This window comes from Amaranthus tricolor, chromosome 6 (assembly GCF_026212465.1).
Source record: "Amaranthus tricolor cultivar Red isolate AtriRed21 chromosome 6, ASM2621246v1, whole genome shotgun sequence".
NCBI lineage: Eukaryota > Viridiplantae > Streptophyta > Magnoliopsida > Caryophyllales > Amaranthaceae > Amaranthus > Amaranthus tricolor.
In genome coordinates, this window is record NC_080052.1 from 30,497,456 (window position 1) to 30,641,634 (window position 144,179).

Consider the following 144,179-nt stretch of genomic DNA (forward strand, 5'->3'; position numbering starts at 1 on the left):
CAACCAAAAGCTTAAGCTTTTGGTTGAGTTGGTTCCTTGACATGGTATTAGAGCCAATGTGACAAAAGGTCACGGGTTCGAATCTCAACCACCCCTCATTCAAAGTGGAATATTGAGCACCATGTATGAGGAGAACATGTGTTGCATCCACACTTCTAGCCCAAAGGGCTCTCGTGTGAGGGGGCGTGTTAGAGTATATAACATATCCTGGGGCTTCAACCATAAGCTTAAGCTTTTGGTTGAATTGGTTCCTTGACAAAAAGCGATTCAATATAATCAAAGGAATAAGTTGAGGCCTTCTATATCTTCATAGAGATTCTAGACTAAGGATCATTCATAGATATTTCAAAGCAAGTAACATTGCTGGATGAAAATCTCAATCCAAAGATATCATATTTTGGCCTGGCTAGGATATGTAGAGGCACCATAGAAAATGTTGACACCAAAAGGATCATTTGTGGACTTGATCACGTACTGATTCTTGATGCCATAAAAGTGTTGGTTAGGATTATTGGTGACTTGTGTTACCAAGTAACCAAAACATGATTAAAGTAAATTAATTATTTTAGTTAGTGAAGAATAGAAGAGGACAAAAATTCATATGTGATTGGTTTCTATGGAGTAAATATTAACATGTGAAGGTTGAAAGAGGATGAAATCAGTCCTAGGATTAATATATGAAGCATCGGAGACCGTGGGATGCATGAAAGAGAAAAGTCAAGCAAGAAATGAAGACAGTAAGCCACTGTCCTAGGTGCTCGACTGACCACTCGCCCAAGCAGCAGGTCGAGCGACCTTGTGTTGCTCTCTGTGCGTGTCTGCTGCCACTGGTATCATTGTTAGCTGCTGTCCCCTTCATGTTACTGCCACATAATGGCCTTGAGGGTCTTGTTTCCACTACATATACCCTTATCCTAGTTCATAATAGGGTGCACCAAAAGTCTCACATCTAAGAGCAACCTTACTTGCTCAAGTATACTCCCATTTTAGCTCCTCTCTTCCCCACACTAATACTCCATTGTAATTCCTCAACTTTGTATTTTATCCTTTAAACACATTAATATAAATCCTAGGCTAGATGGTGGATGTAGCCCAAGAATGATGAACCACCTTAAATACTTGTCTTGACTATTTATTTCTTATAGTCATTCATTATATACTTGCATTATTTGGTTCTTATACTTGACACAACACAGACACACACTTAAACTTCATACTTGTGATCCTTGAGTGAGGTTAAAGCCTCTCCTTTCAGTGTTGATGCCATAAAAGGCTCCAACCTAAGTTTCCAGAGACCAGGTATGGAAAGTCGGATATATACAACCTTTCTTTGATAATAACAAAGAGATTGTTTTGATTGACCCTTAGTATCAAACATGATTTGCAAAGTGAACATGGTAAGACAAGTCATTTTACTAGAGTATCCAAAACCAAAATACTCTTTTGTGCAGATTATAGATTATGTGTTTATAAATTAACTTCTGTGTGTATTTGGTTTTAGGATTGGAAATTATGGAACGAGGATCACATTTCATCAATGATTGATCAGATGATTTTGGAGACGGAGACATTTATAAAAGAGATTTTAAGGTGCATTCAAGTTAGATTGTTGTGTGTTCAAGAACTTCCTGAAGACAGACCAAGCATTACCATGGTGGTTTCTAAGACAACCAGGATTTACACAATGAAGAAATGCAGATCAAGAACATATCCATGTATGTAGTTCTGCTAATGATGTTACAATGACTGCTTTAGATGGTAGATATCAAATATTTTGTGCATAGAGTTGTGATATATGTGTAATGATATAATGTGATACATCACCCAAGTTTTTATGTAATAAAAGGATAAGAAAATTCATTGAGCTCAATGTCGTTAAGTGGCTTTCACGTGAATTTCAACATCAGTTGAATTTCATCCTGGCAAAGACTAATAGGTTTTTTCGATTGCCCTTGATAGCAAACATTATCTGCAACTTTATTTAAACATGAAGCATGCATTGGGTGTTGGCAAATGACCGATAACTGTAACAGTTATAAGTGATTGGAGTGACGAATTTGACTAGCTAACTTACTAATTTTGAATCTACTACTATAAGTAGCTTGTTCAAAAATAATTTTTTCATAACAATTAACTGTTTCAACCAAATAATTTACCAAACACTAGAATTAGATGATTTGACTATTAAACTTTCGATTTTTGCCAAAATAACCCATGATCTAAAAAAGAAATTAGAGTGACAAATACAAAGAACTGTAGTAAAATGAATCAGAGCAACAACAGTGCAGTTGATGGACAAACATGGAGTAGTATATCATCGTTGGATTCTGCTAACATGTTTTCTTTCAAAATAGTATTTCTAACTGTTCTAATCTTCATATAGGGAATTTGCATATCATTTACGATTTTCGTTTTAAAATATTTGCAACTGATTGTGACATGTTGCGTGGAAAAATATCACTATTAGCTGTAACTATTAGTTGGGAAAATTTGTAACGTCCCAATTCAAAGATGAGAAAGTTCAATTCATATATGGAATTGAGAAAATATGATCATGGAGCTTACAGGAGTTGACGTTGAACAATTACCTTCAACGCAAAATTGTCATAAGCATAAGCAGAAGTAATAATATTGTCAACTGATGAAATTTCATTTACTCTTCCTTACTGTACGTCATAATACAATATGTCTTCACTCTAATGCCATATGATTCATCTAGATTGTGATTCAAAGTTGTCAAATGTCTAATATATGCAACCGTATCCTTTTTTATAATAAAGATTTTGTTTCCGATTAATGCACACATGGGCGAAACTACGATACTAGTATAGGGTGGACTAAACCTCACTACTACATGCACGCCGAACCAATTTGTGTAATATTTTTTCGTGTTCTATGTTACAAAATGACTCGGGCCGTAGCCTAAGTAGATTCGAGTCTAGATTTCATTGAATGGATACAAGCTTGATTATTCGTGTTATTAGTCATTAAGAGAATAGATGAAACAACTGATGAGAAAAATGTATGTCCTTTCTATTCTGTAGCTATAGTTGGTCAATTAGTCAGCAATTTACAGCTGAAAAATGCTTCTTAAAGTAGTTGACAACAATCATCATGGCCAAAATTTTCCAATTTTTCATAGTCCATAGAATATGAGCCATACAAGGAGCCAAACCAGACAAGTTGCTGTAATGCGCACTAGCACTACAACACACAAACTAAACATCTGACTAAGATAGGCTTATACTAAGAACAGACATACTATTTGGGTAAATACATTTGTAAATTGTAAATTTCATCATATGAAAAAAATTTTGTGAATATTATGGATTATCTGAGAATCGAGTGTTGTCTCGAGCATGTACTAGGAGTGAATATAATTGAGTAATAAATATTGTTTCTTGAAATATTTTTTTTTTAAAGGATCAAGTCTCCAATTTGAAATATTATTTCTTGGTTAAGAAGTAATATTTAAGTAATAAATTATTTGATACTTCCAAAATAATAGCCCCAAATAATTGATCTTGGATTTTAATAATTGAATAAAGTCAAACTTCAAGAAGTTTTACTTAAAATAAACTTTATTGACATTCCCTTTAATAAAAAATATTGCTAACGTCACAACTTAAGATAAAAAATTGCAGTATTCAATATGATGATTTCAACAATATTGATTAGTGTCTAATCAATTGATTAATCTCATTGAATTTGGCTTTCCAATTTTAATTGGATCATTGTAAAGTAGTATTATTAGTCTTCTTATATAAATTAAGTATGGAGTTATTGGTTGAGATGAAGCATGGTTAGACCTTATATGGTCTAAGCCAAGCAGGCTGGCTTAAATACGGTACATGTCGACTTGTCAAGTCTGACCTAACATGACTTGCTTAAAACCCGTCAAAAATCTATATTCATCCCGCCCCATTTATATAATAAAGACCCTGTTTCAAAGTCTGATGTGTTTAAAACTCGCTTGAAAGAGTGTCCGCTCACAGTCTCCAATAGGCCTCGAGTGCTTGAACCATTGCCACTTCTAGTTAGATACTTATTCAAGATCCAAGACTGATAATAATTAATTTAATCCCTTATTAAAATTAAATACAGTTAAGATATGCTTTATAAATGTAATAAAAAGATAGACCAAAAAACTTCAACATGATTGTAGTCAGACTGATGAGTTGTCACATGACAAAGACAATAAAAGAACATAAGTTAAGATTAGAAATACTTGCTCCATTGCTGCATTTTGTATTTTTATCTTTCTCATCTGGTTTTCTACATTTTTCTAATAGAAATAGTTTCCAGTTTCCACCACTTTTTTAAATTCCTATATGGGAATTTCTTCAATTTTTTGATATTGTCAACTTTCTTTCCAAATTTGCATAGTCCAAAGACTAGTTGCTGTAATGTGCACTAGCACTACAAGTCACAATCTGAAAAGCTAATTAAGATAGATTTATTCTAAGAACAAACATACTATTTGGGCAAATACATTTGTAAATTTCATCATATGAAAAAGAAATCTTATGTGCATATTATGGATCATGTGCACATTCTTGTTCTCTTTCTGTCTTGTTTTATGATATGTAATCTGGGTTCCTCTCAAGATTACATTACAAAGACTCAATTTCTTAGTGATCCAGGAACAATACAGTCTAGAAATGGTACTTTCAAACTTGGGTTTTTCAGCCCCATCAATTCGACTAATCGTTATGTTGGGATATGGTATAACATCAAATCCGACTTGTTGGAAATTGTATGGGTAGCTAACAGGAATAATCCAATCACTGATTCTTCTGGGGTGCTCAAAATATCCGAGGATGGAAATCTTCAACTCTTAAATGGACAAAATAAAACCTTTTGGTCTTCTAATCTGACAGGAAATGAGGTAAACGAAACATATGCACAACTTTCAGAAGATGGAAATTTTGCCCTGCATTCAAATACTAGTGATGCAATGAAATGGCAGAGTTTTGATCATCCTACAGATTCATTAATTTTGCTTCAGATGAAGCTTCCTATTAACGAGAGTCAGAATGATAAGCAAATATTGTTTCGATCATGGAAGAACGTTTCTGATCCATCGATTGGTAACTTTACAGCTGGGGTTAGTACTCATTACCCTCTTCACTTGTTTATATTGAATAATGGTCGTCCTTATTGGCGTAGTAATGCATGGGATGGTAATGTATTTTTTGGAAAAGATTCAGATGTTAGTATTTCTAGCGACAATGAAGGAAGAGCGTACTATGGATTTTCCTTTGGAAATCAATCAAAACTACAACATGCTGTAGTGACTTTTGATGGTAACCTTGTGTTAAAGCAATGGAATGCTGATACTCGAAAGTGGGAGATTTTGTGGCAGTCTCGAGAATCTGAGTGCGATGAGTATAGCAAGTGTGGAGCATTCGGGATTTGTAATCCAAAAGCATCTCTGATTTGTGATTGTTTAAAGGGGTTTGTGCCAAGAAACAAACAAGAATGGAGCAGAGGAAATTGGACTAGTGGGTGTGTTCGGAAAACAGTATTGCAGTGTGACGGTAACACTAAAGGGAAAACTGCAGACACGTTTTTGAAGTTAAGGGATACGAAATTACCAGATAGTGGCTTCTTGGTTTCGACAAATAGTGAAGACGAATGTAGGAGTCAGTGCCTAGGAAGATGTACGTGTTTAGCTTATTCTTATATATCAAATTCTGGCTGTATGACTTGGAACAATAGCTTGATCGACATTCAGACTGGTGCTTCTAAAAGTTTAATCAATGCTAAGGGCGTTGATCTTTCGATTCGTTTAGCTCCTTCAGAATTAGGTGCATTTTCCTGTTTTGAATCTCTTCTTTTTGTGTTGTGCTCATACTACTTACATTGCAGCATCAGTTTTTATTAACATATTTATCATTAATCATGATTTTGTTGTTAATTCAGATAAATCTGATCAGCCGCAAGGTAAAGATCCTAAAAAGAAAATAATTCTTTTGGTAACATTGCTTATTGGAACAGCTACTATTGTGCTCATCGTCATGTTCTGTTTATGGAGGCGGTTGAGTAAAAGAAATGGTGAGTTTTACCTCTTCTTCTGCACATTTTATTAGGTTTTATATTAAGATAAAATCTTGTACATGTTAATAATATCTCCATGAGAAAACTTTTTGTTAATATAACATATCTTGGAGCCTTAATCATTAGCGTAAGCTTTTAGTTGAGTTGGTTTTTGACATGGTATCAGACCCAGCGTGACAAGAGGTCACGGGTTTGAATCTCAACCACCTCTCATGTAAAGTAGAATATTTAGGACTAGGTATAAGGAGGAGCTGTGCTGCATCCATAGTTCTAGCCCAAAGAGGTCTCGTGCGAGGTGGCGTATTAAAGTATATAACATATCTTGGGGCCTCAACCATTGGTTGAGTTGGTTCTTTGACACTTATCTTTTCCGGGTATTTTTGCTTATGAGATAGTGTTGTAGGACTAGCAAGATTGATGAACAAGAAGGCGCGAAGGCAGAACTCGAGGCATGAAGATGTAACAAGTAGGGAATTTGGAGATTTACCAATGTTTGAATTCGAAAAATTGGCTAGTGCTACTGATCATTTTCAGGAAAAGAACAAGCTTGGGAAAGGTGGATTTGGCCCTGTATACAAGGTAACTGATGAAACCAATTTTCTGTTACCCTTTGTTCTTGTGTGTTAATTTGAACAGATAATTTAAAGCTATGATGCTTATATTTGCAGGGAAAGTTAGAAGACGGTCAAGAGATAGCAGTTAAAAGACTTTCAAAAATATCGGGACAAGGCCTTCAAGAGTTTATGAACGAGGTTTTAGTGATCTCAAAACTTCAACATAGAAATCTTGTGAAGTTGTTAGGCTGTTGTGTTGAAGGAGAAGAAAAACTGCTGGTTTATGAATACATGCCAAATAAAAGCCTAGATGCACTTCTCTTTGGTAAATCTTAATTGTTTATGACTATAAGTGTTTGATGATCTTCTCATTAAACATAGATAGGCTAACACATTATTTCATCATTAGATTTAAGTCATAAGAAGCTTCTAGATTGGAAGAAACGATTCAATATTATCTTAGGCATATGTCGAGGACTTCTTTATCTTCATCGAGATTCTAAATTAAGGATTATTCATAGAGATCTAAAAGCAAGCAACATTTTGCTGGATGGAAATCTAAATTCAAAGATATCAGACTTTGGGATGGCAAGGATATTTGGAGATAACGAAGTTCAAGGGGACACTAAAAGGATTTGTGGCACCTAGTGAGTTCCTAGTTCCTACTCATAGATTCATTTTCAAAAATTTAACATCATTTAAGTGTTTGAGACTTTGAGTGTACAAGAATAAACCATTTACCTAATTTGTACTTCTTGTGTAGTGGCTATATGTCTCCTGAGTACGCAATGGAAGGGCAATTTTCTGAAAAGTCAGACGTGTTTAGCTTTGGCGTCTTGCTACTAGAAATTGTCAGTGGGAGAAGAAACAGTAGTTTCAGGGACGAGGAGTCTTTAAGTCTCTTATGCCATGTAAGAAGATTTCATTTTCAATTTACGTCCCATGAAAAATACTCTCTCTGTCTCTTTTAGATTGCCCTGATAGTGATATATCTTCTTAGAAAGTATCACTACCGCAGGCAATCCTAAAGGGTCAGACGACTAGATGAGTAGTATCCTAAAACGCCCATGTACAAGGTTTGTAATAGCCATCTAACATTTAGCTATATTTCAATACGTTTTTAGGCATGGAAATTGTGGAACGAAGATGATATTTTTTCGTTGATTGATCCAACAATTTCAGAATCGGTCTATCTAACAGAAATATTGAGGTGCATACAACTCGGCCTGTTGTGCGTGCAAGAATTCCCTCAAGATCGACCAAGCATTTCCAATGTTCTTTGCATGATTGAGAATGAAATGACTGTGCTTCCACACCCAAAACAACCTGGCTTTACACTAAGAAGAACCTCTTCTGGTAAACCAACTCCACACTATGGTCATGAATATTGTTCTAATTGGATTTCAGTTAGTTCCTTCACTGGTCGATAACACAAAGACAGCAATTTGGTTACGATCACTATCTAATTAGACCTGTGTAATGGGCTGAGTCTAGTTAAGAGCATGTAATCCAGCATGCTCAAAAAGGATCAAACCCGTTAAATTGCTAGTTGCTACATATAAATGGTGTATTTACTTAATATAATTCAAGTTTTGTATATGAAAACATTTTAGTCAAGGATATATGGATAAGCTTTCCTACATGAAAAATAGTCTTATTTTTTTCTTTGGTGAATTAATATTGACGTTTGTTCGTTGTTACTCCTCCGTCTCTCTGAATTTGGTATATTTATTTGGATATTATATAGTAAATTCAAAGGGAACGATGGAGTGTTGTTAATTGTTACTATTGTTTTTTATCATTTACTCAACAACTTGGAAACATACTCAAAATTGCATCCTTGCTGAATTGCAGCTTAAGGTATTCTTGTATTGCCTATAACTTCTAATTTTTATGCATTAGTCATTGATCTAGTAGCAATTCAACATAATCCTCATATTTTGCTCCTTTAAGGAAATCTCCTTTAGAAGTATAAAGTTGCAAAATAACGTAAATTGGGTTTTTATTACTTAGTTAGAGCATGTATTAGGAGGAACCTGAGTTTGATTTTCGCTAGCCATTTTCCTACCCCATTAGGACATCAGTATAACAAGTAGGTCTGATTAGTTTCCCAACCCTAATCAATGTAAAGCAGAGTTTTTTATTTTTTATTTTTTTTTTTTAAATCAGGATAAGGCTAGGAGAATCTCCTATAAATAAGGTGTTATGAATAGTAGTATACTAATGTGATTATGGGAGTATACTAATGTGTGACTTGAGTGCACTTTAATGGGATGAATTCATGAGGGTGACTCTTGGTTTATTGGTAACTAAATGGGTGTAATTATGTGTGGAATATTGATGAAGAATTATGGGTGTTAATGAGGATTAATGAAGAATATGTAAGGGTTGATTTATGATGCTCGAACAAAGTTGCTGTCAGAAGAACTGAAGGGTCGCTCGACCCACTCGCTCGACCGAGCGAGCCAATTTGGTGGGTCGAGCGGTCAGACAAAATGCCCCAGATTTTGACATTTCTCGCTCGACCGAGCGAGCTCCCTGTTCCGGTCGAGCGAAGTCTCTGATATGCATGGGATGCTTGTTTTCGACCTTTCAACTCCTTAGAGTTATTTCTTAGTATTCATTAACCAAAATTAACTTTGTATTTATGTGAGCCATTCATCTTCAAGTACCTAGTACTATAAATAGGGCTCTTATACCCACACTTCAAGTATGAGAAACACATCAAACACAACCCCTAAGCCAAACACATAGCCTATTGTTGTTATCTCTATCTCAATTGTAATTCTTCATATTGAAGTGTTGTTTGTATTCTTTTAATATAATATAAACATAAACTACACACCACGGAGGACGTAGCCATCATTGGGTGAACCTCCTTAAATCTTTGTGTCCTTGTTTGTTACTTTGTCAAACTTATTTTTGCTCATTGTTGTTTGTTCTTAACATCGTAAGTATTTGGCGATCGTTTTCATAAGGGGATGGGTAAATTCATTATTTTTAAAATTGGTGATAATCAAATCCTTGTCACATGGTGAAAGAGTAAGTTTTCAACCACTAAACCAACTCATAATTCTCAGGAGATTATATCTTAAATAAATATCAAGTATTCTTTAGAAAATTCTTATACCCATTTGAAATATTACTTCTTGGTGAACAAGTATCATTTAAGTAATAATTTATTTTGATACTAAGAAAGAATGAGTAAACACGGTTATTCGAAGATAAATAATTCTAACTAATAAGCCCAAATCCTTGATCTTGGATTTTAAAAAAGTTGAATAAAGTCAAACTCCAAGGAGTTCTACTTCTTAAAATTATTTCTAATGACTTTTCCCTTTAATAAAAAATATTGCAAATGTCACAACTTCATATAATATGCATTATTCAATATGATGAATTCAACAATATTGAATAGTGTCTTAATCAATTGATTAATCTCATTGAATTTGGTTTTTCAATTTTGAATTGATCATTGTAAAATATTATTAGTCTCATCGTGTAAATTTTTAAGTGTCAGAATTATTGGTTGAGAACATAGTCTAAAACAATGCCGTATAAAGATTTTCAAATTTATCGAACATAAATTACCTATTACCTGTATTGTAAAGGTGTAAAAGATCACGTTTTAGGTTGTTTTAAGCAATATATTATGATTTTGGCCGAAATTTAACGATACGATAATTGCATCACCCCCGTATTACCATATCCGTTTCCACAAGACCGTTACTGTACTTCTGCACCAGGGTTGAGAAGCATAAGACCTAGCTGAGTTGGGGAGAGTGAAGCATGGTAAGACCTTATATAGTCTAAGCCAAGCAGGCTGGTCTTAACATGGTACATGTCGAGTCTGACCTAACATGTCTTGCTTAAAGCCCGTAAAAAATCTATTCTCACCCCCCATCCATATAACAAAGACCCGTTAAAGTCTGACGCGTTTAAAACTTGCTTAAAAATAGTCGGATCAAAGTCTCCAATAGGCTTCGATTGCTCGAACCATTGCCACTGCTAGTTAAATACATATTTAAGACCCATTATGGGGGATGAACCTGTATGAATCATCCTAGACATCAATAATGTACTTCCATAAAACAGCATGAGTTGATAGACCAAGTCTGATAATAATTGAATTTAATCCCATATTGAAATTAAATACTGTTATGATATGTTGTATAAATGTAAAAAAGTAGACCAGAAAATTCAAAACATGCTTGTAGTCATACTGATGAGTTCACACATGACAAAGACAAAACAAAACAACACAAGCTAAGATTTGAAAACTTACTCCCACTACTGCATTTCGTATTTTTATCCATCTCATCTAGTTTGCTAAAATTTTTCTAATACAAATAATTTCCACCACTTTCTTTAATTCGCATCCAGAGTTTTCTTCACTTTTTTAAAACATTTTTGTCTCATATACCCAACAAAAACTACTACTTAATATATATGCCGAACCCTTTAGTAGCAAACTCAAGGCAACAGATGAATATATACATGTAAATATATGACTAATACATAAGCTCATATATGGCTGATATTAGTTCTAGGATCAATCAAGAAAGGCACCATAGAACAAATTAAGCATTCATATATGCATAAAGACTGACATATTATAAACCTTCTATGATATGGACACTTCTGTTCTATTTCTGTCTTGTTTTTCTTTGTTCTTTTGTTCAGCTTCAGCCAATATCACAACCACTCAATTTCTTAAAGACCCAGATGAATTAATCTCTTCAAATTCCAATTTCAAGCTAGGGTTTTTCAGCCCTCCTAATTCGAGCAATCGCTATGTCGGAATCTGGTACAATAAGCTTGATTCTAATGTACTTAAAGTCATATGGATAGCCAACAGGGAAAACCCACTTAACAACACTTCTGGGATGCTCAAAATATCAGAAAATGGAGATCTTCAGCTCATGAATGGACAAAATATCATATGGTCAACAAATACTGCACATAATCAGAAGGTAAATAATTCAGTTGCTCAAATTCTTGATAATGGAGACCTTGTTTTACTAGCAAATATCAATGGTGTTCCCATTTGGGAGAGTTTTGATCATCCTATAGACTCGTTACTGTCGCGTATGACAGTAACTGTTACTGATCAAAACACGACCACATCGAGAAAACTTACATCTTGGAAGAGCTTCTCAGACCCTTCCACAGGGCGGTATAGTGCAGGAATTCGTCCTGCAGGTATACTTTCCGAAATTTTCATCTGGGATGGTAATAGTCCGTATTGGCGATCTGGACCTTGGAACGGTCATGTGTTTATTGGTGTACCTTCTATGTACTATTTTGCACTTTTCGATGGATTTCGTTTAGAAAATGATCATAAAGGTACCATAAGTTTATACTTCTCTACAGCAAGCCAAAATGCAACAGAACACTATGTTCTGACTCATGATGGATTATTGGAGCAGACTAATTGGGACAGTAACAGCAAAAACTGGACTGTTATATGGAAATCTCGAGAATCTGACTGCGATGTGTATGGTAGGTGTGGTGAAAATGGGATTTGTAACTCGAAGAATTCGCCTATATGTAGTTGTTTAAGGGGGTTTGAACCAAGGAATGAGCGAGAATGGAGTGAAGAGAATTGGAGTAGTGGGTGCAGACGAAGAACATCGTTGCAGTGTAAGAGTATAGAAGGTGAAAGGGATGAGTTTTTAAGGTTAGGGAATATGAAAGTTCCTGATAATGCTGAGTGGTTGTTCTCACAAGATGAAGGGCATTGTAGAAGTCAGTGCTTAGGAAATTGTTCTTGTTTAGCTTATGCTTATTATTTAGGTATTGGGTGTATGGTGTGGAACAAAGGCTTGGTTGATTTGCAGGAATTCTCTTCTGTTGGTGTTGATCTTTTCGTTCGTGTGGCTTATTCCGAGCTAGGTAAGCACACATTAACTTCTCGTTGTACTATTTTATGAGGTGGTTCTGAGCATATGTACAAAGGGCCCGACTGCATAGTGATTGCTTTTGCTATAGTGTAATTACTTGTTTATAGGCCCAAAGTTTTGAAAACTTAAATGAGTAAACAAAGCCATAAAATTTATTGCATATTTTTGCTCAGCTGTCGTGTTTTATATCCATATTCAATTTAATATTAGGTTTCATTTTGGTCATAATTTTTCATAATAAGGCCGCATCACCGTATCGTGGTCATATTGTAAAGGGTTTTAGTTTACCGTGATCGGCTGCAAAATTATACGTATTGGCCGTGAAATCTATTTATCGTAGGACTTCATTTACTAACTTAAACTTTTCATTGACATGAATCTTCTTTTACATAGTCACAAAAACATACAAGTTCAAATCTAACCTGTATAAGTCGATGGTTGGAACTCCAAGATATATTAATCTCCAGATATGTTTTTACTTGTATGTGGAAGGACCAATTGTCAATTGAAATTGCTGATTTTGCAGAACAAAATAGTAGCAGATTGATAATTATTTTACCAATCACATTGGTCTCTGGAGCAATTATATGTGCCCTTGTGCTGTACTGTTTATGGAGACGGATGCAAAGGCAGAATGGTATTAATATTTTCCTTTAATCCATTAGGTTTTTTCTGCATTTATAGATTTTTTATGATACTAATAAATAAAAGTGAATGTTTTTTTTTATCATGCAGAAACAACTGAAATCAGCAAGAACACACAATTACATAGCAAATCAGATTTTAGTGAATTGAAATTGCAAGATGTACTTTTGTTTAAATTTGAAGAGTTGATAGCTGCAACAAATAACTTTGATGATGATAATAAGCTGGGGCAAGGTGGTTTTGGTCCTGTATTCAAGGTAATGTTTAGTTATGTTTTTTAAATCCGATCACTATATTTTTAACTTAAAATGTATTTTTATGATAAGAACTGACTTAAATGTATCGCTGAAATTGCTATTGATTGTGATATGTTGTAAAAAAAATGTCACTTTCCGTAAAATATGTTAAAAATTATTTTACAACAAATCTAAACGTTCAAACATGGGTAAATTAAAAGAAGCTTCATTTTAAACCAAAATTATAAAATGTTTTAATAAATTACCTGAGTCTAGTCTATACTTAAACATGTGCTTAATGATATTGGAGTAACAAAATAATATATAAATATTTGTTTTTAGGGAGATCTAAAAGATGGACAAGAAATCGCAGTTAAAAGACTTTCAAGAGCATCGGGACAAGGCCTACAAGAGTTTAAGAATGAAGTAGATGTCATCTCCAAACTCCAACATAGGAACCTTGTTAGATTACTTGGTTGTTGTGTAGATGGGGAAGAAAAAATGTTGGTCTATGAATACATGCCCAATAAGAGTTTGGATGCATTTCTTTTTGGTAAGTTCCATATATTTTAAAGCCAATGAAAAAAGTTTTTAATTTTGGGAGAATTTACATATTGTTATTTTCTTCGATATAATGAGTTCATCAGATCCACAATCTCGACAATTTCTTGACTGGAAGAAGCGCTTACATATTATCGAGGGTATATGTCGAGGTCTTTTGTACCTTCATAGAGATTCGAGATTAAAAATTATTCACAGAGATCTTAAAGTAAGCAATATTTTATTGGATGAAGATCTCAATCCCAAAATATCAGATTTCGGAATGGCAAGAATATTCGGGAGGAAAGAAGATCAATGCAACACTAGAAGGGTCGTTGGCACCTAGTAAGTATCTATCTATCACGACATTACTTCATGACCCTAATGCTATTTAATGGCTCCCACCTAGATGCAAGAGTAAAGCTTGAAAATAAAAGTTAAAAGAATCGAAAATATATAAAGTAAATGTATATGAAAAAATATAATTTGATGAATGGGCTTGACTTTTGAGCTTATATAACTACATAGGCAACTCTAGTAAAAACAAAACACGAGTATTTGCTTCTAAATAGACTACAACGTTTAAATCCCTATACAATATTTAGTTTGTATATCGTACTATTATTGAACCACCGACTTTCTACTACTTTAGTAATATTTGAGTACATAATTCAACATCAAAGGGCCAAACATAAAAGGCCTAGAAGGGTTGGTGTTAGAATAAAAGAATAATATTCTATTTTGAATATTATCCTTATTTAGCTTAGCTTATTATATCAAGTAAATATTTTAGTACAATTCGATTCCATGATTATAGCAGAACAAATCTCATATACATGGAAGGAATAGGAGCAGAATCCGCCCACAATCAAGGGCTTTTGACTGTACAAATACAATTGATTATTCAATAGTCAGGCAAGGAACATTGCTAATTCTTACATGGTATCAGATTAAAGGTTCCGACCTTCGTTCTTCTCTCTAATATTCTTCTTTCTACTCTTCTGCTGCTAATTATGACTCCTTCTCCTAAATTTCACCCGGCTTTGACAGTCACCAATGTCAAGTCTCTTATTCCTATTGAATTAGACACTGAAACTGGAATGTATCATTCATGGGCTGCTCTATTTAAAGTTCTTGTTCGAGTCCATGACGTCTATGAACACATCATACCACCTACAACAGCAGAGGCAATTGCCGCCTATGAAAAAATAAAATCCGATGACTTATCTCTTTGGAAACGTCTCGATGCGGTGGTACTACAATGGATTTATGGGACTATATCCAATAATCTTCTTCTTGCAATTCTCCTCAAGGATGACTCTGCTCAAGGGGCTTGGTCTCGTCTCGAGTCCATGTTCCAAGATAATAAAGCTTCACGTGCAACCCATCTTGAAGAAGAATTATCTGATATCAATTTTGAAAATTTCTCCTCCATTGATGCTTACTGCAATCATATCAAATCATTGGCGGATCGTCTCGCCGAGGTTGATGCTCCGATCCCAAACTGTCGTCTTGTTCTCAAACTCACCGGTGGTCTTCCCGAGGCATTTTCCGGCACCGTAGATTTTATTCAAAATCAAGAACCATTGCCTACGTTTGAAAGTTGTCGTTCACGTCTAAAACTTGCGGAGCGAACCATTAAAAATCGTCTGGCAAAAGAAGGTAAGGCCGGTACCGTTCCACAGGCTGCTCTTGTCACCTCCACCGCCGGCCACCAAGAACCTGCTGGAAACAGAAACATTTCCGGAGGAGGGCATCAAAAATGGAAAATGGAAAATGGACATAGGTTCAATACTAGAAACTATAGAGGAAAGAAACCCAGCCCAAAATTTAATCCAAAATGGAAGCATATGCCGGCCCAAATGCAAAATGCTCCCAGCTGGCAGCAACATCCATGGGCTTCGTGGGCCCTGTGGATGTCACAATGGCCTGTTCCCCCTCCATGCCCATATCCTTCTTCTCCATGGGCTTCTAAAAATGCTACAGCTAATATGGGCCATAAAAATTCTGGATCCGGCATCCTCGGCCCACGCCCTCAAGCCTTCTCTGCAATAAGTCCCGCAAATTCCTACTCTCCAACTGATATTGAAGCGGCCATGCAAGCACTCTCTTTCTCTCATACGGATGGAAATTACTACATGGATACCGGTGCAACATCTCATATGACTGCGGATCCAGGTATACTTTCTCCTTATTTTAATTCGAGCATTAAAAACAATAACATTGTTGTCGGTAACGGTCATTCTATTCCAATTGTTGGTCATGGAAGTACTACTTTACCCTCCCCATTTCCACCATTTACCTTAAATAATGTTTTGCATGCTCCAAAATTAATAAAAAAACCTTATTTCCGTTCGTCAATTCACCACTGACAATATGGTTTCCATTACATTTGATCCTTACGGGTTTTCTGTCAATGATTTACAGACGGGAATCACACTCCTGAGATGTAACAGTACCGGTGCCCTATATCCTTTGTTCTCTAGTAGTCAAGCCAACTCTCCAGTCAATCATACTTTTACTGCTCTCTCCCCTGAGCTATGGCATAATCGCTTAGGACATCCTGGAACTGCAGTTTTTAAATCTCTATGTAATAAAAATTTAATTGACTGTAATAAGGCTTGTAAATCTTATTGTTCCTCTTGTTCTATTGGAAAACTTTCTAAATTACCTTTTTATGATTCTGTTTCGCACACTATTTTTCCATTTGATATTATTCATAGTGATCTTTGGACTTCTCCCATTACTAGTTCATCTGGGCATTGTTATTACGTTTTATTTCTTGATGATTATAGCAAATATCTATGGACATTTCCTATCTCTAAAAAATCTCAAGTAAAACATTTATTCAAATCTTTTTTCTCTCTTATCCATACTCAATTTGAACGAAAAATAAAGACTTTTCAATGTGACAATGGTACCGAATACATTAATGGCACTTTTAAAGAATTTTTTGATCGTCATGGCATGTTATTCCGTCTTTCTTGTCCTCACTCCTCTCCCCAAAATGGCAAAGCAGAACGCCACATCAAATCAATAAACAATATCATTCGGACCTTACTTGCACATGCTTCCTTGCCACTTTCTTTTTGGCATCATGCCTTAGAAATGGCCACTTACCTTCTAAACATTCTTCCGACCAAAATCTTAGGGTTTAAGTCTCCAACTCAAATCCTATATCAATGTGATCCAATTTACTCGGAAATACGTGTTTTTGGATGTTTATGTTTTCCTCTTTTTCCATCTACCACTATAAACAAATTGCAAGAAAGGTCCACCCCTTGTGTCTATCTTGGTCCCGCTAAAAATCATCGTGGCTCAAAGTGTTACAATATGTCAAATGGTAAAATAATCATATGTCGCCATGTGAAATTTATTGAAACCGAATTTCCTTTTGCTAGAAACCACAAGCCAAATAAACAAGACTATAATTTTCTAGACACTAATCCTATTCTACGTCATTTACCACACCAATACACCCCACATTCATCTGGCACTGTTAATGCTGAAACCGGCCCAATACCGCACGATTCAGCGTCCCCCAATAATGCTGGATCACCGACTCCAGGCCCAATACCTTCCTCTCCTACTGCTCCTCCCCAGCAGCCCAGTCCACCGTCTCCTACTTTGATTCAAAGTGGGCCAGTTACCTCTTTCAACCCACAAAATACCAATTCATCCACATCCGCCAATTCATCTATCTCCTCCAATTCAAATTCCCATATTATGACTACTAGAGCAAAGAATGGCATCTACAAACCAAACACAAAATTTTTTCATAATTTAGCCGCCATACATACACCTTCCATCTCTCCCATACCCAAGGACCCAGTTAGTGCTCTTCGTGACCCCAATTGGAAAAATGCGATGTTAGATGAATTTAATGCTCTAATTAAAAATAAAACATGGGAATTAGTACCTAGACCTAAAGATGTGAATGTTATTCGATCTATGTGGATTTTTCGGCACAAAAAGAATTCTGATGGTTCTTTTGAGAAGCATAAAGCCCGTCTTGTAGGTAATGGGAAAACACAACAACAAGGCATTGACTGTGATGAAACATTCAGTCCGGTTGTTAAACCGGCCACCATTCGCACCGTTCTTAGCATTGCTCTTTCCAAGTCATGGCCAATACATCAGTTGGATGTCAAAAATGCTTTCTTACATGGTCATCTAAATGAAACAGTCTACATGCATCAACCTATGGGGTTTCGCGATAAAAGTCGCCCAGATCACGTGTGCTTACTGAAGAAATCTCTTTATGGTCTAAAACAGGCTCCACGGGCTTGGTATCAGCGTTTTGCAGATTTTGTGACGACTATTGGTTTTTCTAACAGCAAATCTGATCACTCTTTGTTTATTTATAGACAGCAAAACGATATGGCTTATATCCTATTATATGTTGATGACATCATTCTTACATCCTCATCTGATCATCTACGACAACATTTTATGACTCTTTTAGGTACAGAATTTGCTATGAAGGATCTTGGTCCCTTAAGTTACTTCTTGGGAATAGCTGTGACTCGTACTAATAATAGTATGTTCTTATCTCAAAAGCAGTATGCTTCGGACATTATTTCTAGAGCTGGCATGTCTAATTGTAGTTCTTGCAAGACACCTGTTGACACAAAACCCAAACTTAGTGCCTCTACAGACTCTCCTTTTGTGGATCCTACTAAGTATCGTAGTCTTGCAGGCGCTTTACAATATCTTACTTTCACCAGACCTGACATTTCATATGCAGTTCAGCAGGTTTGTCTTCACATGCATAATCCTAGGGTTGAACATATGAATGCTCTGAAACGTATTTTGCGTTACTTACAAGGCACTCTATCCTTTGGTCTACACTTATATCCATCCTCATTTCATACCCTCATATCTTATTCTGATGCTGATTGGGGTGGGTGTCCAGATACTAGAAGATCAACATCCGGTTATTGTGTATTTCTTGGAGATAATTTAGTTTCTTGGTCGTCAAAAAGACAACCCACGTTGTCTCGTTCTAGTGCCGAAGCTGAATATCGTGGAGTAGCTAATGTGGTATCTGATTCTTGCTGGATAAGAAACTTGTTACTTGAATTACATTGTCCTATACGGAAAGCTACCTTGGTCCATTGTGATAACGTGAGTGCTATTTACTTATCTGGAAATCCGGTACAACATCAACGCACCAAACACATTGAAATGGACATTCATTTTGTTCGTGAAAAAGTAGCCAAAGGTGAAGTACGAGTTCTTCATGTTCCTTCTCGATATCAAATTGCAGATATCTTCACAAAAGGTCTACCCCGTGTACTATTTGATGATTTCCGGTCCAGTCTGAGCATTCGAGAACCTCCTGCTACAACTGCGGGGGTGTGTTAGAATAAAAGAATAATATTCTATTTTGAATATTATCCTTATTTAGCTTAGCTTATTATATCAAGTAAATATTTTAGTACAATTCGATTCCATGATTATAGCAGAACAAATCTCATATACATGGAAGGAATAGGAGCAGAATCCGCCCACAATCAAGGGCTTTTGACTGTACAAATACAATTGATTATTCAATAGTCAGGCAAGGAACATTGCTAATTCTTACATGGTATCAGATTAAAGGTTCCGACCTTCGTTCTTCTCTCTAATATTCTTCTTTCTACTCTTCTGCTGCTAATTATGACTCCTTCTCCTAAATTTCACCCGGCTTTGACAGTCACCAATGTCAAGTCTCTTATTCCTATTGAATTAGACACTGAAACTGGAATGTATCATTCATGGGCTGCTCTATTTAAAGTTCTTGTTCGAGTCCATGACGTCTATGAACACATCATACCACCTACAACAGCAGAGGCAATTGCCGCCTATGAAAAAATAAAATCCGATGACTTATCTCTTTGGAAACGTCTCGATGCGGTGGTACTACAATGGATTTATGGGACTATATCCAATAATCTTCTTCTTGCAATTCTCCTCAAGGATGACTCTGCTCAAGGGGCTTGGTCTCGTCTCGAGTCCATGTTCCAAGATAATAAAGCTTCACGTGCAACCCATCTTGAAGAAGAATTATCTGATATCAATTTTGAAAATTTCTCCTCCATTGATGCTTACTGCAATCATATCAAATCATTGGCGGATCGTCTCGCCGAGGTTGATGCTCCGATCCCAAACTGTCGTCTTGTTCTCAAACTCACCGGTGGTCTTCCCGAGGCATTTTCCGGCACCGTAGATTTTATTCAAAATCAAGAACCATTGCCTACGTTTGAAAGTTGTCGTTCACGTCTAAAACTTGCGGAGCGAACCATTAAAAATCGTCTGGCAAAAGAAGGTAAGGCCGGTACCGTTCCACAGGCTGCTCTTGTCACCTCCACCGCCGGCCACCAAGAACCTGCTGGAAACAGAAACATTTCCGGAGGAGGGCATCAAAAATGGAAAATGGAAAATGGACATAGGTTCAATACTAGAAACTATAGAGGAAAGAAACCCAGCCCAAAATTTAATCCAAAATGGAAGCATATGCCGGCCCAAATGCAAAATGCTCCCAGCTGGCAGCAACATCCATGGGCTTCGTGGGCCCTGTGGATGTCACAATGGCCTGTTCCCCCTCCATGCCCATATCCTTCTTCTCCATGGGCTTCTAAAAATGCTACAGCTAATATGGGCCATAAAAATTCTGGATCCGGCATCCTCGGCCCACGCCCTCAAGCCTTCTCTGCAATAAGTCCCGCAAATTCCTACTCTCCAACTGATATTGAAGCGGCCATGCAAGCACTCTCTTTCTCTCATACGGATGGAAATTACTACATGGATACCGGTGCAACATCTCATATGACTGCGGATCCAGGTATACTTTCTCCTTATTTTAATTCGAGCATTAAAAACAATAACATTGTTGTCGGTAACGGTCATTCTATTCCAATTGTTGGTCATGGAAGTACTACTTTACCCTCCCCATTTCCACCATTTACCTTAAATAATGTTTTGCATGCTCCAAAATTAATAAAAAAACCTTATTTCCGTTCGTCAATTCACCACTGACAATATGGTTTCCATTACATTTGATCCTTACGGGTTTTCTGTCAATGATTTACAGACGGGAATCACACTCCTGAGATGTAACAGTACCGGTGCCCTATATCCTTTGTTCTCTAGTAGTCAAGCCAACTCTCCAGTCAATCATACTTTTACTGCTCTCTCCCCTGAGCTATGGCATAATCGCTTAGGACATCCTGGAACTGCAGTTTTTAAATCTCTATGTAATAAAAATTTAATTGACTGTAATAAGGCTTGTAAATCTTATTGTTCCTCTTGTTCTATTGGAAAACTTTCTAAATTACCTTTTTATGATTCTGTTTCGCACACTATTTTTCCATTTGATATTATTCATAGTGATCTTTGGACTTCTCCCATTACTAGTTCATCTGGGCATTGTTATTACGTTTTATTTCTTGATGATTATAGCAAATATCTATGGACATTTCCTATCTCTAAAAAATCTCAAGTAAAACATTTATTCAAATCTTTTTTCTCTCTTATCCATACTCAATTTGAACGAAAAATAAAGACTTTTCAATGTGACAATGGTACCGAATACATTAATGGCACTTTTAAAGAATTTTTTGATCGTCATGGCATGTTATTCCGTCTTTCTTGTCCTCACTCCTCTCCCCAAAATGGCAAAGCAGAACGCCACATCAAATCAATAAACAATATCATTCGGACCTTACTTGCACATGCTTCCTTGCCACTTTCTTTTTGGCATCATGCCTTAGAAATGGCCACTTACCTTCTAAACATTCTTCCGACCAAAATCTTAGGGTTTAAGTCTCCAACTCAAATCCTATATCAATGTGATCCAATTTACTCGGAAATACGTGTTTTTGGATGTTTATGTTTTCCTCTTTTTCCATCTACCACTATAAACAAATTGCAAGAAAGGTCCACCCCTTGTGTCTATCTTGGTCCCGCTAAAAATCATCGTGGCTCAAAGTGTTACAATATGTCAAATGGTAAAATAATCATATGTCGCCATGTGAAATTTATTGAAACCGAATTTCCTTTTGCTAGAAACCACAAGCCAAATAAACAAGACTATAATTTTCTAGACACTAATCCTATTCTACGTCATTTACCACACCAATACACCCCACATTCATCTGGCACTGTTAATGCTGAAACCGGCCCAATACCGCACGATTCAGCGTCCCCCAATAATGCTGGATCACCGACTCCAGGCCCAATACCTTCCTCTCCTACTGCTCCTCCCCAGCAGCCCAGTCCACCGTCTCCTACTTTGATTCAAAGTGGGCCAGTTACCTCTTTCAACCCACAAAATACCAATTCATCCACATCCGCCAATTCATCTATCTCCTCCAATTCAAATTCCCATATTATGACTACTAGAGCAAAGAATGGCATCTACAAACCAAACACAAAATTTTTTCATAATTTAGCCGCCATACATACACCTTCCATCTCTCCCATACCCAAGGACCCAGTTAGTGCTCTTCGTGACCCCAATTGGAAAAATGCGATGTTAGATGAATTTAATGCTCTAATTAAAAATAAAACATGGGAATTAGTACCTAGACCTAAAGATGTGAATGTTATTCGATCTATGTGGATTTTTCGGCACAAAAAGAATTCTGATGGTTCTTTTGAGAAGCATAAAGCCCGTCTTGTAGGTAATGGGAAAACACAACAACAAGGCATTGACTGTGATGAAACATTCAGTCCGGTTGTTAAACCGGCCACCATTCGCACCGTTCTTAGCATTGCTCTTTCCAAGTCATGGCCAATACATCAGTTGGATGTCAAAAATGCTTTCTTACATGGTCATCTAAATGAAACAGTCTACATGCATCAACCTATGGGGTTTCGCGATAAAAGTCGCCCAGATCACGTGTGCTTACTGAAGAAATCTCTTTATGGTCTAAAACAGGCTCCACGGGCTTGGTATCAGCGTTTTGCAGATTTTGTGACGACTATTGGTTTTTCTAACAGCAAATCTGATCACTCTTTGTTTATTTATAGACAGCAAAACGATATGGCTTATATCCTATTATATGTTGATGACATCATTCTTACATCCTCATCTGATCATCTACGACAACATTTTATGACTCTTTTAGGTACAGAATTTGCTATGAAGGATCTTGGTCCCTTAAGTTACTTCTTGGGAATAGCTGTGACTCGTACTAATAATAGTATGTTCTTATCTCAAAAGCAGTATGCTTCGGACATTATTTCTAGAGCTGGCATGTCTAATTGTAGTTCTTGCAAGACACCTGTTGACACAAAACCCAAACTTAGTGCCTCTACAGACTCTCCTTTTGTGGATCCTACTAAGTATCGTAGTCTTGCAGGCGCTTTACAATATCTTACTTTCACCAGACCTGACATTTCATATGCAGTTCAGCAGGTTTGTCTTCACATGCATAATCCTAGGGTTGAACATATGAATGCTCTGAAACGTATTTTGCGTTACTTACAAGGCACTCTATCCTTTGGTCTACACTTATATCCATCCTCATTTCATACCCTCATATCTTATTCTGATGCTGATTGGGGTGGGTGTCCAGATACTAGAAGATCAACATCCGGTTATTGTGTATTTCTTGGAGATAATTTAGTTTCTTGGTCGTCAAAAAGACAACCCACGTTGTCTCGTTCTAGTGCCGAAGCTGAATATCGTGGAGTAGCTAATGTGGTATCTGATTCTTGCTGGATAAGAAACTTGTTACTTGAATTACATTGTCCTATACGGAAAGCTACCTTGGTCCATTGTGATAACGTGAGTGCTATTTACTTATCTGGAAATCCGGTACAACATCAACGCACCAAACACATTGAAATGGACATTCATTTTGTTCGTGAAAAAGTAGCCAAAGGTGAAGTACGAGTTCTTCATGTTCCTTCTCGATATCAAATTGCAGATATCTTCACAAAAGGTCTACCCCGTGTACTATTTGATGATTTCCGGTCCAGTCTGAGCATTCGAGAACCTCCTGCTACAACTGCGGGGGTGTGTTAGAATAAAAGAATAATATTCTATTTTGAATATTATCCTTATTTAGCTTAGCTTATTATATCAAGTAAATATTTTAGTACAATTCGATTCCATGATTATAGCAGAACAAATCTCATATACATGGAAGGAATAGGAGCAGAATCCGCCCACAATCAAGGGCTTTTGACTGTACAAATACAATTGATTATTCAATAGTCAGGCAAGGAACATTGCTAATTCTTACAGTTGGCCTTGCAAGCTTTGCCATCACCTAGGTGGGAATTCAAGTTAAATTAATGTATACACCTTTATTCTTGTACATAAAAATAAAGATGTTTTGAAGGTATTCTACACAAAGTACATAAGATCGACTTTTCTTGTAGTGGTTACATGTCTCCGGAATATGCAATGCAAGGAAGGTTTTCTGAAAAATCAGATGTGTTCAGTTTCGGAGTGCTGCTCTTGGAGATTGTAAGCTGTAGAAAGAACACATGTTTTAACGATGAAGACTCTTTGAGTCTCATTGGATATGTAAGCTACTTCTAGCTAGCTACATACTATTTCAAAATATTGAGTGTGTTTGACAAATGACTTTTTTGTTAGTTGTTCTGTTGACTTTTGATTTTTGCCTTTTCAGTTCGATAAACAGCCAAATGTATTTGTTGGCTTTTAAACAAACTGAAAAATGCTTTTAAAGCCTAAATCAAAAGGCTACTATTTGTAGCTTTTTTTATTAGCTTTTTGGTCTACTTTTTCCCAATAAACAAGCAAAAATCAGACAACAGTCAACCCTCAATTGCCAACACCTCCATCGTATTTGTGGAGTACATACTACTAACAATAATGTATTGTGAATGTTTTTTAGGCTTGGAAATTGCGAAATGAGGATGATATTCTTGCACTAATTGATCCAACCATAAACATTCCATGCTTCCAAGGAGAGATTTTGAGGTGCATTGAAGTAGGATTGTTGTGTGTTCAAGAATTTCCTGAAAAAAGGCCATCAATTTCAACAATCATTTCCATGCTTGATAGAGAAATTACTGATCTTCCACAACCAGTGCAACCAGGATTTACATTAACCAAAGATTATTATTATCCCAAAAGACCTCTCCAAATCTGTGTCCAAGATCAATATTGTTCTGTCAATAATCTTACTCTCACATCCCACATTAGTGCTCGATAACGATGATATCGCAATTCATTATAAACAGTGGCGGATCTTCACTTTGACCGGTCAAAGCCAGGTCTCCGATAATTCTTTTCCGGTGCTTAAAATTCTTACTTGACCTCAGAATATTTATATACAACTAATAATTCAATTTTAATTTTTATTAAGTTGATCACCCTATAAAAATTTAATACTAGTCATTAAGCTAAATATAGGTAGCAACTCGTGTAGTTTTCATTACATTTTATCATTTAAGATTGAAATTCAAATCGTGAAATTATAATTATTTTTGTACATAAAACAAAAACTTATTTTGGGTTATTTTGGGTCTCCCATAGGCCATATAGGAAAATTGGGGCTCAATCTCTATACAAAATTCAATATTTTTATCTTTAATAGATAGAACCCAACAAAGACAAGAAAAATATATTCAATAAAACGAAATCCTCATAATTAGGTAGTAAGAAATTATAATTTATCATTATATATAATCATGATTATTTGGATCGAGTCTTTCATACGTGTAAGAAAGGAAAATTGTTCTCAATTGTTGACGTTGAAGCATAACATCTTAAAGCGTTATTTTCTAGGCCTTAATTTTAATTCACCAAATCACTTTAGTTTAGCAATAATTAAATTTGTTTAGTCAAACTCAATATTTTTACACTCAGATATTAGTTTGAGGGAAAGGATTAGCTAGTGTAGTGGTTGACTATTAGATTTTTTTGGTTGACTTTTTAGCTTAAGTTGGCCAAACAATTTAAAAATAGTTTGATAAGTGATATTTAACCTATTCTTTCTCTAATGAACAACAACTAAAAAAATAATTATATTATCAAATATTTTAATAATTGCTAGTTTTTCAGTCAATATTTTCAGCTAATTAAATCAGCTATATACTTCAGTCAAATAGGCCAAATATGTCTTTTCATGGGAGATTACTTTTCAATTCTTTTGAACCATTAGGAGTTGAGTCGAGACATAGATGATAGACTTCCCTAAAAAATACTCTATAAGAGTTGATATGTGTAACAACTCCCTGAAGAATAATACACCTAACCAGGCCAAATTCAACCCAATAGGTCATTCTCACATTACCTTTTTCAAATGAGACAGTTATTTTGTACGTATTTTGATATTTATAATTATTTATCAATAATTTTTTGCATTGTATTACCTTCATTTTAAAATACTTATAATTGATTATGATATAGTTGATGGAGAAATATCATTATCAATGACAAGTATAATGAAAAAAAGAAGTATATGAAAAAGTCGATCCCCAAATAGAGATTTATGTCCAATATTTTGTCTAATCACTCCAAATTAATAATATAATCTAAACTAAATATTCAACATCTTAATAAATTTGTTATTTCCTCCGTTTAAATTACTTGTAATATTGGAAATTATGCACTATTTATACATCACTCTTAATTTATGATTAATTTTTAATCTATAAGTTAAAGTATAGTCAACCAAGATCTTGTTTGATTTGTCTCAAAGCAAAAATTGAATATCAAAATTTTATAATTTTTTATAATACATAATTAGAGATATTAAAGATTGAAATAGCGCATTAAATTGCAAAAAAAAAATATTACAAGTAATTCGAAAAATATATGTTATGTTTAAAATTTTGGACTTGAGAGTTCTATAGATAAAGAAAATATTCAATACTCCTAATATCTTGTGAATGAATAAGTTATGAACAAAAATAGAAAAATATTCAATACTCCTAATACTTTGTGCATGAACAAGTTATGAACAAAAATAGAAAATTTTCAATACTCCTAATATTTTTGATAGAGTAAGTAATGAACCAAAATAGAAAATATAATATATTTTAATAGAAGTACAAATTAGATGATAAATCTTAATTCAATATAACTAAAATTTAAAATAATTTAATATTTATCATCTCAAAAAAAATTAATTTATATAATATTTTTTAAAACCACTAATTAAAATTGAATCATATAACACATTAAATTATGGAACGTACATTAGAGATTCTATGATTTTTTAAATGGATAGTGTCGAGTTTAATTGGATTTTTTATTTCTTTTGTCCTAGGGTGTGTTTGGTAGTAGTAGTAATTAGAGGATGAGAATGAGATTAAAAATCCCAAAATATGGATATCCTATGCTTATTTAATGATATTGAGATTAAACTAAGTTTAGGTTTGGGATAGAATCATGGCGAATTCCCGTCAAATTATTACCAAGGGATGGTATTAGATGTGCGGGAATTAGGTTTAAAATGTTACAAGATATTTATATTCTTATAATTGATAAATTTTACAAACCAAATAAGAGATGTTTCAATTCTCAAATTATTTTTTGATAGAGAAAATTGATAAATTTTATTTTATTCTCAATTTTATTCCTATTCACTAAACAAAGGATATTACAATTTAACAATCAATTTTCAATTTCAATCCGTTATTCTTGATTTCTCTTTCGCAGGTACCAAACACCCACTAATTTTAGAAAGGGCATTATTAAACTTTGCCACCCTTTCATTTTATCGTCACCCTTTATATGAATTTTTAAAATTGTCCCTGCATGATTTTCGAACTCAAAAACTCTAACATCTCTCTAAAAACTCTCTGAAAACAATCTCTAAACTAAAACAAGCTAAAACTTGAAATTGAATCACAATGGCGAACCAAAATGAGCATGATTACGATTCGGTAAGTAATTTAATCGATTCGAATTTTTTCAACAAGATAAAAAATAAAAAAGGAAGAACACCAGTCTGGCGCGACTCCTCCCGTTTTTTTAATTTTTTTTTTGAATTTTATTTCTCTTATTTATTTAAATAATTTTTTATTTTATTATTATCTGATATATGTTGTATTAAATTATTTTATTTTATAATTTATATATATTATATTTACCTAAAATTATTATTTATTTAATATTTTGTATTGTTATTGTTAATTTATTTGAATCTTAATTATTAAACTAAATTATTATTTATTTAATATTTAATATATTTATTTTTTAATTATTAAACCTAATTATTATTTATTTTAAATTTTTATTATTAATGTATATTTATTTCACATTTTATTAACTTAATGTATGTTTTATTTTATATTTTAAAGTAAAGTAATATTTATATTGATTATTATAATTTACGTACTATTTATTAATGTTTGAAAAATTATTTTACATTTGCAGGACTTTGAAAACTTAGGGAACAATTTAGATTATTCCGATAGATTTGTTACAAATAGAAATTTTGATTCTGTAGATGAATGACATGCTTGAGCCGATGAAATTGCAATAAGAATTGGTTTTTAATTTACATGTGCTTCATATAAACAAAAAGAAGGACGTTCTAGAGTTAATTTGTACTTAAAATGTCACCACTATGGTAATATTAGGGATGATTTCATAACCTAGATAATGTTGTTCGACCTGGTTCTAAAAGTAGAACATGTGGGTGTAAATTTATGATTGTAGGAATTAGTTTTAAACCAGGGGAAAGACTTTGGACGGTGAGGGTGTGTCCAAGTGAAAAAGAAAGATATAATCATCTGTTCTTAGTGTACAGAGATGATCATGTAAGGGCAAATAGGTTGACTGTAGATTTAATTAACTATTAATGATAAATTAAAATAATAAAATATTACGTTAAGTTAATTACATAAATAACAAATAATAATTGATTAAAATATTAATTCATGATTGGAAACGATTACTTAATTAACATTAATGAATTCTCGGCACTAAAAAGAATATAAAATTAATTTAATTACATTAATAATATAAATTTAATAAACATTTAATAATATAAATTATTAGCAAATAATATAATTCATACATATAAACTAATAAACATTTAAAAATAATAATTACTAAATTAATAAGTTAAATTACTAAACATTTAATTAATATATTATATTAGTTAATAATTATTAATTTAATATTATTATTATTATTATAATTAATTTTCAATAATAATAATAATAATAATAATAATATTAAATTAATTATTATTAACAATATAATTTATTAACATAAATATTAATTAATAACATATAAAAGGCAAAAATTCAAGAAAAAAAAAAATAATAATGCAGTTGCGTGCGACCCAATCGCAGTGGAGTCGCACAAAACGCGCGACTGGACCGCGGCCTAGTCGTGCATTTTACGCGACTGAGCCGCGGTCCAGTCGCGTGTTTTGTGCGACTCCACCGCAATTGGGTCGCGCATGACTGCCTCCTTCTTAACTTTTTTTAAAATTTTGGAATAAGATTAGATAGAAATTACCTTAAAATATTGCACAAATTTTAAGTTTTAATTTAGTGTTTTTAGGGTGATAAAAGTACTATTGAGTGAGATTGAAATGTTTTATACAAACTTTAAGCTTAGGGACATTTTCATCATTTTATTAAAATAGGGGTGACCATAAAATAAAAAAGATAAAAATAGCGAATTTTAAGGATCGGGGAAGAGCCTTTCTTCGAGTTTATCCGTACACCATTACAAACAACGGCCAACCACGTCCATGGCTGGTGTCTCTTCTTCAGCAAGGTACGTTTGATCACATTTTAGTATTCACAACTTTAATTACATCAGTTTATTGAGTTTCAATTGATTGTTGAATACCCAATTTCTGGTTTGAAGTCGTTGTTGACTGTCTTCCAATTCTGGTTTAGCTTTCTGCATCTATCTCTCATTTTATGCGTTTGTTTTCAATTTTCTTTATTGGTGTTTGCACGTTGCTACATTGTTGTAAACTTGTAATCCAATGTAATTTGATACTGATCTTGTATTAGGATATACGGAGGGAATTGTGTGTATAGCAGATTGACTAGTAATTGAAGAAATTCAGGATGATTTTTCTTTTGTTGTCGCTACGCTGGAGATGGATTTTGGCAAGATGGATTTCCTCTTTAGAAAATTGGGTAACGATTTGGGATTAATGAGGTTCTTTCAACAATTCAATTGGATTTGGTTCAAAACTGAAGATAATAGGGCTGTATTCTGGGTTGGTTACTAGTTATTTCTGTAAAATGTAGTGGAAATGGGTTTATATTAAACCCTTCAGTCTATGATTTGGGTTTTTCTTAGAAGATGGGGTAGTATGTGGGAATGATGCGGTTATTTCGTTATTTAATTGGATTTGCTCCAAAATTGAAGATAATAAGGGTGTATTTTGGGGTTGTTAATGCTGTAGACGTCAGTGGAAATTGATTTTTTTGGCTAAACTCTTCAGCTTATGACTGGAGTTGTTATTAGAAAATGGGGGTATAATGTTGGATTGATGAGGTTATTTGCAAATTTTTTGGATCTTTTATTATTGAACTTGTGCTCTTTATTTGAAAAACTTTATTGATTGGCTATGCACTACAGTATAAGAATTGGGCATTTAGACTAGAATGTCTGAATTAGTTCCCTGTTCATTTGAAGTTGAAGGACACATACTCACATGTACTTTATAGGAGGGAAATGAGGAAACTAAGATTGACCTGAAATTGAAGAATGGAGCACAAATATATCACATGATTAAATTTGGGTTAACTCATAACTGTATTTATATATTATAACTTTGAAATTTTCTGAGAATTGAGATGCACTGGTTATCGGTTACATGTCTTGGGAATTTGCTGCAGACATTCGTTCCAAGAATAATCAGATGCGTAGAGCTTCAGAGTGCTTCTCTGGTTGATTTTAAGTGGTCGAAAGCATGCTAGTTTCAAAGATGACGAGTCCTTGAGCCTTGTTTCGTGAGCTATGTTTAGCGACTGTTCTAGAATTGTACACTCCCTTAGTCCCTTATGTATCTTTTTGGTAGGAAACTTGTAAGTAGCTGACAGTATAAACCCTTTTAAGCCTGAAAACTTCAGATTGAGGCTGTCACGTATTGATCCAGGCTCCAAGCGGGAGACTGTGAGGTGCATTGAATTTGGGTTGTGTGATCAGAATATTCTGAACCAAAGCCATCATTTTCAACCATTTCCACCATGCATAATTGTGAAATCATATATTATCCAGTACAACTAGAGTAACCTGTTTTCTAGGCAAATTATTTACCTTTGAAGATTTTTCCAACGATCTGGGTCCGGAAGCTTCATTTCCTTAAGTTTTTACATTATTGGTTTTTTATAGAACTCTCTAGACTTTTGGTTTTTGTTTATCGTATACTACTTTTGTCTCAGAAAATTTGTAACATTTGCCGAGAAAAAGACAAAAATTAAGTAGGTGAACGTAGTGATGAGACTAAGTTTGCTAATAAAATGACAAGAGATAATGTCCCATGTCAAAAATAGCAAGTTGCATCAGCCAAAATTTTCGTGCAAACTTACTTAAGGACTATCCATGTTCAAATTCAAACCCAAGATTTGTTTCGAAATGAATGGAGTTAAGGAAATATAATCAAAGAATGAATGGGGATCATAAATTTATTTCAATGATTGTCGGTCTAAAATTTTTCCATCGTAGGTTTATATCAGATGAGGCTGAATAAAATATTTTTGGGACTAAGGCTTTTGTGTTATTGTTGTTGGATGGAATTAAACACCACAAATTGAGGATACCATTAAGAGTTTGTTGCTAAAGAGAAAATATTGATATTTAAGGAGTCGCTCTCTGTAAGTTCTTTCTTTTAATGACATTTGCACACTTGCTCTGTACATTACCAAATCAACACTTTGACTAGTATTATTAAAATTTCTGATAGTGTTTTGTCATCAATTGGCTTTGGTCATTCATAAAACTTCAGCATTTGAGAATTCAAACCATCTTATTATATAAATAAACAGAACCTTGTTCTAGCTGTCCATAACAGATGACGTGCTGATTTTGAGATTTGATGAAACATATTTGCTTTCTTCAACCCAAGTTTTTATTATTGTACAAGAAATTATGCATACTTTTCTTATGAAGCTTAAAAGTAACGAATTCTATAAACATGATCACATGGGTCATTAAACACAGTGGATCCCTTAGCTTATTCTCTAAGTTCGCTGTGTTAATCCTTGTTTCAATTTCTTGGTTCTGTTTGGAGTTTTTTTCAGTAACATTAGCCAATATTACGAATACTCGATTCCTGAGGGATCCAGAAACATTAGTTTCTAGTAATGGCATATTCAAGGTTGGGTTTTTTAGCCCAAATAAATCAACCAATCGCTATGTTGGGATCTGGTATAATGTTAGTATGGATTCTGATGCATTGGAAGTAGTATGGGTAGCCAACAGAAACAGCCCTCTTAATGATACTTCAGGGTGGCTCATGATTTCAGATGATGGAAATCTTCAACTCTTAAATCAAGAAAATAAGAGTTTTTGGTCGACAAATGTATCACTTCCTACAAATAACAATTCAGTTGTTGCTTTGCTTCAAGATACTGGTAACCTTGTTTTGCTATCAAATAATGTCATCATCTGGGGAAGTTTTGAGCACCTCACTGATTCGTTCTTGCCTTGGCCGGCGCTTACCATTCATAAAGATGTGAGGGAAAATCCATTGCTGCAATCATGGAAAAATGCTTCAGATCCATCAAGTGGACAATTTAAGCTTGGTAGGCTTCCTCGTAACCTTCCTGATTTTTTTACTGTCAAGGATGATAAACCTTACTGGAGAACTGGTCCATGGAATGGTTATCAATTCCTTGGAATCCCTTCTTATTTTTCAGTAGTTTCCACTGGATTTAGCATCATAGATAAGCATGATGGAACCCTTCAGTTAGGCTATTCTGTTGAAAACCCTTCAATACTGGAGCGTTTTGTGTTAAGTTACGATGGGCACTTAGTTCAAAAGCGCTGGCTTCTTCGCAGTAGGAAGTCAGAAGTTGTGTGGAGATCTATGGAATCTGAGTGTGAAGTTTATGAAAAGTGTGGTCAGTTTGGAAGTTGTGATCCAAATAATTCACCTATCTGTAGTTGCTTGAAGGGATTCGAGCCGAGGAACAAGGATCAATGGAGTAAAGGAATTTGGAGTAGTGGGTGTGTTCGGAAGATATCATTGAAGTGTGGAAATACTGGAGAAAGAGAAGACGGGTTTCTAGTGTTGAAGCATGTAAAAGTACCTGATTTCCCCTATTGGTTGCCTTCGCAAGGTCAAGATGACTGTGAAAAGATGTGCTTGGAAAATTGCGTGTGTTTAGCACATGCGTTTTATGCAGGTATTGGGTGCATGATGTGGAATGTAAGCCTAATCGATATACAGCAGTTTTCTGCCAATGGTGCTGATCTTTTCATTCGTTTGGCTCATTCAGAATTGGGTAATTTATTTCTTGTAAACACTTGAAATAATATTTGTACGCATGTTGTTAATCAATTGTTGAACATTTTTCCCAGAAATCCAAACAAAGGGGAAGTCCGATGCACAAGGGTCCGAGGAAGGGTCCCACCACCAAGGTGAGTAATTAACTTAATTTTCATTGGGTTTGTCAGATTGATTATCCCCGCTAATCCCTTTTTTACAGGTGAAAATGGCAGACGCAAACTAATTATTACAGTAATAGTAATTTCGTGTATCACAGTGTTGGTTGTTTTTCTGTACTATCTATGGAGGTGGCTGAATCGACGATATGGTAACATCTTTTCCTGCACACTTTAGTTAAGAAAATTTTATCAAGTTTTGATTGGAAACAATCTTGTTGTTGTACATAGTAAGGTTGTGTATATGAGTATATCCAACCTCCTAAAAACACCGCCTAGGTGGGATCGTCAAATGGAGCCAATCCATGGCATTGGGTTAATGAAATATTCTATCCTTGACAATGATTCTGTGCAGCAAAAATAGCTAGAAAAAGAGACATAAAATGGCCTATTGCTAACTACAGAGCTGGTGCTAACGTAAGACAAGCTGAGATCGAAGATTTACCATTGTTTACATTTGAAGAATTGGTAGCAGCAACAAACAACTTTTCGGGAACCAACAAGCTTGGCCAAGGTGGTTTCGGTCCAGTGTACAAGGTAGTAAATAAAGATCCTATCGAAACATTTATTTGGTTTTCAGATAGGAATATACGTTAAAGTTAAAAATATGTTGCGTTTGTATAAATGAAATGTTAGGGTAAGTTGCAAGATGGTCAGGAAGTAGCAGTAAAGAGACTTTCAAAAGCATCAGGACAGGGCCAACAAGAATTTATGAATGAAGTAGTTGTGATCTCAAAACTTCAACACATAAATCTTGTCCGACTTTTAGGCTGCTGTGTAGAGGAAGACGAGAAATTGTTGGTATATGAATATATGCCAAATAAGAGCTTGGATGCATTTCTCTTTGGTTAGTATAACAAAAAAATTTAAGACCAATCATATGGCATCATCTCATTATTTACTCTAACAGAGTACCCTGTTTAATGTATATTTACGCAGATCACAATTCCGAAATACATTTAGACTGGAAGAAGCGTTTTCATATCATCAAAGGCATAAGTCGAGGTCTTCTTTACCTTCACAGAGATTCTAGATTGAAGATTATCCACAGAGATTTAAAAGCCAGCAACATATTGTTGGATGACGATCTCAATCCAAAGATATCCGACTTTGGGATGGCAAGGATATTCGGAAGGAAACAAAATCAAGCTAATACCTTACGAGTCGTTGGAACCTAGTAAGTATGCCAAATTTCAGTCTCGAGTGTATTCTACTCGGAAAAGAAATGAAACTAATGCACCCTTTGCTTGCATTTAGTGGCTACATGTCACCAGAGTATGCGATGGAAGGCTTGTTTTCAGAAAAGTCTGATGTATTCAGCTTCGGAGTCTTGCTGCTGGAGATTGTTAGTAGCAAAAAGAACAGTAAATTTCTAGAGGATGAATCTTTGAGCCTCTTAACTTATGTACGTATAACACATTACGCCAAATTTCCTGATTTTTACATTTTATCCATTTCAAAATGTGACAATTAGGTTAAATCACTTTTAGGTATGGAAATTATGGAATGCAAATGATGTTCTTCCACTGATTGATCCAAAAATTTTTGATCCACGTTTCGAAGTGGAGATCTTGAGGTGCATTAAATTGGGTTTACTCTGTGTTCAAGAATTTCCGGAAGATAGGCCCAGCATCTCGGCATTAGTTAGCATGCTAGACAGCAATGAAGTTACAGAACTTCCAAGTCCAAAGCAACCTTGCTTTACTCTAAGGAAATTATGTTCCGTTGATGAGGGTTCCCAAAGTGGCCAACAACAGGTTTCCTTAAACTATGCCTCTTTGACTGTAATAAGCGGCCGATAGACTTCTTATTTTGATGTTTTCTGGACTTATAAATATAACCATTTGACATAAATACGTGTGTAGTGTTCAACTTGACAATTTTATGAAAAAAGAACTCATGATTTCGAATCATATTAAATCTCCAACTGTGTGTTATCAATGTGTTGTGTGTAGTGATCGAAAAGTTCGAGCAACAAACAAAGACTTGTACTGTAAAATTATGAGTGTTATTTTGTTGGATGCTAAGAACTTTACCTTCATTGCCTTTCTCTGCTGATGATGTTTTATTTTTAAAGGTAGTGGATATTTATGTATTGAGTAAGGTTTTGGCTAATTTGTAATACTTTCTCTGGATTTTATTAGCTATTATTCGTCAACTACTCTTATTTGGTATATTTTTTTCTATGTATAATGTAAAACATAGTCAAGTGGGATCTTGTTTGATTTGTCTTAATGAGTATTTTCATAATATTAACTTTTTAGAATATTATATCATATAAAATTAAAGATAGTAAATAAAATTAAAGATAATAAAGATTAAAATCGTGCATTGAATAACGTGAAAACAGAAGTTTAACAATTATTAAAAACCAGAGGAAGTATGTAAAATGCAAAGCAAGTCATGTCATATAAACTGCAATTTGAGCATGATAATTATCACCTCGGATTAGAATAAAATAAAGTAAAATGATTCATTAAATTATGTACACTTCTTATTCATGTGAAATTCTTCATGACGTTTGTTATTAAAAGTCAATTGAAAATAGTAACCTTTTTAATACTCCGTTTTTATCATAAACTAAAGGTACGACTACGTAAATTCAACCCTCTCAACCTTTTATCCTAGGTAGAAACCCTTTAAAAGGGTTGAGATGGTGAAATATTGTTATTGTAGATCCTTATCTCGCAAACATATTTTGTTATAGCCAGCATATATACATAACACAAGTTTACAACAGTTCACTGAAACAAACTAAAGCAATAAATATATTAAAACATAACCTTAATTAATTACATGACCAATCAACTAGAAATACAGAATACAGCACTGCCTTGGATTTAAACTAAATAAAAGTAGAAGCTACTAATTGCATCAAATACATTACTTTATTTCAATAATATTGCTTGAGAAAGTGCATCATATTTGGTTAATTAGTACTCTGTAATTATATATAGCTGATTTAAGGTCATGCAAATAGCTACATTTTACGGCTTACTAGAAGCAGGTGGAAATAGTGGTGGTGCAAAATTTCTTGTAATCGGGCTTCCACGGACTATAAATGGTGGTAGCGAGCGAAAGGGAAAGTTATTCACATACACTTTACCCATTTCTTTAGTAGCGATTGGTGGTGGTTTGGAGGGCCGCGGGGTTGGGTTTCGAGCACCGAGGACAGTGTTTGAGTAACCCATGAATAGAGAAGACATGATCAATGCAAGGAGAGGAACCAAAACTATGGAAACATGGAAGTTGTGGATAGATTTCATGTTTAGGGTTTTCTTTTTTTTTTTTAGGGTTATTAGGCCTTTTGGTGTGGTTTGGCATGAGAATCAAAGGCATGGAAGGGCTTCTTTTATAGTGATTTTGCTTAAAGAAATTAGTAGTTCCATAAATATATTTGGAAAAATTATTCTGGATTATCCAACCTATTATCCATTTGTTTGTGAATAATCAATATTGTTGATTATTTCTAAATAATTCAACATTTGTATATCTATTTTGCTGATAGTACATCTTGTCACATTTTAATCGGCTATTTTAATCGGCTAGAATAGAGTGTAGACTAACGAAGAAGCATAAGGAGGAACAATAAGTGAGTGTACCGGAAAGTAGGTTCCTATAATAGTCGATTAAAATGTTGCAAATGCACAAAAGTTGAATTATTTAAAAATAATCAATAATATGAATTATTCATAGTAATTGGATAATAAATTGGATTATTCTGATTAATTTTTTCAAATTATATCCACAAGTTTTGAAATTGTAGCAGTGACGAGAATGAGATGAGTAATGACGGGTGAAATGTTAGTTGGTCAAGTGTAGAAGAATATCTGTGCGTCTTGGATTGACTGGTTGATGTTTTTGTAGCTGTGCCTGTGGGCGCACCTAGAATTTTAGCCATGGGAAATACTTGTTATCATCATAAACTACCTGACTTTTGGAGGTTGGCTTGCCCCCTTCAAATATATATCCCCATCGGTTTATGAAACTTAACAGAATTATTTGTAATTTACAATGTTGAATTAATGATTGAGAGGACTATACAAAAGTTGAAACCCAATTATGGCTAACTAATTTGTATGCTTGGATAGTAATAATTTTGCAAAAATAATATACAAAATATGTGTAGCTATTCATTTAATAAATAATTGTTGTGAATCCCAACAAACAAATAAAATTTAACTTAGAGATCAAACAATTGTAAGAAGAAAGTAAAGTGGAAAATATATAATTTGGCTAACTAATTTGTTAAACGATATTAATATATTTAATAAATATTGACTAATAATAAATAATTGTTGTGCATCCCAACAAACATAAATAAAAATAATTAAGAGAAAATTATATAAAGAAAAAATTATCGAGCAGTAAATTGAGTGAAAGTACATTGATTGATAGAAGGTGTAATGTGGATTGGAGAAGTATCCCTTTGAGTATGAGTAAATGCAGGTTGTGTTGGATGTGGGAGATCCGTAACATTATCATGTTGAAGCATGGAAAAGAGTGTTGTCATGGTTGGCCTATCTTCTGGAAATTCTTGCACACACAAAAGCCCCAATTGTATGCACTTCATCATCTCACCTTCAAACCTTGACTCTAATATGCTTGAGTCAACTAACTCAACTATATTCTTCTCCGTCCATAACTTCCATGCCTACAACATCCAAACCAATAAATTAATTCGTCCAAAAATACATCCATTTTTATAAAATATGCTTCTTAATACCATACGTACATATGCCAGCAGGCTCATAGATTCAGGCAAGAGATGGCTTGTGTTTTTCTTCCCACTGACAATTTCCAAAAGCAGCACTCCTAAACTAAATACATCCGATTTCTCTGAAAATCGACCTTCCATAGCATACTCAGGTGGCATGTAACCACTAATAAAACAATGAGTTAGATTATTTTCATTTTTTAAATCGAATAATATAGACGATCTTTATATAAGAATATGACGTTAAGGAAACTCACTATGTGCCAACGACCCTTAAGGTACTGGCTTCATCTTGCTTTGTCTCGACTATTCTTGCCAATCCGAAGTCTGATATCTTTGGAATAAGCTCATCATCAAGTAAAATGTTACTTGCTTTAAGATCTCTATGAATAATCTTTAATCTTGAATCTCTATGTAGGTAAAGGAGGCCTCGACATATTCCAATAATGATGTCAAAGCGCTTCTTCCAATTTAATTCTTTTTGATGAGACGAATCTGAAAAAATTATTCATTTGATAGAAGATGCATGATCTCATGATTTACTATAAAACTTACCAAATAGATAAAATATGCATATGGTAAAAGAAAATTATTAAATTTATAATAAAAGTTACCAAATAGAAGTGCATCCAAACTATTATTCGACATGAATTCATAAACTAGTAGTTTCTCCTCTTCTTGCACACAACAACCTAATAGTCTGACAAGATTTCTATGTTGAAGCTTTGAGATTAAAACAATTTCATTCATAAATTCTTGTAGTCCTTGTCCAGATAGGCTAGAAAGTCTTTTAATTGCTATTTCTTGCCCATCCTCTAGTTGTCCCTAACAAAAAATATCAATCAATCATACTATACCTTCATATTTTATACATATTCTAGTTATCAATGCATAACATTCTAATGACTATGTAATATATTTCAAAGCCTTAATCGTCTATTTAAATTTTTTAATTGAATTGATTTTGGACAAATTTTGATTTTCTCGTCATTCATTTATATATATGTATGGTGTTTTTAATTAATATGCATAAAATATCAGCAAGTCTTGTATGAGACCGTTTCACTGTGAGACGAACCCATACAAGCAGCTTAAGGTTAAATTTACGTAGCAGTTAACTAAATAAAAACAGTTTTTTCATCAAATTTTAAAAAATAAAAAATTAGGCCAACTTATATTAAGCCGTCTCAAAATGAGACGATCTTATTAAAAAATTTGTCATAAAAATATATAAAAGTATTAGATTAGATACCTTATAAACAGGACCAAAACCACCTCGGCCAAGTTGGTTGGTTTCCGAAAAATAGTTGGTAGCAACCTCCAATTCTTTAAATTTAAACAATGTTAAATCTTTTAAATCCTTTTCATTTATACGATACTCTTTGAGTCTTGCTACTTTGTTTGATGATTTATGACCTGCCACAACATTAATTAATTATATGTTAATATTTATCAACCAATTGAAATTTACGTTATACTTGCATTTGTCTCATCCATTTCAATACATTTTTCATGTTTTTTTTATTCAGAAATAACTTATATATGTATTACTTATTTTTATGAAATTGCACATTAAGTCTGTTACCAATTTGGTTAATTGAAGACAATCTCTTTGTTAGTGTTACCACTGTTAGAGTATATAACATATCATGGGGCTTCAACTATCATCTTATATATATATATTAGATGGTATCAGTAATCATCGTGAAAAGAGGTCACAGATTCGAAACTCAACAATCCAAAATGCTCTCGTGTGAATAAACGTGTTAAAGTATATAACATATCCGAGGTTTCAACCATCAACTTAAACTTTTAGTTAAGTTGGTTCCTTGAAAAAACCACTACCATAGATAAGATTAATTGCGTACGTTTGATCATTTCAAACATCACCTTAGATTGGAGGCACTCAATGATATTTAAATAATATAATTTAATATACATTAAAAAAAAAGAAAATGAATTGAAATGTGGCCGGTTGACAAAGTAGCTAGTATTAGTGAACGCAAAAAGAAAACATAAAAATGATGAGTGTACGTACGTTTCCAACTCCACAGACATAACACCAACAGTAGAAAAACTGTTGCGGTGACAATTGGTACGACTGTGATGATAATTATTTTATGATTTTCACTTTCTTCTGCAAAAGAATGGTGCATCAACATCAGAAATAATTAACTAATATAATTATGATTAAAGATGGAGCAAAAAATAAATAAAATTAAAAGATAAAAGATTTAAAGTGATTACCAAGATCTGAATGAGCCAAACGAATGTAGAGATCTGCCCCACCAGAAGTAAATTCTTGTACGTCGATTAAGCTTCTATTAATCCATTGTATGCACCCGACATCCTTAGGAAATGCATATGCTATACACGAACAGTTTCTCAAACACTTGATCCTACATTCATCTTCTTTAGCTTTTACTACCAACTTACCAAAATCAGGCACTTTTCTATTTTGAAGCCTCAAAAATCCATCTTCTATGCCTCCTTTATCACCACATTTTCGCAACGGTGTTTTTCGAATACACCCATGACTCCAATCACCTTTACTCCATCTAGCCTTATTTTTTGGCTTAAACCCATTTAAGCAACTACATATCGTCGATTTTTTGGCGTTACAATTTCCAAATCGACCACATTTGCCATAATACTCACAATCAGATACCATCGATTGCCATGCAATCAACCATTTCTTTTTACCATAATCCCAACTCTTTTGCAAAAAATTACCGTCATGGTTTAAAACATAATGTTCCAATTTTGATTCATTTTGTACTGAAAACATAAAATCAACCGTACCTTCATTTTCATCACTCAAAATTTGTAATCCATTACCAGCTGCAAGGCCAACCAATATAATAATTTTAATGAAATAATAAATTTTAAACTAATTATATTCAGTATTAAATTGTTAGTATTAGTTACTAAAATTATTTGCTACTTGTGTAAAAATATATTTCTTCGTTCTTTATAAAGGTTCTCATTTGTCATTTTGGCTGTTTTATTTGTTGTTACCATAAAGATCTTTCTATTTAATTAAAATCAAAATTTTTAACAAAAATAATTTTATTCATCCTCATTTTAATATTTTAATAATGTATAAACTTATTAAATTTTAATATTTTTATATTAGTGATCCCTATATTTTTTTATTATTTATGGTCTTTGCATTTCCTCTATTAAATTTATTGGATTATATTCAATAAAATAATAAATTCACTATTTAAAAGATTCTATTTTTCTTAATTTTCGTGAACATATTCCTTGTGGGAACTTAATTAAGGAACAGAGAGAGTAGTTTTTATCACAAGTCATTCATTTTTTTATGAAAAATTCTTGTATGAAACGATTCTCATCGTGAGATATGTCTCATATTTGGGTTAAATAGCTTAATAATAGACACTTTTAGCTTATGAGCTTCTTATTTTAAAGTCGTCGTGCAATAAGACGATCTTATATGAGTCGGATTAATTTTTATTTTTCTGATAAACAAATGACTTTGATTTCTTATTAGCATTGGATATTGTCTCGATTGGAGCAAAAAATATAAATATATATATATATATATATATATATATATATATATATATATATATATATATATATATATATATAATTAATTTTCAGTTAATTTTCCAAAAAAAAAAAGGAAGATTAAACTTACGTACCGGCGGTAGTAAAATTAGGAACACCGTTGAAATGATTCCCGTTCCAAGGGCCAGATCTCCAATAAGTACGTTTTTTATAACTGCCATTCACATACTCCGTGACGAATTCCGGAAATGGAACCGGTTTTAGTCTAACAAAAAAACTTCCATCAGCGGGATCAGAAGCACTTTTCCAAGACCGTAACTTAAGATCATAAAAAGTATCCTTATAAAGAAATAATCTGGTTTCTGGCATCAGCACCTTCTTATAAGCAAAGAGATACTCCCAAACCAAATACCTATCTTCCGCCGTTTCATTATATTCAGTGAATATTAGCAGGTCCCCATTATCTTGGAGTTCAGCAACTGGTGTTGTGTTTTTTGGATTATCATCAGTATTCCCATGTGTTGACCAATATGTAATGTTTTGTGTTTCTGAAATGAGTTCAAAATTAAAATCATTATCAATTGGTTTAAGCACACCAGAAGAGTCTTTAATTGGGTTGTTTGGATTGGCTACCCATATAACTTCCAGTGTATCAAATGACTGGTTTAAGTTATACCAGATTCCAAGGTAGCGATTATTACTTGAATTGAGTGGACTAAAGAAACCCATTTTGAACATGCCATTGTAAGATACTATGCTTTCTGGGTCTTTAAGGAAATTAGTGGTAGTTATTCTATAGGGAGGCCGTGTTGCCCAGACTGAGACGACTAGGTTTAAGAGAATAAAGCCGAGTATTGGAATATAATTAATTATAATTGCCATTAATATAATTAAGAGTGTTTAGTTTTCAGGTGATGCCCGGTTTGGCTAATTTGAGTGCATTCTCAAGTCAAGTACACCATTAAGCTTTCTTATATACTTAGAATAATTTCATGTTATTAATTTAATTTTTTTTAATCCTTTTGTCAACGTACTAAATGTGGTTTTATTTATGTACTCTAATTAATACACACTTAACTCCCTATATATTACTTGTTATTAGTTGTTAAACATGTTAGTTGTTTCCCCAACAATGGTATATTGTACTCAGCTATACATAAGATTTCGTGGTAATATTTATTTTTCAACTTTTTTTTAGTTTATGTGTAAGATGAAGTATAATCAATTTGAGATCTTATTCAAATCGTCCAGCTAATAGTATACTTTTATAATATCAGATTTTTATAATTTTCAGTTTAGCCTAGTTTAAGACGTAAATTATAATTACGCATTAAATTGCATAAAAAATGAAATCTAGCAAGTATATTAGAACGGCTGAAGTAATATACTAATACTCTTATTCACTTCATGACCAATTTGCTTCTGCAATCTTCTTGTTCATACCTATTTGATTTTTAATATATATTTATAATAATACATAATTAAATTTATAAGAATGTATTTATAAAGTTTATATATTGTGACCAATTAATTAATATTATACTAGGTAATATTTTGATTCATAGTATAAAAATAAAATATAAATTTAAAGTAATTGGTAAATAGTGTAAAAATCTCCAATGGGACACTTCATACTTCATAGCTAGGGTGGAGTACCTTTTTTGTATCTTTTTGTTGTACCGTTTTCGTTGATGTTCACATATTAAGTATGATGATTGATGGCTCAAATTGATGGTTATTAATGAATAAGCAAATAAATATAATAGTCAGAAGAAATATTATTATTAGATAAATCTCAATAAATAATTTTATTAAGAGCAAGTACTATTTTTTACAAATAAGACGGTATTAAAATTGATTTTTTTTTTAGTTTTTTTCTTTTCTTATCCTACTATATAATAAATGAAAAAAAAATCTTTTAAAAATAATAGAAATAATTGGTGATCAAGTTCATTTAATAAAAAGTTCCTTTAAATTGTTTATATATTAATTAAACATGTTGTTAGTGAATCAAAAGAAAAAGAACTAGATCAAAAAAATTATACTCCATTTGGGTTTGATTCTTTGTCCGAGTACTTGAACTATCTCCAAACCCTTTCTTAATCCTAACCTCCATTCGATTTCTGGATGTATTTTCTCGCGCACCCCTGCAACTGTACAGCTGCCGAGTAAATCTAGGGCGGCGTCAGAATTTGGACTATCCATACCTTCACACCCCATAATCATCGGCATATAACAAGTTGTCATAATGGACTATGTTATACTTTTTCTGTTCTGAAATACTCGCTGCATAATAATTTTTGACACTATTTATTGTTCAAGTTTATTTTATATATTGTATAGTTTAATACATAAATGATCAAAATAACACATTAAATTACGTAAAAAGTCAAATGTACCTAGTAGAGAAAGTATAATTTTCCTCCTATTCAGTTTATGTGTCCCATTTCCTTTTATGATCAAGTCACCTTAATTGTCCCATTTCTATTTTTGGTATGGGTTTTTGACTTTTATGCCCTTAGTAGCTTTATCCTATTTTGAATTATACCCTCCATTACCCACACTAATTTTCCTTCCTTACATTAAAAACTCATAATATCACTCTCTTTCCTACCCTTAGGGTTCCACTTTTGACTCTTCTTAAAATTCGTAAAAAGTCAAATGAGACTGTTAAGGTGAATAGGAGGGACTTTTAAAGTCAACCATCAAATCATGCTAACTCAACCTTTATTATTTTAGTAAACAATTTGAGCCATTTGCTTTTCTTATTATTTATTTTAGTTGATATATACTGAAAATATGCTTTAGTATGAATATATTTAAAATAATTGTATATTATGATGATCAATTGATGAATAATAGGAAATTTTACCATGAATAATATCAACTTTTATTGATTTTTTTATAGTAAAATCAACTTTTAATTAGCTATGAATAATACCGACTAAGGGGTGTTTGCCTGCAATAATACTAACTTTTGTTTATAGTAGGCAATTTGACAAGAAAACAAAGTAAATTAATGGTTAAACAAAAATTATTATTATTATTGGATAATACACTCCTAAATTGATATTATTTGTGATTAATAAAAAATTAGTGTTGAAATAAAAAAAAATTATATCATTCACAATAATTTTTCATTCAAATGTAATCATAAAAAATAAAGAACATATTTTATGATGTGCTGAAAATATTTTACATGTTGGAGGCTTACCCATATTAGGTGAAACCTAAAAGTAAATTATTACGTCAAAAAGTCTACATTTTTTAAATAAAGGCTTCATGTAGATATTCAAGGGATAAAGCTAGCTATGATAAAAAGTGATTGGAATGAAGTTAGGTGGTGTTTGGTAATATTGAATTTACTTGAAAATATAGAATTTAATTTTGAAATTTAAATTTAAGAATTGTAAATGACATCTATATATTTAGAATTTGCAAATTTTGATATTTAATCAAATTTTACATTGTTATTGCAATTTTATGAAAGCCACTCAATTTCACATTTTTAAATTCAAGATTTACCAAACATAGTATTTGACTCAATTCAAAATTTAGAATTAAAATCCAAGTTGCCAAATATAACAATTAAAAAATTCTACAGATCTAAGTCAAATTAAAAATAAAAAATAAAAATTCATGCAGATCTAATTTGAGAATCAACTTTAAAACGGTCGCGAACGTAGCTGACAGATAACTTTCATATTCCATAGTAGGATGTATTCCAGAACACTATGTATAATTATTGGAAATTTTCTATTATTTAACTTAAATAGAAAGAAAAAGAGTAATTACCTTTTTATATATTTTAATAAATTCAATTATCACATTTATAACCACCAGCAAGACAAATGAGTACAAAATACCACATTAATTAGTTTGACTTACATTTTGTTTTTATCTCTTAATGCACCGTTTGGTATTAGTTATCTTTCAATTTCTACTCGTCAACACAATAACTAACGACCCATTTGATTAGTGATACAGTGGTTATAAATAATGGTAATAGGAATAATTTATTGTTTACAAATTTTCATTAACATAACAATAAAACTTTGATCACAAAAAAAATTATTTACAAATTTTCATTGCCATCAAATACCACATCTCCTAATGATAATGCATTAGAATGAATTTTATGAAGAAAATGAGATGATTGAACGTTGTCAAGCATGGCCATCAAGGTTACCAAGAGATTTTTCAACCAAAATTACACTAATTTTCATTCCCATTACCGTGGTTTATTACCGTCTACCAAACGAGACCAAATTTGATAAATCACTTTCTTTATCAGTTTGTTTATTTGTAGAGGATTTTCGATTTTTACATTATTGATTGGTAGGGATGAGCATTTAAGGATATGGGTCGAGTCTAGACCCTATCCGGATCCAGACCCTAATTTTAGGGTAGGGTCCAAACCCAGACCCTGATATTAAGGGTCTAAAAATTTAAACCCTGACCCTAAGGATCTGGACTCAGACCTTTAGGATATAGAACGATACCCTAAAAAGTTTATTTTCTTGAGTGAGATTAAAGGGTCTAAAAAATAGACCCTAATATGAACCATAATCTGAACCCTTATTAGACCCTTAGGGTCTAAGTTCCTAAAATCCATAGAGAATTACTTAAAACCTTCTAAATCAATAATGATTTCAAAACCAAACTTAAAAACAAATTTGAGTAGCATATTTTTACTTCAATGGCAGAAATTACTCTAACATTACAAACATTAAAGCACTTAAATTCAAGTTACGAAAACACTAAAATCCAAAACATACAATTAATCTTTGTGCAAATACAAATCTAACTTCCATATCATCCATTCTCTAAATGCTGCACTCTTTCCTTTAATCAAGTGGATCTTCATCAAGATCCTACAAACATTTATAAGAAAGCAAATGTAAATGAAAAACTTAAATTAAAATAGTATATATATATATATATATATATATATATATATATATATATATAGATATATATATATATATATATATATATATATATATATATATATATATACATATATATATATATATATATATATATATATATATATATATATATATATATATATATATATATATATATATATATATATATATATATATATATATATATATATATATATATATATATATATATATAATTTGAAGTATATAATTTGATATTAATAATAATATATCACTTAATCAGTTTGGTTGTTAGACTTTTGCTTATAATCTTGCTTTGTAAGAAAAATTTTAGCATGATAAAAAGCTAGAAGTAGTACATCTTTTATTTCCTTTTATTTGTCTACTTTAAAATTTTCAATTTATGGAGAAAAATTTAAATAAGGTTTTTGAGAGATAAAATAAAGATAAAATACATTTAAATAGGATCTTGTTAGATTTTTTAATACATAATTTTTAATTATACAATTTTTTTATGATTCGTATTGAAAAAAATTGGAACTCAAATTTTTCTTTATAAGACGTTCAAAAAATAAAGTTTTTCTTTTAAGCATGCACTTAGATAAGTTTTTACTATAGTTGCAGCCAATTCGGCCCAAAAATAAAGAGGCAGAGTAAAAATACACTCTAATTTTAAAGGTCTTTTTTATTTTAATTTATTATAATTTTAGGACCTAAAATTACATTTAGAATAAACTAAAGGTATTATAAATAAACGGCGACCAATTTTTGAAAACCCTTAATTCAGAGGGGAGGTACTATGCAATTGGAATCTTGCACATGCCAAGAACCACAACCGAATTAATACAACACGAAAATAAGACTGCACGTACATAATTATCGACCATTAAATTCTGTGAAAGTAATTTGGTTAATAGATTGTGAATTGTGAGTAGAACAAGTATTTCTATGAGTAAAAGCAGGTTGTGTTGGATGTGGGAGATCCATAACATCGTTAACTTCAAGCATATAAAGCAGTGCTGAAATGGTTGGCCTATCTTCTGGAAATTCTTGCACGCACAAAAGCCCTAATTGTACGCACTTCAACATCTCACTTTCAAAGCTTGGGTCTCTAATGGTTTCATCAACCAACGAAAGCATATTCTTCTCCGTCCACAATTTCCAAGCCTGACAGCATTAAAAAAATGTCTTTAATTAACAACCAACAAAAACTATTCCATTTTTCAGTACGGTCTTACCGATAATTTAATTCATGCAAAAACAAAAAAAATAATAACTTACATATGCTAATAGGCTCAAAGATTCAAATATGAGATGGCTCGTAATTCTTTTGCCACTAACAATCTCCAAAAGTAACACTCCCAAACTAAATACATCTGACTTTTCTGAAAATCGACCTTTCATAGCATACTCAGGTGACATATAACCACTGAAACAACAAATTGTTAAATTAAATATGTTTCAAGGACCAGGGAGATAGATAAGAATATAATAGCAAGGGATGTTTGGACAGCTTACTATGTGCCGACAACCCTTTTAGTATTGGTTTGACCTTGCTTTGTCTCAACTATCCTAGCTGTTCCGAAGTCTGATATCTTTGGATTTAGCTCTTCGTCTAGTAGAATGTTGCTTGCTTTAAGATCTCTATGAATAATCTTATATCTTGAATCTCTATGTAGATAAAGGAGGCCTCTACATATTCCATTAATGATTTCAAAGCGCTTCTTCCAATCTAATTTTTTTTGAAGTGATGAATCTGATGAAGATAATTGTTTTTATCTCATAATGAAGTTGTATTACAAAGCCAACTACTATAATAAATTTAGATCATGAAACGTACCAAATAGAAGTGCATCCAAACTCTTATTGGACATGTATTCATAAACTAGTAATTTCTCTTCTCCTTGCACACAACAACCTAGTAGTCTAACAAGATTTTTGTGTTGAAGTTTAGAGATCAACACAACTTCATTCATAAATTCATGTAATCCTTGTCCTGATGGACTACAAAGTCTTTTAACCGCTATTTGTTGTCCATCTTCTAGTTTTCCCTTATAAAAAAAGTTAAGATCATGCATTTATTTTTTTGTATTTATAAATTATGCGAGATAAAATTTTGTAAATGTATATCATCAGCATATCTAATATATTCTATTTATAGAAAAAATTTTGTAAATATATATACAGAAGACAATACCAATTTTAATTCTAATGGATATACAATCCATACATTACGTAATAATAAAATTGCAATATAAGCGTACCTTATACACGGGACCAAAACCACCTCTTCCAAGTTTGTTTGTATCCGAAAAATAGTTGGTGGCAACCTCCAACTCCTTAAATTTAAAGAATATTAAATCTTTAAAGTCTTCTTTTCTTACTATATACTGGTTGTTAGATAATTTTTGACCTGCCAAAATAGTAGCTCTATACATATCAATGTCAAGCTACGAAACTCATAGTTACTCTTTTTTTTTGAATTTAACCTTATTTAATTCGAAAAAATTATTATATATTTAAATTATATAATATAAATTTAAAATTTTTGTTACCTTTACGTTGACACTTCCTACTCCATAGACAATATGCGAACACAAGCAATACGGTTCCGGTGATGATTACTACGACTATGATAATTATTTTATATTTTTTATTTTCTCCTGCAAATTAAAGAAGAATAAAATATTATTATTATTATTTATTTTGATAGATCATATTGTTAGCAGGTTGGATTATTTTTTATCGATGCCAATTGAAATTAATAGTTAAAAAATAAAAAAAAATTGTACCTAGATCCGAATGAGCCAAACGAATGAAAAGATCCGCACCACCAACAGAAGTAAATTCTTGTATGTCGATCAAGCTTCTATTACTCCATAGCATGCATCCGACATCCTTAGGATACGCATAAGCTAAACACGAACAATTTTGCAAACACTTAATCCTACATTCATCTTCATTACCTTTCACTATCAAATATTCAGCAAAATCAGGCACTTTTCTATTTTTCAGCCTTAAAAATCCATCTTCTTTTCCTTCTTTATTACCACACTTTCGCAATGGCGTTTTTCGAACACACCCATTACTCCAATCACCTTTTCTCCATTTAGCCTTATCCTTTGGCTCAAACCCATTTAAACAACTACATATCGGCGATTTTTTGGCGTTACAATTTCCAAATGAACCACATTTACCATAATACTCACAATCAGAGGCCATCGATTGCCACGCAATCAACCATTTTTTGGTATTATAATCCCAAGTCTTTTGTAAAACATTCCCGTCGTAATTTAATACATAATGTTCCAACAATGATAAATTTGACGCTAAAAATATAAAATTAAGATCTTCATATTCATCAGACATAAATCGAAACCCATTACCAGCTTCCTTAGTCAAACTGGGTACACCGTTAAATTGATTACCATTCCATGGCCCTGTTCTCCAATAAGTTGTTCTCCAATAAGTACGATTACTATTACTATCACTATTATTGTGAACATACTCCGTGACAAATTCTGGAAATGGCATCGGAATAAGTCTAAGAAAAAAACTTCCATTAGAGGGATTGGAAGCACTTTTCCATGACCAAAGAATCAAATTCTCATCATGAGAATTATTATACTTATTAATAAATATCGTGTTTCCCGGCAAGAGACTCGTACCAAAGGCAGTACTGGTCCAGATCGGATACGATGTAACATTATATTCGGACGACAATTCCAGCACCCCTTGGTCGTTAAGCATTGCAAATGGTGTGCTGTTTTTCGGAGCTTCGCTAATTAACCCATTTGATGACCAAAATGTCTTGTTTTGTTTTTCTGAAAAGATTTCAAGATTAAAATCATTTGATATTTTGAGCACGCCAGAAGTGTCGTCGTCTTTTATTGGGTTGTTTCCGTTGGCTACCCATACGACTTCGTGTGTATGATCAGACCCATTAACGTTGTACCATATTCCAACGTATCGATCACTTGAATTGATTGGGCTAAAGAAACCAAGCTTGAACATCCCATTTTCAGACACTAAGGTTTCTGAGTCTTTAAGGGATTTTTTTCTGCTCATTTCATAGCTGCTTGCCGCCGTTACTAATTTTATGTAAAAATGACTACATAATAATAATATGAGTACGCCAAAAATTATGAATATAGAACGAGTAATTGGAATATTAATTTCCATTAGTATGTTTAGTTTACAGATGAGGGCTAGCTAGCTAACTTCCTGCTTTCTAATTATGTACATGAGTTGACAATCGCATGTTGTTATAATTGGAATATGCACAACTTTATTTTATATAATTAAGATCCTAAATCCTAATTAAGTTTCGATAATTGCTCGGTTCATTTCTTTCCGTCGGCCTACACTGAGATTTTAAAATAAACAAAATTATGAGGAAGAGCTATTAAATTAAGATTTTATATATGTATCCTTGCAATTCATATTAATTGTCTCATTTGATTTTTATAATTTATCCGGTGTACTAATTCAATCTTACGTATTTTTAATCGTGCACAACTAAAAATTATTATTAAAAATTAATATTAAAAAAATTTACATTAAGACGAATCATATAAAATCTCATTTAACTATTTTTTTTACATCTAAAATAAAAATAAAGTAGAAATTAAAAATAATTGATATATAATATTAAAAAAATTAAATGGAATTAAATTGATTCTTATGAATTGAAGGAAGTATTAAATAGACATGCATGACGTGGTACTCAAGTTGGAATATTTTCATGATCTTTATATTGCTCACATGTTAACAACTCAACATGATGAATAATTTATGTCATATATACAAATTTTAAAAGATTGGACTTGACAAGGTTTTGTTAAATCCTTGTTGAACGAACTTCCTGTGTGAGAGACATTAAGGTTTTTAATGATCTTAAATGAACAATAATATACCAAATGCTTTTAGAACATGGATAAGATACTTGAATTTTTCCACTAACACCAACTGTTTTTTAAATTACAAAAATTAGTTTTTAAAATAAATAAATCGAATTTTGTTTCAGTTGGAGCATATATATCACTTTGCTCTATAAGTTTTTAAATTTGATATTTATTGTAATCATTTTTTCGAGTATAATGAAAATTTAATTACTTAAATTAAAACTATTTTTGTTATTTACTATAATAATTATAATTGATTTGATGATGAACATATTTTAAAACAAATTACTGATAGCACAATTATATGACAGCTCATAACATTTTTAAAATGTTGATGGTCAAACTTTACAAAGTTGACCATAATTATTAAAATCCCAAAGACATAAAAAGGATTAATTCTACGGTTATTAGATTTAAAAGTCAACTCACAAATATATAATTAATTTTACTCACTAGATATGAGATTTGGGTCATTTATTTTTCTAATCAATAAAACATTTATTATAAATTAAAATAATTTATTTTAAAAAAAGCTAAGGGCCTTTAATAAATTATATTACTCCCTCTGGTTTTTAATAGTTGCTACACTTTTGTTTTTCACGCTATTTAATATACGATTTAATATTTAATATCTATGTTTTGATATGATAAACAATTCTAAAAAGTTAATATTATGAAAATATGCATTAAGACGAATCAAATAAGATTCCACTTGACTATGTTTTACATTATACATGGAGAACTATATATTATATAAGATCAGTTGATAAACAGTAGCTACTACTGAAACTGTAGCAACTATTAAAATCTGAAGAAATTATAACACAAGTAATAAATATATTGATAAATAATGGTCAATAATCTCTAAATTAATAAATATTGTAAAATAACAACTTTAAACGGGTTAAATAAGTTAAAATCAAATTGATCTAATATTTTCCACTTAATTAGCTATGGATTTTTCTAATTTTTTTTTTTTTAAAAAAAAAACTCTACTTGATAGCACTTAATTAGAAGTATATTTGCATCAATAAACGATACTGTTTTGTCTGGTAGTGCATATAATCGTGATGTTTGGCATATTACAATCCTAGATTGACACCACGTAATTCTAAGTGCAGTTTATTTGTAGGCATTAGGAGTATTTTGTTTATTTTTTTAATTAATCTTTTTGTTTAAAATATTTGGGAACATGAGTTTCGTTCCAAATTATTTAGAAAAATAAATTTCTAGCAAGAACGTTGTCAAAGATAGCATTTTTGTATCCTTATGAACTGAAAATTGAGTTTTAAGTGGAAGGAAAGAACGCTGTCAAAGACAGCATTTTACACTTAATAGTAAACATTGCCCTTGGCAGCGTTTTTCCTCCCTTAAATTTTTGCTATCCTAACGTTGTTAGAATTTTAGGCATTTGTTATGGTGAGATGAATAGATAATAAAAAAAATAAATTAAAATTTGGACAGGTAATACCCGCCCCCTAGATAAATGGGTGGGTAACGACATCAAAAAAATACCTGCGTATATACCCGTCTACCCACTTAGTTATATTAGTTATTAAATAATAATCCTATTATTTTTTAAGTTGCTTTAGTTTACTAATATATACTTTCTACATTACCCATTAAATAATAATTACTCAACTATGTTTAATACTCCTATTAATAGTTTAGTCTACTCATCTACTGTCTACATTACTCTGAAATAAGTTAATGATAATCGACGATTACGTTGCTTTGGTTTGATCATGCAACATAATGTTTATTATATAAATGTAATTCGAGTATTTTGAGACTTTTTATGTATTTGAAGAATTCTAGACAATGTCTTTTATTATCTTAATTGTTATTAAGACATAAGTTTATTAATTGTTTTGTATTTTCAATTTTATGTATTTGGAGAATACTTGAGCCCGCTGGTAGATTTTTAAGAGATTACCCCCTGTCCATGAATAGGTCCAGGTCAGCCCAAACACTTTAAAAAAATAATTGCTTTCTGTCTAAGTGGGTTTTTGTTTTTTTTTTATAATTTTTTACTAATGAATATTTTGTATGGACCTGTCTCATGGTGAGACGGTCTCATAAAAGACAATCTAAATTGTATTTTTTATTTTAATTTAACTTTCATAACAAAATACCACTTTATGTAAGAGGCTGTTTGGTAAGACTTTTTTTAAAAAGGTAAGGGATTCAAAATAACAAATACCCTTACATAGTGTTTGTTTTGAGATGTAGGTATCAATTACCCTTAGTTGAGAGTAACACATACCCCTATTTTGTTACTGCAGCAATATGTGGGGAAACAGTTATCTTTCGTAACCTTATTCTCTTAGCTAATCTCTATGTACCTGATAGGTCGTTTATGTACTATCAAACAAATCCTAATATGCAACTAGTACAGTGACAGTTAGGGTCGAATCCACAGGGAACAACGTAGTAAATGATTATTTTCCGGCTACCAATTGATCCTTAGTAATACACAAATTCAGAGAATATATGTCTAAACTAACTAAATGACTAGAATACAAGCAATTAAATTAGAAAGATAAATCAATAATATTAAAACATCTAGGGATAAACTTCCCCACTATCATGATGTGATGACAATGAGATCCTACTACCCTTACAACAATTATAACCAAGTTCAATGGGACGAATACACCATTAAAAATACTAATAACTCCTTTCGAAGACTATTAGCTTCACTACCATACTATCAAACCTATTTTCATGGAATCAAGTATAGTAATGACATTGAGCATAGTATTCTATAAGATCCAACAATCAAATCTACCTATTTTCATGAAGATTATCAAGCCCTTGATCTAAAAGGCAATTTATTCAACCCTAACTTTCGTTAGCGATTGAATGAATTGTTAACCACAATTTCCAAAATTTCTATTGAAAAACATGAGTTAACTAGCATAAGAAACCAAGCATGAACAAGGATTATGCATAACAAAAAGGGATTAGGATTCAATAATTCATCATCAACATCATGGCTAGGGTTCCATCTAACCCTAGATTAAGAAACTACTCACACATATCAAATGCAACAAAACAAGAATTCATTAAAGGAAACATAATTAAAAGTAATAACAAGGAAATGATAAAGAATAATACTTGAACTTGAGTACCAAACGATCAACGAAAGTAATTGAAAGTTACTAAGTTTTTCTCCCAAAGTGAAGAATTAAAAGCATAAAAAAAACAGAGAAAATGTTAATTCCCCGTCTACGGTTACATTCCTCATCATTTAATAAAAACCGTGCGGAAAAACGGGTATTAGAGCAGGACCGGACCAGGTTTCTGGAAGACCGGACCGGGTCCGTGTGCTAAGGGTTTTCCAGAGAGCAGAAATCACAGGACCCGACCGAGTTTAAGCAATACCGGACCGGGTCCATGGGTTGAACATTCAAGCAAGTGATTTTAGAAAACCTCGGCCGGGTTTAAGCTAGACCCGACCGGGTCTTGGGCTTGGATGCTTACGTTCCTACTTCTTGCTTGAAATCACCCGGGTATGAAAATACCCGCCCGGGCCTATCATCTTGTACTTACTTTTCTTCATGAGAACGCGGCAAAAGTACAAACGAAACCCAACGGGAGTCAAAGCATGTCCGAATGGGCCCGTGAGCTCACAAAAGTGTCGCAATGCGGTCTCCAAATCTTCCAAATCTCGAAGCACGCATTCTAATGCTCAGGAGTGATCCGCTTCCAATACAAGAGTGGAGTAAAATGGCCTAAAATAATCAAAGACATACAAAACTCCAACCAAGCGTAAAACCACATGGAAAATACAAAATCACACATCAAAATGCCATAAAATGCAAGGGAAAGGAGCATAAAAATATAGTATGAAGTGCATACATCAGTACCAACTTCAACCACCCTTCGAAAAACTAAACTACCAACTTTCAGCCCTCAACCACCACTCAACGACCTACATATTCCATCCCCACCACAAACCTCTACATCATATAATTAGAACTACACTTCTCATTCTACCATTTTAATGGTAAAAAGCTCCAATTATATTGTAATTACAGTGCTATAAGTAGTTTTATCAATTCATTTTGTTAATTAATTCAACCTTTATTTCAAACTGTTTTTTAATTAATGATTGTTGTGAAGATAAATTAAAGCAAAAGATTACCAAATTTTGAGGAGAGAGAAATCCTTGAATATGTTTATGGTTTGTGGAGCAAGAAAGCTCTGAAATTGGTACATATATGGCTTTAAGAAGAGAAAAAAAATGGAGGTATAGTTGTTTTAGGACTTTTTGATACAAGCAGGTGAGTCTCCAATGTATAGTAATTAATTCCCTTACATTATGCAAGTGTAATCAAACAGATTATTAAAATAACATTTATTAAACCCGTTTCACCATCTTTTCCCTTACTATTCCCTTTCTATTCCAATCATTATACCAAACAACCCCTAAATATCTATGATCAAATCCGTATCACCACAATCAGTTTGTAAAAAAGTAAAAATTGCATAAATTTATATTACATATATACTTAACATTCTCCTTGATATATATATATATATATATATATATATATATATATATATATATATATATATATATATATATATATATATATATATATATATATATATATATATATATATATATATATATATATATATATATATATATATATATATATATATATATATATATATATATATATATATATATATATATATATATATATATATATATTATTTCATTGAATGTGCATACATATACATCAATTATTGATCGATGACGCAATTGTCAAGTTATGCTCATACCATTTTTATTCCACACGATTATTACACGCATAAATTTGTATACAATAATGGTGTTTGTATATAATAATGGGTTTAGTCACCTCCATTCTTTCTCTAAATAAAACTTATAGAAGCGGAAACAACTAAACTTAAGTTATACATTAATGAAACAAACTAATTTATATATATATATATATATATATATATATATATATATATATATATATATATATATATATATATGCTAAATTCATACGTCCCTACCTTAATTTTCTACTCCCTCTATTTAAGTTTATTTGCTATATTTTAATTAAAAACCTGTTACAATTTTAATTAAAGTATAACATATAAAACTGAAACAGATAAAGTAATTTGAAAATAAGGTTACTAAAGTGAGTAAAGAGGTAAATGTTTGAAAGATGAGATTAATTTAAGTTTAAAGGCCTTGAGTTCGAGAGGTAAAACACTCGACCACTGAGCTCTATATATCAACCTGATCTTGACTTCAATGGGATGATATTTTTAAGCTCAAGGATTTGTTGAGCCATATTTTCCATTTGCCACTTCTTTTGTGGGAAAATATCTCTGATCTGCCCTCTGTCATATTTGGTTGTTGTTCTGGTTTCTTGCATAGCATAAAGTTTCTCCCTCCACATGACCCTATCTCATCCAATGGGCTTAAAGCTGCATATTATCATTATAATTATAATTAATTAGATAGTATTAATTAAAATTATACATATTTTTATTTAAAGCGGTCTTACTTTTGTACGAGACATTTATAAATAGGGCTAAAAGTCCAATTAATTAATTAAAATATCCATTTTAAATGATAAAATATATATTTTTTTAATTAGGACATTTCAAGTAAACATTTCTTACGATGAAACAGTCACAATTAAATGTACTAAATGACATAAGTCAATTAAACAAATGTTATTACAAAAGCTAACTAACGTATCCTACGTGCTAGCTAGTTGATACTTAATAGTTAATACTACTACATGAAGTTTCCTTTGTCCCTTTCAAAGAGTTTTTTATGCAATAAATTATTTAATGTTAGTCTAGTTTTTCTCTTTATTCCCTTACTAAAATATTATTGGATTTTTTCTTAAATAGTTATTTGCTTGGTTAACAATTAATTAGCACAAAACATTAAATATTTGAGAGTACCATAAATCTTATATATGTAAATAATTAAAAGTAGATATTTGGTTGATAAAAAGCAAGAAAATAGAATTTTTAACTTTCTAAAATAAAGAAACTTAAAATTTCAAAGAGTAGTTGATTTTCTTATATTTAATTAACCAACAATTTTAATCGCTTCTTGTTAAACCTAATTCAATTATTTATGTTAAATTAATGTGAATGATAAATTTCCACGTTCAAACAATCAAATTAAATGATTGATCATTATTTTCTCATTTTAGTACTTGCTACAAAAATTTCTATAACAAAGCTCATTATGACAAATCAAACCAATTAACATCTCTCGTACGTACATACTAATCTTCTTATTAAGCATGATCAATTATTAGCGTATAATCAAATTTTGATAATGTTTTTAAATTTAGAAAGCGATCTATTTTATACGATAAAAAATTAATAATAAAAAAATGAAAATACGTATTATAAGACTTTACCATCTGAACTAACGTTAGTGCAATATAGAAGAAACTTGGTAGGATCGGAAACCAAAATGGGAAGGCGATGTTCCTTAGAATACAACTTCAAAGCAGAATCAATGACTCTCTCAACAAGATCATCTTCATTAACAACAATTCTTAAAGGACCAACACTTCCTAAAACATTTATTATTACTAACAAACGCCTATTATTTATATTTCCCACTTTTTGACGACACTCAAAACAATTGCTACTTATTTTTTGCTCCTTTTCTCCTAATTTGTTCATGTTTTTCTCTGATACACTCCACTTCATTTTTTTTAATTATATATATAAATGTTTTTGATAGAATTAAGAAATTAATTATAGAAGCTAATTAGAAAAATTAATTAAATTGAAGGGTGAAAGGAAGTGGGTTAGATGATGGGGTATTTATAATAAGTGCTACTAAAGCTGGGAATGAAGGAGCCAGGTCTTTCTGGTTCTATACCTTCTCTTTCTCAATTATTTGGAGAAAAATACTTGTAAATTATAATTAATTGTCACTTTCAAATTAAAATCAAATCATGCACTAATAAGAGTACATGTAGGGAAAAGATAGTATATGGAGTACGGCCTAGTATTCTTGTAAGGTATAATTGATTTCATTTTTGTCTTATTTAAATATGTAACTTGACTAGTTAATGTATAGACTTGTTAATTTTTTAACTATATCCAAAATCAATTCGGAACTCTATCAGAAATAAATAGGTATAATTTGGGAAGTTAGATTCGAAAAAATGACCCAATCTGAAAATAGTGACTAAAATCAACTGTAAGTCGAACTTGACCGTTTTTGATTTTTTTTTAATTTTGTCAACTTTGCAGCTCTATAACTTCATTATTATAAAAAAATTTAAAAAAATTCACTTAACTTGGATAAAAGATATATATAAATAAGATGAAAAATGAGTAGTTTGTGATGAGATTACGATACATATAATTAAGGTCATTAACAAAAATTTTCAATATCAAATTAATAGGATATATATAATTGTACAAGTTTTGATGTACAATTGGTTATTCCGGTGAATGATAAAATTTTATTTGTCAAAGAAGAGACAGCAAGAATAAAACCTAAAATCTCGAAAACAAAAAGTGATATATGCTTTAAATCTTTAATAGAGATAGGACCTTTCAATTTAAACGTCGTAAAGACGGAATAAAATAAAGTAAAATTTTATTGAAAAAACATAATAAAAATGTATTGAAAGGAAAATAATACTTCTAAGAGGTCGCTTAAATTGCGTGTAAATATTTAAAGAGTAAATAAAAATCAGACTAATAAAATAAAGGTAAGTAGATGTGCAAATGATGTAATTGAAATAATTGTGATAGAGATAAAATGATTGTCAAACTAAAAAAATAAATAAAAAATATGATGATTTTCCTCATTTGGAGGAAAGAATTTCCTCACCCTGCCCTACGGTAAATTTATACCCCAATATGAGGGAATTAATTACTATTTTATCTAATTTTTATTACTTTCTAACTAATTTTTTCACTTCTCTAACAATCAAATTCCTTTAATGTTCCAGAAAGCATCATTGCATATTCGCATATCCGGACAATCCAGTCAGTACTTTGTACGGGCGGATCTTTGCACACATATGAGTATATCTTTATTCCATTTTTTTTATTTATTATCTTAAAATCAGTTTGCGTCTTTGTGGCAAAATACCAAATGTCAGTTGCTGACCTTACAAGTCTATTTAAAAATAATTTCTTGTGTGGATCGCTAATTATTATATTTTCTTATTTAATTGTTTTAAATTATTAATTACTATGTAAAAAAAATCATATAATGCACGAATTTTTAAATACATTAATATTTTAATAAAATTTTAGACTAATAAAAAAATATTAAATTTTAGATTATTTATATTGTAGTTTTTGTCACTAAAGTGTTAATACATTTTTAAAAAAAATAATTGCATTACCGAAAATCAGACAATATTTTAAGTTGATTGATTTTTATTGCACTATATTTGGTAGCTGAGATAATTTGATTGCATACAGTCTAATTACAATTGGATACTTTTTTGCATTAATTTATTTGTTGCCAAATTGTCATTCGGTTCAATATTCTTGACATTTTTCCTAAAATTCAAAATTGTAATTATGGTAGTCTAACAATGTAAACAATTGATATTAATGATCTATTAAATAAATTTTATGCCATTTCAGTTTTAAAGAACAATTGCTGGAAAAAAGGCAATTATGTACTTCTAGTAATTTCCTAAATTACAGTATAATTGGAATATATGTAATTTATTATGCAGTATAATTATCTACATAGTACATTATACATTAATACATCATATATATTACATTGTAATTCCGATAATTTATTAGATAATATATAGTTTTGTACACAGTATATCATATATTTTCTAGTACAATTTTTTAAAGGAAAAATTATTGTGAATAATCCAATATATTTTCAATTACCTGCCAATAATTTCACCTTTTGAATTTTTTTTAATAATCTAATCTTTGCTTTTAGTTTGTTGCCAATGGACTCTTCAAAGAAATTACCTACTATAGCAGGTTACCTCTCATCTTCTTCCTTCTTTATAATAATCATTATAATTATAAAAAAACTAATAATAGTCGTAAGTTTTTCACTTTCCTTCAAAGTAAAATACCTTTTTTAATTAGCGGTAAAGAAAAATTGAGTATTTTAAAACTTGTAGATTTTTTGATAATAATTGAAGAGAAAATATGTTAAAGAAATTAAAAGAGACTTAACATGTATGGATGAGATATATTGGATAATTATAAACTAGTGGTAAAGAGAAATTGAGTACTCCTATTTAGCTTCTTGAAGGGTCCATTGGCAACAAAATGAAAACAAAGGTTGAATTATTAAAAAAAATTCAAAAGGTGGGATTATTGGCAGGTAATGGAAAATAGGTTGGATTATTATAAAAAAGGAGAAAATGAGAGGTAACCTGATATAGCAGGTCATATTCTAAAAGTTCTATTGGCAACAAACTGAAAGCAAAGGTTGGATTATTAAAATTTTTTCAAAAGGTGGGATTATTGACAAGTAATTGAAAATAGGTTGGATTATTCACAATAATTTTTCCTTTTTTAAACAGTACATTTATGTATAATAGTGTAATTGAAATAATAGTAATTTATGGCATCCATCAATGTATAAATTTTTCCAAAAATGTAAATTTATAAATACGGTAAATCCAAAAGAAAATGTCAATTAGTCAAATTCCATTAATAGCATTCAATGAAAAAATAGACAAATATCATACTCACAATCATACTGCCTTATACTATTACAATAAAATTAATAAAGTGTATCATATTATTCTTATTACTTATATGGAGTACTGTTTTTGTTAAAATAATAGTTATGTAAATATATATTTACTTTGTTCTTACTTTTTTCTATCTCCTAAATATATTCTCTTTAGGGTTATAATTGTCTTTATTTAATATAAATATATTCAGTTTATGATTTTTGTGTAAAATTCAAATGTAACAAGTAACAACTAAATCAAAATAGTTTTCTCTCTCAGAAATTTTTTTTTCTGCTCTAATTGACACTTCTCCATTCGTACATCCACTCTCCCACAGTGATTTTTAGTAAGGGGTAGATCATACGCTTTCTAAAGAGAGGTCAGAGGAGGAAAGATATTTGTGAAAAACCAGCCCGCCCATCTTTCATAAGACCGTCTCACGGTGAGACAATCTCAAAACACGAAGTCTATAAATTATAAGTTTTTATTATTAGACTATTTAAGTCCAGTATGAGACATATCTCACGGTAAGACCATCTCATAGAAGAATTTGTGAAAATACCATAAAATCTAAATTCACACTTGTATATGAAGCAGTTATTTCAAATAATTTGGGCTGACCCAATTGAGTCGTCTCAGAATGTGACGCCGACCTCAATAAAAAATTCGTGTAATATCTATTGTACATAGATATAGTGAGAATTAAAATCTTATGATTAGACTAACCCAAAATTCTCTTTTCTTGCATGCACGAATAAATTTAGATAGAATTTTATAAGTATAGATTAATATTAATTATAACTTTTAAATTAGTTATTAAAGAATTGAATGACAGTACACCATACAGTTAATCTAAAATATCAAAAGTGGGAGTAATACAATATATTTTCTATATATATCCCTCTCAAATAACACTATTTTACTAATAAAATATCACATATTTAAATTAAATGGTAATACTCAAAAAAGGGCAGAAGGAGTATATATTTACATACATATATATATATATATATATATATATATATATATATATATATATATATATATATATTTACATACATATATATATATATACATATATATATATATATATATATATATTATATATATATATATATATATATATATATATATATATATATTTACATACATATATATATATATATATATATATATATATATATATATATATATATATATTTTTACATACATATATATATATGTATATATACATATATATATATATATATATATATATATATATATATATATATATATATATATATATATATATATGTATATACATGTATATACATATATATACATATATGTATATATATATATACATATATATACATATATGTATATATATATATACATATATATACATATATGTATATATATATATACATATATATACATATATATACATATATATATATATATATATATATATATATATATATATATATATATATATATATATATATATATACATATATATATATATATATACATATATATATATATATATATATATATATATATATATATATATATATATATATATATATATATATATATATATAACATATATATACATATATGTATATATATATACATATATATACATATATATATATATATATATATATATATATATATATATATATATATATATATATATATATATATATACACATATATAAATATATATATATATATATATATATATATATATATATATATATATATATATATATACATATATATATATATATATATATATATATATGTATATATATATATATATATGTATATATATATATATATATATATATATATATATATATATGTATATATGTATATGTATATATATATATATATATATATATATATATATATATATATATATATATATATATATATATATATATATATATATATATCCTACCTAATGTATCACACTCATAGAAAAATTATGAACAAGGTCTGGGGAGGGAAGGACGGCGACAACTCATACTCATAAAGGAGAGCGCGGCCAAAGGAATTCCCCGGCTCGAGAAAGATAAAGAGACGTATCTTTACGGGGAAAATAAATTAAATTCCTATAAATAAGATAAATAAGTAGAACCACTACAAAATAAAAAGAAAACAATAATACTAATAATAAAAAGAAACGAGAGAAGCAAAAAGGCAAGAACACCAAAAGGTACTTGGAGAGGAAATCAGTAGTCTAAAACATGGATATGGCGCGTTCAAATACCCCTATTCCTAGTCAGGTCCTCAGAGAGGTTTAACTCATGCAAGTCAACTTTTATTTGCTCATCTAAAGTTCTCCTGAGTCTTCCTCTACTCATCTTACCCTCCACTATAATGCTTTCCACCCTCCTCACAGGGGCATCGAAAGTCTTTCTCTGTACATTTCCAAACCACCTCAATCTATTCTTGCGTATTTTTCAAGAAATAGGAGCTACCCCTAGTTTGTCCCTAAACTCTTGGTTCTTAATTCGATACATCAATGTGTGCACACACATCCACCTCAGCATACGCATTTCTGTAACTTACATCTTATGTTCAAAAATCTTCTTTACAGGCCAATATTCGGTCTCATATAGCAAAGTAGGTCTGATTGCCACCCTGTAGAATTTTCCTTTTTACTTGCTTGGGAATTCCCTATCACATAGCACCGCGGTGGCTGCTTGCCACTTGAGCCAACCCGCATGTATACGATGATTTACATCTCCGTCAATCTCCTCATCCCTTTGAATGATCAATCCCAAATACTTGTACTTGGTCATGCCATTGACAACTGCTTCATTAATGGACACCTCTGGTTCACCTACCGGTGATGTCCCACTAAAGTTACAGCGCAAATACTCGATCTTCGTACGACTAATGCGTAACCCTTTACCTTCTAAAGCTTCCCTCCTCTCACTCAATTTATTTCTAACCTTCTCTCTAGTTTATGCTACCAGCACTATGTCGTCAGCAAATAGCATGCACCACGGTACCGTCTCTCAAATAGATTTAGAAATCTCTTCCATAATGACAGTAAAAATGAAAGGGTTTAGAGCTGATCCCTGATGTAGCCCAACTTTAACCGGGAAAGGCTCTGTTATCCCCACCGGTGTTTGAATGTTAGTCGACACTCTGTCGTACATATCCCGTATAGCCTCAATGTACACTGAAGAAACACCTCTAGCCTTGAGGCTATTCCAGATGATGCGTCGTGGTATGCTATCATATGCTTTCTCCAAGTCAATAAACATCATATGCAGATCCTTCTTTCGCTTCCTATATTTCTCCATCAGTCTCCTCAAAATGTGAATTACCTCAATGGTTGACCTTCCTTGCATAAAACCAAATTGGTTCTCTCTAATCACTGTTTCCTGTCTAATTCTCCTCTCTATCACTCTTTCTTATAATTTCATTGTGTGGCTTAGAAGTTTGATTCCTCTATAGTTCTCACATACTTGCGCATCGCTTTTGTTTTTAAACGGAGGTATTAGTGTGCTGTTCCTCTATTCTTCTGGCATCTTATGTGTCCTCAAAATCGTATTAAAGAGGTTAGTCAGCCAATAAATGCCCTGTTCTCCTAAACCCCTCCACACCTCAATCGGGATGTTATCTGGCCCGACTGCCTTCGTTCTCCCATCTTTTTGAAAGCTTCTCCTACTTCTTCTGTGGTAATATCATTCGTTGACCCATCTTTCAGTGATCTTTGGACATCAGAAATATATATATATATATATATATATATATATATATATATATATATATATATATATATATATATATATATATATATATATATATATATATATATATATATATATATATATGACAAGAGTTAATTGACACTTTTTTATGTGTCTCTTCAGTTAATAGACTCTTTATGTGACTTAAGAGTCATTTATGATTTCAACAAAATATTAGTAAACCAAAGACACAATAATGTCCATAAATAAATTATTAGTGGTTGTTATTAACACATACAAAATTCCAAATAGAAGATAGTCAGCGAGATAATTCCAAAAACTAAGAATCAGAATCTGTCTGACAGTATGGCTAGATGCATGGTTTTACTGCTGGTAAAATTTCACGTAATAGTTATTTTTTAAATTGATTACTTTTAATATCAATCGTCATAATAAATTATAAATGAATCTTTTATCAGAGGTGAGAGTTTCTTTTTGTTATTGGATATACACAAAACAATTAAGATCAATGTAAAAGAAGAGTTAATTGCGTATAAAATTTGATAAGGTGTCTTCCAAAATTAATTGGTTATAGGAGGAGTATTAACTTTTTAAGATTATATTATATATTGTCAATATTTATCTGATTCTTTGATATTGAATCATCTGTAGATTATTTTTCATCATCCCTCTTATATGTGAGCCTAATTTTTTGAGTTGGACAAAAACATTATTCTTTTCGAATCCAGAAGTTGTTTTTATGGAAGATCGAAATTTTGAAATTTTTTTTCAATTGATCGATAACCGTCGACTTTGATACTATGATAAAGTTGGGATGAAATATTATCAACGTCAACATATAATCGAGAAAATAATAAATGCAACTTATTGGCCAAGGTGGATTTGGTGAGGTTTACAAGGTGAACTCTTTGATACATAATATGTGTTTTTTATTTGGCATAACTTGTTTTTAAATATTAGCCTAATTTTATAAGTATATCAGTTATTCGACTATAACTTTTTTTGTATGTTAGCTATTTAGAACCCTTTGTTCAAATTCTCGATTTCCAATGTATAACATATAATAAGAAACTTTTGTTTCAAGTATTTAACTTATACTATCTATAAGAATTCGAGTGTTAGAGCATGTTTAATTTTTCTACTTAAAATTATTATTGCTCTCTCCAATACGTGTTATATATATTTAACTCGAAAAACTCACATTCTCTAACAACAAGAGTAAAACAATTAGTTTTAACCATTTCTTTCTACCTCTCAATACTTACGTTCAGGGCTAAATATTTTAGAGAGCAAAAATTTTATTTTTACATATATATTGATATTAACTTGAATTAAATTTTGATATAATATACACTCTTTGCTAAGTAATATGAGTTATTAATGTTTTTTATAGAGTAATTCAAATATCAATAATAAAAAACATTAACATATGATATTAATTATTACGCCCTAAATTTTTAGAGATCCTTTTTATTTTTCACCTTAGGACCTAAAAATGAACAAGATGGCCACTAGGAACAAGATGGACACTTTTTATTTTAGCTGCAAACCTTCAACATAATAATTTGGTTAAAATCCTTGGATTTTGCTTATATGGAGAGGAGAAATTGATTAACTATGAATTTTGTCCTTATGCAAGTCTCGACAAAGTCCTATTCGGTAAGAATAATTCATTAAATAAATAATATTCTATTATTAATTATATGTTTTCTTCTAATAATTTGTAATAATATATAAATTGTAGGTCGAATAAGGCGTTCATTGGATTGGGAAACCCGATATAAGATCTTACTTGGGACTGCTAGAGGGCTCTTATACCTTCATGAAGATTTTAGACTTACAATAATTCATCGAGATCTCAAACCAAATTATATTTTGTTAGATAATTCTATGAATCCTAAGATATCTGATTTTGGATTGGCAAGACTTGTTGGAAGAGATCAAAGTAGCCAAATTGGTACAAGTAGAATTGCTGGAACGTAGTACGTACATCCAATACATTTTTTTTTTACTTCGTAGTTCTTTCCATCTTATATGTTGTTGTCCTTGCATTTGTCGCTAGACCTGTCCACGACTAGAACTTCGATTAACGATCTTCAAAATAAATGACAAAATGAGCCAAACTGACTATTAATTAGCTTAATAGAAACTCTTGTGTGGACTCGGTGCACATTAAAATAGCGAGGTGTGTATTAATCTTAATAGGCTAATGGCCTAGAAGAGGAAAGTAAAGGATGTAGATTAGTAAAATACATAGTAAACAATATTGTTTAGTAGAGTGACGAATAAAGATTGGTGCGTAATAAAACAAGTGTGAACAAAGTCTATATTAGACTTAGGGTTGTTTCTGTGATACAAGATAAGTGCATATCACCTAGTTGAATTCATAATTTTATATTGGTCAAAAATGTTTTACAATTAAGTATATATAGTGTATTTCAGCAAAATTTTGTTGTTAACAATACATTAAAACCTTGATTCAGTTGAGTCAACAAAAGCCCCTCGAATCATAATTACCCGACTTAAAATAACATAACCTATAAAAGTAGCCCGTCCTTCAAATGTTTCAATCATACCAATTTAAAGAATTAACCCAAGCAAATACGTTGTTCTAATAATATAAAACCTACTCAACTGACCATATCTACAAGATTATGTAGCACTAACGACTCATAGTATTGGTGTAGATATATGGCTCATGACCTAATTTAACCAACTCGGTTGATCAACCATTTTGATATCACTATGTGTTACTAATGACTCATTGCGTATTGCAGTGGATACATGGCACCCGAGTATGCATTGACAGGACGATTATCAATTATGTCAGATGTTTACAGTTTTGGAGTGATCATTCTAGAGATAGTAAGTGGTCACATGTGTAGCTCAACCATCTTCCCCTATGACAAAGAAAGTCTATGTCTACGAGTACGTATATTCAATGCAATCCAATCCAATAATTTGTATTCTATTCTTAGATTGCACCTACATTATTCTGGCTCTTTGATGGACAATGCAATCTATTTTACTTTTTGATGGGTGTTTTAGGCATGGAGTTTATGGAAGGATAATGCAACACTAGACTTGGTGGATCCAAAACTTGATGGAGTGTTCCCTATTGAAGAAGCAATGAAATGCATACACATTGGTTTGCTTTGTATTCAAGAAGATGCAATCAAGAGGCCATCAATGGCGACGATTCTTTTAGCCCTCAATGGCCACCATGTAGATCTCGCGGAACCTGAACCACCCTTGAAGGGTCCATCAACCATCAACTCCCATAGGTTTGCACGAAATGAGAGACAAATATATTCCAATGAATTTTCTTCATATTTTGAAGATATGACAGAAATATATATCCTCGATAGAGGTTGTTTATGTTACTTTCGCTTGATTTTTTTAGTTGCTACAGTTACTGTATCTGCTATTGTTGATCAATTGATTTTGTTTGCATATTACATGTATATTGCAAAATATAATCAAAGGAGATTTTGTTTAATTCATCTGAATCACTGAATGTATATTTTTTGAACATTAAACTTTTTAAATTGTAATCATATGTAATTAACGATATTAGGAATTATAATTATGGATTTAATAGCATGAAAAATAGAAGTATGACAATTTTAAAACAATTGTGAATTTGATAGCATGAAAAATAGACGTGTGAGCTCAAGTCGTGTCCATAAGCTCAAATTTTAAAACCAAGGCAGTGGCACAAACAACATAAGCAAATGGGTCAATATGAAATACGATAAATGATCCATGCCATCAAGGACAATAATTTTTGAAGCTTAGTTTGAAAATTTTTATATAACAAAAGGCTTATTTTAAGCAAAAAAAACATGGGTACAAATCTAAAGTATGTTTACTGCTGAAATTTATTACTAATCAGTTACTCTCTTGTGAGACGACTTTAGCCATGCAACTGGTTCATACTTAATAATTTTTTTAAATATATTTTGACATATTAATTTTAAGATTTATAAGGACAATTTTAAGACTTAAAAATTCAATTTTAGACTTAATGTTTGAGCTATCATATGATATTTTAAAGTTGAAATGAGAATTTAATGTCCTATAATTGATTTTTGAAGCCTTTAAATTGGTTTTTTAAGCATTGAAATTGACCTTTTAAATTTTAAAATTGTCAAATTCTATGAGTTAAAATATCAATTTCAAATCTTTGAAATTGATTTTTTAAGTTTTTAAATTTAAATCTTAAAATTGACATTTTAATTTGTGAAATTAATTATAAATATATATAATTAAACCGACTTAATAAAACGCATCTCACAAGTAACGTGGTCTCACCCAAATTTTTATGATGTAATAGTGAAAGTTACCCTTTAAGTTTCTTACCGGCAAATTCTTTCGTCATTTTGCAATGTGGGACAATTTAGACGTGAATCATAACAAACCGGTTTCGTACTCTTCCACGTTTTGCTCGAGTAATTTCTAATTTTCTATCGTTTTTATTGGTTTCCATTTTGCTTTGTTTGACATTTCAAATTGAGAAATCTTCTTACTTCCTGATGGATTCCGACTATTATATTTGTCACGCCGCCGGCAGAGTATATTGTGGCTCCCCAATTTGGCGGAAATGTCGGTTAATTGGGAGATCCATCAACGATTCTCCAAGCGTTGACCCCCAAATATTCATCGACATTTGTGGCGTCTATACGTCATGAATCATGATTTCAGCAGGTTAGTAAGTGTTATATACTTTAATTGAGAGTACAAAATACAAGTATCTTGTTTTATTGAATCTGATTTGATCATAAAGCTTAAAAGATTGTTTTTTCAATTGTATAGCTGCCATTTTTTCTTCGCTGGTGTCACTGAAATTCATAGTTTGGAATTGAAGATTAAGGAAGTTTATGCCTTTTATGTAATGGGCATTTAGTAATGATAATTTTCGATCGCTGGTTTTACTGAAATTCAGAGTTTAAAAATTGGAATTGAACATTAAGAAACGTTTATGCCTTTTATTTAATAGGGATTCAGTAATGATAAGTTTTGATCAATTTGAGGTTTTGGGTTGGTGGGCTGGAGGGTTATGGTGCTGTTTGATGCAAATTTGTAGTTGGTGGGTGGAGAAATTTAAAAGGAAATGAGATACCATTTGACTTTATATGAACCCATATATTAGGACTTTGGAGAAGAAAGAGGAAAGAGCAAAATGAGGACAATTTGGGAATTGGGAAGGTTGGAAGTTGGAAATTTGTGGAATTACCTGCTCCTCCGCTAGTGATCTGGTGGCGCGCAGCAGAAGAGAAGGTATTTAAGGGATTAGGGTATGGAAATGGGGAATCTTTTTTCTAAATACTCCTCCGTTCAGCTCAATTTGCTACATTGTCGATTTCTTTGTTAGAGCTTTTTGATTATATGGTACTAGCAAATAGAGGTGAATAAAGGAGTATATGTTGTGAGTTGTCACCTTTAAGTGCCCTCAATTAGTTGGGTCTAGACTTGTGAGTTGTTAATTGTGACCTTTCACTTATCATATGCTCCATCCATTCTCATTTGATTTGCACCTATTTTAAGAGTTGCAAATATGATTTGTAGTTAGTATAAGTGGGGTCAAGAAATCAATGGAGGTGAATCAAAAGATGACTGGATTTGCGGCTGAGAATATAAGATAGTGGTAGGGAGCATTATCAAAAGCGAAAATAGTGTAAAGTAGGTGGGACAATTCAAAATAGAAATCAGGTTTAAATTAAATAGGACATAGGGAGTATGACTTAACTCTACACTGTTTTATACTTGAAATTTAAATTTTTGTATATTTTATATCTCTAAATAATTTTGAAAATCATGGTACTATAAGATTTATGCGATAAAACTACTTGGTGTAAAAATTTGCATATAGGGTCACATCATGGATGAAATATGAAGTTTGTTAGAGTACTTGCCTATTCACCAATCATCATAGCTTTTTTCCTATACGAAAATCTCCATGAAAACACTTATTTTATGGTGATAAATGTGAAAAGAAATGAACAAATTCAAACTTATGTAGTTTTATTTATATATTTTAGAGTCAGAGCTGTGGACTCCTTATTAAAAAAACAATTATGCTGTACTTCATTCATTTAGGTAAAATCCTTAATGGTCAAAGTATTGAATATCATATGCACATATTGCATGTCTTATGTAGGTGGGCATCAGGGAAGCTAGCCACAGGCTAAGCTAAGTACTCTTAATGGTAGTGAATTTTTCTTCTTCTGCATGACTTCTGTACTCTTGTTTGTTTTTTGTAAAGGAGCAGATATGGAAGTATTAATCGTTGAATGATCAGACTAACAGAAAAGCAAAGCGCCAGAAGCGTAGAAAACACAATCCGAGTCCCGAGATTCCTAGGAGGTGAGATTACATGATGAAAGCCTTTCAGTAGAAATTGTGGTTTTAGTGTTACAGTAGTATTGCATCAGTACATTATAGAAACTTCTTTTTCCCACAGCACTAAGTTTTTTCCTTCCACATGATCACTCTGGTATATATGTGTTGTTTCTATTTGAATTTTGTCTCAGCAACTATCAACATTACTACCAAACAATTTCTCAAGGATCCGGAAACCTTGGTATCTGATAATGCCATTTATAAGATCGGGATTTTTAGCACTAACTCAACCAATCGCTATGTTGGAATTTGGTATAATATTGAGGCTTCTGATGAATTAGAAATTGTATGGGTAGCCAACAGGGACAACCCAGTTAATGACACTTCTGGGGTGCTTAAAGTATCTGAAGATGGAAATCTTCAACTCTTGAATGGAGAAAACACGATCTTTTGGTCATCGAATGTATCTCATATGGCAAACAGCTCAGTTGCTCAGCTTCTTGACACCGGGAACCTTGTTTTGCTTTCAAGTGCGACCGGGAGGATGATCTGGCAATCTTTTGACCATCTCACAGATTCACTCATACCACAGAAGCTTTTAATTGACAAGAATATAGAAGAAAATCTACTACAATCATGGAAGAGCGTTTCGGATCCATCAAGTGGGCACTTTACAGTTACTTATTCCCGGCACACTTTCAGAATGTTTAACTCAGTATGATGATAAACCTTAATGGTGACTATTTTCTTGGTGTCCCGGCTAAGTATGTAGGGGTTGACAATGAATTTCGCTTTATGAATAATGACCGTGATGGCATGCTTGACTTCTCATTCTCTGTTGCAAATGAATCACTAATGGTACATTATGTGCTGAATTATGATGGAAATTTGATTCAAAAATTCTGGAATAAAGGTAGCAAGAAGTGGGGCATTTCCTGGCAATCTTTTATGTCTGAGTGTGATTATTACGGTAAGTGTGGTCTTTTCGGAAGTTGTAACCCAATGCATTCGCCAATCTGTAGTTGCTTAAAGGGGTTCGATGTATTCGAAGAACACCGTTGCAATGCAGTGAAAATGGTGGCAAAGTAGACGGCTTTCTAAAGCTTAAGAATATAAAAGTGCCGGATTATGCTCTTTGGTTGTTCGCAAATGATCAAGATCGTTGTAGGAGCAAATGCTTTCAAAGTTGTTCGTGTTTAGCTTATGCAAATCCTATGGGGATTGGGTGCATGTTGTGGAATGGAAGCCTAATAGACATACAAGAGTTTTCTGCTGGTGGTTGGTGCTGATGTTTTCATTCGATTGGCTCATTCAGAACTAGGTGATTGCTTTAATGGTCTCCTGCTGTATCTGTTATTCAATGTGTTTATTGCTTTAATGGTGGTGCTGATGTTTTCACAAATAAATTGTTCCCACACTTGGGTCTTGAAATTTCAAGTTTCTCAACTTAAAAAAGAGATATATTATAAGTTTTTATTCGAAATTAGAATGATAAAATTTAGGAAAAATTACCTAGAATAATCCAGTATTTTACTGATTTTGCTACAATAATCTCAACTTTTGATTAACCATGAATAATCCCAACTTTAGGGTCACTTATTCAAGAATATTGAATCACAGGATGGATCCAGCTATATTCACAGATTTGGTATTGTTCAAATTCGAAGTGTTAGAAGTTTCTATGGAAGGCCGTTTTTCAGAAAAATCAGATGTGTTTTGTTTCGGAGTGCTATTGTTAGAGATTGTCAGTGGCAGAAAAAACAGTAGCTTTCAGGATTCCGAGTCTTGGAGTATTTTAATATATGTATGTTACACTAAATGACTCAAGTTTCTCTTGTAGGAATTTGCAAGTGCTTTATGCCTTCGTATCTTAGTAGCTAATATTGATTTTCTTTTTGGTACTTGCAGGCATGGAAGTTATGGAATGAGAACGATATGCTTTCATTGGCTGATCCCGCAATTTATGATCCATGCTTCAAAGACGAGATTTTGAAGTCCATACGACTTGGGTTGTTATGTGTTCAAGAATTTCCGGAGGATAGACCAACAATTTCTGAAGTGATTTTCATGCTTGATGTTGATATTATCACCGATCTTCCTCACCCAAAGCCACCTGGCTTCACCCAAAGGCAAGTTTATTCTGCTGATAGGTTGATTCGAGATGGCCACGATCATTGTTCTGTGAGTCATTTTTCTCTGACTGATGAGTGGTCGATAGTGTGTTCTTCCTGAAGAAATCATGTAAAATCTGTGCTCAATTATGGTGTAAAGAATCAGAAGTAAATAACATGTAATCCTTTATGCATGAAATGATCACTATGAAAAGCAAAACTTCAGAATCTTTGATGGAGTTTGCTCTGCCTGATTGTTGAACCTCATTGTTTATTGTTCTCTCCTTTTTTGAACTGTGATAATATGATTTGTTTACCTTTCTTGAAATTTTAGCTTTATTGTCTCGAGATGATTTGTTCTCTCCACTGTTACCGCATTTTTGCACTATGAGCTCGGCTGTTTTCAACCCAATAAACCAAGTCTGAAGTGAGCACTTATTCATATCTATATAGAAATAGAATATATCAAAAGGTTCTGGAAGAAAGGGAAAGTAGAAGAATTTTTAGAAATGACGATACAATTTTTCTTTTTTGTATGATGAATCATAATTATATATACACTGCCGAAGTCTTAATATCAGCAATATTAGGTTGCTTATATGAAGTATAACAATTCAATAGGAGAGAGATTCTCGGCTCTCACTAACAATTGGACACATAGTGTAGAAATACGGTTTTGGTCATGGTCAATGTGGATGATTTTGCGGTCTGTGGTCTAAATTTTCGTCGCGGTAAACTCAAAATATTTTACAATAGGGTCGCATTATGGTGATGCGGCCTTATTTTTGTACTATGGAACTCCCCCGTTACGTTACGTAATATCCGCTATGTAACCTGTTTGAGAGTTGTTGCGACGTTAAATCACGTTGTATCGTTGTATAATGGTGCATGAATTTTCATGGTCAAAACGCCGCGTTGACCCTTAATGTGTAACGCCCATTATTTCTCTGTTACAACGTTATTTGTTTCGAGTTGAATTATAATAGCTATAGGCATATTTTTACATCATAATGGTAGTCAACAACAAAAAATGCAATTACAAATTAACTCCCCTTGTGTGATTTTTTTCTATGAAATCACACGCATCAACCGCAATTCACGCTATTACTCCGTTATAGCCGTTTTTAATGATTCTGCGACCGTTTTCGCAAATGCATCCACGATCGCGGTTTTTTTCATGGGTTGAACAAGAGTATTTTTGAACAAGTACTGTTATAAAAAAGTACTTGTCAATTAGCTCCAGAGAAAAGAAGCTACACCCATTTGACAACTTACAAGTTGCTTTCATGTTTCTAACCTTCATTATTTTGACCTCTCTAGTTGATTTTGAAAGATGATCATATTATTAATTTTTAACTAATTAATTCTTTAGTGTATAGAATATGTTAAAAATGTCCAATTAGAACCCTAAATAAAATAATTTATATATATGACAAACATCAGAAGAAATGGTCAACATTGAAATGGTCAACATTCAAAGTCATGTATCTTTTAAGTATTGCAAATTGCTCTTAGATTAAAAAGCAATATAAGGATAATAATAATATATGCAATTTTCAGAGTCATTGTTTGTTAAGAACATAGACATATTTCCAGGTTCATGTAGGTAAGCATTAGTTATAACTAGCCATAATTTTTCTGCTTTCCTCCATGTTTATTCACCTGTTTATCTGTTTTTTGTGTTTGAAATATGTCTCAGCAGGTACAAATATTACCACCTTTAAATTCCTTAAAGACCCAGAAACCTTGGTGTCCAGTAATGCTATTTTCAAGATTGGATTTTTTAGCCCCGGTAATTCAACCAATCGCTATGTTGGAATATGGTATAATATCGAGGATTCTGATAAATTGGAAATTGTATGGGTAGCTAACAAGGAAAAACCCATTAATGACTCTTCTGGTGTACTCAAAATTTCTGAAGAGGGAAATCTTCAACTCTTGGATGGACACAACACGATCTATTGGTCGGCTAATGTGTCTCGTCAGGCAAACATTTCAGTAGCTCAACTTCTGGACATTGGGAACCTTATTTTGCTGTCAAGTATCAGTAAAATGATCATTTGGCAGAGTTTTGACCATCTCACAGATTCACTCTTGCCGCAAAGATTGTCGTTTCACAAGAATACGGATGAGATTCAACTGCTACGGTCATGGAAGAGTGCTTCAGATCCTTCAAGTGGACACTTTTCTCTGACACTTGTTCCTGGAACGCTTTTAGAGTTTTTCACTCAGTATGATGGTAAACCTTATTGGCGATCTGGTCCATGGGATGGTAATGTTTTCAATGGTATTCCTGATCAGTATGCGAGGGCTGGCAATGGGCTTCGATTAATGAACGATGGGTATGAAGGCCCAGTTGTGCTATCATTCTCTACGCCAAATCAATCTTTGATGGCTCATTATGTGTTGAATTATGATGGAAATGTGTTTGCTAAATACTGGGACGATAGTATTATGAAGTGGAGTATTTGGCAATCAATGAGATCTGACTGTGAATTTTATGGAAAGTGCGGTCCTTTTGGAACTTGTAACCCAAACGATTCACCCATTTGTAGTTGTTTAAAGGGGTTTGAGCCGAAGAACATCAACGAATGGAACAATAGAAATTGGACTAGTGGTTGTGTCCGAAGAACATCATTAAAATGCAGTGATACTGAAGGCAAAGAAGATGGCTTTTTGAGGATTAAGCGTGTGAAAGTGCCAGACTATGCTACTTGGTTGTTTGCAAACGATGAAGATGATTGCCGGAAGAAGTGCTTGCAAAATTGTTCGTGTTTGGCTTTTGCGTTTCCTTCGCGTATTGGATGCATGGTATGGAATGGAAGCCTGATTGATATTCAAGAATTTTCTGTTGATAGTGCTGATCTTTTCATTCGCTTGGCTAATTCAGAACTAGGTATTGTATTGTGGGAGCGTTTTCTATGACATAGAATTAATACCAATTGGTGTTCTAATTTTGTCACTTCTATTTAGGTGAAACAAGCAAGTTGAAAATATTTGTTGCGGTGTTAGCTGTTACTTTTGCTACATTTTTTGTCTCCATGTACTATCTCTGGAAGAGGATATCTCGACGAAAAGGTATGATATCTTCTCTTTTCTCATACTGAAATTGAGGCCTAGGTCGATATCAGTATTGGCAGAGAATCGAAAATACTAAAACCGAACTTGGTTTTGTTGGTTTGTTGGAATTTTGTTAGTTGTTATGCAACTTTTACATAGTTATTTTCTAGCAGGCATGAAAGCCATCAACAAAGCAAGACAGTTGCTAGACTACAGTGTGGAAGAGGTTGTTTCCAAAGATTTAGTATTGTTTAAATTTAAAACGTTGGAAGGCGCCACAAGTAGCTTTTCGGTAACCAACAAGCTCGGCCAAGGAGGTTTCGGTCCAGTGTACAAGGTATTGATTTTTACTGGAACATTATTGGTAATTACTCCATGAAGAAATTATAATGCTCAAGATTTTGTTTTTCTTCTTAGGGAAAATTGGAAGATGGAGAAGAGATAGCGGTTAAAAGGCTTTCACGAACATCTGGGCAAGGCATACAAGAATTTATGAACGAATTGATTGTGATCTCGAAACTTCAGCACAAAAATCTGGTTCGACTATTGGGCTGCTGCGTAGAACAAGAGGAGAGACTATTGGTTTATGAATACATGCCGAATAAGAGTTTGGATGCACTTCTCTTTGGTCAGTTCCAAGATCAATGTTTATAATCTGCTTAATCTGCATCAGTGAAACATAATTTGCTAGTTAATTCGCCTTTTGTATTCGTGATTCACTCAATACCGTTCAAAAATAGCCTAAAATCGACAATAATTTGCTATTTTTGATTCGCGGTGCGTGAGGCGATTAGCAAATCATGTGAGCAATTTAGAAGAGTTTTGCTAGCACATGTATAACATTAACAAATGAACTGTGCTTTCATCTTTATATTGTAACTCAGATCCACATCATCAAAATGAGTTGGATTGGAAGACGCGCTTCAATATTATTAATGGGGTTTGTCGAGGCCTCTTATATCTGCATAGAGATTCTAGAATGAAGATTATTCATCGAGATCTGAAAGCAAGCAATATTTTGCTAGATGAAAATCTCAATCCGAAGATATCAGACTTTGGGATGGCGCGTATATTTGTAGCAGAACAAGATCAAGCCAACACTGGAAGAGTTGTTGGTACATAGTAAGCATTCTAACAATTTAGCCACATAAAAATATCCCAATTTTGCTCTATCATACTAAACTAAGTGAAGTTAATGGATTTCTTATTTGTTTGCAGTGGTTATATGTCTCCTGAGTATGCTATGCAAGGTCGTTTTTCTGAGAAATCGGATGTATTTAGTTTCGGAGTTCTACTATTAGAGACTGTTAGTGGCAGAAAAAACAATAGCTCTGTGGATAATGAGTCATTGAACCTCTTATCATATGTATGTTACATAACTGAATCAAAATTTTCTGCTACAAATTTCTGTGTAGTAGCTAACAGATTTTCTTCAATTTTTGTAGGCATGGAATTTGTGGAACGCAAATCAAACGCGTGCATTTGTCGATCCAACTGTTTTTGATCAATGCTTCCAAGACGAGATTTTGATGTGCATACAATTGGGGCTGTTATGCGTTCAAGAATTTCCCGAGGATAGGCCAACTATTTCTGGGGTGATTTCCATGCTTGATGCCGATATTGTTACCGATCTTCCACATCCAAATCGACCTGGTTTTACCGAAAGGGAAGTTTATTCTACTGATAGACACCCCCAAAATGGGCAAGAACATTGTACAGTGAACCAACTTTCTCTGACTGTAGTTAGTGGTCGTTAGTCTGGTAATACTGTTTTTTGAAGAAATTCTGTACAGTTTCTGTTTATTTAAGAAGATTGTTACATGTTCAATATGATCCAGAGTCCTTTTCACTAGATTGTGTCTCACTGCAAAATGTCTTAGATTTATCGTTATACATTTGACTATAAACGGCCGAGAGAACTGTGGAGGCTCACTCAAACTGGCGCTTATAGAAGAAGAATTCAATTGTTCTCAATTTTTTGGGCTTTGACTATACAAAATGTAGACATTTTGTGAAAATTTGAAATAAATGAGATTATTTATCTACTTAATTTCAAATATAAGATTCGGGAAAACTTATGTCCCAAAATAAGCTTCTGTACGTCCAAGCCTAGCCTCGGGTAAGTCGCTGTTACTAACAGCGAATAAGGGGAAATAAAATAAAAATTAAAAAGTTGAAAGTCGCTGTTACTAACAGCGACTATGAAGTTTAAAAAAAAAAAAATTCTAAATATTTTCCTGGGCCAAGACTCACATAACAGCAAGCCCAAAGTCCATTCACTTTAACCTTCAAACAGTTATCTAATAACAGATGAACTAACTATATAAACTTGTTATTGTTTGATTAATCTTCCGATGTGGGACTGTTTTCTGGAACACATCAAAATAAATGAAACCAAAAATTAGCTCACAAATAGAGCACCGATGTGGGACTGAGGTACTGAAGAGCACCGGGAGTGGTGAAGAGAAGCTCACGAAGAGCCCTCCTGTTAGGCTCTACATTCTCAACATTGATGTTTTACATATTTATTTTGTCCTCCTGTATAGTCAAAGCCCAAAAAATTGAGAAACAATTGAATTTTATTTTGTCCATGTAATATTTTGATTTGGGGTAGACTTGGGAAAATTTGATCCGATCCAAAAATGAACCCGGGACCCGACCCGACAAAACCCGAACCCGACCGACCCGAAAGTGACTTAATCCGAAACATGACCGACCCGATAATTACCCGACCGAAAATGACCCGACCGGATACCGACCGAAAACCGACCCGTTTTGACAGATTAAATATCAATTTTTAGAGTAATTTCAATGTTAGAATTCATTTCAAATAAAATTTTAGTTTTCAAAGTATCTCAACATATTGAGTATATCACTTGAATCCTAAAACTCATCAATAGATCTCAAAAAACACGTATTTAACGTCTTTTTAGCCATCGTAATTATTTTTCTTTAAAAACAGGACGTTATAATCATCTTAATTGAATACATGTATCTTGTTAAATCAGTCAAATGAGTTTTTAATTCTTCTACATTTCAGTAAGCAAATCAATATAATTTATACGAACGTTTCGCACGTTTGAATGAGCTTTTCAAAAAACGAATGTCGCTACCGTAAATTATAAAACGCGTATCTTATAAGACGAAATAAGTACTTAGTTGTATATCTTTCCAACATGAAAATTGTGAAGATAATTTTAACGTTATTTTTATCTAACGTTACAATTATAATAAACAAAATAACTTTTATAAAGCGCGTATCTTACAAGTCTTTCAAAATAAGTATTAATTCCCCTATTTTTCTTGCACTTAAATGAATCTGACATACCAACTATTTTTTGAAAATCGTACATGTAATTTTTCTAATGATTTTTTTAGACATTTTAATGATTTTTTTTTATGTTGAATTAGTCGATTGGATATTCTAATGTTTTATGGTAACCCGTTGGGTCAATCCGAACCTACCCGAAACCCAGAGTGATCCGACCTGAAACTGACCTGATCCGAAACTGACCCGACCCGAAAATGACCTGACCGAAATTGATCCGACCCAAAACCCGACCGACCGACCGTTTTCCCAGGTCTAATTTGGGGTAATCTCTCTATAACTTTTTTAAATTCTTGTTCATACATATTTAGTTCTTTTCTCTTACTTTTAATTTTATATATTTACGTAAGTTAATAAATTGTGACCGTCATTTTTAAAAAAAATCTTATAATAATGTATTGTTGCAAACTTTTAGGGGCAAAGGAGGTAATTGTACTATTTTGTTTTTTTTGTTCTTTCTATATGAATTGTTCTTTAGGTTGTAGATGGTTATTTTTTAGTCTAAACTCTAAACTTTGACAATGAATTTTATTAATAAAATCAATTCAATCGATCACTTAAATAGGAAGGCCTGCGAAGACAACGAGCAAGTTGTGTTCTCTATATTGCAAAAATAATGGAAACATCTAAAAATGCCCACGTTTACAAGCGACAGCATTTACAATATTACTTTGAATTTCGATAAAAATAAGGCTTGTGGAGGCATCATGATGAGTCAATTTAAGACTTCTTCTGATTTAGAAATTATTTACATTTTAGTTTTGATTTGTATTTAATTCTTAATTTATAGTCAAGTTGATTTTTGTTTGCATCGTTTTAATGTGAAGGTTATTAATATCAACCTTTTATAAATTTTAATTATACACAATTAAAGATATCATGAATTGAATTAGTGTATTGGCAAACATGCAAAAAAACAAATAAGATATTAACTCTAAATTAAAAAGAGTATATTTTGATAATTATGAGCTATTATGAGTATTTAAAACTTTTCTTTTCATCTTTGTGATAGAAATTCAATCCTCACCATTTATAGGATGATAAATTCTCGTTCCCATTGTATGTACGAAATTTCTGACCGGCAAATGAAAAAAAACCCATATTTTCATTTAGAGATACATAGGCTCAAGCTAGGAAGAATCATGTATATTTATGCTTTTTTCGTTTATCTATACTTGTTACATTTTATTTTTTACGCAATCTAATGTATTATTTGGATAATTTATATATTGAACTATATATATCAAAAAATTATGAAAAAGTTAATATAATGAAAGTATTGATTAAACGATTCAAATAAAATCCCATCATACAGTCTAATAAAAAGACTGTTAAATTCCACGTGGCATTATCATACTGATTTGCCATATGGAATAATTTCCAAAGTAAGCATCAACTTATTTCTTAATATATGAGTACTATATCACAATAAGATATTTTTTAAAAAATATTTTTAGTATTTTTTGAATTTAAAGCTACATAAATTTCAAATTAAAGTTTCTTAGAATATATATAATTGTTATTTTTATGTTGTAGTATTTTCTAATAATTAATAAAATTTCTTCATTAAAATTTTAATTTCTAAAATATTTTATCTAGAAATAAAAGATAAATGATAATCAAAAACTATTTTGAGAATGACAAATAATCATTATGACAATGTTAGAAGATAACTCATAATTGTCTTAAAAAGAATGAAACCTTTAAATAATAATTATATAAACAATCTTATTTTTTTCATTAAAAGTGCTATATATTCTAAAATCCTATATCTATTTTATAAGAAATATTATAATTTTACTCTGATAACATATAATTACATCTCTATTTAAAATTTATATTTATATATATATGTTTATACTAATAATTTCGTGCATTGCACACGAGTTTTTATACTAGTTTGACTATATTTTTCTTATACGTTAACCGCAATATATAAAATTAGGTTGAATGTGAATAATGTCAAAACCGTTATGGAGTGAATATTTCAGAACGGAGGAAAGTATATATATACTTTTAAACCAGAACTTCAACAACAGCTCGCTCCCAGTCCGATTTGAGTAATTGACAAGAAACTTTACCAAATGACTTTACTAACAGTGAAAACAATGATAGTTTATAGTTGCTCCTTTTCATTATACATAATTGCAACTAGGGATATTTTTTATTTGACATGTCACAATCAATTTTAAGTATTTTAAAATAGAAATAATATATATATATATATATATATATATATATATATATATATATATATATATATTTCTTATTCTGTTCTTTTAATTTTTGAAAATTTTCAAGCAAAGGAAAATCACACGTTTTAGTAAAAGACTCATATGTATTCTTGAATTGGACTTATTTTTAATGAACTGGATTATCTTTGTCGAATTTTTGTATACTTGTTTTAATTTGCTGAACAATGTTATTTTATTTTATAGTAAATATAATATGTCTTAAATAATCATCAATGAAATTTTTGATGTTTTGTTTTTTGAGTCCTTTTTGATCTTTAATACAATAGTAAATATAATATGTATTAAATATTGATCTTTCAGTTTTTGGATGGTTAGTCTAATGTCTAAAGTGGGCTAAAAAAACCAGAATATAATTTTTCAAGGGTCTAACATTTATAATCTTATAGCTAAATTAATATTAGATAAAACTAACTACTTAGCATGCAAGGTAAAAATCGCAATATAACTAAATGGTCGACTATCCTTACCATATTCTTGAATTTATAAATCCAATTTGTTTCAAGGGCAAAAGCTAATCTATTGTTATTTAGGTAGTTGCATAATGTCACAATTAGATTTATTTCTTACCATCAATGATATTTCAGAGAGCGATAGAAGGAGTATGGGAGGTTTTAAGCATGTTTAACATGTTCGACCGCACATAATCTCAAAAATTTAAGAGTTTTAATATTAAATTACACAATACCTTTACTATATTTGTTAATTTTTGCATTGGCCTTAAGAGAGTAGTTTGATTGAGTGGTTGACAAGAAACTTTACCAAGAAAAAGACTACAAGCTGATAAAAAAATGGATTTTCATTATTTTTACACCAAGGGCGGCCGCAGCCACAATACATATCTGCGAAAACATAATGCTACACTTTTTGTGTATATACAAATCCAAACCCACCCATTTTGTCTCCAAACGTTTATTCATTCACTGTCTGTTCTACATATTGATTTACATATGTACGCCTTTCTTCTATTTCTGTTCTGTTTTCCTACTTTTTTACAAAATTTTCCCACAATATCCATTATTACAAAGACAAATTTTCTTAGAGACCCAGATACATTAATCTCAAATAATACCAATTTCAAACTTGGGTTTTTTAGCCCAACTAATTCTATCAATCGCTACGTCGGAATCTGGTATACCATTCAAGATTCAGATAAATTAGAAGTCATTTGGGTAGCCAACAGAGACAACCCACTAAAGGACACTTCTGGGGTGTTAAAAATTTCTGATGATGGAAAACTTCAACTTCTAAATGCACAAAACGAAACGTTTTGGTCATCATCAATAGCAATATCTGAATTTAACGATCCAGTAGCGGAAATTTTAGATACAGGCAATCTTGTACTGCTCTCGAATTCTAGTAGGTCGATAATCTGGCAAAGTTTTATGCACCCGACAGATTCATTAGTGCCGCCCGTACAATTCACCATTCGAGAGAATATGAAAAACGGGCCTATTTTTCGATCATGGAAAAACGTATCGAATCCATCGACAGGACGATTCAGAGCTGCAATTTACCTCCGGAATATTACTGAAATTTTTGTTTGGGATGGTAATAAACCTTATTGGCGATCTGGACCATGGAATGGAAACATTCTTCTTGGAGTAGTTCCATATATATCTATGGTTTCCTTGAATGGATTTAGTATTATAGAAAATAATTTAAATACATTTTACATGTCATATTATATGCCAAATGGATCGTTATTTGAACACATAGTGATAAATTATGATGGAAATATGGTAGTAAAATCAATGGATAGTAATAATGGTAAGTGGGTAATTAATTGGCAATCGAGATTATCCGATTGTGATGTGTTTGGTAACTGTGGTCCTTTTGGAAGTTGTAATCCGAGAAATGTTCCGATTTGTGGGTGTGTGAAAGGTTTTCGACCCAAAAATGAAAGCGAATGGAGAAGGGGAAATTGGACTAATGGGTGTGTTCGGAAAACTCCATTGGAATGTAGTAATGGAGGAGGGGATAAGGATGGTTTTGAAAGGTTACAACATAGGAAAGTGCCTGATAATGCGCAATGGTTAACGGTTGATGAAGATGGTTGTAAGAGGAATTGTTTAGAAATGTGTTCATGTTTAGCTTATTCTTCTTATTTTGGTATTGGTTGTATGATTTGGAATGAGAGCTTGATTGACATCCAAGAATATCCCAGATCTGGTGCTGATCTTTTTATTCGTTTGGCAACTTCGGAACTAGGTAAGTGGTTAATCACAATACTCTCTTTGTCTCGTTTCAAAGTAGAAAAATACTCTTTTCGTTTTTTTAGATTTGAAATATTTAGATTTTATAGTTAAACTTAAAACAACTTGTTTTGTATAAGATCGTCTCACAGTGACGATAAGACGACCTTAAAACAATAAGTTTATAAGCTAAAAGTTTCGTTCACTAAATGAAACCGAATAGAATAGTACTAAATGAAATATTTTGTTCTATTCACTAGTATTGTCCCATTAGATTTTCTAATTCTACTTATCAATCACTCTTAATTTGTATTTTATTCTTAATTTATAAGTGAAAATATACTCAAGTGGGAACTTGTTTAATTCGTTTCGATGTAGATTTTATTAAAATTAACATTTAATAATTATTAAACTTTGAGATATTTACAATTGAATATATGCATTGATAAACGTGCAAAAATTAAATTGGACAATAATAATGAATAGAAGAAAGTATTAATTTATAGAAGTATCAATTTTTAAAAAATATATTGACTTGTGTAAAGTTGAACTCTTTTTGCTGGAAGTTTATTTGTAATTTAAAAATACTTCATATAAATTTGAATCATTTCTTAATACTTTTTTAGAAAATATTAATAGAGCTATATATATATATATATATATATATATATATATTGTAATTGCTTATTGTGCATTGCTTTTCGTTAGAATTCTCCACTTAAGCTGTCCCAATTTCACAATAGCTTCATTGGTTACAGGTCAAAGTAGAAAACGGAATATAATAGTTCCGGTAATTATAATTATTGGTACAACAATAATCACAGCCATTTTTTATTTTCTATGGAGGTGGAAAAGCAATAAAAATGGTAATTTCTTTGAGCTTAATATATATCCCTCTTTGTATGTACATTTACTGCACCTTTAATCAATTTATACGAAAATATCTTAAAAAATTTAATGATTGATTATACTTGCACGTTTAATCGATTTATTTTTCACAAAATTCATTCAATGCATTGCAATTAGGTGATAATGAAATTTTTGATTTGTGAAAAAACAAATTTTATGATTCATGCTTTATTACCATGAGAATGTCATGACACAATTTATAAAACCTCTACAAATCATTCATATTACCACCGTTTAGTATCAAAAATCGAATGAATTATTAGTCTAACGTTAAATTTATTGCAACTGTCATTATATAGCTCACAACTAAACTCTTAATAGCAAACATCATTTAAAATTTCATCTAAGTAATAGTTATATAAAATGAAATAGACATTAAAAGTTGAAAAGTTTTTAAAATAAACACATCTACTTTTAATTAGGTTGACAAAAATCTTCTTTGATCAATTGACTAATTATATTAAAAATGCATGTCGTCGTTGACCAGGCAAGAGAGTTACAAGCAAGGAGACATTTTTGCATAACATAATAGAGGCAAGTGGGAACGAGGTTGAATTCCAGGATTGTCCGTTGTTTGAATTTGAAAAATTGGTAGTTGCAACGAACAATTTTAAAGAAAAGAACAAGCTCGGTCAAGGTGGGTTTGGTCCTGTCTATAAGGTATTAACTTTTCACCGATATACTTTTTACATCTCATTATACTTGCGATATTTGACTTATTATATCATCTAATGCGTTATAATAATAATCATTAATATATTGCATTATGTATAACTAAAAATTCTAAGAAGTTAATATTATGAATGTATGCATTTGAACGAATCAAACAAGCATCAAAAACTATTTAAATTAGGTGAGTAATGTTAATCATGTCTGAAAAATTGTGCTATAAATAGTAGGAAAACAACAAATAAAATTGTCTAAAATAAAAAAGATAACATTAAAAAAGAACGGAGAAAATAAACTACTAATAAAAGTTAAATCATGATCATTTCGATGATAAAATAGTTGTAGTTAGGGACGAAGCAAGAAAATAAAAATTAAAGGATCGGCAAAATATGTAGTAATACTAGCATATATAAACATTAAATCACTAAAGTCGTCGTGAGAATAGACTATAAAAGTAGACAGCAGGGTCGAACCCCTGCCAGCCCCCATATGGCTTTGCTAATGGACAATGGTTGTCGTGTTTGGATATATGTATAACTTTGAATACGTTTGAATACGCTTATGAGATATGTCCAGGGAAAATTAGAAAATGGACAAAACATAGCTGTTAAAAGACTTTCAAGAGCATCTGGACAAGGGCAGCAAGAATTTGTAAATGAAGTTGTTGTAATTTCGAAGCTTCAACACAAAAATTTAGTGAAGCTACTTGGTTGTTGCATAGAAGGAGAAGAAAAACTGCTAATCTATGAATTGTTACCTAATAAAAGTTTGGATGCCTTTTTGTTTGGTATGTCTCAATAAATCGGTCTCATCTTATAGCATTTTATGTACACTTATTAAGAGCATCTTGACATATATTGCAAGTTTAATATGTTTTTTTTTTCTAAATTTGTGTACCCGTACAAAAGATCCACTTCATCGAAAATTTTTAGACTGGAAGACAAGATTTGAAATTATAAAAGGGATATGTAGAGGTGTCCTTTACCTTCATAGAGATTCTAGATTGAAAATTATTCATCGGGATCTCAAAGCAAGTAATGTCTTACTCAATGAAGAGCTCAATCCAAAAATATCTGACTTTGGAATGGCAAGAATATTTGGCGGTAAACAAGATCAAGCAACAACCTTGAGGGTTGTTGGAACCTAGTAAGAAATTCAATCATTCATTTTAGTGTGCTAGCTAGCAGCCAGTATAAAATATTTAAATTAATGATTGTAAATTTTACACAGTGGTTATATGGCTCTAGAGTATGCGATGGAAGGCCGATTTTCAGAGAAATCAGATGTTTATAGTCTTGGAGTATTGTTGTTAGAGATTGTTAGTGGGCGAAGGAATGGAGGCATTCATGATGGATCCTTAAGCCTCTTGAGTCATGTAAGTTGCCCATGCGTATACAATAAACCATCGAAATATATATATATATATATATATATATATATATATATATATATATATATATATATATATATATATATATATATATATATATATATCATATCATATGTAATGGATGATAGTTAATTACATGATAATATTCACCTATTAGAATTTGATTTTTTTTAATTGGAGCAAATTATATAATTTATTATATCAATTTTATATACTTAATCTAGGATTTGATATATTTAAGCGAATAAAAAAGATGATGTATTCGATAAATAATTTTAAAAAAATCAATATTTAATTGATGCTTAAATAAGTCATGTATTCGTCAAATTTAATCACGATAATATATACTTGCATTATTCTTTGATGTTGTATATTTATATATTTCATACTCATAAATTCGTGCATTGTACGAGTTTCAATACTAGTACATTATAATAGTTTACATAATTAATTAATTTGTTTTGAAATATTTATTGTTTAGGCATGGAAATTGTGGAATGAAGATAATATAGTTTCACTTATAGATCCAACAATATTTGATCCAAACTTTAAAGAGGAAATTTTGAGGTCCATTCATGTGGGACTTTTGTGTGTTCAAGAATATCCAGAAGATAGGCCTTGTATCTCAACTATGATAAATATGCTCGACACTGACTTAATGGTAGAACTTCCAAACCCGCTATGTCCTGGCTTCACTCATAGTCGAAAAGCTTCTGTCGAAGTCCTTCAAGATCAGCAACAAGATTGTTCTGTGAATCTAGTTTCGCTTTCGTGTGTCGATGGTCGATAGCACTAAAAGTCGTGTATAAATTCACGCAATTTTAGTGTGCACTTATCTACTAACAGCAAGTATTTCTCAATAATTGTATTTTAATTATACTTATCGATTAATTAAAAATACTTATTATTTTATTACCATTTAATTAGATTCATATATATTAAAATAGTATAGACCATGCTAGCAGCATCACCTTCTAAATGGATCTTGAGGGTGTAGCTCCTTTATTTCTTGTTTATGACAATATTTTCTCCTTGTTCTTAATTAGAGTCTGTTGTTATTTTTAATATTAATTTTGTCTATAAAAATGGTAACTCTCTGGCTTACATGGTAACTCGCATATTTTAATATTAGTATTAGTATTTTTAAATTATTTTTGTTGGTCATAATTTTAGATTAAAATATAGGTAAACTAATTATAAACAATACGTAGATCATGGTTCTAAATTTAACTTTAGATTGAAGGAATAAAACTGTAGCTAATTTATAATTACTAAAATATATACTCCCTCTCCTGTTTGAACGTGATAAAATTAAGAAAATACAATATATGTAATGTGTATTGTTATATTTGTTAGTGTAATTACCATATCAGCTATTTTTATATTATATATTTTTTAAATTGAACAATAATTTTGAAACTTCTACACAAAAAAATAACATATCAGTATAGCAACTCGTACAACACATCAATTGTTGATATGAAATATATAAAAATATAATTTCAAATAGTACTGCGAGTATAAATAATCGTTATCAAATTTACTTAATACATGCCTTCTTTTTACCAAAAAAATTACCAACGAGTTAAAAATTATTTACCGAATACATGATTTTTTTCTCATTTAATTGAGCATATCAAATTCTAAGTTAGGTAAATAGAATTGTTGTACTAAATTATATATAAATACTTATTTTACTTTAGCTCCAACTTTAAACAAAAAATACCAGATTTTAAGTTAGATAAATATTATCAAGTAATCAAATATAATCCACCAAAATAATTCCATTTGTCACTCTTCAAAAATAACATTTGTTGTTTTTCTACATTTTTTTATAACGTATGATATGATATACTATATGATTAGGATTGAACGATTGGGAGGGAGGGAGTAGTATACTATCACGAGATATTATACTTAGCCTTACAACAATTTAAAACGACATGTTTTTAATATATACTTACCCTTTCTTTTGCGTCCAATTAGGAGTATTGACGGCTTGTAATATTAATGTAGTTTTATTGTTACAATGGCATTAGTTGGTTGACATTTTAGTCCAATTAGGAGTATTGGCGGCTTGTGTTGTATTTTTAATTACAATGGCATTAGCTGGTTGGCATTTTAGTCCAATTAAGAGTATTAACGGCTTGTGTTGTAGTTTTTGTTACAATGGCATTAGCTGGTTGGCATTTTAGTCCAATTAGGAGTATTGGCGGATTCTGTTAGATTTGATGTTGTTTGGGGATGAAATTGGATTTTGTTAGGGCACCTTTTTGTTTGGATTTTGTTGTCATGGATTTTGGTCTTTGGCATATGCTTCATGCTATGTTTGAGTTGGAATTGTGATGATTTGATTGTGAATTTGATGGTAAATTCTAGATGCTTTTCCTATACATTACGTGATGGTTTTGTTAGTGCATATCAAGCTAAATACTTTTCTTATTATGTCTTAACAAAAAGTATAGTGATGTTTGATTGTAAATTGAGATGGTTCCCTATAAAGTACTCAATATTGGGGCTCATTTGATTCTTAATTACTAACCAAATTATTTAGTGTAGGTAAGCATTTCTTCATTGGAAATTTTCTGCTGTCAATGACAAAGTTGGTGATAGCTACAAGCATTTTGGACGCGCGATGTTTTGCGTTATGAATGTTATGAGTAGCTAATTATGTGCACTTGTAAATTTTTGGACTTTTTCAAAGTGCCTTTCACTTGTAATTTTTGCATGGAACACTTGTATACGGTAAGAGAATTATTTTGGAAAATTGCCTAGTCCGTTACATGTATATGAATTACGCACATTTTAGACGCACGATATTTGGGACCTGTGATATTTTGGGATGTAAATTAATATATAATGATAATTAGTGATATTAGTTTAGTTGGTTATAAATTATTTATTAATTTAATTGTCTAATTTATATACAGATTGTAGGTTGTTTCATAAGATAACAAAGTTGTTGCGAAAAATTGTGTATGTTTTTTTGCAACGGTAATAATTGTTGCTAAAAACAGTAATAACAAATTTAACTTCAGTGTTACTGTCAATATCCAAAGTGTTGTTGAAAATTTTCATTTTGAATAATGAGAAGCCTTACTGACGATCCAGATTCCGGACCATAGAATGTTAATTTTAACACTGTATTTAGATAGTAAAAAAAGGAAAAAAATGGGAAGAAATGGAAGGAAAAGGAGGGTGAGTTCATCTCATTAGAAATTGTATTCTTAATAAATATTTTAGTGCTTTTCTCTAAACCTCTCCTTTTCAAATCCATTCCTTCTTTTTTGTTATCCTAACAACAAATTCCTCATCCTTCTTATTCTCTTTTTTTTTTTTTTTTTTTAATTTCTCTTTATCCAAACTGATTACATCATCATATAAATACTAACATTTTTGCTAAACAAAATCTTAAGTTTTCTCTTTAATCAACTATATGTGTTGCTTTCTCTTAGTATTTTTTATTGTATATATATATTTATATAAGTTCTTTTAATTGTTTTTAACAATTTACTCCACAATTTTTCATATTGTTGATTCTTTACTCTTACAAGGAAAACAAACACTGTTAAGCCTTGCCAGTTTTGTTAACTGTTTTAAATGGTTATAATCCTAGTTGCTTCAAGACTTTTTTTTTTTGAAAAGAGTTTCATGAAGACTTTTTTTTTTGGACATCTAAATGCTACTCCTACTATATATTTGCTAAAATGTCAAAGACAGTTTTTTATATTTGGACATAAAACTCTTAGTATTATATAAGGAAAATAATACATATACAACACTTAGGGCTGTATATAAGAAAAAATCTTGTATTTAATTTATACAATTTAATATTATTTTTTCTTTAAAAATATAAATATTTAATTATATTTTATTATTTTATCATTTATTATTTCTTAAGAAGTTAAAATCATTATATAAAATATTAATTGTTTTTCAATTTCTAAATTAGATTTTCTTAAAAATTTACAATTATTAATAATAAAAAAATTTATTAATTTTTATGTAGAGCCCTAAACACTGTCATTACTTATATAAATGCTTAAAGACTACAATAACCTAATATTTTCATTATTTTCTTATAATAATCTCATCTGTTGATTAATCATGAAAAATCCAACTTTAAGGGGTATTTGCCTAAAATAAACTTGAGAAACCCATTGACCTGCTATAGTAGATATTTTACCAAAAAAATAAATTAAAAATTAATGTAAAATTAGAGAAAAATTTTATAAATTTTGAATGATAACAAAAATCAGAAATTGTTTTTAACATTTTTTTAAATATTTTTTACGACATTTTAGTTTAATTTATCTTTTTTATTTAAAAAAATAAAACTTGATATAGCAGATCAACGGGTTACCTCAGTTTACTTTAGACAAATAACTCCTAAAATTAGTATTATTGATGATTAATCATTTGGTAAGATTATTGTAAGAAAATCATAAAAATATTGAATTATTTAAAGTATTTCTTCATAAAAGTAATGTAAAAACTAAACAAATATGTGCTTTTTTTCTTTCGAATTCTTAGATCCACCACCGGCCACAAAGTGACAGTCGTAACAGTAAAAAAAGGAAGATAATAGTTGCGGTCATGGTAATTATTGGTACAACAATAATCACAGCCATTCTATATTTTCTATGGAGGAGGAAAGGATTAAGACGCGGTAATTTGTTTGAGCTTATGTAACTCTCTTTGTTTCAATATTAAGTAGCCGTACAAAAAATTTTTTGTGAAATGCATGTATATTGATGGACAGACAAGAAAATTACTACAAAACAAGAAGATACTATTCCATGACATAATTGAGGCAAGTGGGAATGGCGATAAATTTTGAAAATGTAATTTGTTTCAATTTGAAAAATTGGTAATTGCGACAAATGATTTTGACGACAAAAATAAGATTGGTGAAGGTGAATTTTGAAGAATTAATAATTTCTGGAATTTCGTTTGAAAGATACTGTTTTTTCTTCTTGTTTATTACTTAGAATCATATTCTATATATACATGAGCATTTATCAATTATTAACTAACACAAAATAACTGCCTAGTAACTGCAATATAAATGTAACTGCCTAGTATAGTGTAACTGCAATGTAAATGTAACTGCAATGTATATAATGTAACTGCACTTCAATACTCCCCCTCAAGTTAGATCGTGGGATCACCGATGTCTAACTTGCATAAAGTGCTATTGAAGACCTGTGATGAAACTGCTTTTGTGAGAATGTCTGCTAGTTGGTCTTTAGATCTAATAAAGGGCAGATGGATGACCTTGCTTTCTAGTTTCTCCTTGATAAAGTTTCGATCGATCTCTACATGTTTCGTTCTATCATGTTGGACTGGGTTTTCGGAGATGCTTATTGCTGCTTTGTTATCACAATACAGACGGCTTGCCTGTGTCTGGTGAAAGCCGAGTTCTCCTAGGAGTTTCCTAATCCATAGAATCTCTGTAACTCCTTTTGCTATCCCTCTGAATTCTGCTTCAGCACTGGACAAAGCAACCACCTTCTGTTTCTTACTCTTCCAAGTGACTAGATTACCCCCTACAAGAGTGAAGTATCCTGAAGTAGACTTCCTGTCATCCCGATCACCAGCCCAATCTGCATCTGTGTAACCAATAAGATCAAGATTATCATTTTTTGAGTAGAAGACTCCTTTATTACTGGTTCCCTTCAAGTATCTCAGGATCCTCAGGACTGCTGCCATGTGCTCTACTTGAGGTTGATGCATAAACTTGCTTACAATCCCTACGGCGTAGGCAATATCTGGTCTCGTGTGGGATAAGTAGATCAGCTTTCCCACTATCCGTCTATAGCGATCTTGATCTGCTGCTTCTGCCCCTTTAACAATTTGTAGACCATGATTAGCTACCATAGGAGTATCTGCGGGCTTGCAGTCTAACATGCCTGTTTCTGCTAAGAGATCTAAGACGTACTTTCTCTGATTGATGAATATCCCCCTTTTTGATCTTAGAACTTCTATTCCTAGGAAGTATTTCAGTTGTCCCAAATCCTTCATCTCAAATTCTTGGAATAATTTGCTCCTGAGACGGTCAATTTCCTTGGAGTCGTTTCCGGTAATCACCATATCATCTACATAAATCACGAGGCATGTAATTTGTTTTCCACTCCGCCTGAGAAATAGAGTATGGTCTGAGTTGCTCTGTTTGTAGCCAAATCTCTTCATTGTTGTAGTGAATCTTCCAAACCACGCTCTATGGGACTGTTTCAAGCCGTATAGTGCTTTTTTAAGTCGGCACCCCTCTCCTTGGCTATACTCGTCTGAATACCCGGATGGTGGCTCCATGTATACCTCTTCTTCAATCTCCCCATGTAGGAAGGCATTTTTTACATCAAATTGAAACAGAGGCCACTCTTTATTTGCTGCTACGGAGAAGAGGACTCGAATAGTATCGATTTTGGCCACAGGTGAGAATGTTTCCGAGTAGTCTACCCCGTAAGTTTGTGTGTACCCTTTAGCAACAAGCCTTGCTTTATACCTCTCAATGGTTCCATCAGCATGATATTTGACTGAGAAAACCCATTTACAACCAACCGTCTTCTTATCACCTGGTAGTCTGCACTTCTCCCACGTTCCGTTTTTCTGGAGAGCCATGATCTCTTCGTCCATAGCTTGCTTCCACTTTGGTTCTTGGAGGGCTTCTTTGATGGTTTTCGGAATGATACTGGAATAAAGAGATGCATTGAAGGCAACAGCTGTTTGTGAAAGTTGTTCATCATCCGGTCTACCAATAAGATATCGGGATCTCTGGGATTCATACTCGGGATCATATCTCTTCGGAGGCATTCCTCTTGTACTTCGAGGGGGCAAATTATATTTCCTGGGGACAACAACACTCCTTGGCACAATGTGGTCAGGGGATATATCAATGAGAGGAGTAGTAGGACTCGGTGTTACCTCTCTTTCGGTCGGATGCTCAGGGACTGGAGTAGTAATCTTTGGAGTAGTAGTCTGAGGAGATGATTCACTGACAATGTCTGTGGCAATATCGGTGGTAGTGCCTACTTGCTCTTTGGGAGCTCGACTGTCAGCCAAAGGATGAGTCAACCAGCTGAGATCCTCACTCATACTCTCCCCCTGAGATCGAGGTTGGGTGTAGTAGGAGGAATGTTCAAGGAAGTCACAGTCCATGGTGGTGTAAAGCTTGTGATGGATAGGATTATAACATCGATATCCCTTTTGCGTAGTGCCATACCCAAGAAACACACATTTGACTGCCCGTGGTTCAAACTTAGTGCGGGTTCGTGATGGAAGATGGACATACACAACACACCCAAAAATGCGAGGAGGAAGGGATTGAGAAGAGGGAACAGGAGTAAACGTATTGAGTTTGGCAAGAGGGGTCTGGAATTGGAGGATTTTTGTGGGAAGTCGATTAGTGAGATAGGTGGCAGTCGCAATGGCCTTAGGCCAAAAGTGTACAGGTACATGAGTGTCAAATATGAGAGCCCGTGCCATCTCAAGAAGGGTACGGTTTTTACGTTCAGCCACCCCATTTTGTTGTGGAGTGTCGGGGCAAGATGTTTGATGAATAAGACCATGTTCAAGGAAAAACTGTTTCATTGCAACTGAGATATATTCACCACCATTATCTGAGCGAAGTATTTTAGGTTTTGCATGGAATTGAGTGAGAATCATGTTATAAAATTTTACAAATACATCAATAACCTCAGATTTGTGTTTCAAAAAATAAACCCAGCACATTCGAGAATAATCATCAATAAATAGCACAAAATATGAAAAACCATGAGAGTCAGTATGGGGGGCTGGACCCCATACATCAGAATGCACTATATCAAATGGTTTGGGAGCACGGGTATTACTAGGAACATAGGACTGTTTGTGACTCTTAGCTAAGATACAAGTTTCACAATCTAAAGATGCATCACAACTATTAAGTGAAGGAAAAAGTTTTTTTAGATAACCTAAGGATGGATGACCTAAACGGCGATGCCAAGTCCTCAATTGGTGAGCAGGAGATCCATGAGCAAGCATTGCACCACTATTTTGAATCACCTCATCGACATAGTATAGTCCACCTCGTTCAGTACCACGGCCAATGATCGTCCCCGTCTGAGCATCCTGCACAATACAATTAGTAGAGGTTAACAGCACAGTATAGTTTAAGTCCTTTGTTAGCTGACTGACCGACAATAATTTATGAGACAAATTAGGAATTAACAAGCAATTTTTAAGATGGAGAGAGGGAGAGATATTGACTGCTCCAGCGTTGGCAACCGGTACACATGCCCCATTAGCTGTCTGGATGTGGGTTTTGTTAGTTGGATGGGTGTATAAAAGATCATTGGGGTCAAATGTCATCGTATCGCTAGCCCCACAGTCAAATATCCATTGAGAGTGTGTGTTATGACTAAGAAGGCATTTGGTATGGCTGGGTTGTGGGCTAGAAGAGCAAATGGGCCGGGGCTTGGAACTTGGGCCGAAAAATAAAGGTTGGGATGGGTGTGAGGTGAGTGTTAGGGTTTTCTGGTTATAAAAGGGAGGTTGGGGGTCTTTGGGATAATTGGGCGTCCCTTTCCCTTCCCTTTTGCTGACGGCTGTTGCTTTTCTCTCTCCTCTTTCTTCCCACTTCTGATTCTCACCAATTTTGGCTCTATGCTCTGAGGTTACCGTTGCTTCTCCTTCCCCTGTGCTCCATCCTTCTAATTCACCTGATTTTTGACATGATGTCGGTGGATCGGCAGTACTGAGGTTAGCCTTGCCGCCGGTCCGGCTTGCCGGTGCCTTGGTGGCGGCTCTCCTTTTCTGTAGATCGTCCCACCACTCGGGGTATCCCACAAGTTTGAAGCACCCCTCCTTTGTATGCCTGGAACCACCACAGTGAGTGCATCGGAGTTTTCTCCTGTCATCCTCTTCTCGGCTTCTTTGGAAAAGTTTGTTTCTCGTGGCTAACCCCGAGCCTATCTCTGAGGGACCAGTTCCCGATGATGAGACGCCGGTCATAATTTTCCGGCGTGCGATCTCTCGCCTGATTGATGCGTAGGCGGTTTCCACCATCGGTAAAGGTACACTATTGAGGATGTCCCTCTTCTCTTTGTCAAGATCGTCGTTAATCCCAGTTAAGAATTGATAGAGTCTCTGTCTTTGAATGAATTTATTGAATTCTGTTATATCCTAAGGGCAAATCATTGGATTTGGCATTCTCCTATCAATTTCTTTCCATAGCGTGTTGAGTTTACCGTAGTAAACCTCAATAGTGTCGTTGTTTTGCTTCAATGTTGCTGCCTTTGAACTCAAATCGAAGATTTGCAATTCGTCCTTACCACATCCTAAGAGACTTTCGATCCCTTGCCATAGGTTGTGTGCTGTTGTATAGTCTAGGAATTGATTTACAATATCTCCATCTATGTTCTCGATTATCCACGCTATGACCATGGCATCTCGTTGTTCCCATTGGGAATAGTTGGGGTCTGATGGTTGCGGGGTCCGGCAGTGATGTGACTGAGTTGCCCCCGACCTCCAATTGCTACATGCATTAACTTGCACCATTTTGTATAATTGTGGTATGTTAGTTTTTCTGAAATTTTGAGTGATGTTGGATTTTCGGTTTGATTGGTTATTTTGTTGAGTTTCTGAAACATCTGAAACATCTGTTCTAAAGACATTAGGGTTTGGTGGGTTTGTTCTTCTGATGAATCGGCCATTTGTAGGTAAGAACCGGTAGATGATGAGTCCTTCCTGGATCTAAACCCTAAGGCTCTGATACCATGAAGAATTAATAATTTCTGGAATTTCGTTTGAAAGATACTGTTTTTTCTTCTTGTTTATTACTTAGAATCATATTCTATATATACATGAGCATTTATCAATTAGTAACTAACACAAAGTAACTGCCTAGTAACTGCAATATAAATGTAACTGCCTAGTATAGTGTAACTGCAATGTAAATGTAACTGCAATGTATATAATGTAACTGCATTTCAATAAATTTGGTCCAGTTTATAAGGTATTAACTTCTATTTGGATATAGGATTTCACGGTGAGAAATTTTATAGTAAGTAGTCAAAAAGTCAAGTGCTACAATAAATCAAATAAAAGAATTATTAGTTTTTATGAAAGTTTCATTACGTAGGAAATATATATAATCTATATATCTTAGAAATTACAATAATAAACTTTGGGAAATTTAAAAATGGACAAGAAATAACTGTAAAAAGACTTTTAAGAGCATCCTGACAAGGACAAGGACAAGAAGAATTTGTAACTGAAGTTATTGTAATTTCGAAGCTTCAGCACAAAAACTTGGTCAAGCTACTCGGTTGTTGCGTGGAAGGAGAGGAAAAATTGTTAGTCTATGAATTTTTACCGAACAAGAGCTTGGATGCCCTTTTATTTGGTATGTCTTAGTAACTTAATTACTAACATCTTAACGCACTTCAAGTGCACTTTAGTATACAATCTCTTATGATCATGTTGACATATTCCAATTTTAATTTGTGTTTTTTCTTTACCTTTGTGTGCTTGTAATATCCACTACAACGAGAAAATTTAAATTGGAGAATATGGTTTGAAATTATTAGAGGGATATATAAAGGTGTTCTTTCAAAGAAATTCTAAACTAAAGATTATTCATCGGGATCTCAAAGCAAGTAATATTTTACTCGATAGAGAGCTCAATCCAAAAGTATCTGATTTTGGAATGGCTAGAAGATTTGGTGGTAAACAAGATCAAGCAACCACGTTGAGAGTTGTCGGAACCTAGTAAGAAACACTAACATTCATTTTATGTGTCATGTATGCTAGCTAATGGTATCAAAAGATTCAATTCATGAAAATATTTTCTATAAAAGGTCAAAGAGAAATTAGATGTTTATAGTCTTGGAGTATTGGTTTTAGAGATTGTTAGTGGGCGAAGGAATGGCGCTATTCATGATAGATCCTTTAAGGCTTTTATGTCATGTAAGTTATCTATAAAAGAAGGATTTTTTTTGTATGCTTTTCAATCATATAACTTAAAGTGTTGACAATTTTACCATGATATCTAAAAAATTGATATTTAGAAAATTTTTGTGTTTCCAAAGAAAAAATTATATTAAATTACATTAATAAAATACAAGATTTCATCTTATATACAGCCCTTAGGGCTGTATAAATCATTTTCCATATATATATATATATATATATATATATATGAATGAAGATAATATAGTTTTGTGTGTGTTAAAGAATTCCCAGAAGACAGGCCCAGTATCTCAACTATGATAACTATGCTCGACATGACTATATGTTGCAACTTCCCAATCCCAACCCTCAACGTCTTGGCTTTACTCAAAACCGGAATGGTACTGTCCAACTTCTTCAAGACGACCAAATAGCTGATTCTTCTTTGAATTTAGTTTCGCTTTCGGCTGTAGCTGGTCGATAGTTGTTGGTATTCGTAATCGTAGCAATGTCTTTGGAATGGATTAATAATTTTACTGATGAAATTCCTACTACGTTCTAATGTGTATTTAATAGCGTGAAAGAACCAACTTAACTACTTTGCAAATTCACGAGAATATTTAGTGTCAGATATGTGAATTCTTGTGTTGCATTTACATTTTTATCTCGAAGTGCTTTTGGGTGAGAGAGTGTGTTAAAGTATATATAACATAACATGAGGTCTTGAACATTAACTTAAGTTTTTAATTGAGTTGGTTCCTTGACATCGTAAGTTAATGGTTGAGTTCATATGATATGTTATATATTCTAAAAATAGTAGGAAATTGGTTAGGTATAGCTTTACTTAAAGTGTGAAATAGTTTGATTTTTCAAATTTTAGATTATAATTGTAAGGAAAGTTCAATAAAAGAAGCCGGAGAAACACTTGTTAAAATAATCTAGAAAAATCTCGAATTTTAAGATTTTAATCAATAAACTAAAGAATTAAAAAATTAAAAATATCTAAAATAATAATATAATAGAAGATCCTAAAAAAAGTAATTAAAAAAATAAAAACATCTAAGATAATGTAATAGAAGTTCCTAGAAAAAGTAATTAAAAAATAAAAATATCTAAGATATTTTAGTAAATTTGTAACTAAAATCATCACTATAAATACCCATTGATGTAATCAAATTTTGGGTGAATGAACAAGAATAGTCATTTTACATATTCACTCATCTTCCTTTCCAAATAAATCAATTCACTATTTTACCATCTAAATTTTCATACATTTGGTATCAAGAGCTAATTAAAAGCAAGACCTCCAAACAACCTAAACACATTAACCAATATACTCCACAATAAAATAAACCTCTAACCACAAAATAAAAAAAATGACCTCAACCATTAATTACCCCCAAGTTAATTGGGTTCCCACATTTAAGGAAAAAAATATGTTCAATGGGCTATGCAAATGAGGTCAATATTTATCTCCCAAGATTTATGGGAATTAGTATAAGAAGATTATGAGCAACTACCCAAAAATAACACTAAAGAGTCATGATGAAACAAAAATAAAACAATATAAACAAAATAGGATAAAGGATAACTATGCCCTATCCCTATTATATCGCGGAGTCAACGAGGGCAATACTTATAACGACCATGCCCGCAAAACAACTACGGGGGCTTAGAGGATCCTGGAGACAATATACAGAGGTTCTGAAGAGGTAATTCTTTTTAAACTTCAATGACATCCTGGAGACAATATACAGAGGTTCTGAAGAGGTAATTCTTTTTAAACTTCAATGACTATAGAGAGAATTTGATAATTTATTAATGGCAGAAGATGAAACAATACATTTATTTTTTGACCGAGTCACTAATATAGTCTATCAAATAAGATCAAATGGTGGTAAAATAGAAGATGAGAATGTGATTAGAAAAATATTAGGAGTCTCTCACAAAAATATAACATTATTGCCACGACAATAAGAGAGGTTAACAAGAAAAATTTATCTCAATTAAGAATACCGAACTAATGGGAGAGGTTAACAAAATATAACATTTTGTCACTCTTGACGAAAATGTTAAAACACATATCACACCTGGCGACGGTAAAAAAGAAGATGTCGTCGGAAAAGGGACAATCGCCGTTAAAACAAAAAATGGCTCATCAAAATTAATTCATGAAGTTTTCTATGTTTCCGGACTTGCATAAAATTTATTAAGTGCAGGCCAATTAATTAAAAAGGGTTATATGGTTAAATTTGAGAATAATAAATGTCAAATTTATGATAAAAATAAGGGTCAGATAATAACAACTGTCGAAATGGCTAAAACTTCAATAAATGATGAATCCACCTTATGGCATTTGAGATTCGGGCATCTAAATTTTAACAATCTAAAACTATTAAAACAAAAAAAATGGTAATTGGACTACCATCAATAAAAAATGAAAGAAAAATTTACGAAAGCTGTATATATGGCAAGATGCACAGATTGCCATTTCCTACCACGTCTTGGAGGGCCAAGGCTCCTCTAGAGTTTGTTCGTGCAAATATCTGGGGTCCTACAAAGAATCCGTCTCTTGGCGGAAAAAAATATTTTCTTTTGTTCTGACTACTCCCACATGATGTGGGTATATTTCCTAGAGAAAAAATCAGAAGCTTTTTCTCACTTCATGCAATTCAAAACCCTCACAGAAAATCAAAGTGGACATTCTTTTAAGATTCTTAGAACGGATCGTGGCGGAGAATTTACAAGCAACGAATTCAACAACTTCTATAAGAAGCATGGAATTAAAAGAGAACTTACAACAAGTCATACACCTCAACAAAATAGTGTCGCAGAAAGGAAAAATCGCACTATAGCAGAGATGGCTCGCAGCATGATGAAAAGTAAACATCTACCTAAAAGATACTGGGTCGAAACTGTTCACACGACAGTATATATCCTCAATAGATCTCCCACAAAAGCAGTTAAAGATTTAACACCTTATGAAGCTTGACACAAGAGAAAGCCAAGAGTAGAGCACCTCAAAGTGTTCGAATGCGTAGCTTATGCCCACATCCCGAAGGAGAATAGAGAAAAGCTCGATGAGAAGGGGAAAAAATGCATATTCATTGGATACAGTCATGAAACAAAAAGATATGCCGCTACAAGCCTGAATCTAAAGAATTAATCATCTCTAGAGACGTAATTTTCGAAGAAGCAGCCGAATGGACGTGGAAAGAAAAAGAAATTGAAGCTCGCGAAGGAGATACTCCCCCAAGAGATCCAAGTGAAGAAGACGGAGCAGACCAACCGACAAACCCATCATCTCCGAGTCCAAGCACACCTAGAAGTACAAGATCATCCCCAAGCTCAAGAAGCCAAACATCACGTTCAACTCCTCAACATCAAGAAACCCGAAGATCAACAAGAGATCGGCAACCGCCATCATGGCTACAAGTTTACCATTGTGACCAAGCAATGATGCCCCACAAACATTTCAAGAAGCAACAGAAGAAGAAACATGGATTAAGGCTATGAACGAAGAAATCAAAATGATCGAAAAGAATCACACATGGGAACTTGTAGACAAACCACAAGACAAGGAAGTCATTGGACTCAAGTGGGTCCATCAACAAGTATAAAGCAAGGCTCGTAGCAAAGGGATATGTCAAATCAGAACAGTTCAGGCATTAGCAGCACAACATCAGCTACAAGTCTTTCAGGTGGATGTCAAATCAGCATTTTTAAATTGAGAACTTGAAGAAGAAGTGTACGTCGAGCAACCGCAGGGATACGTCATTAAAAGCCAAGAAGACAAAGTATACCGCCTTCGAAAAGCTCGTACGGACTCAAACAAGCACCCCGAGCGTGGAACAGCAACATCGACAATTATCTTCTCCAACATGGTTTCATCAAGAGTCCGAGCGAACGTTCACTATACACCAAGACACAAGGTAACAACTTTCTCATTTTATGCCTACACGTGGATGATCTAATCTATACAGACACACATCCAACGATGATAGAAGAATTTAAAAAGGCTATGATGAAGGAGTACGAGATGATGGACCTTGGTACAATGAAATACTTCCTTGGCATACAAATCAAACAAAGCCAGGAAGAATATTTCTATCACAAAAGAAATATGCAGAAGACCTTCTTAAGAAATTCAACATGGTGAATGTAAACCACTGGCTACACCAATGTCAATCAATGAGAAGTTATCAAAGTACGATGGCAAACCAAAAGTCGACGGAGCAATGTATCGAAGCTTAGTTGGCTCTCTTATTTATCTCACACATACAAGACCAGATATAGTCAACGTTGTCAGCATCGTATCCAGGTTCATGAGTGAACCGAGCAAGAATCATCTAACAGCAGCAAAGAGGATTCTCATATACATTAAGGGAACGAAAAGCTATGGGATCATGTACGAAACTGAAAAAGATTTCAAGCTCACAGGATACACCGATAGCGACTGGGCTGGAAGCATGGATGATAGAAAAAGTACAAGCGGGTACATATTTCAGATTGGGAACAAGGTAGTCTCATGGTCATCAAAAAAACAGGCGACAGTAGCTTTATCATCAGTAGAAGCAGAGTACATTGCAGCAACAAGTGCAGCATGTGAAGCAGTCTGGCTCATAAGGATATTAATCGATCTACAACATAAGCAAGAGACACCAACAACGATGTTCTACGACAACATGTCAACAATAGCAATGAAAAGAATCCAGTGTTTCATATCAGATCAAAACACATCGAGATACGACATCCCTACATTCGTGAGTTAGTAGACAAGAAAGAGATCGAACTACAATTCTGCAAGACAGGGGAGCAGCTTGCAGACATTTTCACAAAACCCATATCAACTGATAGATTTATCGAGTTCAGAAGACAACCCAGAGTTCAAGATTTTTCAGATGAAGGAGAGTGCTAAATAATCTAGAAAAATCTAGGATTTTAATCAAACATAAAAAATATCTAAACTAAAGAATTAAAAAATTAAAAATATCGAAGATAATATAATAAAAGTTCCTAGGTTAAGTAATTAAAAAAATAAGAGTATATAAGATAATATAATAGAAACTCCTAGAAAAAGTAATTAAAAAATAAAAATATCTAAGATATTTTAGTAAACTTGTAATCAAAATCATCACTATATATACCCATTGATGTAATCAATTTTTGGGTAAATAAACAAGAATAGCTGTTTTACATATTTACTAATCTTTCTCTCCAAATAAATTAATTTACTATTTTATTATCTAAATTTTCCAACACTCTAGAAAAGGGCTGATAGTGTTCAAAAGCTTTTAAAAATTTCTTTGAAATGATTTCAAGGCTCTAAAATCAAGTTTTGAGTTCTCAAACTTGAACAGAATGAAATATAAGGAGTATAAGAAATGCAAATACGGCAATTAGATTGAACAAAAGATAAAGATTTTAAAGCGGCTCAACGATCAAAATTATCAACTAACCCCATTAGGGGTTCTTGTTTAAAAGAATATCTAAAGTAATTATATATGTAAGGAAATGTCATTTGATATCAGTTTTGTTAAATTATTATTGGAAAAATAACCTAGGATAATCCATTCTTTTTATGATTTTTTTTATAATAATCTCACTTATGGATTAACCATGAATAATCCCAACTTTAGAAAGTATTAGCGTAGAGTAAACTTAGGTTACCTATGGACCATTATGGTAGGTAATTCACCAAAGTAAATTGAAAATTAATGTAAAATTTTGAAAACTTACAAAAAAAAAAAAAAATTGAACGATAAAAAAATCAAAATTTCTTAAAACATTTTTTAATATTTTTTTCTACATTTTATTTTAATTAATCTTTTTTTTAAAAAATAAAACTTGATGTAGCAAGTCAACAGGTTACCTAAATTTACTCTAAGCAAATACTCCTAAAGTTGGGATTCTTCATGATTAATTAATAGGTGAAATTATTATAGGAAAATCATAAAAATATTGGATTATTCTAGGTAATTTTATTTTTATTTTTTCTGATTTATGTCAAATAATTAATAAAATTGTTCACCTTTTAGCTAAAAAGACTTAAAATGTAGATTATATTGATTTCATTGTTGTGATTAAGATAATCTTTAATGGTATTACAGAGTTATGGAACATTTGGTCAAATGTCAACATTATGAACCTTTTAATGCACCAAGTCATTAACAATGTAGAAGTCAAGTAACATGATAATGAACCTTATTCCCTATAATTTTCGTTTTTAGAGGGAGTGAGGGACCCATTCAAATCCCTACAATTATTTCTCCGCGTGGTGACCATTATGAGTCATGCACTCGTGCCAAATCTTATTACATGCACATAAATTTCATTAAAAGAAGAAAAAATTGAACTACTCTCCAGTAAACCATAAGAATGTAAGATCATAAATTCATAATTGTCCACTAGTTTCGCAATCATTTTGGTAGTTGAATAACAGAAAAAAAAATAAATTATTAAGGCCCACCCTAATTATCAAAAATTTAAGATTAAAAACAAAAAAGCCTTGCAAACCTATATACTGATTATTGAAATAGACTACATTATTCCCATCTAACAAAAAAAGCCTTCAAACCTAGGACAGTGTGTTCCTTTAAGTGTCCCTTTCAGTCCAAATCCAGTTTCTAATCTATTAGAGTACTAAAATGCTGCTCTTGACAGCGTTTTCCCTATAAACTTATTTTTTTAAATAGCTGGGGGTGAAATGGGTTTAAAATATATCGTCTGGTTGGAAAATGGCTTTAAAATCAGTTTTTGGTTGACTTTTTTTTTGGCATATTGGTTGTTCAAATAGTCGAAAAATGTATTTGGTGAATGACTTTTAACTAACTTTACAAAGCTAACAAATTGTTTTGAGTATTTTCTATTGACTCTAAGTTTTTAGTTCTTTTTTCTCTAACAAATAGTCAAAATTCAATAGCTAACTTTTACCAATATTTCTTTAACAGTTGACTTATACAAATAACTTAAACACTAACAAAAAAACCAACATACCAACTAATCAATCAAACCAACTGATCAACACCAACAACTAATAACCAACAGTCAATAACTAACAACCAATTAAGAAACGACTCTTATTTAGAAGTAATAAACAAACAACCAAAAAGACAACAATTTAATCCACAAAGAGCACATGTCACCATCTAAGGAAACTACCAAAAATTGTGAGCCCTACTACATTCATGTTCAAAGTTTCAACTTCAATTTAGACCACTGACCTGTGGAGCCAAAGAGAAGACTAGCAGCCATATCCTGTTGTCTTCATTGCTTTCCAAAATGCTTTTAACTTTTAAAGAAGTAAACAGTTAGCCATGAATAAATCTTTAAAATGAACATCAAGAAAAGTGAAGATTCATAAACCAGGATGAGTCTTACAATTAATGCATTTCTTCTTTACATATTTTCATATGGTGTACAATTCTGTTTTGCCTTAGATAGCATAACATCCCCTCATTTCTTAAAAGACCCAGAAACAATAGTCTCCAACAATTGCTTATTTAGATTAGGATTCTTTAGCCCTCCAAACTCTGCTAATCGTTATGTTGGCATTTGGTATGATCGCCCTTCGGTAATGGAAGTTATATGGGTATCTAACAGGAATAATCCCCTAACTGATTCTAATGGTGTGCTTAAATTATCAGTAGATGGGAATCTCCAAGTCAGTAATGCAAGAAATACGACCCTTTGGTCATCAAATGTAAAGTATACCGCTGCTGGATCTTCTGTGGCTCAACTGTTGGATTCTGGTAACCTTGTCATCAAAGGAATCACATCAAATGCAAATAGTGAAAATGGGAGTGTCATATGGCAGAGTTTTGAGCACCCTACAGATTCGATTTTACCAAGTATGAGCTTTAATCTTAGCCCAAATTCTAGTTTAAGACGGGTCCTGCGAGCTTGGAGAAGCTCTTCAGACCCATCAGATGGAAAATTTTCTATTGGTACTAGATCTTTAGATGTGCTCGAGGTTGTCTTGTGGGACAGAGATCAGCCATACTGGCGAAGTGGTCCTTGGAATGGTAATATTTTCCTTGGGGCAAGGTACCAGAACACTGGCTATGGTAAAATCGCACAGGAAGTAGTTGGAGGAATGAATGCCTTAGTTTTTGCTGATGCCAATGAGACTTTGATGTCACATTATACATTAAGTTATCTAGGAATAGTAGCTCAAAGATGGTGGGATGATGGCAATAAGAAATGGGAGATCTCATTGAAGGCTCCAGATAATGAATGTGATAATTTCGGAAAATGTGGGGTATTTGGCAGCTGCAATCCCCAGAGTTCACCGATCTGCAGTTGTTTGAAAGGTTTCAAACCCAAAAACAAGGAGGAATGGAGGAGAGGGAACTGGACAAGTGGGTGTACAAGACGAAAGGAACTGCAATGTGGTCTTGCAGGAAGTGAACAAGATGGGTTTCTGAGATTACAGATGATGAAAGTGCCAGAGAATGCTGAACTTGTTATTGGATTGAACTTGGATCAGTGTCGAACTGCATGCTTAACAAATTGCTCGTGCTTAGCTTATGCTTATGACACCCAGATTACATGCCTGACATGGAGTGGAAGCTTGATTGATGTTGCAAACCTTTCCCCTGGTGGTGTTGATCTGTTTCTCAGACTTGCACAATCAGAACTAAGTAAGTTCACAATTTCATTAAACTCTGTTTGGCATCCATCTAATTGCTGCAGACACAGTCACACAAACCCAGACAAAAATCTCTTTGACATAGGAAGAGGCAAATGTGTTTCTGTGGACTTTTCTGAAAGATTTTTGCTAATAGCCTAGATTATTTGTAAATAAATGCATTTATTTTTCTCTCCAAGTAAAAAGATCAGAGATTTCTTTAGTTATCATTAGTTTTTTTTTGGGTCTGCAGATAATAAGAAAAGATTCAAGGAAATTATTGCAGTGAGTATAATATCAGCAGCAGCAGCAGTTTCTGCCATTATATGTCTCCTAATATGGATGGCATATAGATCAAACTGTAAGTCGCGACCACTACGACTCACTGAATTCGAAAAGAAAACAGCAATACCAGACCCATTTATGTTTGGAGACAGAAGTGAACTTCTGATAAATGACTTGCAAATACTAGAATTTGTAAAGCTGGCCGAAGCAACAAACAACTTCAGTGTGACAAATTTACTCGGAAGTGGTGGGTTTGGACCAGTATACAAGGTAAGGATTTTGTTCACAGAACCAATAAGAAGCTCTTAGCTAATGCAAAATGAATGATGGGTGGAGATTTACTATATACAAACAGGGAAAACTAGAAAGTGGCCAGGAAATAGCTGTTAAAAGACTTTCAAGGGCATCAGGACAAGGAGTAGAAGAGTTCATGAATGAAGTTGAACTCATTTCAAAACTTCAACACCGAAATCTAGTCAAACTGCTGGGATGCTGTGTTGAAGGAGAAGAGAAGATGCTGATATATGAGTACTTGCCAAATAAAAGCTTGGATGCATTTCTATTCGGTTGGTACCAGAGCTCATTTTAAATCAGTTTCAAAGCATCTTCAGACTTGAAACTGACAAGTTGTTTTTAAACAGAGCACTAGATTTGTATCATGAATTTCAAAACATTCTATTACCCCAAAGCTATTATAAACATAAAACATTGGCTCCATCAAGAATGAACACATATCATAAATTCAATAAACAAGCTTTAGATGTTCTCTGAAACTATTTCTAATTGTGTGGTTTGTTTTGGTATGGTTGATCAGATCCACTGAAGCATAAGTTTTTGCAATGGAAACAACGATTCAACATCATTCAAGGAATATGTCGTGGCTTACTTTACCTTCATCGAGATTCCAGACTGAAAATAATACATAGAGATCTTAAAGCAAGCAACATTTTACTGGATGAAGACCTAAATCCCAAAATTTCAGACTTTGGCATGGCCAGGATTTTCGGAGGAAACCAGGATCAAGTTAGTACTAGGAGGATAGTTGGAACTTAGTAAGTATCCTGCATTTTGCTCCTGTATGCAGTTCTTGAAACTACGGCTTCTTATTTACTAAAAGAAAAACTCACAAGAGTTCCAATCAATGAACAGCGGATATTTGTCTCCTGAGTATGCAATGGAAGGGCACTTCTCTGAAAAATCAGATGTATACAGCTTTGGGGTGTTACTACTGGAGATAGTAAGTGGAAAAAAGAACAGCAGTTTTTGGTATCAGGAAGATTCCTTAAGTCTCTTGGGATATGTAAGTTATCCAACACCTTTTTACACTTGAAGTTATCCAAAAAAACTTTCTTTTTAGGAACCTTTTTTCTAATGAAGTTCTAATAATAATTTCAGGCTTGGAAATTGTGGAATGAAAACTCTATCATTTTACTGATTCAACCATCAATATCTAGTCCAGACAACCAAGATGAGATTCTAAGGTGTATACATGTAGGGTTGTTGTGTGTACAAACATTAGCCAAGAACAGACCAAACACTTCAGTGATTATATCAATGCTTGTCGGAGATATTATTAATCTTCCTAGTCCTGAAGCGCCAGCCTTTGTAACACGCCAGGTATATACTGATACAGGGTCATCACAGATTACAGAAGAGAGTTCTTCTACAAATCATGTTACAATTACAAATTTAAGTGCTAGGTAGCGTCTCTTTGTAAAGAAACAAGTTATTATTGTCAGTCAACCAGTAATCAGTATCAATATGCAAGTAAATGATTGGCTTTGTAGATGACTTATCAGGAAATATTTCAGTCAATTTTTATTAGGAAAGTTTTGAAGTATTAACTGAATGTAAAGAGCAAGGTGAGCTTGATACTCCCATTTGATGTGCGTACTCTGTGGCAGAACTTCAAAAGCATTATCCCAGATTTACCAAGATATGACATCTCAAAACAAGGAGAAATTTTGAACAAAATGGTCTCGTAGTAAGGAGGAACAGACATCTTACACAATCGTGCAAGAGTATGTGATATCCTACTGAGAATCACTTATGCTTTCTTAATTCTGGATGAATGAATGAAAGTCTGAATTACTTGATCCGAATTTGTATAAGATATCCTAATCAATGTAACATGAAACAAAATTTGAATCAATACCAGAAACACAAAATGTTCATTTAGTGTTTCGGATACTTCGAAACGAAATTTGATCCAACAAAAAGCTAAGATAGGGCCATGGTGATGTCCATATACATTGATCATAATCATAAGTAAAAAAACATAACCATAACACTAATCAGAAATCTGTTAAAGCAAGTACCAATAATCTTAATGATGACGTTAACTTTAAACATATAATCGAACATGCTTTGTCTTGTACTTTAGAGAGGGTCGATAAAGATGTGTCGAATATGGGTGATTTAAGGTTTAGAACGATTGATAAGAGTTGCTTGATCAAAGCAACAAATAAAGAAGCAGAACAGTGAGTGGCTCGACCAACCGCTCGATCGAGTAAAGTATTGCTCGACCGGTCGAGCGGTGTTGGCTCGGTCGAGCAAGGTGTGCAGAACAAGTCAGTAGCTTCTCTGGAAGCTCGCTCGACCGAGCGAGGTAGTGGCTCGGTCGAGCGGAAGTCCAGCAGACTACATTGGATTCTGTTTTTGGTCAGAATTTGTAGTGACTATGCAATAAGGTGGTGCATTACTCTATTGTTTATTGTAATGTTTATTATCATGGTTAATTAGATTGTTAATTGGGATGTTACATGTGAGTTTATGGTGACTTATGAGGGAATACTAAAGGTGATGAATACCTTGCTTATAAATAGGATTCATCACTCATAGTAAGAGACACCACAGAAACACACATATTGTTGAGAGGGCTATTGCATTGTTAGAAACTTGAGAGTGTTCTTACTTTGCTTTAGTATTTGTGATCTTGAGAGATTGTTCTCAAGATAAGGGAGGTTTATTATACTTGTAATTGTTGAATTCATTATAATAAACTATATTTGAGGGGGAGGTATTCAAGATACCTCATAAACACTTGTGTTCATTTTTGCATTATATTTTTCATTTGTTTTTCTTTGTTGAATCTCTTTGAGGCTTGCGCTTTCAAAATCAATATTATTGCATCACAAAATAGAACATAATACAACCATAGGAGTACAAGAAGAAAAAAAAAACTAAAAGAAAAATTGTTTCATCTTGATGCAAACGAGAAACATTAATTTAGTGTTTCAAAACACGGTTCCATACTATTTCTATTGGGGATGATAAAAACCCACTACCAGCTGTTTGAAGTTGAGGGCTGCCAACTCATTATTTCCACACAGTATATTCATAACATAGTATATATATATATAGTTTGTAAGAAATAAAAGAATAAGATAGAAATAGATCAAATAATAAGGCATTTTGCCTTCTTCTTATATAGCCTGCATCCCTTCCCAGTAATGCATGTTCTTCTTCACTCAAGCTTAATCTTGATACATATCAATGGATAAATAACAAAGCAAGTGTAGATTCTGATCTTCATCATGGTATCAGAGCCAACTGATTAATGGTCGCCTTTCAGATTCATCCGTAGAATTCTTTTTCTGGTATTTTTTTTGGAAATTATTGCTATCATTCTTTGAGGATTTCTGATCGTTTTCTTTGAATTTCGTTCGTTTCTTCACTTATTTTGTGGTATAATCTTCTTTTATCAATTCTTCTCCTGTTATTCCTTGCAAATTTTAATCATTTTTTCTTGCACTCCATGTGTTTGATGTTTTGTCTTCACTTCTTGATTGATCACATTAATCTGTTTTTTCTTTGATCTTCATTCACCTGTTTTCAAATCTTTCATCATGACTGACCATACCACAACAAAATTATCTCTTAATTTTAATCCAGCTAGCATATACTACATTCACCCATCTGAAAATAGCACAAATCCTTTGAGTTCCATCAAGTTTGCTGGTAATGGCTTCACTGATTGGAAGCGTTCTGTTGTTATCACTCTTTCAGCCAGAAACAAACTCGGTTTCCTTAATGGAGATTATCCTGAACCTGAACCTAACACATCTGAACATGCTGCTTGGATTAGATGTAATGATTTGATAATATCTTGGCTTCTTTATTCTTTAGATACACAAATAGCCAAATCTGTACTTTACTTCAAAATTGCTTCAGAAATTTGGATTGATCTTGAAGAAAGATTTTGTTATACCTCTGGAGCTCAATTATATGACCTTGAACAACAGTTATATGAATTACATCAAGTAACAAAGTCCATTTCTGAGTATTACACTAGGCTCAAAGTCCTATGGGATGAACTAAATTCAGCATTTCCTCTACCTACTTGCACTTGTAATAAATGCACATGTAATCTCACTCAGAAGATTTTCAAGGCTCAACAAGATCAAAGGCTTATCCAATTTCTGATGAAAGTCAGTGAACACTTTACTCATGTTAGAAGTAGCATCCTGATGCAACAGCCTCTTCCACCTGTTTCTCATGCTTATAGACTGCTTGCACAAGAGGAGAAGCACAAATAAATCACAAATCAATCAGCATCTTCAACTGATCATATGGCATTCAATGTTCAGAGGTCTCTTCCCCTCAAGCCATATTCAGTCAACAGAACCTTTAATAGCAATAATCAACAGAAATTCAATGGTAGTTCTGGTTCTAATCAAAAGTACAATTCAGGCAATTTTGACAACCAACAAAGATATAGTAGCAAGAGACCAAGTTCTTCCTATTACTGCACACATTGCAAGATCCATGGGCATAGTAATTCAAGGTGTTTTGAATTACATGGTTATCCCCCTGGTTTTAAAGGCTTCAGAAACAAAAATGTTGCTGCTTTAACTCAACAGTCCACTGATTTACAAGATCCTCCTGACAATCCAAAAAATGCCACTATTCCTATGGAAGAATACAAATATCTTTTACAATGTATGAACAAGCAAGAAATACCACACACTCAGTCTATTTCATCTGATACTCTCCACTCAGCTCAAGCTCAATTAGTGGGTAAGATATGCTTGTTATCTTGTATGAAGTCCTCCTGGATTCTGGATAGTGGTGCAACAAATCATTTTTGTTCAGAACTTAATCTTTTTGATGAATGGCAATCCGTTGATGGAAATGAAAATTTTATCACAATACCTAATGGAACTAAAATACCAGTCAAACATGTTGGCACTGTGAAATTATCTGATAAACTCAAGCTTCTTAATGTGCTTCATGTACCTGACTTTGAATTTAACCTCATTTCTGTACACAAGTTATCTACTGATCTTGATTGCAAAATCACCTTTTCTGGTGACAAGTGTTTCCTTCAGGCTCAGAAGTTGAGAGAGCCAGCACTTCTTCTTGGTAGGCTGAGAGGTGGTCCTTATCATATTGAAGATTCTCTCTGTTACAAGGATTCTCACTCACCTGTTCACTCTTATGTTTCAAGCAAATGCTTGAATGCTACCACGGAAGCGCAGTTGTGGCACCTCAGACTTGGTCATCTTCCCTTCAAACAAGTAAAGTCTCTTTTTCCCAATCAACTGAAAACAGAAGACATCATCTGTAAGATTTGTCCTCTAGCTAGACAAACTAGATTTCCTTTTGAAAATAGTTCAATAAAGAGTTTGAAGCCCTTTCAATTGATACATGTAGACTTGTGGGGTCCTTACAAGGTAAAGAATCATAATGGTTTTAATCAGTTTGTGACTATTGTGGATGATTACACTAGGCATGTATGGATTACATTGATCAAATATAAGTCTGATGTAATTTCAGTTTTGAAGAATTTTATTCATTATGTTGAAACACAATTTTCCTCCACTGTTATGTGTTTAAGAAGTGATAATGCTAGAGAAATTAAGGAAAGTGAAATGAAGCTGTTTTTACTAAATAAAGGTATCATACATCAAACAAGTTGTCCTGAGACTCCACAGCAAAATGGAGTAGTAGAGAGAAAGCATAGACATTTACTCGAAACTGCAAGAGCACTACACTTTCAAGCCAAGTTGCCATCTAAGTTCTGGGGGGAATCTGTGTTATGTGCTGCACACATAATCAATAGGATGCCACTCAAAAGCATAAACCAAAGTTCACCTTATGAAAGGTTATTTGGGCAAAAACCTTCCTTACAGCATCTCAAATGCTATGGCTGCCTCTGTTTTACCTCCACATTGTCCAATAACAGAACAAAGTTTGATACAAGGGCAAGACTATGTGTTTTCATTGGGTATCCACCACATCAGAAGGCTTACAAGGTACTTGATCTTCTCACCAACACCATACATATTTCTAGAGATGTTGTGTTCCATGAGCAACATTTTCCATTCCACCACCATACCTCAAATTCTGATCTTGCATCCATACCCTTCCATGATATTTTCTTACCTCATATAACTTCTCATTCATCCAACATACTAGATGATGAACCAGATATTTTTCAACACTCTGCTCCTATTATAGACAATGATCACCTTCCTCCAACTTCTGACTTATTAAATGATTTCCCTGCAATAACCACTGATCCTACCACTTCATCCTCTCAAACAAGGCAATCTACCAGAATACATAAACCTCCTCCATATCTCAATGATTATCTCTGTTCAACCATTTCTTCTTCCAACTTCAAATGCAATGCAGTTGAATATTCTAGCCTACCTCAGCAACATCAAGCTTTGTTAGCCCATAGTTCACAAATTCCTGAACCAACATCCTTCTTGGAAGCAGCTTCTGATCAAAATTGGGTTCGGGCAATGGAGCAGGAGCTACAAGCCTTGAGAGCTAATGAGACTTGGGAAGTTGTGCCCTTACCAACACACAAGAAACCCATTGGATGTAAATGGGTATACAAGCTCAAACTCAAATCAGATGGCAGCATCGAAAGGTTTAAAGCTAGGCTAGTGGCAAAGGGGTTTACACAAAAATATGGTATTGACTTTGAAGAAACTTTCTCACCTGTCATCAAAATGCCTACCATCAGATGCTTACTTGCCCTAGCAGCACAGAAAAATTGGGATTTACATCAATTAGATGTAAATAATGCTTTTCTTCATGGAGACCTACATGAAGAAGTCTACATGAAGATGCCAGAAGGAATTCCAAATCCAAATGGATATGTTTGTAAGTTAAAGAAGTCCATCTACGGATTAAAACAAGCTTCGAGACAATGGTTCTCTAAATTAGTTAAGAAACTACAAACTCAAGGCTTCATTCAATCCAAAAATGACTACTCTTTATTCATCAAAAGAGAGGGTGATCAGTTGACTTTGGCCGCTGTTTATGTGGATGACATCATTCTTACAGGGAATCACACACCTACTATTTTGGCCTTAAAACATCATTTACACACAACATTCAGCATTAAAGATTTAGGCCCTCTTCATTTCTTCTTAGGCATGAAAATATGTAAGACTTCTGCTGGTATAGTCTTAACACAACACAAATTCACCAAGGAATTGCTCAAGTTCAGTGGTCTTGATCTATCCCGAAGAACTACCACTCCTCTTCCCTCATCTTTCAAATTACATCCAAACATAGGAAGTCCTTATCCTGATCCAGCCTTCTACAGATCATTAGTTGGAAAGCTAAACTTTCTTACTCACAGCAGGCCTGACCTTACCTTTGCTGTTCAAACTTTGAGTCAGTTCATGCAAGATCCCAAGGTTCCTCATATGCAGGCCTTACACCATACATTAAGATATGTTGCTGGGTCCATTGGTCAAGAAATTCTACTAAAAGCCGGTGAACGTCTTTCTCTTATTGGGTATTCAGATTCAGATTGGGCCACTTGTCCCACTACTAGAAGGTCCATAACAGGATATCTTGTATTATTTGGAGGATCACCAGTCTCATGGAAAAGAAAGAAACAATCCACCATATCCAAGTCTTCCTCAGAAGCAGAGTATCGTGCCATGGCTGCAGTTGCTTCTGAAATTACTTGGTTAGTACGTTTACTAGATGAAATTGGAGTATCAAATTTAAAACCTGTCACTATATATTGTGATAATCAATCAGCTATCAGCATTGGCAAGAATCCCGTGCATCATGAGCGTACAAAACACATTGAAATAGATGCTCATTTCACTCGAGAAAAGGTCCTTGATGGTTTGTTACAGTTGCAATATCTTCCCACTTCTCAACAATTAGCAGATGCATTCACTAAGACTCTGTCTGCAGCACAACTACAATATTTGATGACCAAGCTAGGTCTAGTTCAAGCCACCATCCCTAGCTTGAGGGGGTATTGGGGATGATAAAAACCCACTACCAGCTGTTTGAAGTTGAGGGCTGCCAACTCATTATTTCCACACAGTATATTCATAACATAGTATATATATAGTTTGTAAGAAATAAAAGAATAAGATAGAAATAGATCGAATAATAAGGCATTTTGCCTTCTTCTTATATAGCCTGCATCCCTTCCCAGTAATGCATGTTCTTCTTCACTCAAGCTTAATCTTGATACATATCAATGGATAAATAACAAAGCAAGTGTAGATTCTGATCTTCATCAATTTCTATACGAACGGTTCAAAACAAGATACAGATGTGTTATAGGCTTCAATAATTCTATTTTTTAGAGGTTTAATTTTATATTTAAGTCCAAAAAGAAACAAAAAGGTTATGGCAAAGCCCAACAAGAGATAAAAACTATATAACCCGATCTAGAGAGTAGAGTCCTGATATATACATATATTACCTGAAAAATTGTCCAAGTTTCTGAATGAGACTTTTTAAGAAATTAATAGTTTAAAAGAGATAATCAAAGGTGTTACAAAAAGTTTGGACAAGGTGATAGAAGACAGTTAATTCCTGGTTGAGGGAGTATAATTTAAATTAGTTCAGAGCATGGTTCACGTTTAGACTCATTGCATCATGATGTGGAAAAGGATTAAATAAAGATATTCTAAAAAGCAAAAGACAATCCACATATGACTAGTGCAGGTACTTAAAGAAAATAAAAATCATAAAAATAAAAGCAAAAACCTTTAGAGAAAATTCATCTACTTCCATCATCCATAGATATTGAGCCCCGCAAATCATATCAACAGACAAACACTCCATTAATTAAAGCTACATATACCCGTGGAAAAAATAATACTAGCAATCAACTCGGTATTCCTAGCCATGACTAAAACCTTGGATAAACTGCAAGTAAAGACCAAGTTTATCAACCGTATCAAATTCCTAAACAAAACAATGTATCTTCTTGATTATGCATTTCTTCTGTACGTATTTGCATTTGGTGCAAGATTCTGCTCTACAGAAGATAGTATAGCATCAACCAAGCTTCTAAAAGACCCAGAAACTATACTTTCCAACAACGGCCGTTTTAGACTAGGATTTTTCGGCATCTCGACCTTTACAAACCGTTATGTGGGCATCTGGTATAATCATCCTTCGGAAAAGGAAGTCATATGGGTAGCTAATAGGAACAATCCCCTCACTGATTCTTCTGGTTTGCTTAAATTATCAGTAGATGGGAATCTCAAAGTCTATAACGCAAGAAATGAAACACTCTGGTCATCAAATGTCAATAATCCTGGCACAAATTTTTCAATTGCACAACTATTGGATGATGGGAACCTTGTCATCAAAGGATTCTCATTTAACACGACTCATGAAAATGGGACAACCATATGGCAAAGCTTTCAGAATCCCAGTGACTCTATTATACCAAATATGAGCTTCAGTTCTGCCCCGTATTCTAATTTGAGGAGGGTGCAAGCATGGAAAAGCCCTTCAGATCCATCAAAAGGAAGGTTCTCACTAGGTATAAGTGCTAAAAATTCTTTAGGCATTTTTGAGATTATCATCTATGATGAAAATAAGCCACACTGGCGAACTGGTCCTTGGAATGGCAATGTTTTTATTGGAATAAGATCCAATCATACTGGTTATGGTAATATCTTGGTCAGAGGATCATTCACACAGCAAGAAGTTGGAGGGATGCTTTCCCTGATATATGCAGCAGCAAATCAGACTTTGTTGCCACATTATGTGTTAACCAATCAAGGAATTCTAGCTCAAAGATGGTGGGATGAGAACAATAAGAGCTGGAAGATTGCATTTCAAGCCCCATCAAATGAATGTGATATTTATGGAAAGTGTGGTGAATTTGGGTATTGCAATCCACAGACTGAACCAATCTGCAGATGTTTGAAAGGATTTGAGCCAAAGAATGAGGAGGAATGGAGGCGGGGGAATTGGACAAGCGGGTGTAAAAGAAGAAAACAACTGCAATGCGATGAAGCTGGTGGAGGGCAAAATGTGTTTCTGAGATTACAGATGATGAAAGTACCTGAAAATGCCGAGTTAACTATGGGATTGAACAAAGATGAGTGCAGAAATGCGTGCTTAACAAATTGCTCATGCTTGGCTTATGCATATGATAATCAGATCAAATGTTTGAAATGGAGCAGAACGTTGATTGATGTAGCAGACCTTTCCCCTGTTGGAGTTGATCTCTACCTCCGCCTTGCAAAATCTGAGTTAAGTAAGTTGGTAACTTTCTGATACACTCGAAATGGTTTTTCTTTTTCTGTCTTTCTTTCCCAAGCACTTGCGACTAGATTTGAATTACTAGGATACGCAAATTTATCTAATTTATGTTGTTATTGCAAGTGCAAAGCCATCACAAGCGCAAAGAGGGTTGCTTGGGCAAGAAAATGGTGCAAAGGGCTATGGAGAAGAGTGCTCTGGAGAGCACTATAATTGCTCAAATGAGCAAATAGTCCAACAAGGCAGAATGTGTGTGGGGCTGCTTTCTCGAGTAAGCAAGTTGAGTACTCGGTGGAGGAACTCACTTGTTTGAAAGAGCAAGCTTTTGCTCAGTCAAACAAAATGTGCCAGGGGCTCATTTTGAACCTTAGCATGCGTGAGCCATGAATGCCTTTGGAAAAATCAAGGAAGGTTAAGCCATTGAGGTCTTTAAGAACGGTCTTAGAAACTGAAATCAAAGTGTAGTGAAGTTATTGAAGCTTGATGACGCTAATCAACCCCCAAGAGAAACCCTAAGAGTTAGAGAGGGAAGGGAGAGGAGAGCCACCTTTGAGGGGAAGAAACTTGTCGAAGTTTGTTGGGTGTGGGTAGCTCATATTCTGAGCTTGTTGAAGCTATCTTTGAGTTCCCAAAAACAGATGTGGGAGTGCAAACACAAGTGAGCTAGAGAGAGTTTGAAAGTGCTTATACTACATGTATGCAAGTAAACAACATTAAAAGTGTTTATGAGATTGAGTGAGAAAATACATAGTGAATGTTTGTATGTGCTGTATTCTTTATGTAATTGTAAGTATTTCTTAATGAAATATTATTGATGATCAAAGTGGTATTAGAGGCCCAAAATTACTTATCTTCCTCCCCTATTCCACTATTTGTTGCATGCTCAAGACCATTGTCATTATCTTTGTTCTTTGAAGTTTTTCCTCTCCTTTTTTCATGCTTGTGTGTGTCTCCACTATTCACAGCATGGTTTTATCAACTAGAAAAATAGAAATTAAAGATTTTTTTTATTTGCAAAGTGGTTAATTTCTTCTTGTTTGCAGATGATAATAAAAAAATCAGAACCTCCATTTTAGTGAGTGTGATTCTAGGATCCGTTGCGGTTGTTGCCATCATGTGGTTCCTATGGAGGTTCCTATACAAGAGATCTCCAACAAAGTGTGAAGTGCCTCCTCTAATAATCTCAGAAACAGCAGATCAAAAGGAAACAGCAGACACATTTGTGTTGGGAGACAAAAGCAAAGTCACAATTCATGACTTGCAATTTGTGAAATTTGAAAAGCTGGTCAAAGCAACATATAACTTCCATGAAAGTAATTTGCTTGGAACTGGAGGATTTGGCGAAGTATATAAAGTAAGGAAGTCTCATCAGAATTGATATCGGTCCTCTATTGATAAAGAAAACTTCTTAAAGGGGTTATCTACCATGTTGCAGGGAAAATTGATAGATGGACAAGAAATAGCAGTCAAGCGACTCGCAAGAGCATCCAGACAAGGCACTGAAGAATTTATCAATGAAATTCAACTAATTTCGAAACTTCAACATCGGAACCTAGTCAAACTCCTAGGATGCTGTGTTGAACGAGACGAGAGAATGCTGATATATGAGTACTTGCCTAATAAAAGCATGGATGCATTTCTATTTGGTTTGTATATTTAGCTATTCTAATCAGTGTTACAGCACCATCATATAGATTGATAAGAACTTTAAATACTTATCTTCGATACATAAAAGGATTGTTGGAAAGTATAATCAATCAAATTTCTGATGCATATATTGCATTCTGTTCTTATACTGGTTTCCATTGAACAGATCCAGAGAAGCGTGACCATTTAGACTGGAAAAAACGCTACAACATTATCGAAGGCATATGTCGAGGTCTACTATACCTTCACAGAGATTCCAGATTTAAAATTATTCACAGAGACCTCAAACTAAGCAATATTTTGCTAGATAAAGACCTCAATCCGAAAATTTCAGACTTTGGCATGGCTAGAATTTTTGAGAGCAACCAAGATAAAGCTTGTACTCAGAGGGTAGTCGGAACATAGTAAGTTTTTCCACTTCACTCATAGATATGCAAAGCAAAATCAAAAGGTGATGTTTGCTCATTGTAACAAATTTGTTTTCAATCAACACTACAGTGGTTACATGGCTCCAGAATATGTAATGGAGGGCCACTACTCTGAAAAATCAGATATTTTCAGTTTCGGAGTGTTACTGATTGAGATATTAAGTGGACAAAAGAGCAACAGGTTCTCATATGAAGACTCTCTAGGTCTGTTAGGATATGTAAGTGAATCCTATAAATTTTCCAATTAAAGGTACTTCTATGTTCTAAGTATTTAAATAACGACTGAATGCTGAAATGGTGATTACAGGCATGGAAATTGTGGAACCAGGACAAAATCCTTTCATTGATAGATCCATTGATATCTGGTACGGGTCTCCAAGGTGAGATTGTAAGATGCATCCATGTGGGGCTACTGTGTGTGCAGGAATATGCCAAAGACAGGCCAAACACTTCAGTGATTTTGTCCATGCTCATCGGAGATACCGTGGATCTCCCCAGTCCTAAACCACCAGCTTTTATGACACGACAGATATATACTGATAGTAGAGCATCTCAAACCGTAGAAGATACTTCCTCCACAAATTATGTTACTAATACAACTTTAACTGTGCGATAATATCTCTAATTCAGTGGATCATACCCTCTTATTTAGCTTAGGTATCCCATTTTTTCACACTATTCATCGACCACAATTAACTGTATTTTTTACATAATTAATAAGTCAAAACATAATCATGTGAGATCTAGTTTGATTCGTCTAAATGTAATTTTCAATTATGCATAATTCTTAATCTACAGAGAACAGTGAATACATCAAAAGAATTCTCCCAGTTTTCACCTAACAAGAAACATAAGTAAAGGAAGAGCAAACATTTTGCAAATGTATGAAGGCAAGCAGAGGGAATTTAGGCTATAGCCCAAGGCATTTGGTTAAAAATCCTATTGATATTGAATCATATAAAATATTACACAGAGAAATGACAGCCAATTCGATTCAGCACGCATGCAATGATGAGTGTTCAGCCCACCCAATATAGCTTTAGGTCCAGAATACGAAGACTGTATAGCTTTGACCGATTACCTCGGACTAAGCATGGTATGTCTTCATGTAAGAGAATTTGAGAACTGTGAATCTCAAACCTACGATAATACTTCCATTTGGCAATGTTTGTAACCTACCGGGCTTGGGTTTATGTCTTCATGCAAGAGAATAAGAGAGCTATGCATCTTTGTGAGCTATGTAAAAGAAGGAAAGAATCCATCAACCAGGATATGCAATACCAAATCTTGATGGTCTTGTCTAGTCCTAGTGTTGATCAGGATTGCAGACAGATTGAAGAAAACTGACTAGGAAAAGTGTACGAAACTGGTGCTTGTAAGTTGTAACCGACGTACTGCCAACGGAAGTGAAAATGCTTGAGATTGAACCAAAAGAAATTACTTAAAAAAATTTGAGACAAACAAGTGAACCTCATATTGAGGTCATCTACCACACGGCAAGAATAAATATAAACGTAAATTTATGAAGATGTATCACAAGGCAAGTTATATGGATGTACCAAAAACTAAATATTATTCGAGTTTCAACTTTGCTTCAACAAAAATGTTTCCCCGCTTGCCATATATTTCTTGAAAATTGATTAGAAATCAGGATCATTCGATAAGCTTTACCATATTTCTTACTTTAGTCAGATCGACCTAATCAATTATTAGGTTAGTTTAATTTTTAGCTAAAGAGAGCATGCCTAAAAATCTTATTATGATTTCTAACCTTATCAACCTGTTAATTCCAACTTCTAATGCTTAGTGACTGAGCTTATCTCTAAAGTTGACAGAGCATATAAGTGGGAATAAAAGACCCCCACTAGCTTTTTGGGGGATAAAAAAGAGCCAGTCGCTTATTTTTGCTTTAGGAACAAAGGAATAAAGCTTAGATGGTTTACTTTTCCAATTTCTGGGTTTGGATGGAAGTGGTTTGGTTTAGTTTGAAGGAGAGTCCAATAAAATAGAGAGGAGTTATTGAATTGTTTTTTCCTCCAGGGTAAGGAGAATTTCCAACGAACAATGGGAAGGGGGAATTGATCCTGTAGGTTAGTTGTGAAACTCGAGAGGGGTTAGTGAATTCTTGAAACCACATTTCCTTTGATTGATTTGGTTAAATGGGTCAATTATAAGCAGTAGATTGAATGCAACAGATTTTAATTTCCTAAAAATGGCCCCAGCTCACCTTTAAGTGAGATAATCTAATGCTGACAGAACATATAATCCCACCATCACTAATCACTGGTCACATCCTCATTAAGTTCTTTGTTTTCATTAGTCAATTTTTGTGGTTTATAAAAAGACCCATGCTAACTTTTCATCAAGTGTCACATTAAGGACCAGAGAAGGCAGCTTGATGGGTGGCATTCACTAATTAGTCATTAATTATACATCCGATACCCAACAACCTCGCTTAGGCAGGAGCTACTTGGTGATATTAGGGAAATGCAATGTTGTATTACTCTTATTTTCTAAGATTGGTGCATGGAATGCATTTCAAAGAACTGTAAGAAGCACAAACAGGTAGAATTATTCTGTGGAGGACACTTCAGCAGGGAGACAAGAGGATGACACCATCACAAATATCAGGGAGGAAACGCTCCCTAAGTGGCTAGCCTACTAAAATCATTCTTAAAATTCCAACCAAAAAAATCATTCTCAACGAATAACAAAAGGTATATTGACCTTAGTTGAACATATGAACACAACCTGTGTATGGTTTCTATGTTTGGATGTTTTTTAGGCATAGTGCAAAAATAAGGTTTTCGTCACAGTTGTAGGAATGGTTACAAAACAGTCTATATTTGCAGTTAACGTGAATGGTTTTGTAGTTGTAATTTCGATCGTAGTATTACTCAAAAAGCTTTATAATATGGTCGCAATATGATAAAACGCCCATGCGGGAGGTATTCTACACTATCGTGTTTGAGGTTAAAAGATCTCATGATGGGGATGATCTCCAAGTATAGCGGAGTAAAACTAGAAGTGTGAATATGGACATCTACCAATTCCTTGACAAAATGGAGGTCTCTTCCTTTAATATTACTCCTTATTAATAACAAAAAAAAAAAGGAACAGAATTTGATGTTTCACCAACTACAAATTATTTCCTACTTTGGAAAACAAAAACATTATTACATTAATCATAACTTGATTCCAATTCAAATACTTCTCTTCTCAAGAGTTAGCTCCATTTCAATCTTTACCTCTATCTTGATCTCCTCTCGCATACGTTGTCCCACCCAAGTACACTGCGTTCCTAATAAAGCAACACTGTTCTCATCGCCCAAACTCAAAAAATCAAAAAAAAAAAAGAAAAAAAAAAGGAATTGAAGTATATAAAAAAGTAGATGATTTGGAAAATTTCATTAAATTTTAAAAAAACTCAAAATAGAAAATGATCTTTATCACCCAGAAGAAAACTGTAAGACAAATCATAATCCAGGTCCATTATCCATACATGGTGACCCCAACAAAAATTAATTCAAGACTTCCAATTCCACTATTAATAGCTACTCATGCACCTAAGCCTAGCATAGGCATGTTACTAAAAGGAAGAATGGTAACCATATCTTCCAATCATCTCTAAATTTAATTTTTAAACTGTTAACCCTAATTAATAGGAGTAATTTGTAATGAACTTCAAGCCACAGTTAAATTCGAATTTAACATTTAGGGGGTGTTTGGTATGAGAACTTAAAACGTAATAGAAAGGGAAATGATAAAGAGGGGTAAGGGTAAGAGTATGGGTTGTAGTTATACGTTGTTTAGTATGAAAATCTAAGGGAAACACTTACTTGATCATAAAATGGGAATTTGTTACTTGACATAAATAAGTAGTAACAATATAAAGGTATCCATTATTCTCAAGAAAGGAATTGGGTTAACCTAATATCATACCAAACAAAAAATATGAAATAATGGTAATTGAATCCCTTATTTAGTATTAAAAAGTTCATATCAAACACCCTAGACTTTTAGATACTTCCTGTATATGCATTTCTTCTTACATATTTCCATTTTGCTTAAAATTGTGCTATACTATCCCAAAGACCTAGAAGCAATAGTATCAAACAATACCCAATTCAAACTAGGATTCTCATTTTCATCCAATATAACTCATGAAAATGGAACACTACTATGAGAAAGTTTTCAGAACCCCAAATAGGGATCACTTAATAAGCTCTTCCAAATTTCCCCTAAACAAACAAAGGTGATTATATACTAAATTAGGGAAAGACCGCTGAATTTCGAATCAAAAAAATAAATGTTTTGCCAAAAACCCCTAAATTAATATGAACTGCTTCTCAGCAGTTCTAATTTAAAAACTGTTGATACCTCAAAGAATCTATCTGCTTTGTCTTCCCACAAAAACTCAATCCTACTAAAATTTTTAACAGTATTTTAGGAAATGGTTTTATTGGGTCATTACTTTGGGAAAAAGTTTTGTTTTATTCCACTGTGTAAATAGACAGGCCAATAAAGACCATCACAATAACAATCCACTAATAGAAGTGATAGCTACACGCCTACACCTCAGGGCTCAGACTCAGACCAGGGGAGGAAAAAAGGAAATTTGCAAATATTGCCTATGATCAATCCTCATTATTTAAACAAACAGCCTTGCATTGAACTTTATTAACAACTTCAAGCAAAACAAAAAGTTCATCATCCACGTATCGTCAAATTATTAAAAAAATGAATCTTCCAATTTATGCATTTCTTCTTTACATATTTGCATTATCTCTTATAAAATTCTGCTGCGCAATAGACTTTATAACATCAACCCAATTTCTGACAGACCCAGAAACAATACTTTCTAACAATAGCCGTTTTAGACTAGGATTTTTCGGCTTCCCAAACTCTACAAACCGTTATGTGGGAATCTGGTATGATCACCCTTCCCTAAAGGAAGTCGTATGGGTAGCTAATAGGAACAATCCCCTCACTGATTCTTCTGGCGTGCTTAAATTATCAGCAGATGGAAACCTCCAAGTTATTAGTGCAAGAAATGAAATACTTTGGTCCTCAAATGTCACTAAGCCTGGCACAAATTTCTTAGTGGCTCAACTTCTAGATTATGGTAACCTCGTTATTAAAGGGTTCTCATCCAATGTAACTCATGGAAATGGAACAGTCATATGGCAAAGTTTTTACGACCCTACAGACTCTATTTTACCGGAAATGGGCTTCAGGTTTGCCCAATATTCTGGTGTGCGGAAGGTACAAGCTTGGAAAAGCCCCTCAGACCCATCAAAAGGAAGATTCTCAATAGGAGCAATTGATTCTTTAGGCCTCTTCCAAATAACCATCAATGATGGAGATCAAACATACTGGCGAAGCGGCCCATGGAATGGTAACATTTTCATAGGGACTAGGTACCATAATGGTGGATATGGTAATGTTGTGGTCAATATAGGATCATTCACACAAGAAGAAGTTGGAGGGATGCTTTCCTTAACATATGCTGTTGCAAATCAGACTTTGCTACCGCATTATGTCTTGACCTATCAAGGAATATTAACTCAAAGATGGTGGGATGACAGCAATAAAACCTGGGAAGTTGCCGCACATATCCCAGAATATGAATGTGATACTTTCAGGAAGTGTGGGGAATTCGGGAATTGCAATCCGCATACTAAACCTATCTGCAGTTGCTTAAGAGGATTTGAACCAATGAACAAGGAGGAATGGAGCCATGGAAATTGGACAAGTGGGTGTAAAAGGCGAAAGCCGTTAGAATGTAATAAAGCTGGCGGAGGACAAGATGGCTTTCTGAAATTACAGATGATGAAAGTGCCAGAAAACGCTAAGTTGATGAAGGGTTTCAATGTAGATCAGTGCAGAAGTGCATGCTTAACAAATTGCTCATGTTTGGCTTACACATTTGATACTCAAATCACATGTATGATATGGATCGGAAATTTGATCGACGTAGTAGACCTTTCCCCTGGAGGAGTTGATCTCTACATCCGCCTTGCACAATCAGAGCTAGGTAAGTTAAGAAGTTCTTGATATACTCTACGTATTACTTGTACTTTCTCTCATGAAAAGTCATCCTTAATTACCTATGCTAATGATTTGGAACTTTGATGAATAAGAGATGTCAACCTATTTCTAAATGTGTAAGAACATATAAGATCAAATGATACTTTATACTCAGAGATGGATTTTTTCTGATTTTTGGCAGATGAAAGTAAAACAAACAAGACAATCATCGTGGTGAGTGTGATTTTAACAACCACAGCAGTTGCAGCCATCTTATGCTTCCTATGGTGGTTCCTATGCAAGAGATCCAGATCAAAGCGTGAAGTGCCACCTCAAACACGCTTGAAATTCGCAAAGAAAAAGGCAGCACCAGACACGTTTGTGTTCAGAGACAACAGCAAAGTCAAAATTGATGACATGCAAAAAGTGAAATTTGAAAAGCTGGTCGAAGCAACAGATAACTTCCATGAAAGTAATTTGCTAGGAACTGGAGGATTTGGTCAAGTTTACAAAGTAAGATTATTTTCATAGCTAATATTAGCCCTCCATTGATACGGTACTAATCTCAATGGTGAGGTTCTGCAAATGCAGGGAAAATTGGAAGATGGACAAGAAATTGCAGTTAAACGACTATCAACAGCATCTAGACAAGGCACAGAAGAGTTTATGAATGAAGTCGAACTAATTTCAAAACTTCAACACCGAAATCTAGTCAAACTCCTAGGATGTTGTATAGAAGGAGAAGAGAGGATGCTGATATACGAGTACTTGCCAAACAAAAGCTTGGATGCCTTTCTTTTGGGTTGGTATATCAAAATATTCTAAGCAATTCTACAACACATTCACATTGCTTGATGAAAATAATTTTAAATACTGATTTTCAATCCAGAAAAGAAGATTTTGTTTAAAATACAAGTCTATAACCACATTAATTAGTAATTTTTACTCCGTGTATGTTCTCTTTCATTAGTTTCCGTTTCACATATCCAGGGAAGCATCAGTATTTAGACTGGAAAATACGCTTCAATATTATAGAAGGCATATGTCGAGGCCTACTTTATCTTCACAGAGATTCCAGATTTAAAATTATCCACAGAGACCTCAAACTAAGCAATATTTTGCTGGATAAAGACCTCAATCCAAAAATCTCAGACTTTGGAATGGCTAGAATTTTTGAAAGCAACCAGGATAAAGTTTGTACTCAGAGGGTTGTTGGAACATAGTAAGTAACCTGCGCTTCACTATTAAGTTATATTTAGTGATATAAAAAGATGAACTTTGCTCATGTAAACATATTGTTTTAAATCAATACAGTGGTTACATGGCTCCAGAGTACGCAATGAAAGGTCACTTCTCTGAAAAATCAGACATTTTCAGCTTTGGGGTGTTATTGATTGAGATATTAAGCGGAGAAAGGAACAATAAGTTTTCGCATGAGAGTTCCTTGAGTCTTTTAGGATATGTAAGTTAATCCTAGATATTGTTCAAAGTTAAATTAAATCAACTTCTAAGTATTTAAGTGACAAATGATTACAGGCCTGGAAATTGTGGAACGAGGATAATATCATTTCATTAATCGATCCAATGATTTCTGGTATGAGCTTCCAAAGTGAGATTGTGAGGTGCCTTCGTGTGGCACTATTGTGTGTGCAAGAAAATCCCAAAGACAGGCCAAACACTGCAATGCTTGTCTCCATGCTTGTTGGAGATACTATAGATCTTCCCAGTCCTAAAGCACCCGGCTTCACGACACACCAGATATCTGCTGATAGTGGCTCCCCTCGAAACAAAGAAGGCTCTTCCTCCTTGAATAATGTTACTATTACAACTATGACTGCCCGTTAATATCTCCCTTTCTAACATGTTACTGTGTTTCAGTCAAGCAGTCACCAATATTTGATACATAAACATTATTACATTTATTGATTAGTTCTCTAAAATAGTTTTGATGGAATTTGTGAAATAGAAAACAAAAGCATTAGCTGAGGATGAAGAGTTCAAGACGAAGGTTGAGTCAGTTTTGACTGTCATTTCAGTGTCGGTACTCTGTAGTTGGTACACAAAAATAGGGAATACTTCAAAACAATACTCCCAGGTCCCAGCTTTTAACAAACCAAGAAGATGTGATGCCGCATTAATGGACTTGACTCAAGAAGATTGTGTGGCATAAAGAAAAGGGCATCCTGTAATGGTATGCAGGAGTATGTCACAGACCAAGAAGATAACAGCACTGTTTTGGGTGCTGAGCATAAAGAATACACTATACAGAATTGACCAATTCAATCAGACTTGCATCAACCTTTTACTTTTTGTTTCTTGATAAGGGAGCAATAGCTTGAAATCACCTTTTACTTTTTGATTTCTAGATAAGGGAGCAATAGTATGAAATCACTTGTGATTTCCTGATTTATTCACGAAACCTGCATGTGAAATGTGAATATTTATGTGATTCTATATGTAAAATCACTACTCCCTTTTAAGTCTACATGCTCCTTATGTATCTCTCTCTCCCTTCACATTCTTCCTCAATCACAATAATATTTCCTTTATTGGAATACCTTCATTGTATCTGTTGAGTCAAGCCTCAAATCTCACCATAATGGAGGTGAGTTAGATCACCTAGTAGCATACTCATTGGCTTGCACATTGGAGGGTGATAGTGTGTGTGCAAAGGGGTATGGAAACTTATATTTTGGATCACTTGATGAAGTGATCAAAGTGGGAGACTTTATGTGCCTTGATGAAGGCAAGGGAGTGCTCATGGAAGGTTTTGAAGGTGGCTTGAGTGGTCGAGCAGGTAGGGCTTGATCGAGCCACAAGAAAGAAGTTGACCAGTGACCTCAGAACAGGCGCTCGACCGGTCGAGCCAAACCTGCTCGGGTCGAGCAACGTGCAGTAGCCCACAGTACGCGATTCTGTTTTGGCTCGGTTTTATTTGGGTTTTTAAAACTTTTGTCCTAGGTTATCCTAATATGTCTTAGCACGGGATCTTAGGAGTGTGTTAGGGTTAAGGTGAGAGACTAATACAAGTGAGGCAACTAGGGTTTACACCATTAGAGTTCCTCCATCTTTGTATTAGGTTGTTTGTGACAGACCACCATTAAAGGTGAGGTCTTTGCTTTGTGAGTGTGTTCTCAAAGCTTGTGTGAGACTTCTTGTTGATGTATGTTGCTATATTAATGATAGTAAGCATTGTTTGAGGGGATGTATCCTTAGATACCTCATATATTGTGTGTTTTGCTTCTTTTATTGTTGTGCTATGTTTTTGTGGTTTACTTTGCATTAGTTTGTTTATTGTTTCTTCACCAAAGTAATAGCCCATTCACAACAGTATCGTAATTGAGCTAGTAGCTTCAGTTATCCTTAAACACATAATACAAAATACTAACCTAGGAAGAGGATGTTCCCACTGCCCATATAGGTGAACCTCGTTAAATCATGGTGTTCATGTTTACTGCTTAATCTGCAATTTCCAGCTTATCACTTGCATATATGTCTACTTTATAAGTACACCTTCAAAACCATTACATTCAACACAATTTTGTCCTTGCTCCTAGTTTGTATTACTTTGTTAGATTTATAACACAATTGAATTCCAAATATTTAGGATATACTAGAGGAAGAAAGAGGGATAACGGGAGTCAATGGATCAGGTCTTGGAACCAAAAGTCCCCTCTAAACCAAAGAAAACGAAATAGGAACTGATGATGGAGCTCCAAAAGCTGAGCGTAAAACTTAGCAAGTAACATGGAAGTCCAACCAAAATATAAGTTTGATTTTTGGAGATCAAATACGTTATATACTTCATCACACTGCTTATATCACATTGGAATTGGGACTTCAAGAAATATTATATTCCTTTGTCCCCTTGATTGCTTCTCAGGGAATGGCGCAAAGATTAAGAGAATTGGAAAAATGGGTATTTTAGTGAAGTATCGTATTTGGCGTCATGTCTATTAGTGGGTTAATTATAGTTTACAATATTTGAAAGTGAAATAAACTATCGGTTTTAGTGGGATATTATACGTGGGTCAAATCTAAAAATAGTAACGACAAACTCATCGGGACCGACTAAATTAATTAGTACATGGTGTAAAATAAGAGAAACGAGGGAGTACACTCTTATATGCTATTCATTATTAATATTACATTTAAAATGCTCGTGTAAATTTAAAGGTTATAGCTGACTTGGTTCACTAAATAACTAGTATTTAATTAAGCAATTTAATTATGTTAAAATGGTAAGAGAAGGATATGTAATACGCTCATTTTCTTCCTTAAAAATTAATCTTGATGTTTGAGTGTGCCACTCATTTCAAAGGTAATGGTGTGATTACTTAAGAAAAAATAGTACTTTATTATATAAAATTTGATTCACTTAAATTCATATATTTGCACGTAATAATAAAATATAATTTATCTCCATACTCTTGCGGATCTTTAAGACCCTATCATTCAATTTATTTTTATTGGGGCCTCATATTAGATTCCATATTACACCATCAAGATCCCGTAAAGAAACTTGTCTAATGAGTAAAGGGTATTAATGCACATCAAATTTCATAATGAAAATAACGTGCCAAGTGCCAACAGTTGAACTGTTCAGCCATTTATTTTGATATTGGAAGGACAGAGACCTCCTCCAAGCTTCGTTTACTGATGGGGCCTGGCCTACTATTATCAGTTGCCATTGCAACTTGTAAAGGTGTTCAAAAATTAAAACAGACCCGAGGATTTAATATTTACTCGATTTTATAATCTTATTAGACTTTGGCCCGATTTTCAAAGGAATTTTACATTATGTAAAAATTAATGTAGATATAAATCTGATTTTAAACCGGCCCAAAACACTGAATTCAAAATTGACCCAATGATCCAGATGAACATCACTAGTAACTTCATATGGCTATGATCACTTGTTTTAAAGATGCTTACTACATAGATTATAGACCATATCAAAACCAAAGGAAACTGTAGGCGAGAAAGAACACAATCTAAAGGGACTTGAGATTTAAGAAGAAAAAAAAAATTTTAAGTGAAATGTAATAAATTCAATTTTTATGTTATTATCACTAATTTTGCAATATTTGGGAATTCAATGTGTAGGTGAAAATTAATGTTAAATATATTTCGAGATGAAAATATAAAAAATTAGTAGAAAGGGTAGACCTTTAATTAACTTTTTTTGATTACTCATTTAATAATTTTCGTGGATGATAAAAAGACCAATATCACTTTTCATCAAATGTCAAACTAAGGACCAGAGAATGCAGCTTGATGAGTGGCATTTACTCCATCCATCCCTATGAGTTTAACATACTATAATACAGATATGTGGGTAGATGAAAAAAGAGAATGAGGTTTAAAGAAGAATGTGATACCATAGCCTAAAATAAAAATGATTCAAAATAAAGGGAACAGATTAAATCATAAATTATAAAATAACAATAGTTCAAAATCAAGGGAATGGATCAACCCATAAATTATGTCAAACTTATGAAAACAAAAAGAGTAATATTTAGCCATTTACTGTACATCTGAATCCGTACAAGTACAACTTTACTTAAGCAGGAATTGCTTAAGTGATAATGGGATGATGAAATGTAGTTGTGTTAGAATTATTTTGTTAGATTTTTGTTGAATCCCTTCACATTTCATAATGGATGGTGCATGAAAAGCTAAAAAACTATGTCCGGCACAAACAGGGTGGATGACTTTTTATCAGGGTATAGGATCAGACACTACAGCAGGAAGGCAAGGGGATAACAACTTCATATCAGAACGGAATCCGACTCTTCAGAAGTTGTTAATCTCAAATGTGATATTGGAAACATATAGTTTCAGTCACGGTCACAAAACGACTTTTGTGGTTAATACGGATGATTTTGTAGTTTCTCGGCCAATATCTTTGTCATAATAAGCTCAAAAAAAAAAATTTACCCTACCGTCGTGATACGGTGTAGCGGGCAAAATTTTGCAATATCACATTTGAGGTTAAAGGAGCTCATGATTGGCATGTTTTCCTGAGTACTGGTGCCTAAAAATGAAAGTGTTGAGTTGGACATCTAATTGCTTAAAAAATAGAGGTACCTTTCTTCAGTAATAATCCTTTAATACAAGTGTTCTCCATCTTGGGTGATCAGGTAAGATAAAAGACCCCATAGGAATGCAGCTTTGCATATATCAAATTCAAAGTTTCACCAATTACAAAATGTTTCCTATTTTGGAAAAGAATAGCCATTATTACTATAATCTCAACTTGATTCCAATCCAAATACTAAGAGTTTGCTCCATTGCTTATTATAGTAGGTTATCGCTAATGTTTTCTCGATCTTGATCTCCTACCACACATTTTGTCCCTCCAAAATACAATCTATTCTTAACAGAGCAAATAAGCAATTTTGTCTTCATCAGACAAAAACTCATAGGAACAAAAGAGTGATTAAATACTATCTATAAGAAAGGTAAATACTCAAGGAAAAAAATATTTTTAAAAAAACGAAAAATAAAAAAATGATCATATCAACCATTAAAAACCCTCAAGACAAGTCATAATCCAGGTCCATTATCCATAAATGGTGACCCCAATAAAAATCAAATCAACAGTTTCCAATTTCAACCATTAATAGCTATTGGTGCACCTAAGACCAGTAGAGGCGTGGAGCAAAAAGAAAGATTAGCTACCATATCTTCCAAATTCCAATCATATCTAATTTTAATATTTAAAGAGTTAACCATGAATACTTCACGCCAAATTTCTGATTCAAATATGACTCCAAAAAAATTCATTTTTAAATTTTGACATAATGATACTTCCTGTATCTGCATTTCTTCTTTACATATTTCCATTTTGCTTAAAATTCTGCTATACTATAGATACAATAATACACACTCAGTATCTCAAAGACCCAGAAGCAATAGTCTCGAACAATACCCGATTTACACTAGGATTTTTCAGCATTCCTAACACAACAAACCGTTATGTGGGCATCTGGTATAATCAACCTTCGGAAAAGGAAGTCATATGGGTAGCTAACAGGAACAGCCCCCTCACTGATTCTTCTGGTGTGCTTAAATTATCAGTAGATGGGAACCTCCAAGTATCTAATGCAAGAAATGAGATACTTTGGTCATCAAATGTAACTCAAAATGCTACAAACTTCCTAGCAGCTCAACTTTTGGATTCCGGGAACCTTGTAATCCAAGGATTCTCATCCAATGGAACACGTGAAAATGGAACAATCCTATGGGAAAGTTTTCAGAATCCCACAGACTCTATTATGCCGAAAATGAGCTTCAGCTTTGCTCCATATTCCAATTTAAGGAAGGTGCGAGCTTGGAGAAGCCCTTCGAACCCATCAAAAGGAAGATTTTCAATAGGTGCTACTAACGTTTTAGGCATCTCTCAGATTATAATCTATGATGGTGATCGGCCACACTGGCGAACTGGTCCTTGGAATGGAAATATTTTCATTGGGACAAGATACCATTTTTCTGGCAGTGGTTATATGATGATTACAGGATCATTCACTCAGGAAGAAGTTGGAGGGTCACTTGGCCTGATTTATGCCGGTGCCAATGAGACTTTGTTGTCACATTATGTATTAACTTATCAAGGAATAATAGCACAAAGATGGTGGGATGATAGCAACAAGAACTGGAAAGCTTCATGGCATGCCCCAGAAAATGAATGTGATATTTATGGGAAGTGCGGGGATTTTGGCCTTTGCAATCCAAAGAGTGAACCCATCTGCAGTTGCTTGAAAGGTTTTGAGCCAAAGAACGTGGAGGAATGGAGGAACGGAAATTGGACAAGTGGGTGTAAAAGACGAAAGCCATTGCAATGTGGTCAAGCTGGCGGAGGACAAGATGGCTTTCTGAGATTGCAGATGATGAAAGTGCCAGAAAACGCAGAGTTAATAGAGGGCTTGAACGTAGATCAATGCAGAAGTACATGCTTAACAAATTGCTCGTGTTTGGCTTACTCATGGGACATTCAAATCAAATGTATGACATGGAGCAAAAATATGATCGATGTGTCGGACGTTTCTCCTGGCGGGATTGATCTCTACCTCAGACTAGCACAATCAGAGCTAAGTAAGTAGAGAACTTAATTTCACGCTCTATATATCATGTCTACTTATTCCAAACAAAAAGTGCTTTTTGTAGCTCTTTCCAGAAAATTTTTGATTATAGTTTGGAATTTGCAAGGCTAGAAGATGCAATTCTTGTCTCTTTCCGACGGGCTAAAAACTTAATAGTCTTATACTTCTTTGGATTCGAATTATAATGGATTGGTTACAAAAAAAATGGCTCATTAAATCATATCTTCTTATTTATCAGATGTTCTATATAATATATGCTATCAAGAATTTGATCAATCGAAAACAACCTCTTATCACAAAGGTAAGGTTACATACATGCTATCCACCAAACCACACCCAAGTGGAGCACAAGTATGAGCTACTTAATAGAATTGGGGTAGTTGAGTATTGTTTTAGGAGATGAAATTCACGCCTATTTCTTAATGACTAAGTGTTGAAATATAATGCGACTCGAAACAGCAGTCTGCGGGGCGAGTACCTACTGCCTCAGGTCCGCGGGGCGCGGAGCTGCTTCTGTTTTCACTTCACGACTCGCGCAGTTTTATACAGCTCGCGTTCTTGGCACGTTTTTGGCCGGTTACTCTTAGTCTTTGACGGTTTTTTATATTTTCTTAACCCTAATTTCTTTTTATTATGAGGTATACTTAGGGATGACTACGGGTCGGATCTGGACCGGGTCCAGGTGGACCCGGATCCAGATCCGTTTTCATTGGACCCGGAACTGCGGATCCAATAGTAACGGATCCGGGTCCAAAACGAGTCTGACTTGTTTTGCTTTTTTTTATGTTTTTGAATGTATTGAGATTGCAATAAAAAAAATACCTTCTCCGGGACATCCTCAAAATTAAGATTCATCGAGACATCTTTCACTTTTGTATTGGATTTCTTGCGCTTAGACTCAGACCCTGGCTGCAAAATCAAACCCAAGGGCTATTATTACATTATGGTTAATTATATGAGGATGGGAACATAGGAATGAATCAAAAAAAAGAAATGGCAATCACAGCTAAATTCATGGGAAACATGGGAAACCCAAGGGCTGCAAATTCACTCGCGTGCGAGTTGAGTCTCTTCACAGCTAAATTCACCTCTATTGAAATCTTAGATAATGGCAATCAAACTAAGATATATACATTAGAAAATACCCAAAAAAAAGAAATGAGTCTCAGATGGCCTTGTTGTGAAACTGAGGTATTTTTAATATATATTTTAATATATATTTAATATATATAAAAAAAATAAAAATAAAAAAAAGGGTCCTTCAGATCCGCGTGTCTGGGTCTGGATATTTTTCTTAGACCCGGATTCGGACCCGTGAAATTTAAACGGATCCGGACGGGTCGGGTCCAATACCTATTGTCATCCCTAGGTATACTATATAAAGGCCCCATGTAATTAGAATTAGGAGGGGATACAATGCAAAACACAAAGTGAGGAAAACTAAGAGAGAAAAAGCTTGGAGAGCCATTATAGTGGTTTCTCGTGTTCATCTTGTAATCTCCCGGTTTATAGTGAAAAGTTTATTCTCGGTGCCGGTGGATGTAGCTATCACGTTGATAGTGAACCACATTAATTTGGTGTGATTTTCTTTATTGTTTGTTTGAATCTTTATTGTTTCATTATTGTTTTCGATCTTTGCTTCCACTGTCGCACAACAATTGGCATCAAGAGCTCAGGTTTAATCCTAGGAAGAGTTTTTGAAGGAAACAATGGTAGGAGATTCTACAATAAGGATTGAGAAATTTAATGAAAAGAATAGCTTTGGGCTATGGCAGATTAAGATGAAGGCGTTATTAAAGCAGTTGCAGATTTGGCGTCCGTTGATCCCAAAGAGTGCGGCATCTACGTCGGGATTTGGAGACGGATGGACTGATGAACAGTTAGTAGTGATGGAAGAGAAGGCTCATTCTACCATCTTACTAAGTCTTGATGATCATATCATCACGGAGGTTGCTGATCAGGAGACGGCCGCAGAATTATGGTTAAAATTGGAGTCACTATACATGACAAAATCTTTAACCAACAAATTGCTACTGAAACAGCGGTTGTTTAGCCTCAGGATGCAGTCAGGTACGCCATTAAGGGATCATCTAGAAAATCTTAATTCTATTTTACTAGATTTGCGTAATTTAGAAGTTAAGATAGATGATGAGGATGCAGCGTTAATATTGCTTGTTTCTCTACCGAATAGTTATGAGAACTTTGTGGAGTCTTTTGTGGTTGGCAAAGACTCGTTAACCCTAGAAGAAGTGAAGGCAGCATTTTATATTAGGGAGTTGCGTCAAAAGGCGACAGGTGATAATGAGAATTATGGCAGTGGGTTAGTTGTTAGGCCGGGTAGAAATTCTAAAAAGAAAAAGGAGTCTAACAATAGTAACGGTGCTAGGTCAGATACTTGTATAGTAGAGATGGGTCCAGCAACACTAAGACCATAATATGTTATCACTGTCAGGAACCAGGACATTTTAGGTCTAAATGTCCGGAATTAAAGAATAAACCTCAGGCCACAGTAGTCGAAAGTAAACTGAACAAGAGCTATGATTCGGAGGAAGATTTAGCATTGATTAGTTGTGTTGAGTCTAGTGATTTGGTTGATACCTGGATTCTTGATTCTGGTAGTTCGTTCCATATGAGTCCTCGTCTGGATTGGTTTGATACTTATGAGTCTTGTTTTGGGGCTTCAGTTACGATTGCTAACGGTATTCCATGTGAAGTAGTAGGTATTGGTTCCATGAGACTTCAGACTAGTGATGGGAGAAGGATTACTTTGACTAAGGTGAGGCATGTTTCAGCTTTGGAGAAAAACTTGATATCGCTTGGGACCTTAGATGTTGGTGCTCAAGGGTGAGTTTAGCAATAGGGAAGAGAGTGTCTTTAAGGGTTCGGATTTGATACTTAAGGGTGTCAAGGAGAAATCCCTGTATGTCTTTCAAGGTGTTACGCTGCCTAGTTCTGCTGTTAGTGCTTCTACTTCTCACCAGGAGATGACGATTTATGGTAGGCATGGTCATATGGGTAAAAGTAGAAGGCTGGAATTGTCCATTGAGAATCGTCTTACATGTGTCAAGGATGTCTACCTTGAGGAAGACAAGCATTGGGTGTTTGGGTTAAAACACGAGTGTGAGCTTAGCATTGAAGCTCATGATCACTTGTATAGTAAGATGGTTAGTTGGCTACATTTGGATAGTTCGTTTTGTGAATTTGTTATGTTCTGTGTTTTAGGTATTTTGTGGCATCATACCTATGGGATAACACCATTGCAGGACGGTGTTACAGGAATAGCAAATTGAACCTTGTTAGGGAGAGTCTTATGCATGCTCTCTGGTACTTGGTTGTTGAGTAGATACAGGATTAATTTGTTCAATCGGGGTTTACACACGGGATTAGAGGTGCCCAGAATGTGTGTGGTGTGGCTCAGTAGGGTATCGTGCAATCTCATATTTGGAGTCTTGTTAGGGCTTTGGTGTGTTGCTGTGTATTTTGTAGCAGCTGGTTATGGTGATAGTGGTACCGAGTTTGAGGTGGAGTATGAGGTTAACTCCTCATCCATTTCTGTTCGACCCCAGATTGATGGTGTTGATGCTACCCCAGGTATCTCTTTGACAGTGATTTCTGGTGCTATCTTTATCTCTGTGGATAGTTTAAAAGAGTCAGTACAGGGAACATTCCGCCAATCTAAAGGGTTTCAAGAAAAGCCTATATGTGTTATCGAGAAGTCTAATAGATTGGCTGTAGGGAGTGTTGTTTTGGTTGCTATAAGTGTGGTAGGTTATGCATTGAACCTTGTGGGATTGGCAAGGTTGGTAGCCAATTTTGTGGAGTCACTTGGACCACCAACTTATGAGCACGTAGTAGAGTATAGTGAGCGGGCGCAGTGGCTTGCTATGACTTTATGTATGAGCAGAGTGGGGGAACTGTTGTATGGACTGGTAGTGTTACTTACCTCAATTACATCACCTCATTTTGAGACTAAGTCGGTCTACATGTCTAGAGTAATGGTTCGGTGTTTGAAGTATGCGGTGATGTGTACTTGTTTTGCGCATGCCAGAAGTGTCATTTGTAGGTTTGTGACTCAACCTGGGTGGGGGCACTAGCAGGTAGAGATTTGTTCTCTCTATAGTTTGCTTGGATCAGTTGTTGTGTTTCTTATGTACGGGAATGATATTAAGTGCTTTATTATATAGGTTGAAGCTTGGGTTATGTTCGCTGAGTTTGATTATGTCTTGATCTCGGTGATGGTTCTTTATGATCAACCTTGGTTGGCTTTTGTGTACTACGATTGTGTGTTTAGTAATCAGGTACTTGATGTTCGGGAGAAGCACAGTGTGGTCAGATTTCATTCGGAATGCACGTACATGAAGATAGAGGTAAAGAAGGTAGGATGGTCTGACAGTCCTAGTAGATTCTTTACTATGCTGGATTCATTAGCATAGGCCCTTAGAGGCGGTGTGAGGGAGCTCACGGGTGGAGGTGTGCACAACCTCAAGGTGGAGCTTGCCTCGTGTACTCGTGATACAGATGGAGCATTATGAGTGAACTTGTGATGCTAGTTGAGCGTTACGAGTTGTTATACTTGGAAACGAGTATGTGATGGGTCTTAGTTGAAGACTTATCGGGATGGGTCTTGGTTGGAGACTTGTCGAGATGTATGGCTTATGCTTGAGCTTTGCATCGGGTTTGGCTTGAGAATGGTTTTGCTTCACTATGGTTTGATGAGGTAGTGGTTGACTACGTGTTCTCGTCAAGGTGGAGATTGTTGAAATATAGTGTGACTCGAACAGCAGTCCGCAGGGCGCGGAGCTGCTTCCGTTTCCACTTCGCGGCTTGCGTAGTTTTACACGGCTCGCGTAATGGCGGTTTCTTGGCACGTTTTTGACCGGTTACTATTAGTCTTAGACGGTTTTTCATATTTTCTTAACCCTAATTTCTTTTTATTATGAGGTATACTATATAAAGGCCCCATGTAATTAGAATTAGGAGGGAATGCAATGCAAAACACAAAGTGAGGAAAACTAAGAGAGAAAAAGCTTGGAGAGCCATTGTTGTGGTTTCTCATGTTCATCTTGTAATCTCCCGGTTTATAGTGAAAAGTTTATTCTCGGTGCCGGTGGATGTAGCTATCACGTTGATAATGAACCACGTTAATTTCTCGGTGTGATTTTCTTTATTGTTTGTTTGAATCTTTATTTTTTCATTATTGTTTTCGATCTTTGCTTCCGCTGTCGCACAACACTAAGAGCATCCACTAATCTTGCCAATTAAAAAATAAAGGTAACGAGTTTTAACAAGTGAATAACTTCTTCTGGTTTTTGCAGATGGAAGTAAAAAAGTCAAGACAACAATTGTCGTGAGTGTAATTTTAGCAACAGTCGTAGTCGCTATCATCATTTGGTTCCTATGGAGGTTTTTATGCTGGAGATCTCGGGCAAAAGGTGTGCTGCCTAAAGCACCCAAAATATATGGGAATGAAAAGGCATCACTAGACAGGCTTTTTTTCGGAGAAAAAAGCAAAGTCACAATCGATGACTTGAAAATAATAAAATTTGACAAGCTTGTCGAAGCAACAGAAAACTTCCATGAAAGTAATTTGCTTGGATCTGGAGGATTTGGCCAAGTATACAAGGTAAAGTGTTAATCACTGAACTTATATTAGTCCTCACATAAATAAAATACAACTAATAATAGTAATATTCTGCTGCATTACAGGGAAAACTGGAAGATGGACAAGAAATTGCAGTTAAACGACTATCCAGAGCATCCAGACAAGGAACAGAAGAGTTTATGAATGAAGTTGAACTGATTTCTAAACTTCAACACCGGAATCTAGTCAAACTGCTTGGATGTTGTGTAGAAAACGAAGAGAGGATGTTGATCTATGAGTACTTGCCTAATAAAAGCTTGGATGCATTGCTATTTGGTTGGTACATTTAATTATTCTAATCAGTATTGAAGCACTTTTATAGAGTATATTGACTAAATTTTTTGTTGAAAATAATAATCAAGTATAAGGTGTTATGCTTATGCTCCATTTGTTCTTCTTTGATTTCAATTGTGCATATCCAGAGAAGCGTGAACATTTAGACTGGCAAAAACGCTTCATGATCATAGAAGGGATATGTCGAGGCCTACTTTACCTTCACAGAGATTCCAGATTCAAAATTATCCACAGAGACCTCAAACTAAGCAATATTTTACTAGATAAAGACCTCAATCCAAAAATTTCAGACTTCGGCATGGCTAGAATTTTTGAAAGCAACCAAGATAAAGCTCGTACTCAAAGGGTTGTCGGAACATAGTAAGTACACTGCACTTCAATCTCATATATGTCAAGCTAAATAAGTATATGAGTAATGATCTTTGCTCACGTAAAAACAACACTTCCAATCAACACTACAGTGGCTACATGGCTCCAGAGTATGCAATGGAAGGCCACTTGTCGGAAAAATCAGATGTCTTTAGCCTCGGGGTGTTGCTAATTGAGATAGTAAGCGGGAAAAAGATTAACAAGTTCTCGTACCAGGAATCTCTTGGTCTCTTGGGATATGTAAGTTAATCCAAAACAAAGTTCAAACTTTGAATGTAAGTTACTTCCTAGTATTTAAGAAACAATTTATTGGTGAAATGATGATAACAGGCCTGGAAATTGTGGAACGAGGATAATATTGTTTCGTTAATTGATCCATCGATGGCTGGTACGAGCTTCCAAGGTGACATTATAAGGTGTATACGTGTGGGACTACTGTGTGTGCAAGAAAATGCCAAAGACAGGCCCAATACTTCAGTTGCTATGTCCATGCTAGTTGGAGATACTATGGATCTTCCCAGTCCCAAAAAACCAGCCTTTACAATACGCCAAATATCTGCTGATAGTGGGTTATCTCATGTCACAGAATGCACGTCCTCTATGAATAATGTCACTATGACAACTATAACTGCCCGTTAGTATCAACCTTTATGAAGATGTTATCTAGACCATACAAGCTGTCATTCACATCAGGGTACATGCACATAATTACATGTATTGATAACTTCTTCAGAAATATTTTCTGTATGAAGGAAGAATCTAGAGAGTATTACCTGATTTCGAAGGTTTCGAGATGAAGATTAAAATGAGCTTGATATTCAATTCAAAGTCTGAAATCATACACATTGAACTGGAAATTCTTTTAAAAGAACCCTCCACATTTTTAGCGACCAATACAATTAAGAGATCACATTACTTGTAACCCTCAGCAAAATCACGTGGCAGAATGGAAAAAAGTAATTGCAATTGTATAGAGTATGTTACAAAAAAAGAAGCCATCACCATATTGGGTAAAAAGCATGAAGACAGCATTGTACGGCATTAACCAATCACGCAGACTCTCAGACAATAGACGATAGAAATAAGATAAGTTAATCAGAATATGTTCATCCACTAAAGAGGAAAGTCCATGGACGACTAGCATACATCATACATTCCCAGAAGAAATAAACTCAAGAGACATAATCAAGGTACCACTGTAGGAGTCAATCGTAAATATGTTAAAACTGTCTTTACAAAAATATTGGAGTTGTATGAAGATGCATCACATGACAAATTTCATGAATGTATCATGACATAAGTTAGCCCAAAAACTAATACCATGTATGCTTCCTCCAACAAAAATCTAATATTTGTCATATATTTTGTGTACTTTAGAGTTGTGTGTGCAGTAATTGAACCTTTGCTTTCAGATTTCAGAATGAACAAGTCAATATGATTTCCAGACTTCTCACTTATTAGTCCATAACTCCCTCTGTCAGTCATGTCTAATAAAAGTTCATAGCAATTTATCTATTTATTAACGAATTCCTGAATGCACTTTGTTGAGTCAAGACCCAATTCCCATGAGGTTGGTGATGGGTTTGATTACTTGATATGCATGCTCTATCTTGCACTCTTGAGAGTGAAGATGAGAGTGTTATGGGTTATGGAGACATATGTATTGGGTCACTAAATGAAGTGATAAACGATGTTGATTTGGTGTGCCTTGGTGAAGACAAGGCACAAGTGAAGAATGCAAGTCAGAAGCAGCACTCACTAAGGCCAGAGGCCACTGTTGAAGGCCGCTCGACCGGTCGAGCAGTTGTGGATCGACCGAGCGGTTTACCTGGAGCAGAACAGTGGTTCTGTGAGCTTGCTCAACTGGTCGAGCATACTAGCTCGGGTCGAGCGACCTACAGGACCACTCACTGATGGGTTTCTGTTTTGTTCCGGGATTTTTGTGGGCTTTTAACCATTTTATCCTAGGTTTTTCTAATATGTTTTATGGCTATATAAGGAGTATTAGAGCATTATTAGGGTATTGGAGAGGCATATACAAGAGTAAAAGCTAGGGTTTACACCATAAGAGTTCTTCCTTCTTGTTTATGCATGTTTGTGTGAGATTGAGTTTAAAGGTTCAATCTTTACCTTGAGAGAATGTTCTCTGTGTAAGGTGAGTCATTAATGTAATGTTGAGTATATTAATGATAAGATACTTGTTTTGAGGGAGAGGTATAGATACCTCAAAATTTTTGTGTGTTTCTCCATTGATTGTTGTGCTCTGTTTTTGGTGTTTTTCTTTGCATTTGTTTTGTGTTTGTTTCTTCACCATTGCCATAGCTCATTCACAACGCACTTTATATCATGTTCAAAAAACAAATATCAGAATTTCCTATGGTACAATACTAACATGGCTGAGGCGGGTACTGTCTTTAAAGGCATCATCACTAAATATATTCTAAACACAGAAATGTGAACAAAAATTGTGATACCCCAAATTTAGCTTGAAGAAGAATTGATAGACTACTCATATCAACAAGGTGCATCTTCTTTTTTTGGGAGACCATTTACTAAGAACTCTACAGTTGAGTGTGCTTGGTGGGGAGCAATCTTAGGATGGGTGAATTCTGGAAAGTTTTCCCGAACGCGCACGAGTGAGGTCAAAGTGCCTTGAAAAGACTTGTGTTGATTTGTGGGGCCGGTCTACAGTCTCCATGAGTAGTCACCAGCGGTCCATCGGCCCGGGGTGTTACAAAAATAGAATGAAAAATATAGGTGAGATATTCAAGTAATTCGGAATTCTGGCAAAATAGACTGCTTTTTGGACATAGTACCCAAAGAAATTATCAACAAAGAGGTTGAGATCTGAGATATAATCATGGAATTTTCATAAAGGAAATGTTGAGTTATGACTCATTCAATCACTCTTTGTTTTATGTTGATATGGAGGCTTGAGCATTTATATGGTAAATGAGGGAGTGTACGCTATGTGTGATGCAACATCAATGCTTATGCACATTGGTTGGTACTATGCTGCTATAGTGATATGATGGGCTAATTTGCTGCAACGTTGCCTTGTTGTGCTGAGTTGCTTTGTATGTTGCTGCCGTCTGCTCGGCAATTTAGTGGCTCAGATGACCAGCCGCACAGCAATGCTGCCGGAACAGCTGTCACATTGTACTCGAATGATACAGAATTAGTTAATTAGTCATTGTTCTAGTCTTCTAGAAGTTACCATAAACAAAGCCCCACATCTCGTTCCCATCCCAGGCACCATAACGTAATTGTTTCGGTAATGAAACGAGGAAGTGCAAAAGACACTTAAAATACCTGGAGATAGGTGTAATCGGGTACAACTCTCAATATGCTGAAAGTGTTTATGATCCTTCCGCTGATGAGACCTCAAATCCTGCAATACAACGTTAGCCTTGTCCGGGGGTGATTTCCCGGAAAACCCCTCCGACGCTCAAGTCAGATCGGGAGACAGAAAGTAATGAATATATGATAATGAATGAATACAAGATTAACGGATTGTAGGATGAGTTCAGATCAATTGAAGGAATATTTGATCAAGAATATAGATTGTAAGTAGGAGGGCAGTGTTATTTTTGTGGAGTAATGGTAGGAATATATAAACTTTCTTTCTAATTAAATGATTGAAGGAAGTATTTTTGGTAAAATAAATTGAATGTAGAAGAGTAGAATTGTCTGCCATTTTATGTAGTTTCATGACATATTTATAGCAATTTCTTATAAGGACACTAAATGTGGTTACTTGATCATGGGATGATCATGAACATAATGTTTGTAGATGTGGGAATAATGGGGAGTTATTTTAGGAAGTGACTAAGAGTAGTGATAGTAGTGGACAAAGGGGTAGTTAGGGTTTGACTAAATGTGTTATCATTGACCCCATAACAGTAATGCATACCAAGAAACTATGATACAGAAGTTAAAAACATGCATTTTAGTTAGGCTATGGGTAGCATTCAAACCATCTTCATTTAAAGTTCTAACTTCACTGCAGGCTCGGTGCTTCACCAAAAAAGAAAGCATTCACTACACACTTCATCAGAAAATATACAAGGGAACTA

The 144,179-nt window shown here is 33.4% G+C and overlaps 9 protein-coding genes across 16 annotated transcripts; 7 read left to right on the forward strand and 2 right to left on the reverse strand.

Moving 5' to 3' along the window:
* The first annotated feature begins 4,252 nt into the window (after positions 1–4,252).
* On the forward strand, positions 4,253–25,267 carry LOC130815776 (uncharacterized). Its single transcript, XM_057682257.1, has 15 exons — positions 4,253–5,810; positions 5,926–6,057; positions 6,464–6,639; positions 6,729–6,939; positions 7,024–7,261; positions 7,378–7,525; positions 7,739–8,043; positions 8,228–8,336; positions 11,237–12,509; positions 13,044–13,154; positions 13,253–13,419; positions 13,741–13,951; positions 14,046–14,283; positions 24,313–24,460; positions 24,795–25,267. Exons 1-15 carry the CDS (start codon positions 4,511–4,513, stop codon positions 25,113–25,115), a joined length of 5,088 nt encoding a protein of 1,695 aa, XP_057538240.1. The 5' UTR covers positions 4,253–4,510; the 3' UTR covers positions 25,116–25,267.
* A 4,220-nt stretch (positions 25,268–29,487) lies between these two features.
* On the forward strand, positions 29,488–35,534 carry LOC130814885 (G-type lectin S-receptor-like serine/threonine-protein kinase At1g11300). Its single transcript, XM_057681133.1, has 9 exons — positions 29,488–29,647; positions 29,893–33,339; positions 33,416–33,475; positions 33,544–33,651; positions 33,855–34,036; positions 34,136–34,346; positions 34,439–34,676; positions 34,757–34,904; positions 34,990–35,534. Exons 2-9 carry the CDS (start codon positions 32,028–32,030, stop codon positions 35,299–35,301), a joined length of 2,571 nt encoding a protein of 856 aa, XP_057537116.1. The 5' UTR covers positions 29,488–29,647; positions 29,893–32,027; the 3' UTR covers positions 35,302–35,534.
* A 2,322-nt stretch (positions 35,535–37,856) lies between these two features.
* Positions 37,857–50,737, reverse strand: LOC130815777 (G-type lectin S-receptor-like serine/threonine-protein kinase At1g11300). Its single transcript, XM_057682258.1, has 13 exons — positions 49,456–50,737; positions 48,928–49,076; positions 48,504–48,714; positions 48,182–48,419; positions 48,005–48,092; positions 47,569–47,830; positions 41,888–42,397; positions 40,464–41,057; positions 39,469–39,632; positions 38,831–39,041; positions 38,474–38,711; positions 38,235–38,382; positions 37,857–38,153 (listed from the first exon to the last, which is right to left on the reverse strand). Exons 1-13 carry the CDS (start codon positions 50,729–50,731, stop codon positions 37,857–37,859), a joined length of 4,386 nt encoding a protein of 1,461 aa, XP_057538241.1. The 5' UTR covers positions 50,732–50,737.
* Positions 50,738–56,731: 5,994 nt separating this feature from the next.
* LOC130814891 (uncharacterized) lies at positions 56,732–58,319 on the reverse strand. The gene is made up of 2 exons (XM_057681147.1): positions 57,987–58,319; positions 56,732–57,027 (listed from the first exon to the last, which is right to left on the reverse strand). Exons 1-2 carry the CDS (start codon positions 58,282–58,284, stop codon positions 56,849–56,851), a joined length of 477 nt encoding a protein of 158 aa, XP_057537130.1. The 5' UTR covers positions 58,285–58,319; the 3' UTR covers positions 56,732–56,848.
* A 5,192-nt stretch (positions 58,320–63,511) lies between these two features.
* On the forward strand, positions 63,512–68,506 carry LOC130815778 (cysteine-rich receptor-like protein kinase 7). Its single transcript, XM_057682259.1, has 6 exons — positions 63,512–63,562; positions 63,865–63,890; positions 65,642–65,667; positions 66,735–66,972; positions 67,768–67,918; positions 68,039–68,506. Exons 1-6 carry the CDS (start codon positions 63,512–63,514, stop codon positions 68,504–68,506), a joined length of 960 nt encoding a protein of 319 aa, XP_057538242.1.
* Positions 68,507–69,295: 789 nt separating this feature from the next.
* On the forward strand, positions 69,296–73,771 carry LOC130814889 (G-type lectin S-receptor-like serine/threonine-protein kinase At1g11330). Of its 8 annotated transcripts, none has more exons than XM_057681141.1 (5): positions 69,387–69,697; positions 71,256–71,356; positions 71,524–72,653; positions 72,953–73,136; positions 73,241–73,771. In XM_057681141.1, the coding sequence occupies exons 4-5, from the start codon at positions 72,954–72,956 to the stop codon at positions 73,562–73,564; spliced, it is 507 nt and encodes a 168-aa protein (XP_057537124.1). In that variant the 5' UTR covers positions 69,387–69,697; positions 71,256–71,356; positions 71,524–72,653; position 72,953; the 3' UTR covers positions 73,565–73,771. The 8 variants fall into 8 exon arrangements, 7 of the variants coding, with proteins under 7 accessions (XP_057537125.1, XP_057537129.1, XP_057537127.1 ...); XM_057681143.1 differs by having other exon boundaries at positions 71,262–71,356; positions 71,689–72,653; XM_057681142.1 differs by having other exon boundaries at positions 69,296–69,697; positions 71,256–72,653.
* A 1,290-nt stretch (positions 73,772–75,061) lies between these two features.
* LOC130815779 (uncharacterized) lies at positions 75,062–88,186 on the forward strand. The gene is made up of 15 exons (XM_057682260.1): positions 75,062–76,339; positions 76,417–76,521; positions 76,677–76,840; positions 76,921–77,131; positions 77,388–77,625; positions 77,722–77,869; positions 77,949–78,259; positions 78,909–79,043; positions 82,850–84,294; positions 85,037–85,144; positions 85,675–85,847; positions 86,400–86,643; positions 86,765–87,002; positions 87,087–87,231; positions 87,728–88,186. The coding sequence occupies exons 1-15, from the start codon at positions 75,094–75,096 to the stop codon at positions 88,034–88,036; spliced, it is 5,220 nt and encodes a 1,739-aa protein (XP_057538243.1). The 5' UTR covers positions 75,062–75,093; the 3' UTR covers positions 88,037–88,186.
* Positions 88,187–105,411: 17,225 nt separating this feature from the next.
* On the forward strand, positions 105,412–120,445 carry LOC130815780 (uncharacterized). Its single transcript, XM_057682261.1, has 14 exons — positions 105,412–106,817; positions 107,058–107,359; positions 107,445–107,655; positions 107,904–108,141; positions 108,239–108,389; positions 108,485–108,789; positions 111,018–111,579; positions 111,679–115,328; positions 116,155–117,584; positions 118,633–118,943; positions 119,025–119,235; positions 119,403–119,640; positions 119,735–119,882; positions 119,972–120,445. The coding sequence occupies exons 1-14, from the start codon at positions 105,545–105,547 to the stop codon at positions 120,278–120,280; spliced, it is 9,339 nt and encodes a 3,112-aa protein (XP_057538244.1). The 5' UTR covers positions 105,412–105,544; the 3' UTR covers positions 120,281–120,445.
* A 3,916-nt stretch (positions 120,446–124,361) lies between these two features.
* On the forward strand, positions 124,362–141,556 carry LOC130815781 (uncharacterized). The gene is made up of 20 exons (XM_057682262.1): positions 124,362–125,701; positions 125,897–126,207; positions 126,286–126,496; positions 126,685–126,916; positions 127,009–127,156; positions 127,231–127,536; positions 127,661–127,749; positions 128,277–128,491; positions 128,676–128,706; positions 128,788–128,857; positions 129,302–129,347; positions 129,578–129,645; positions 130,288–130,399; positions 131,400–131,581; positions 132,468–133,791; positions 139,115–139,422; positions 139,506–139,716; positions 139,863–140,094; positions 140,196–140,343; positions 140,434–141,556. The coding sequence occupies exons 1-20, from the start codon at positions 124,405–124,407 to the stop codon at positions 140,740–140,742; spliced, it is 5,850 nt and encodes a 1,949-aa protein (XP_057538245.1). The 5' UTR covers positions 124,362–124,404; the 3' UTR covers positions 140,743–141,556.
* The last annotated feature ends 2,623 nt before the right edge of the window (positions 141,557–144,179 follow it).

What these genes read in the sequence shown, in the direction of transcription:
- LOC130815776 (XM_057682257.1), top strand. Translation starts at nt 4,511, where the DNA reads ATGAAAAAGAAATCTTATGTGCATATTATGGATCATGTGCACATTCTT. An exon ending in GATTTGGCCCTGTATACAAG is followed by an intron (nt 6,640 to 6,728) that starts GTAACTGATGAA and finishes TTATATTTGCAG; the next exon opens with GGAAAGTTAGAAGACGGTCA. An exon ending in AGAAGGGTCGTTGGCACCTA is followed by an intron (nt 14,284 to 24,312) that starts GTAAGTATCTAT and finishes CTTTTCTTGTAG; the next exon opens with TGGTTACATGTCTCCGGAAT.
- LOC130814885 (XM_057681133.1), top strand. Translation starts at nt 32,028, where the DNA reads ATGATCACATGGGTCATTAAACACAGTGGATCCCTTAGCTTATTCTCT. An exon ending in TTTGGCTCATTCAGAATTGG is followed by an intron (nt 33,340 to 33,415) that starts GTAATTTATTTC and finishes CATTTTTCCCAG; the next exon opens with AAATCCAAACAAAGGGGAAG. An exon ending in TTACGAGTCGTTGGAACCTA is followed by an intron (nt 34,677 to 34,756) that starts GTAAGTATGCCA and finishes GCTTGCATTTAG; the next exon opens with TGGCTACATGTCACCAGAGT.
- LOC130815777 (XM_057682258.1), bottom strand. Translation starts at nt 50,731, where the DNA reads ATGAGCAGAAAAAAATCCCTTAAAGACTCAGAAACCTTAGTGTCTGAA. An exon ending in GTTTTGGTCCCGTGTATAAG is followed by an intron (nt 48,715 to 48,927) that starts GTACGCTTATAT and finishes TTTTTTTATAAG; the next exon opens with GGAAAACTAGAAGATGGACA. An exon ending in CTATGAGCCTGCTGGCATAT is followed by an intron (nt 38,154 to 38,234) that starts GTACGTATGGTA and finishes TGGATGTTGTAG; the next exon opens with GCATGGAAGTTATGGACGGA.
- LOC130814891 (XM_057681147.1), bottom strand. Translation starts at nt 58,284, where the DNA reads ATGAAGTGGAGTGTATCAGAGAAAAACATGAACAAATTAGGAGAAAAG. An exon ending in CACTAACGTTAGTTCAGATG is followed by an intron (nt 57,028 to 57,986) that starts GTAAAGTCTTAT and finishes GATAATATGCAG; the next exon opens with CTTTAAGCCCATTGGATGAG.
- LOC130815778 (XM_057682259.1), top strand. Translation starts at nt 63,512, where the DNA reads ATGGATATGGCGCGTTCAAATACCCCTATTCCTAGTCAGGTCCTCAGA. An exon ending in TTTCATCATCCCTCTTATAT is followed by an intron (nt 65,668 to 66,734) that starts GTGAGCCTAATT and finishes TATAAATTGTAG; the next exon opens with GTCGAATAAGGCGTTCATTG. An exon ending in AGTAGAATTGCTGGAACGTA is followed by an intron (nt 66,973 to 67,767) that starts GTACGTACATCC and finishes TGCGTATTGCAG; the next exon opens with TGGATACATGGCACCCGAGT.
- LOC130814889 (XM_057681142.1), top strand. Translation starts at nt 72,954, where the DNA reads ATGGATCCAGCTATATTCACAGATTTGGTATTGTTCAAATTCGAAGTG. An exon ending in CTTGGAGTATTTTAATATAT is followed by an intron (nt 73,137 to 73,240) that starts GTATGTTACACT and finishes TGGTACTTGCAG; the next exon opens with GCATGGAAGTTATGGAATGA.
- LOC130815779 (XM_057682260.1), top strand. Translation starts at nt 75,094, where the DNA reads ATGTTTATTCACCTGTTTATCTGTTTTTTGTGTTTGAAATATGTCTCA. An exon ending in GAGGATATCTCGACGAAAAG is followed by an intron (nt 76,522 to 76,676) that starts GTATGATATCTT and finishes ATTTTCTAGCAG; the next exon opens with GCATGAAAGCCATCAACAAA. An exon ending in TTGAGGGTTGTTGGAACCTA is followed by an intron (nt 87,003 to 87,086) that starts GTAAGAAATTCA and finishes AATTTTACACAG; the next exon opens with TGGTTATATGGCTCTAGAGT.
- LOC130815780 (XM_057682261.1), top strand. Translation starts at nt 105,545, where the DNA reads ATGAGTCTTACAATTAATGCATTTCTTCTTTACATATTTTCATATGGT. An exon ending in ATTACAAATTTAAGTGCTAG is followed by an intron (nt 108,790 to 111,017) that starts GTAGCGTCTCTT and finishes ATCTGAAAATAG; the next exon opens with CACAAATCCTTTGAGTTCCA. An exon ending in TGCAACAGCCTCTTCCACCT is followed by an intron (nt 111,580 to 111,678) that starts GTTTCTCATGCT and finishes TTCAATGTTCAG; the next exon opens with AGGTCTCTTCCCCTCAAGCC.
- LOC130815781 (XM_057682262.1), top strand. Translation starts at nt 124,405, where the DNA reads ATGAATCTTCCAATTTATGCATTTCTTCTTTACATATTTGCATTATCT. An exon ending in CTTGGATGCCTTTCTTTTGG is followed by an intron (nt 126,497 to 126,684) that starts GTTGGTATATCA and finishes TCACATATCCAG; the next exon opens with GGAAGCATCAGTATTTAGAC. An exon ending in CTCTTGGTCTCTTGGGATAT is followed by an intron (nt 140,344 to 140,433) that starts GTAAGTTAATCC and finishes TGATGATAACAG; the next exon opens with GCCTGGAAATTGTGGAACGA.